Source organism: Pelophylax lessonae, assembly GCF_965119305.1.
Source record: "Pelophylax lessonae genome assembly, chromosome: 11".
Lineage (NCBI taxonomy): Eukaryota > Metazoa > Chordata > Amphibia > Anura > Ranidae > Pelophylax > Pelophylax lessonae.
In genome coordinates, this window is record NC_138778.1 from 146946485 (window position 1) to 147090663 (window position 144179).

The 144179-nt window shown below is 44.9% G+C and overlaps 1 protein-coding gene across 1 annotated transcript; it reads left to right on the top strand.

Moving 5' to 3' along the window:
* The first annotated feature begins 12361 nt into the window (after window positions 1-12361).
* On the top strand, window positions 12362-109409 carry LOC309566297 (proton channel OTOP3-like). The gene is made up of 7 exons (XM_082271401.1): window positions 12362-12613; window positions 63353-63703; window positions 66032-66168; window positions 68787-68845; window positions 71069-71178; window positions 86304-87487; window positions 109179-109409. The coding sequence occupies exons 2-7, from the start codon at window positions 63355-63357 to the stop codon at window positions 109347-109349; spliced, it is 2010 nt and encodes a 669-aa protein (XP_082127527.1). The 5' UTR covers window positions 12362-12613; window positions 63353-63354; the 3' UTR covers window positions 109350-109409.
* The last annotated feature ends 34770 nt before the right edge of the window (window positions 109410-144179 follow it).

A 144179-nucleotide genomic window follows, 5' to 3' on the forward strand; every position in this document is an offset into this window, starting at 1 on the left:
TACTTCATGGTGGGATCGGTGACAGAATAAGATTTGTGCCCCCGAGTGTAGTTCTCCCTTTCTTCAAGCATCGCATGCAGACCTCAGATACAGCGCGGCACATCCCTCTGTCATTCTCCTCTTCTGAGGCTCCTCCTCCTCTTCTTATGTCAGAGCAGAGGAGGAGCCTAAGAGAAGCCGATTACTGAACCTTTGGCTTTGCACGGACAGCTGGCGGGAGAGATGCGGTTGCAGAAGCAGAAGGGGAGAAGATTGCGGCTCAGGAATGACACTGGATGTCAGATCGGGACTATACAGAGTTTGTTACCCCCTCTCCTCCCAGCAAACAATGTGGAAAGGGGGCGGGTAACAAACTCTGTATAGTCCCGATCTGACATCCAGTGTCATTCCTGAGCCGCAATCTTCTCCCCTTCTGCTTCTGCAACCGCATCTCTCCCGCCAGCTGTCCGTGCAAAGCTTTAGGAATCGGCTTCTCCTAGGCTCCTCCACCGCTCCTCCTCCGCTCTGACATAAGGTAAGGAGAAGCCGAAGGAGAAGTCCCGATCTGACGCCGCTACAGTGATAGGAGTGTGAAGCCTGGCAAGAAGAGAGAGAGAGAGCACATCCCGCTCTCTCCTGTCAACTAATAATCAGTGTCACAGAAACACTCCTGACAGCGCCCCCTCCACCTCCCATGCTACAGACGCCCAGGGCAGCCCCCCTCCCGCCCACCCCTTGTACCGGCCCTGACAAGAACTCACCAGAGTACTGCCAAGTGAGGATAAGCTTGTTGATGTCAAGATCTTCCAACAGAATGAGGTCAAAGTATTTTTAAGACCAGTGGCCGAACTTTTTCTGTTGCTTTCTGCCGTGCCTGGTTTAATGATCATGGTATCACTGTGCTTGATTGGCTAGCAAACTCGCCCGATCTAAACCCCATAGATAGTCTGTGGGGTATTGTGAAGAGGAAGACCAGACCCAACAATGCAGATGAACTGAAGGCCACTATCAAAGAAACCTAGGCTTCCATAACACCTCAGCATTGCCATCGGCTGATCGCCTCCATGCCGCGCTGCATTGATGAAGTAATTCATGCAAAAGGAGCCCGACCAAGTATTGAGTGCATACTATACTGCACATGGACGTACTTTTCAGTAAGCCAACATTTCTGTATTAAAAATCCTATTTTTGATTGGTCTTATGTAATATTCTGATTTTCAGAGATACTGAATTTTGGATTTTCAATAGTCATAATCATCAACATTACAAGAAATAAATACTTGAAGTATATCACTCTGTGTGTAACACATCTATATAAAATATATGATTTTCACTTTTTGAATTGAATTACTAAAATAAATTAACTTTTTGATGATATTCTAATTTTATGAGATGCCCCTATATGTAAAAAATCAGCATTTGTTTGCTAGAAAAGTACTTAGAACCTCCAAACTGTTTTTTATGCTACTCAGAATTAGCGGAGCAGTATTTCATGAATTTTAGTGAACACAAACAGGAAAGAATGCCCAGTTTTTTGGGGAAAATCTAAAAGATGGTGTTATGCTGAGTAAATAGATACCCAACATGTCACGCTTTTAAATTGTGCTCGCCTGTGGAACGGTGACAAACTATGGTGCAACAAAATATCGATTGGCGATTCTTTAAAAATCCTTTCCAGGTTACTACTTTAGATTTACACAGGAGGTGCTAGAATTATCGTTCTCACTCTCACGTTCACGGTGAAACCTCACATGTACGGTGTAATCGCTGTGCCAGACCAACATGTGCGTTTGCCTTTGCGAACGAGCAAGGAGGGACGGGGGACACTTTAAAAATGTTTTTATTTTATTATATGTTAATTATTTTTTTTATTTTTACACTGTCTCTTTAATTTTTTTTTATAAACTTTATTGCTATTACAAGAGTTGAACAAAATCCCTTGTGATAACATCTGCAGTAACAGATACTCTTTACTAAGAGATCTGGGATCTGTTAGACCCCAGATCCAGAGATGTATAGTAACTAAGTAGAACTACTTCACTACTGTACTTAAGTACCGAAAGGCGGTATCTGTACTTTCCTGGAGTAGAATTTTTTTCTCCTACTTCCACTTTTACTTCACTACATTTTTTCGATGATTTCAATACTTCTACTCCGATATTTTTTTTTTTGTGCTGCATAGTTACTCGTTACTATTATAAAAATTACCACTGCCAGAACAGTAGATGGCAGGTTTCATGAAGCTCAAAACATGTGTATTATCAGCGCATACGAAAATAAATGCTACTATATGTATAAATAAAAGCTGCATTTGAAATAATAAAAAACAATATGATGTTCAAACTTTTGACTTCTTTCTTTAATAACTACATAACACAGTACTTGTACTTTTACTTTCAGTACTTGAGTAGCAAAATTTAAAAAAAAAACTACTTGCAATACTTAAGTAGAAAAAATGTTGAATACTTTAGTACTTCTACTCAAGTCACTTTTTGATCGAGCACTTCCACTTCTACTCAAGTATGGGTTTCGAGTACTTTATACAACTCTGCCCAGATCTCGCCTCTGCTCTTAAAAGCATTACATTGATTTGATTTGATGCTTTCCAAAGCCAGTAATCTTTTGTTTACTTCCTGGCAAAACTGGAAGTGACAAAATATTTGTTGCTTCCAATTTCTTAGACTATGGAGATTATCAGGGATGTTACAGTCCTCAGACATCTCTATGGTCAGATGGCTTCCGTTCCAGCCCACCAGGTACTACCAGAGAGCCGAGGAAGGTGGCGAAAGGTGGCGGAAGGGGGGAGGGGGATTCATCAACAGCTGAAAAAAAACATATAGTATGGCATAACCACTTCAATCCCACGACGTACTGGTACGTCGCCGAGGCTGACGTGGTTAATTATGGCATCCGAGGGATATGAGAGCTCTTTTCAACTATCCTGGACTTGTTCTTGTGACAAAATTTACCCTAATTAGCCTAATTATTTTACTTTTTTACAGACAAAAAACAGACAGTAAAAATGAAATGAAAAGTTGTTGGTGAAAATGACTGCACATTCAATGATTTTTAATTATTCCCCTAAATATATTAACTACTTTATACACCAAATAAAAAACCTTAAAGCCTGATTCTTGACACAATAAAAAAAATTGCACTTCTAGTAGTGGTGTACCGAAATAAAAATTCTGGTGCCGAAGCCAAAACCAAAAATTCAGGATGCACTTGACCAAAACTGAAATTAACTTTTTTTTTTTAAATATATATTTTTATAAATAATTTTATTATGTTCGACTTTTTAATTATTAGAAATTTGAATGAATATACATTTATTGATAGCCATTATCGGCACCTTTTGAAGTGGTGTTAAAAATCCTGCTTGCTGTGTTTTTGGTGCATATTTGTTTAGCACCTCCCCATTGAAATGAACTGAAAATGCAGCAAGAACACATAAAAAATGCACCCGTATTGTGTTCTTGATGCATTAGTCACATGACCTATGAAACACACACCATGGTAAAATCACGGCTAAATCACAGGCGTTTTCAGCAGCCATTATCGGCACCTTTTTTGATTTTGACACAACACTTTCCAAGCAATGATTTTTGGTGGCCAGAATTTTGGTGCATCATTACCTTGTAGTGCCCCCCTTCCTTACACACTGCAAAGGATAACTGCTCACATTCACACTGGTACGACTTGGACCGCGACTTGTCAGCCTGACAAGTCGCGGTCCTTACGCTCCCATTGTGTAGTACAGGAGCCGTTCTAATAGGAGCGACACAAGTCGCTCCGATTTAGAAAAAGGGTCCTGTACTACTTCGGGGGCGACCTGGAGGCGACTTGCATTGACTTCCTTTATGTGAAGTCTGTGCAAGTTGCGCCGAAGTCGCGCTGCACGCGACTTCACAGGTCGCCCCCTAAGTCGGAGCGACCTAATGTGAACGGAGGCTAAGTCTAGGTGTACAGTGATAAGAGGTTATACTTACCTTACGCCTCACTCCCATAGGTTCCCTCCCACTGTAGGCAGGGGGGACCACAAGGATTTTTTTCTCCATTCCGGAGTTTGGCTTTTATAAACTAAAACAAGGAGTCGATTTTTTTTAAGCATATTTTGTTTCTGCTTCAGCAAAATCAGTTATTTGGTGGTGAAATTATATTTGCCAAAACTCTGCTCATCCCTAAATGTTCCTTTAGGGCACATGTGTCAAACACAAGGCCCACGGGCCAAATCTGGCCCTCTAGTCCATTTCATGTGGCCCTCTCCTGGAGCTGCATTAGAGCTCCAGCCCTCCTTTGGGCCTCCTGCAGACCCTGCACTTTCTGCTTCCCAGCTCTGCCACCAACTTCTTCCCAGCAGCAACACAAGGTAAGGGGGTGCACTTGGATGTAAGAGAGGGTGGGAGTGGACTCTAAACATCTGATTTAAGGGGTTTGGGATACTCTGGACACTAAGTATTACAGATGCAATCGGCCATTTGAGGGCAATCATAATGCTGATGTGGCCCTTGATGAAACTGAATTTAACACCCCTGCTTTAGGGACTCTCCTGCTCCATTGACGACTGCCAAAGGTGAGATTTCCACCTTTGAGACTTTAACTCAGATCTTGTTCTGTCTTTCACGTGGGACACATAGAACAACAAAAAAATCAAGCAAGAGGTTATAACGTTCGCATTATACCAAAACCTATAAAGAAGTTTTAGGTTTAACTGTTTGTCGACCGCCCTATAATAGATTTACTGCTACAGGGTGGACCTTCTGTGCAGAATCACGTATACAGGCATACCCTCACTTTATGTACACTTGAAAGTACAGACACATTGGCGTCTATGGGAAATCTTGGTCAGCTTGCCATGGAACTGCTCCCGGTTTTTTAACAATGGCATCTATGGGAAATCTTGGTCAGCTTGACATGGTACTGCTCCCTGTCTTTAACATTGGCGTCTATGGGAAATTTCAATCAACTTGACAGGGCACTGCTCCCCATCATTTACATTGGCGTCTATGGGAAATCTTGGTCAGCTTGAAATGGCACTGCTCCAGAACCATAAGTGACAGGGGCACATCAAACTTGGGGAGCACTGAGAGGGGACACAGGACTACAACATATCTGATTTTGGGGTCGGCCAGCTTGCCTAGGTAATCTATAATGTTGTAGTCCTGTGTCCCCTTAATGTGCTCCCCAAGTTTGGTCTCCCTGTCACTTATGGTTTGGGAGCAGTGCCATGTCAAGCGGACCAAGATTTCCCATAGAGTTAATGTATTTAAATGCATTGAGAAGTGAAAAAATGTATTGCTTCACTTTAAGTACATTTTCATTTTACATCCATGCTCTGGTCCCATTGTGTACTTAAAGTGGGGTATGCCTGTATATACGTGATCCTGCACTTTCTGGTAGGGGGTGCACACACACGATTAGTCACAGCAGATGTCGATCAGTGGGTGTTGGTCAATGGATGTCCGCAGACACTCGCTGATTGGCGAGGACACATGCTGGACTAAGCTCTGCCTAAGTAAACAAGGCAGAGCTTCGTCCTGTCAGCAGGGATGCGGTGGATTTTGTTTCCCTGCATAGCAGGGAATAAAATCCAGCACATACCATAGTAAAAGCAGCACAGTGTACACAAAGACACTGGTTCGGAACACATTTAAAAGGATACAAAAGTCTTGTTTTTTTTTTCTTTAAAAATAACAAACATGTTATACTTACCTGCTCTGTGTAATGGTTTTGCACAGAGCAGCCCAGATCGTCCTCTTCTCTGGCCCCTCACTGCACTCCTGGCCCCTCCATCCTGCAGAGTGGCCCAAAGCAGGCAGCTTGCTATAGGGGCACCTGAGCCGAGCTGCTGCTCTGTGTGTTCATTAAGACACGGAGCCGCAGTTTGGCCCGCCCCTCTCTCTCCTGATTGGCTAACTGAATTTAATTGACAGCCGCAGAAGCCAATGGCCTCACTGCCGTGTCTCAGCCAATTGGGAGGGAGAGTCCTGGACGACCGAGGATCGCAATGGGCTCAGGTAAGTATTAGAGGTACTTCTGCACACAGAAAGTTTTTTATAAAATGCATTAAAGCGGAGTTCCGGGCACAAAATCTGTATTTTTTTTTTTGTGCCCCTCCGCTAGCTACACATAACCTGAAAAGGAATTGGATAGTTATATTTTTTTTTTTGTACACTCACCTTGTAATCGAAGATCGTAAATACTCACCTCAGGGTACTTCCTCCTCCAGCGCCGAGGCTCACCCCGTCACTTCCTGCCTCGCGATGATTCCTGGGAGCTGAAAGTCATCGCTCCCAGGAATCAATGCGACGGCACCGGCCCCGCACGTCACTTCCGGGCGACGCCGCACCGGAAGTGACGAGAGGGGCCGGTGCGGCGCATTCTGGGAGAAGAAGACGCGGAAGAAGACACCGAAGAGGACCGCGCCGTCTTCAGCTGCCCACAAGAGAGATGGAAACGCTGTGGAAGAAATTTTCAAAGTAAGTATTTCTTCTTACAGGTAAGTGCAAACCGGGACAGATCAGAGGCTAGCCATTGTGGAATGTGCTAGCCCTGACTGTCCCGGGGGTATGTTCAGCAAAAAATGAGATCTGTGCCCGGAACTCCGCTTTAAGATAAAAAACCTTCTGTCTTTACAACCACTTGAACCCTTTGATCACCCTAGATGTTTAACGCCTTCACAGCCAGTGTCAGTATAGCAACAGTGCATATTTTTAGCACTGATCACTGCATTACTGTCACTGGTTCCCAAAAAGTGTCTAGTGTCAGATTGTCCACTGCAATGTCGCTGTCCCGCTATAAGTCGCTGATCGACGCCATTACTAGTATAAAAAAATATATATAAAACAAATCTAGTTTAACCTCTTGCCGACCACCCGCCGCAGATATTCTGCGGCAACGTGGTTTGGCTGCGTGAATCGCTGTACCCATACGTCGCTCCTCGGGATTCATGCGAGGGGAAGCTGATCTGCGGGGTCGGCAGCCACAATTGCCACCGGCCACCTGCTATCCCTCTCTGGGGGAGACAGAACGTTCTGTCAGCATTCAACACAGGGCCCCTGTGTTCTTCCTATTTAGGAACACAGGTCCCTATGTTGATTCCATAACCCCCTCCCAGTTAAAAAACACCCCCTAGGCATACATTTAACCCTTTGATCGCCCCTGGTGTTAACCTCTTCCCTGCCAGTGTCATTATTACAGTAACAGCGCATATTTTTAGCACTGATTACTGTAGTAATGTCACTGGTCCCCCCAAAAGTGTCAAAAATGTCAGAGGTGATCAAAAAACCAAAAGAAAGCTCTATTTGTGGGGAAAAAAAGGACTTCAAATTTTATTTGGGTACAGCGTCGCACGACCGCGCAATTGTCAGTTAACCACTTACCGCAAAGTAACGTATATTTACGTCGGCAGACTGCAGGGTTATACTGAGGTGATGCCTCTAGTTAGAGGCATCACCCCTGTACCGTTGTTTAGAGCCGGAGGTAGGCTTTCTGGTGGTAACGACCGATGCGGCTCGGGAGCCGCTCGATCGTTACCCCGGCGAGCGGGAGGGGACGTCCCACCGGGAGACCCGAGCACCCAGCCGACACGTCCGCCGGCTGGATGGAGTCCCGATCTAAGCCGTATGTGGCTTTGATCGGGTCTCCGATGATGTAACCCGTCCATGACGTTACGTCTGGGTTACTCTGCTGCTAAAGGCGGCAAATTCAAAAAACGGCTGTATTCAAAAATGCCGTTTTCTGCGTTTTGAATACATTGAAGTGTAGGGGAGGGGTTTGGGGTCTTTTAGACCCCCGATCTCTCCATAAAGAGTACCTGTCACTGCTTATTGCTGTCACAAGGGATGTTTACATTGCTTGTGACAGCAATAAAAGTGATCAGATTTTTTTTAAAAAACCTGATAAAAAAAATAAAATAAATAGGAAGAAAAAAAAAATATTAGCCGCCCCCGTCACCGTTAGCTCGCGCACGAAAGAAAACGCATATGGAAGTCAAGCCGCAAATGAAATCACTGTTCAAACCACACATGTGAGGTATCGCCTCGATCGCCAGAGCGTGAGCAATAATTTAAAAAAAAGCTACACTCTAACTCTAAACTGGTAACCGTTAAAAAATTTTAAAGCTTTGCTAATTGAGATCTCTATTGACCGTAGTTTGTCGCCATTCCACGGGTGTGCGCAATTTTAAACCATAACATGTTGGGTATCTATTTACTCGGCGTGACATCATATTTCACAATATCCCAAAAAAAATTGGCTACCCTTACTGTTTAGTTTTTTTTAAATGCAGTGAAATGTGATTTTTCAAAATTTTTCCAAAAAAATGGCGTTTTAAAGACCGCTGCGTAAATACCGCGTGACAAAAAATATTGCAATGACCGCCATTTTATTCTCCAGAGTCTTTGCTAAAAAATATATGTAATGTTTGGGGGTTCTAAGTAGTTTTCTAGGAAAAAATACTGATTTAACTTGTAAACAAAAAGTGTCCGAAATAGGGCTGGGGCTTAAGTGGTTAAAGTAACGGAGTGCCGAATGGCAAAAAATGCCCTGGTCATTAAGGGGGTAAAGTAAATGTAAAATATAGGATGTGCTAACATAAGACCAGCACCTAGAACTCCCTGAACTGTGGGAGAGAACAATGTGAAGTGTATGTATGCTAGTGCACTCAAAAAATGTTTGGGATGAAAAAACATATAAAAATATACAATATAAAATAATAAAAATTGGAATATAAAATCTGTGTGACCTTATGCAATTAACAATAAAAAAAGAAAAAGTGCATAGTGCTAAGGTGCATAACAATGGTATCTCAGTGACACTAATGATAACGATTGTATAACAATATACAGTATGTATCTAAAACACAATAGGATTCACTCCGCCTATAATGTGAAAGTGCATGGTGCTATAAGGTGCATTTAAAACAAAAGTCTCTGAGTCCTTAATATTTTGGATAATATACCAACACAAGTATATTGATGTTGAATGGATTCACACCGCATGCGATATTCAGTGCTGCATGCACCCTCAAGGTGTCCACACACAGAAATCAGGTGGCAGCTAACCAGAAAGAGGTGTTGGAATCAGCATATATATCAAGAGCCCTTTGGGATGGATTGGCCCCAGGATGTGGGAAGATCTGTTTTAAGAACCAAAACCCTCCGGTTCAGTATAATTCATACAGGTTCCAGACCGGCCCACAGCTCAGAACAGGATGTTGGATCACGGATACCCAGATGAGGATAGACACAAAAGGCCTATGATCCCCCTATCTGGTATGGTTCTTCAAAATCCTCAGAATATTGCCCAGTTCACATGTAGATAAATAAGAAGCTGGATAGTGCATTACCATAAAACCACCGGCATACATGGCACAAGAGATGGTCAGTGACTGCATACATGGCATAAGAGAAGATCAGGGTCTGCATACATGGCACAAGAGATGGTCATAGACTGAATACATGGAACAAGAGATGGTCAGAGACTGCATACATGGCATAAGAGAAGATCAGGGTCTGCATACATGGCACAAGAGATGGTCATAGACTGAATACATGGCACAAGAGATGGTCAGAGACTGAATACATGGAACAAGAGATGATCAGAGACTGCATACATGGCACACGAGACGATCAGAGAGTGCATACATGGCGCAAGAGACGATCAGAGACTGCATACATGGCACAAGAGACAGTCATTGACTGCATACATGGCACAAGGAATGGTAAGAGACTGCGGACATGGCACAAGGGACGGTCAGAGACTGCAGGCATTGGCGCAATGAGCTGTCAGGAACTGCGGGCATGGCACAAGGGACGGTCAGAGACTGCAGGCATGGCACAAGGGGCGGTCACAGGCTGCGGGCATGGCACAAGGGGCAGTCACAGACTTCGGGCATGGCACAAGGGGCAGTCAGAGACTGTGGGCATGGCTCAAGGGGTGGTCAGAGAATGAGGGCATAGCACAAGGGGCGTTTAGAGACTGCGGGCATGGCACAAGAAGCGGTCAGAGACTGCGGGCATGGCACAAGGGGTGGTCAGAGACTGCGGGCATGGCACAAGGGGTGGTCAAAGACTGTGAGCATGGCACAAGGGGTGGTCAGAGACTGTGGGCATGGCACAAGGGGTGATCAGAGACTGCGGGCATGGCACAAGGGGCAGTCAGAAAGTGCGGGCATGGCATAAGGGGCGGTCACAGGCTGCGGGCATGGCACAAGGGGCAGTCAGAGACTGTGGGCGTGGCTCAAGGGGCAGTCAGTGCCTGAGGGCATGGCACAGGGGGTAGTGAGCAACTAAGGGCATGACACAAGGGGCAGTCACAGACTGCGGGCATGGCACAAGGGGCAGTCAGAGACTGTGGTCATGGCACAAGGGGCGATCGGAGACTGAGGGCATGGCACAAGGGGTGGTCAGAAACTGCGGGCATGGCACAAGGGGCGGTCAGAGACTGTGGGCATGGCACAAGGGGCGATCAGAGACTGCGGGCATGACAAAAGGGGTAGTCAAAGACTGTAAGCATGGCGCAAGGGGTGGTCAGAGACTGCGGGCATCGCACAAGGGGTGGTAAGAGACTGAAAGCATGGCACAAGGGGTGGTCAGAGACTGCGGGCATGGCACAAGGGGCAGTCAGAGACTGTGGGCATGGCACAAGGGGTGGTCAAAGACTGCGGGCATGGCAAAAGGGGTGGTCAAAGACTGTAAGCATGGCACAAGGGGTGGTCAGAGACTGCGGGCATGGCACAAGGGGCGGTCAGAGACTGCGGGCATGGCACAAGGGGCAGTCAGAGACTACGGGCATGACACAAGGGGCGGTCATAGACTGCGGGCATGGCATAAGGGGCGGTCATAGACTGCAGGCATGGCACAAGGGGTGGTCAGAAACTGAGGGCATGGCACATGGGGCGGTCAGAGACTGCGGGCATGGCACAAGGGGCGGTCAGAGACTATGGGCATGGCACAAGGGGTGGTCAGAGACTGCAGGCATGGCACAAGGGGTGGTCAGAGACTGCGGGCATGGCATAAGGGGCAGTCAGAGACTGAGGGCATGGCACAAGGGGCGGTCAGAGACTGTGGGCATGGCACAAGGGGCAGTAAGAGACTGCGGGAGTGGCACAAGGAACGGCTGGTACAATAATATTCACAGCCAGATTCTGACAACATAAAGATAAAAGCAGGTTGTATGCCCTACCTTCCAGAGATGGTATGGAGAAATCTTCATCTGTGATGGTACCAGTGCCACTGCGCCCCTCCACCTGGTCTCACTCATCTCCAGACTCCTCTCCCTCATCTCACTCAGCTCCAGGCTCCTCCCCCCTTGTCTTCAGGCTCCCTGCTTGTCTCTCTCGGCTCCTCCCCCTGTCCTGACTTAGCTCTAGGCTCCTCCACCTAGTCTCCAGGCCCTCCCCCCCATCTTCAGGCTCCCTGCTTGTCTCTCTCGGCTCCTCCCCCTGTCCTGACTTAGCTCTAGGCTCCGCCACCTAGTCTCCAGGCTCCTCCCCCTCATCTAGATCAGCTCCAGGCTCTCCCCTGGGCTCCCTTTCATCTCACATTCCCTCCAGTTCAGCGGCCATGGTCTGTATGCCGCTTAACTGGAGGCATTCCTGTCCCTCTCTCTGCCACCGCCCAGATGGAAGGAGGGATTTTTTTTTTTTCAGGATCCAGTGATCTATGCTTTGACGGCTGAGGAGAGGGGGTGGAGTCTTCAAGCCGATGGTGTCACTCTGCCCTGCATCTGGCACAAAAGTGAAGTAGGCAGCGCCGGGCCCCTCCTCCCACGGAAGTAGCACTGGCCGCCAGGCTCCTCCCCTCCTCCCATTTATGTAGCCCCGATAGCCCGATGTTGTCTCTGAATATATTCTGTACTGAGCAGCGGGCCCCCTTCCCGGCCGGGCCCTATGACCACATCCAAAGTGCCTGACTGCTCAGTCCGCCCCTGGCAGAAAGCAAAAAATATTATTTGTTTGTTTTTTTTGTTTTTAGCACACAAAAAATAAAAAACCCAGCGATGATCAAATACCACCAAAAGAAAGCTCTATTTGTGGGTAAACATTTTATATGCTTCATTTATGTACAGTGTTGCATGACCGCGCAATTGTCAGTTAAAGTAATGCAGTGCCTTATAGCAAAAAATGGCCTGGTCAAATCTTCCGGAGGTCAAGTGCATAAACACGCTTTAAAATCGATGAAACTCTGGCACTGATGGCATGCCGAGTTTGTAAGCAGTGATACCGGAGAGCGTCATCGTTTTATACCTTTTCATGTCACGTGTATATCAGCATTCATCAGCATGGTAATTAGCTGTATACTGTGAATTAGATGTTCCAGCCTTAGGGCAGGTCACTACCATTCCTTACATGGCACAGCCGCCAATAGACGCAAAGCGGCTCTTTTTATGCTTGGAAATTAATGGGATACTTGCAAAAGCAATGAGAAGATTATTTAGAAAGCAAACAAGAGAAAATCAATGAAACTCAGACGCTGCCTTACAGGGCAGAGGGAAGGAGCAGACTCAGACGACTTGTAGGAACCTGACACTACGGCCACACACAGCTCCTGGAAGACTGGAAAAGCTGCGCAGGAATTATTGCAGGTGGGCACTTGTTTTCTTCATGTATCTAGGAGATAAAGACATACAGGTAATCAACTAATAATAATTACATAACAGTAGAACATTTCGGATGTATACATATTTCTGCTGATTCAGCTTTTTTTTTTTCATTTTATTAAATGAACATTTTAATTTGATACATAAATTAAGTATTGAGTAAAACACATCTTGTTTTAGTTCCAAGAGTTATTAACCACTTAAGCCCCAGAAGATTTTACCCCCTTCCTGACCAGGGGGTATTTTGCAATTCGGCACTGCGTGACTTTAAAGGACAATTGCGCGGTAGTGCGACGCTGTACCTAAACGAATTTGACGTCCTTTTTTTCCCACAAACAGAGCTTTCTTTTGGTGGTATTTGATCACCTGTGCGATTTTTTGATCATGCGCTATAAACAAAAAAATAGCGTCAATTTTGCAAAAATAACAATATTTTTCACATTTTTTTATATGAAATTCCCCCCAAAAAAATGTAAAAATCAAAATTTTTTAACATTTTCGGCCAATTTGTTTTATGCTACAAATATATTAAAAAAGAATAGCGCGCAAATGCAAAAGAAATTACTACCAAATCTGAAGACAATCCATAAATAAAAATGGGGATTTGGTCCCACCATATGGCCATATCGTGCTCAAGCCCACTACTGCGTCAAAGTACCCCATTATCAGTGGGTCCTACACTATCCATGAAAAAGAGATGAATCCAGCCTTTCTAACCCTTGGAGATAATACTCCTTGCTGGGAAAGATGTGCAAATGCACTACAGGGGACTCCTCCTATATCCACTTGATGGTGGACACTGATTGAGTAAAGGTGTGTGTGGGGGGTGGGGAGGGTTGCTCAACCTCGGTGGTCTGGTCAGACCGAATACATAATAAACAGGCAAAAAATTTGGGGGAGCATACCCATGTATTTCTAAAGCTGCTGCAGCTATGAACCAAAAGACATGTATATTAAAAAAGAATAGCGCGCGAATGCAAAAGAAATTACTACCAAATCTGAAGACAATCCATAAATAAAAATGGGGATTTGGTCCCACCATATGGCCATATCGTGCTCAAGCCCACTACTGCGTCAAAGTACCCCATTATCAGTGGGTCCTACACTATCCATGAAAAAGAGATGAATCCAGCCTTAGAAATACATGGGTATGCTCCCCCAAATTTTTTGCCTGTTTATTATGTATTCGGTCTGACCAGACCACCGAGGTTGAGCAACCCTCCCCACCCCCCACACACACCTTTACTCAATCAGTGTCCACCATCAAGTGGATATAGGAGGAGTCCCCTGTAGTGCATTTGCACATCTTTCCCAGCAAGGAGTGTTGTCTCCAAGGGTTAGAATGGCTGGATTCATCTCTTTTTCATGGATAGTGTAGGACCCACTGATAATGGGGTACTTTGACGCAGTAGTGGGCTTGAGCACGATATGGCCATATGGTGGGACCAAATCCCCATTTTTATTTATGGATTGTCTTCAGATTTGGTAGTAATTTCTTTTGCATTCGCGCGCTATTCTTTTTTAATATACATGTCTTTTGGTTCATAGCTGCAGCAGCTTTAGAAATACATGGGTATGCTCCCCCAAATTTTTTGCCTGTTTATGCTACAAATGTTTGGTAAAAAAAATCGCAAAAAGCGTATTTTGATTGGTTTGCGCAAAAGTTATCGCGTTTACTAACAAAGGGAAATATTTTTGTCATTTTTGTTGTTTTTTTTTTAACGCGTAATGGCGGCGATCTGCGATTTTTTTTGCGGTACTGCGACATTGGGGCGGACAGATCGGACCCTTGACTGACATTTTTGACACTTTTTGGGGTTACCAGTGACATTACTACAGTAATCAGTGCTATACATATGCACTGTTACTGTAGAATTACACTGGCAGTGAAGGGGTTAACTTTTTTTGAGTGGGAGGGGTTATGTGTGTCCCTAGGGGCGTGATTCTAACTGTGATTGGCTGTGGCTTGAGGTGTAGGAACAGTGATCAACGGTCCTACATAGTAGAACCGTATGATCACTATTCCTACACAGGGGAAAATGACAGGCGGCTTGTTTACATCAGCCGCCTGCCTTTCTCCCTCTCCACCGACGATCGCGAGTGACCGGCGGACGATCGGGTCCGCCGGTGACACATGCAGGGGGGGGATCCGTGACCGCGTGGGAGCGTGCCTCCGGCGGCGTGCGTTTGCTCCCGAGACCCTCACAGGCTAGCGACGTAGTACTACATCGCTCTGCCTGTGAGGGGCTGACCGCCGCAGTAAATAGTCGTGCGGCAGTCGGCAAGTGGTTAAACTACATCTTCTCAGCAAAGTAATAAACTTCTGTCTCATGTTGAAAAAATAATTTCATATTTTTAATATTGCATTTAGAAACTGTGTAGGATGATTTTCAGAGCATGATATCGCAACTTTTTTTTAACTTTTTAAAAAATGATTTTTCACATGATGATACAAACAGTAAATCTGTTATATTTCATCTTACTGTAACCACTTTAAGAGCGGAAGGATTTTCCCCCTTGATGACTAGGCCCTATTTTGTGATTCAGCACTGCGTTAGTTTAACGGACAATTGCGCGGTCGTGCAAAACAACATTTACGTCCTTTTTTTCCCAGAAATAGAGCTTTCTTTTGGTGGTATTTGATCACCTGTGTGATTTTTATTTTTTGCGCTATACACAAAAAAAAGCGACAATTCTGAAAAAAAAATCTATATTTTTCACATTCTGCTATATAAAATATTCCCAAAAAAAATAATTTAAAAATCAAAATCTTTTAACATTTTAGGCCAATATGTTTTCTGCTACAAATTATTGGTAAAAAAAAAAATGCAATAAGCGTTTTTTGATTGGTTTGCGCAAAAGTTATCACGTCTACTAACTACGGGAAAGATTTATGTCATTTTTTATTGTTTTTTTTTTGTTCTTTTACTAGTAATGGTGGAGATCTGCAATTTTTTACAGGACTGCGACATTGCGGCGGACAGATCAGACCCCTAACTGACATTTTTGACACTTTTGGGAGGACCAGTGACATTACTACATTAATCAGTGCTAAAAATATGCACTGTTACTGTAAAAATGACACTGGCAGGGAAGGAGTTAACATTATGGGTGATAAATGGGTTAAATGTGAGCCTAGGGGAGTGATTTTAACTGTGGGGGGGGGCGTGGCTTGTGAAATGACCATAGAGACATGTGATCCTATAAAGAAGGATTACATGAGCTCTATGATCATTCCAGGGAGAAGAACGGTCAGCTGTGTTTTTACAACAGCCGATCGTCCTTCTCTCTCAGCGGGGAACGATTGCGGGTGTCAGGCGGCAATCGGAGCCGCCTGCCCCGTGCATCGGCTTCCCCACTGCCGAGTGGGGACGAGATGTCGCCCCCTAGCTTCCCACGCGTGACCGATGAAGATCTACGTCGGTTTGTGCAGGAGAGCCACCCTGCTGCATGAAAAAGGTGGCGGGTGGTCGGGAAGGGGTTAACCACTTGCCGACCAGCCGCCGTGTATTGCGGCAAACTGGCATTATTGCGCAAAATGACGTACCTGTACGTCTTTTCGTTTAATAGCCAGTGGATGGCGCCATCATGCCGGCGGAGGACAAGGTCACTGTCCTTCAGACAGAAGGGGGGCCGGACTGTGGTCATTGGGAGTAGAAAAGGTCCCAACGTCAGTGGGACATAGATAATGAATGCCCCATCGTTTGTTTCAGTGGGAAGTAATTGTGCCTCATCAGTGGTGTCAGTGGGAGGAATTATGCTCCATTGTTGGGGTCACTGGGCTCCATTGTTGTCACTGGGAGGAATTGTGCCCCATCATTGGGGTCACTGGGCCCCATTGTCTTTTTCATAATATGAAATGTCAAACGATTCAAGGTTCTCTTCTGTGAACTACAGAACACTCCTCTCTCTTATGTTACATAGTTAGTGAGGCTGAAAAAAGACACAAGTCCATCCAGTTCAACCTATGATGTGTGTGTGTGTTTGCTTTTAACCGTACATTGTATACCCCTGTATGTTGTGGTCTTTAAGGTGCCCATCCAATAGTTTTTTGAAACTATCAATGCTCCCCGCTGATACGACTGCTTGTGGAAGAGAATTCCACATCCTTACCGCTCTTACAGTGAAGAACCCCTTACGCACTTTAAGGTTAAACCGCCTTTCCTCTAGTTTTAGTGAGTGGCCACGTGTCTTATTGTATCTCCTTTCTCTGAATAGTTTGTTCCTTATGCTAGGGTCGCCAGTACAGTATTTGTACATTGATATCATATCCCCCCTCAATCGTCTCTTCTCCAGAGAGAATAGGTTCAGTGCTTGTAGTCTTTCCTCATAGCTGATGTCCTCCATTCCCCTAATTATTTTTGTTGCCCTTCTCTGGACTTTCTCCAGTTCCAGCACATCCTTCCTGAGGACCGGTGCCCAGAACTGGACAGCATACTCCAGATGTGGCCGGACCAGAGTCTTGTAGAGAGGGAGAATAATCTCTTTATTTCTGGAGTGAATCCCCTTTTTTATACATCCCAGTATTCTGTTGGCTTTGCTTGCGGCGGCTTGGCATTGCATGCCACTTCCAAGCCTGTTGTCTACCAGTACCCCCAGGTCCTTTTCCATCCTAGACTCACCCAGAGGTTCCCCCCCCCTAGTGAGTAGCTTGCTTTCTGGTTTCTGGCCCCCAAGTGCATTACTTTACATTTTTCTACATTAAATCTCATCTGCCATGTAGTTGCCCACTCCGTTATTTTGTTCAGGTCTGCTTGCAAGATTTCCACATCCTGCCTAGAAGATATTGGCATGCCTAATTTAGTATCATCTGCAAATACTGAGATTGTACTAGATATCCCCTCCTCTAGATCATTTATGAATAAATTAAACAGGATTGGTCCCAGGACAGAACCCTGGGGGACCCCACTTTCCACACCCGCCCAATCAGAGTACTCCCCATTAATCACCACCCTCTGGACTCTCCCCTGGAGCCAGTTCTCTATCCAGGTACTCACCTTATGGTCCATACCTATCTTCCTTAGTTTGTACAGTAATCGTTTGTGGGGAACGGTGTCAAAGGCCTTTGCAAGGTCCAGATACACCACATCCACAGGCTTACCTTTATCTAAGTGGCAGCTCACTTCATCGTAGAAGGTTAATAGATTGGTTTGGCATGAACGATTTTTCATGAATCCATGCTGATTACTACTTATAATACCGTTTTCATTACTAAAGTCTTGTATGTGGTCCCTTATCATCCCCTCCAAAATTTTGCAGACTACTGATGTTAGGCTGACCGGCCTATAGTTACCCGGGATATATCTCGGCCCCTTTTTAAATATTGGTACCACGTTGGCTTTTTTCCAATCAGCTGGCTCCATACCTGTCTGTAAACTATCCTTAAAGATCAAGAATAATGGTCTGGCAATCACCTGGCTGAGCTCATTAAGAACCCTTGGGTGCAAGCCATCCGGTCCCGGTGATTTATTTATGTTAAGTTTCTCTAGTTTAGCTCTAAGTCTATCCTCTGTTAGCCATGGCGGCACTTCCTGAGGTGTATTATTTAGTTCGGCCTTACAAGCGGGGTTCGTGTAGCCCCCCGATTCCTTTGTGAAGACTGAAGAAAAGAAATTATTTAACACTTCCGCCTTTTCTCTGTCCTCAGTGGCCATTTTTCCTTTATCATCTTTTATGGGGCCAATGTGTTCTGGCCTCGCTTTCTTACTGTTTATATACTTAAAGAATTTCTTGGGGTTCTTTTTACTCTCCTCCGCTATATGTCTCTCGTGTTCTATTTTAGCCGCCCTGATTTCGTCTTTACATTTCTTATTACACTCTTTGTAATGCTTAAATGCTGCCAATGACCCCTCAGTCTTGTATTTTTTGAAGGCCTTTTCTTTAGCACTAATATACATTTTTATGTTGGAGTTTAGCCACCCAGGGTTTAGTTTTGCTCTTTTAAATTTATTTCCCTGTGGAATGCACTGGCCCACCCCCTTGTTAAGTATGCTCTTGAAGCACTCCCATTTTTCCTCCGTGTTCTTTGTTCCCAGGGTTCTATCCCATTTGATATTTTCTAGCAGCGAGCGCAGTTTAGGGAAATTGGCTCTTTTGAAATTCAGTGTCCTTATATTACCCTTGTGTTTCCTATTACTGTAATTAATACTGAAACCAATTGACCTATGGTCACTGTTCCCTAAGTTGTCCCGTATTTCTATATCCGTGAGCAGGTCTGTATTGTTGGTAATCAGTAGGTCAAGTACCGCATTGCTTCTTGTCGGTGCATTCACCATCTGACCCATGAAATTGTCCTGCAAAACATTTAGGAACTGCCGAGCCTTGGCTGAATGCGCGGTTCCTTCTGCCCAGTCTATATCAGGATAATTAAAGTCCCCCATTATAATGACATTTCCCATCCTTGCTGCCAATCCTATCTGTAAAATGAGGTCCACCTCACCCTCCTCCCTCTGGTTGGGGGGCCTATAGCATACGCCCAATATTACCTTCCCCACCGTGCCTTCCCTTTGAAGCTCTACCCATAGGGATTCTGCCTCGTCCTTAGCTCCATTATTAATATCATCCCTCATATTTATCTGTATACTGTTCTTAATATACAAACATACCCCTCCCCCTTTTTTACCCTCTCTATCTCTGCGATAAAGGGAATACCCCTGAATGGTCGCCAACCAGTCATGAGAGCTGTCAAACCAAGTCTCAGTTATCCCCACAAAATCTAAGTCCTCCTCAAACATCAGCAGCTCCAGCTCTCCCATCTTGTTGGCCAGGCTTCTGGCATTGGTATATAAGCCTCGTAATTTTGATGTTTTTAGGCTGCTCTCTTGATTTTTCCCCGTACCCACCCTGGGTATAGGAGCTCCGAACACCCTACCGCTAATGCCCCCATTTCTGCCCTCTGAAACTTGCTTTCCACTGGCTAATTCTACATCTGTACCCTCCCCCCCATTCCCTAGTTTAAAAGCCCCTCTAACTTTTTGGCCATCCTCGCACCCAGTACGGCTGCACCCACCCCATTTAGGTGCAATCCGTCCCTACCAAAGAGCCGGTGACCGACTGAGAAGTCGGCCCAGTTCTCCAGGAACCCGAAACCCTCCTTACTACACCAGCTCCTCAGCCACTCGTTAACTTCTCTAATCTCCCGCTGCCTCTCTGGTGTGGCTCGAGGTACAGGTAGTATTTCGGAAAATACTACCTTGGAGGTCCTAGTCCTCAACTTAGCGCCTAAGTCCCTGAAATAGTTTAGGACTCTCCATCTTCCTCTGCCTATGTCATTGGTACCCACGTGTACCATGACAGCTGGGTCTTCCCCAGCCCCACCCAGTAATCTGTCCACCCGATCCGCGATGTGCTGAACCCGAGCGCCCGGCAAACAACAGACTGTTCGGCGCACACGGTCTTTGTCACAGATTACACTGTCTGTCCTTCTAATAATTGAGTCCCCTACCACCAGCACCTGTCTTTCCTTTCCCTTTCTCCCGGCCTCACTGGAGGAGTTCTTCCCCTGGCAGCTAGGGGCGTCGCTCTGCTCCAGCAATGCTGGTCCCTGACTGGTTTCCCCAACATCACACAACGGGGCGTATCTATTGGGGTGCTCCAGCCCAGGATCAGCCTCCTTGCCTTGTCCCCTTCTACCCCTCCTAACTGTCACCCCTCTACTCTGCTCTGATGCCTGCACCTCCGATACTCCGCCCACCTCTGTGCAGGCCCCTGTCTGCACCTGATTGGTACAATCCTGGCTCTCCTCCGGTATGGACATTCGTCTCAGTGTTGCCAGCTGATTCCCTAGATTCAGGACCTGAGCTTCCAGGGAAGCAACGTGCTTACATTTTGTGCATTTGTAGTCGCCCTCGATCGCATGACCGAGGAACGCATACATATCACAAGATGTACACCGAGTCGCATCTCCACACCCACCGGGCATTGTACCTACTATCTAATCTAATGGGGATTCAGCGATTTAAGTCTATCCTATGTGGCTATTTCCTGGCTTCCTAACGCTACCTTCTCACCCTCTGGTATTCCGCTCCACTCACTTGACACCGGTCAGTCACCCAACACTCACAATCTCACAGCCCGGTCAGACGCACAACGCTGAGTCGCACAGCCCGGTCAGACACACAACACTAAGTCACACAGCGCGGTCAGACGCACAACACTAAGTCGCACAGCCCGGTCAGACGCACAACACCGAGTCGCACAGCCCGGTCAGACGCACAACACTGAGTCGCACAGCCCGGTCAGACGCACAACACTGAGTCGCACAGCCCGGTCAGACGCACAACGCTCAGTCGCACAGCCCGGTCAGACGCACAACGTTCAGTCGCACAGCCCGGTCAGCCGCACAACGCTCAGTCGCACAGCCCGGTCAGACGCAAAACACTCAGTCGCACAGCCCGGTCAGACGCAAAACACTCAGTCGCACAGCCCGGTCAGCCGCAAAACACTCAGTCGCACAGCCCAGTCAGACGCAAAACACTCAGTCGCACAGCCCGGTCAGACGCAAAACACTCAGGTAGTGATAGGTACTCCCAGACACTCAGGTAGCAACAGGTAGTCCCAGATACTCAGGTACTCACAGATACTCAGGTACTCACAGATACTCAGGTACTCACAGATACTCAGGTACTACACTACACCCTCAATCAGTGTACAATCTCAGTCACCAGTCTTACTTACCTAGTGTATGTCCCTTTAAGTCTGTCTCTAGCAGTTCCTGGCTGTTTTTTTTTTTCTTTCCCTCAGACGGTCAGTCTCCGCTCTGCACCCGCCTCCCTCTGTCACTTCCCGGTCAGCCTTTGCTCGCTAGTCTCCTCTGCTCCCTCTCTGTCTGGGGGGGGGGGGGGTCCGCACCACTCGCCGCCCGCCGCAAAAGGGGGGGGTTTACTGTTCCGCTCGCCACCCGCAACAAGGGAGGGGGGGGGTTACCGACCCACTCGCCGCTCGCTTCTGGGGGGGGGGGGTCGGGGTTCGAGCGCCGCTCCCCGCCGCTGCTCTCCTGGGGGGGGGGTTACTCACACGCGGTCGGTCACGCACACACTCCACACACACTCCTCTCTCCTGCACGCCCTGACAGCCTCTGATCCCGCGCTCTGCTCCACAGCACCACCTGCTGGCTGATAAGGATATTCCCCAGAGCTTAAAGAACGTGTGAATAAGAGAAGCAGATGGAGAATAGTCCAAATCAGGACTAATAATATATTAGGGGGCCCTGGGCTGCAGGGCAGTATTCCAACATGATAACGACCGCAAACACACCTCCAAGACGACCACTGCCTTACTAAAGAAGCTGAGGGTAAAGGTGATGGACTGGCCAAGCATGTCTCCAGACCTAAACCTTATTAAGCATTTATGGGGCATCCTTGAACAGAAGGTGGAGGAGCGCAAGGTCTCCAACATCCATCAGCTCTGTGATGTCATCATGGAGGAGTGGAAGAGGAATCCAGTGGCAACCTGTGAAGCTCTGGTAAACTCCATGCCCAAGAGGGTTAATGCAGTGCTGGAAAATAATTGTGGTCACACAAAATATTGACACTTTGGGCCCAATTTGGACTTTTTCACTTAGGGGTGTACTCACTTTTGTTGCCAGCGGTTTAGACATTAATGGCTGTGTGTTGAGTTATTTTGAGGGGACAGCAAATTTACACTGTTATACAAGCTGTATACTCACTACTTTACATTGTAGCAAAGTGTCATTTCTTCAGTGTTGTCACATGAAAAGATATAATAAAATATTTACAAAAATGTGAGGGGTGTACTCACTTTTGTGAGATACAGTATATATATATATATATATACATGCAATTTGCCTAGTCCCTCTTTCAATAAAATGAACCCACCCTCCCTTGTTCCAGATGTATACAAGAGGTGATTGTAGCCTTATTAGTGCACTTGCGACAGAGACAATTGAGTACTGTCAGTGATACTTTTTTGCACCAACATACAATTTTTCAGGACAAGCTTTCGGGGTATGTCCCCTTCTTCAAGATCCAAGCAGTGCTGATTCACAAAATGTTTAGCAGAATGGTAAAAAAACACGAAATCTCTAAGCCAAAGGAAAACAAAAAGAGAAAACCAAACAAACATAAGCAAATTTAACTGGCAATAGTAATAAAACTAGCATAGTTAGTGAACTAACTAACTAACTCACTAACTATGCTAGTTTTATTACCATTGCCAGTTAACCACTTAAGCCCCAGGAGATTTTACCCCCTTCCTGACCAGGGCCTATTTTGCGATTCGACACTGCGTGACTTTAACGGACAATTGCGCGGTCGTGCGACGCTGTACCTAAACGAAATTGACGTCCTTTTTTTCCCACAAACAGAGCTTTCTTTTGGTGGTATTTGATCCCCTGTGCGATTTTTTGATCATGCGCTATCAACAAAAAAAGAGCGTCAATTTTGCAAAAATAACAATATTTTTCACATTTTTTACATGAAATTCCCCCCAAAAAAATGTAAAAATCAAAATTTTTTAACATTTTCGGCCAATTTGTTTTCTGCTACATATGTTTGGTAAAAAAATCGCAAAAAGCGTATTTTGATTGGTTTGCGCAAAAGTTATTGCGTTTACTAACTAAGGGAAAGATTTTTGTCATTTTTGTTGTTTTTTTTTTTAACGAGTAATGGCGGCGATCTGCGATTTTTTTTGCGGTACTACGACATTGCGGCGGACAGATCGGACCCTTGACTGACATTTTTGACACTTTTGGGGGTACCAGTGACATTACTGCAGTAATCAGTGCTATACATATGCACTGTTACTGTAAAAATGACACTGGCAGGGAAGGGGTTAACTGTATTGGAGAGGGAGGGGTTAAGTGTGTCCCTAGGGGCGTGCTTCTAACTGTGATGGGACATGGCTACTAGTGTAAGAACAGAGATCAATGGTCCTACATAGTAGAACCGTGTTCTACTCCACAGGGAAGAATGACAGGCGGCTTTGTTTACATTAGCCGCCTGCCTTTCTTCCGGTGTCACGGACGATCGCGAGTGCACACGCGCGGGGGCTCCGTGACAGCACGGGAGCGGGAGCGCGCCTTTCGGCGGCGCGCTCGCTCCCTAGAAGCCTCATAGGCTAGCGACGTAGTACTACGTCGCTCTGCCTGTGAGGGGCTGACTGCCGCAGTAAATAGTCGTGTGGCGGTCGGCAAGTGGTTAAATTTGTTTGTTTATTTGGTTTTCTCTTTTTTTTTTCCCCTTTTTTTTTTCCTTTGGCTTAGAGATTTTGTGTTTTTTTACCATTCTGCTAAACATTTTGTGAATCAGTACTGCTTGGATCTTGATGAAGGGGACAACACCCCGAAAGCTTGTCCTGAAAATTGTATGTTTAGTGCAAATAAAAAAAGTATCACGGACAGTACTCAATTGTACTTGTATACAAGAAAGCAATACAAATGCAGCCTCCGCATCTGAGAAATGGTATATTAAATTGTCGATCTTGAGTTTAGATATATTTTAATTCTCAGTACACACTTGTTCTGTGCCCATGTAAATAATGCTGCATTCTGAGAATTCAACGCCAAAGCAAACAGATATTTCAGTCCATGTTCATTTGAATACAATTCAGCATTAAACAAAACAAGAGCTCTACTAGCTACTTGTATATATTGAACAGCTCAGCCCAATACAACTTTTATATTTACACTCTTTTTAGTATATGGGGTGATTTACTGAGGGAGCATTTTTTTAGAGGCTCGGTGAGGTAGAATACTTTTTTTTTTTTTTTTAAAGCCCGTAGTGTGTGCAACACACTCAAAAGACTCCACCCGGTGCATAAAAAAGTGCACACACACAAAGTGAGAACACAAAAAAGCACAGGGTGTGCGACAACGTATGGTCTTCCCTCCGAAGAGGTAGGACCAGAAACCTCAATCCCCCGGGGCGCAAGACTCCTGACAGGGACATAAGGTACTCATGGTCTGTCTGGCTGAAACCAGACAGACCCCGTTCTTCAGGGGGACTGCCAAAACAGCCCCCGCCGAGTACTAAGTAGGGCTCCCCCGAAGGGAGACCCCATGGGAGAGGGCGAACTAAGCCAAAAGGCCATATCCACCCCCTCCCAAGACTTAAGGCTGGGCCCGAGGACCCACACACTCCAGTCTGTGCAAATAAAGAAAAAAGGTGACAGTGCAGTGACTAACTCCAAAGAAAAGGACAAACAAACACAGAAGTGGGGGAAGGGAAGTGGGGAAAGTGCAATGGTGCCATGTGAGGGACCAAGGCAGGCCTTCCAGCCGGAATAAAAAATTCCTCTGATGCAAGCCAAAAGGCCTGTCCCAAGAGGCAGGTGTGAAAAAGGTGTGCATAGTGCAGTGACCAAGGTGCCGAAAAAACTCACAGCGAGCTGCCCCTCAGTGAGAAATTAAGGCACCCCTGGGCTGCCACCCCAGGGGCACTTACACTACGGGCTTTTTCAATCTCAGCCCCCGGCCAGACCGAGTGTAGCCTATCCCCACCAGCAGACATCAGAACCTGGACAGCTTAGAGAGAGCTCACCTCCCCTGGGGACAGGCCCGTTAGCCAGCCAGATCAAAACCCAGGAGAGAGAACCCTCCCCTCGCCATCCTGTTCCTCAGCCCATTACATCCAGGAGCAGTTCCACCGGGCTCACCCTCCAGACCGGCTTTCCTGCTCCCTTCAAACTGGTTAGGACAGTTCAACCCATTCAAATCAGAAGGCGGCGGGCCCCACATGCTTTCCCAGATGACCTACTCCCCATACCTCAATTCTCAGAGCGCTCCGGGTTTCGGTCATACTGGTACTAGCTAAGGCCCATACCAACTGATAAGAACAGATACTACACTTGATCTTAGCCAAAAGGTGAGGTAGAATACTGTAGCACTTAGCCAAAAAGGGGCTGCTTGGTATGATGGTTCCTCCGCTCTCTGCCACGACTCTGAACCACTCGTCCCATCTACCACTCCTGGTCATGGTGAGACCTGCAGTATATTGGCTCGGGTATTACTAGACTAGAAGGTAGGAACACTACTCACAACTATTGACATATAGGAAATAAAAACCAGGCTGTAGATTGTAAATAAAGTATGTATATTGTCAAAATAGCAAAGTAAAGGGCAACAATAATAAACAGGTATAGAATCCGTAAGAAAGCAATAAAATATCTGACGTGAGTACTAAGCTATAATATGGCAGCTAACCTAGACCACAGGAATACTGGATCAAATTAACCTGGTATACACATCATTAAACAGTTCTGGACCAGAAGAGATTCTCCCCCTTAACCACTTAAGCCCCGGAGGATTTGGCTGCTCAAAGACCAGGGCCTATTTTGCGATTGGGCACTGCGTGACTTTAACCACTTGCCGACCGCCGCACGACTATCTACGGCGGCGGTCAGCCCCTCACAGGCAAAGTGACGTAGGGCTACCTCACTTGCTTGTGAGGGTCTAGGGAGCGAGCGCGCGCCGCCGGAGGCGTGCTCCGTGGTCACGGACCCCCCCCCCCCCCGCGCGTGTGACCGGCGGACCCCATGTCTGCCGGTCACTCTGCGATCGGCGGGGGAGAGGGAGAAAGTCAGGCGGCTTGTGTAAACAAGCTGCCTGTCATTCTTCCCTGTGTATGAAGGATGATCATACGGTTCTACTATGTAGAACCGTTGATCACTCTCCATACATCTGAAGCCACAGCCAATCACAGTAGAAAGCACGCCCCTAGGGACACACATAGCCCCTCCCTTTCAAAAAAAGTTAACCCCTTCACTACCAGTGTATTTTTACAGTAACAGTGCATATATATAGCACTGATTACTGTAGAAATGTCACTGGTAACCCCAAAAGTGGCAAAAATGTCAGTCAAGGGTCCGATCTGTCCGCCGCAATGTCGTAGTACCGCAAAAAAAATCGCAGATCGCCGCCATTACGCGTTAAAAAAAAACAACAAAAATGGCAAAAATCTTTCCCTTTGTTAGTAAACGCGATAACTTTTGCACAAAGCAATCAAAATACGCTTTTTGCGATTTTTTTTACCAAACATATTTTATATTTCATATAAAAAAATGTGAAAAATATTGCTATTTTTGCAAAATTGTCGCTCTTTTTTTGTTTATAGCGCGTGATCAAAAAATCGCACAGGTGATCAAATACCGCCAAAAGAAAGCTCTGTTTGTGGGAAAAAAAGGACGCCAAATTCGTTTAGATACAGCATCGCACGACCGCGCATTTGTCCGTTAAAGTCTCGCAGTGCCAAATCGCAAAATACCCCCTGGTCAGGAAGGGGGTAAAATCTTACAGGGCTTAAGTGGTTAACAGACAATTGCGCGGTCGTGCGGTGCTGTACCTAAACTAAATTGACGTCCTTTTTTTCCCTCAAATAGAGCTTTCTTTTGGTGGTATTTGATCACCTGTGCGATTTCTTTTTTTGCACTATAAACAAAAAAAGGGCGACAATTTTGAAAAAAAATAACAATATTTTTCAAATTTTTTTTAGATGAAATTCTCAAAAAAAAAAATGTAAAAATCAAAATTTTTTAACATTTTAGGCCAATTTGTTTTCTGCTACATATTTTTGGTGAAAAAAATTAAGCGTATTTTGATTGGTTTGCGCAAAAGTTATTGCGTTTAATAACTACGGGAACGATTTATGTAATTTTTATAGTTTTTTTTTTTAACGAGTAATGGCGGCGATCTGCGATTTTTTTTTTGCGGGACTGCGACATTGCGGCGGACAGATCAGACCCTTGACTGACATTTTTGACACTTTTGGGGGTACCAGTGACATTACTGCAGTAATCAGTGCTACACATATGCGCTGTTACTGTAAAAATGACACTGGCAGGGAAGGGGTTAACTTTATTGGTCATCGGTGGGATAAATGTATCCCTAGGGGCGTGCTTCTAACTGTGGGGGGCGTGGCTTGTGATGTAACCACAGAGACATACGATCCTACATAACAGGATCGTATGATCTCTGCAGTTACATAAGGGAGAATGACAGACGGCTTTGTTTACATCAGTCGCCTGCCTTTCTCCCTCTCCAGCGGGAGATCGCGAGTAACCGGCGGACATCGGAGCCGCCGGTCACTCGCGCGGGGATGTCAGGAAACAAGTGGGGGCGGCACAAAAGTTATCGCGTCTACAAACTACAGGAAACATTTATGTCGTTTTTCTTTCTTTTTTTTTACTAGTAATGGAGGAGATCTGCAATTTTTAGCGGGACTGCGACATTGCGGCGGACAGATTGGACCCCTAACTGACATTTTTGACACTTTTGGGGGGACCAGTGACATTACTACAGTAATCAGTGCTAAAAATATGCACTGTTACTGTAATAATGACACTGGCAGGGAAGGGGTTAACACAGTGGTGATCAAAGGGTTAGGTGTGAGCCTAGGGGAGTGTTTTCTAACTGGGGGGGGGGACTTGTGAAATGATCATAGAGACCTGTGATCCTATATACAGTATCTCACAAAAGTTAGTACACCCCTCACATTTTTATAAATATTTTATTCTATCTTCTCATGTGACAACACTGAAGAAATGACACTTTGCTACAATGTAAAGTAGTGAGTGTACAGCTTGTATAAGCCCCCCGTTCACATAGGGGCGACGCTACTTCGCACCGCGACCTCCAAGGTCGCGGTGTGAGCAGCGCGCCGCGACCTCGGAGCGGCCGCCACGGACTTCATAACATTGAAGTCTATCGCGGTCGCCTCCTGGTCGCCCCAAAGAAGCTCCGGACCCTTTTTCTAAGTCGGAGCGACTTGAGTCGCTCCTATTAGAACGGGTCCGCAGCTTCCCTATGGGAGGCGACGTAAGGCGACCTGTGAGGTGACCAGGTCGCCTCACAGGTCGCCTTAGTGTGAACGGGGGCTTACAGTGTAAATTTGCTGTCCCCTCAAAATAACTCAACACACAGCCATTAATGTCTAAACCGCTGGCAACAAAAGTGAGTACACCCCTAGCAAAAAATGTCCAAATTGGGCCCAAAGTGTCAATATTTTGTGTGGCCACCATTATTTTCCAGCACTGCCTCAACCCTCTTGGGCATGGAATTCACCAGAGCTTCACAGGTTGTCACTGGAGTCCTCTTCCACTCCTCCATGATGACATCACAGAGCTGGTGGATGTTAGAGATCTTGCGCTCCTCCACCTTCCATTTGAGGATGTCCCACAGATGCTCAATAGGGTTTAGGCCTGGAGTCATGCTTGGCCACTCCATCACCTTTACCCTCAGCTTCTTTAGCAAGGCAGTGGTCATCTTGGAGGTGTGTTTGGGGTCGTTATGTTGGAATACTGCCCTGCGGCCCAATCTCCGAAGGGAGGGGATCATGCTCTGCTTCATTATGTCACAGTACATGTTGGCATTCATGGTTCCCTCAATGAACTGTAGCTCCCCAGTGCCAGCAGCACTCATGCAGCCCCAGACCATGACACTCCCACCACCATGCTCGACTGTAGGCAAGACACACTTGTCTTTGTACTTCTCACCTGGTTGCCGACACCATCTGAACCAGATAAGTTTATCTTGGTCTCATCAGACCACAGAACATGGTTCCAGTAATCCATGTCCTTAGTCTGCTTGTCTTCAGCAAACTGTTTGCGGGCTTTCTTGTGCATCTTTAGAAGAGGCTTCCTTCTGGGATGACAGCCATGCAGACTGATTTGATGCAGTGTGTGTCGTATGGTCTGAGCAATGACAGGCTGACCCCCCCCCCCCCACCCCTTCAACCTCTGCAGCAATGCTGGCAGCACTCATACGTCTATTTCCCAAAGACAACCTCTGGATATGATCTCTGGTCAACTATGGCGAGGCCTGTTCTGAGTGGATCCTGTCCTGTTAAACCATTGTATGGCCTTGGTCACCGTGCTGCAGCTCAGTTTCAGGGTCTTGGCAATCTTCTTATAGCCTAGGCCAGTGATGGCGAACCTTGGCACCCCAGATGTTTTGGAACTACATTTCCCATGATGCTCAACTACACTGCAGAGTGCATGAGCATCATGGGAGATGTTGTTCCAAAACATCTGGGGTGCCAAGGTTTGCCATCACTGGCCTAGGCCATCTTTATATAGAGCAACAATTCTTTTTTCAGATCCTCAGAGAGTTTACACACCTGCTCCCCATTCACACCTGAGACCTTGTAACACTAACGAGTCACATGACACCGGGGAGGAAAAATGGCTAATTGAACCCAATTTGGACATTTTCACTTAGGGGTGTACTCACTTTTGTTGCCAGCAGTTTAGACATTAATGGCTGTGTGTTGAGATATTTTGAGGGGACAGCAAATTTACACTGTTATACAAGCTGTACACTCACTACTTTACATTGTAGCAAAGTGTCATTTCTTCAGTGTTGTCCCAGAGTGCGCTCCGTATATATACCCCCTGGATGTACAGTGAGGGGGAAAAAGTGTTTGATCCCCTGCTGATTTTGTACGTTTGCCCACTGACAAATATAATTTTAATGGTAGGTTTATGTCAACAGTGAGAGACAGAATAACAACAAAAATATCCAGAAAAACACATTTAAAAAAAGTTATAAATTTGCATTTTAATGAGTGAAATAAGTATTCTCAAAACATGGCTTGGAGGGAAAACCCTTGTTGGCAATCACACAGGTCAGACGTTTCTTGTAGTTGGCCACCAGGTTTGCGCACATCTCAGGAGGGATTTTGCCCCACTCCTCTTTCCAGATCATCTCCAAGTCATTAGGGTTCGAGGCTGACGTTTGGTAACTCGAACCTTCAGCTCCCTCCACATATTTTCTATAGGAATAAGGTCTGGAGACTGGCTAGGCCACTCCAGGACCTTAATGTGCTTCTCCTTGAGCCACTTATTTGTTGCCTTGGCCGTGTTTTGTGTCATTGTCATGCTGGAATACCCATCCACGACCCATTTTCAATGCCCTGGCTGAGGGAAGAGGTTCTCACCCAAGATTTGACGGTACATGGCCCCTTCCATCGTCCCTTTGATGCGATGAAGTTGTCCTGTCCCCTTAGCAGAAAAACACCCCCGAAGCATAATGTTTCCACCTCCATGTTTGACAGTGGGGATGGTGTTCTTGGGGATCATAGGCAGCATTCCTCTTCCTCCAAACACAGTAAGTTGAGTTGATGCCAAAGAGCTCGATTTTGGTCTTATCTGACCACAAGACTTTCACCCAGTGATCCTCTGAATTATATCATTCAGATGTTTATTAGCAAACTTCAGACGGGCCTGTAAATGTGCTTTCTTAAGCAGGGGAACCCTGCAGGTTATGCAGGATTTCAGTCCTTCACGGTGTAGTGTGTTACCAATTGTTTTCTTGGTGACTATGGTCCCAGCAGCCTTGAGATCATTGACAAGATTCTCCTGTGTAGTTCTGGGCTGGTTCTGCACCGTTTGAAAACTCCACGAGGTGAGATCTTGCATGGAGTCCCAGACCGAGGAAGATTGACAATTAATTTTGTGTTTCTTCCATTTGCGAATCAAAAAGGGTAATGGTCTGGTTTCCTCCATCCCTAAATATATATATATCAACACAAAGAAATTGGCCCGCGGGACTTTGTATGAGGTACGTGCTCAGTGGCTGGAAATGAACATCATGCACAATATATGAATAAAAATTGATTTTATTACATAATGTATAAAAACGACAACATATGCTCAATGGCACATATAATAGCTCAATGGCTTGAAATACATATGACATGTAACATGAATAATGCAATAGGATGTATTAACATTTTAGGTTGACACCTTGGTGTAGCCTCTTGAGTTAATGACAGAAATGATGTAATAGGATGACATCGCAGTAGAGTATATATTATTTGTGATCTGACGCGTTTCGGGAGCAATCTCCCTTCTTCAGAGATCAATATATTCAAGATGTCACTACAGAGAGACAATGTTGTTACAGGGTGCAGTAAGGATAAATTAAAATATGAAAAAGATTTAGACAAAAATGATAAGAGCTGTGGGAGTACTGTATACTCACCGAACAAAAAGGCTCAAATGGCAAAAGTGGACTCCTATATGGCAGCGGTGCGTAATGTCTGACCCGGGAGCTGAAGGGTCCCAGAGTGCCGGCAAATACAGAGGGGGGCCCATGGCAGGGAAGTGTATGTGTAAGGAAAGGCCTTCCAAACCTGTTGTATATATATATTTAAAAAACAAAGTAGTGAAAATGTGGCATATGTGCTCACAGTGGTAATACACTGGTATAATTTGTACCAGGTGGGAAGGGCTGGTGTGATGGTTATATGGGATACCGGAGGGGGTGTGAGGAGAGTGAAAGAGGGAATGAAGAGAGGAGGGGAAAAGAGGGGGGAAAAGGAAAGGAGGAAATGAGGAGGGGGGGGAAGGAACAGGGGGAGGGAAGGGAAGAGGAAAAAGGAGGGGGCGAATAATCGCACCAACTGTTGTCACCCTCTCACCAAGCTGCTTGGCGATGGTCTTGTAGCCCATTCCAGCCTTGTGTAGGTCCTTGACATCCTTAGACAGTTCTTTGGTCTTGGCCATGATGGAGAGATTGGAATCTGATTGATTGACTGTTTCTGTGGACAGGTGTCTTTTATACAGGTAACAAGCTGAGATTAGATGCACTCCCTTTAAGAGATCATCTGGGAAATGTACTTCCAAAACATCTGGGGTGCCAAGGTTTGCCATCACTGGTCTATGGGATCATCAGAGGAGAAGGGGGCACTCTTTACGTCTAGAGGAAAAGTGATTTAATCTCCAAATATGGAAAGGTTTCTTCACAGTAAGAGCTGTGAAAATGTGGAATAGACTCCCTCCAGAGGTGGTTCTGGCCAGCTCAGTAGATGGCTTTAAAAAAGGCCTGGATTCTTTCCTAGGTGTACATAATATAAATGGGTACTAATATTTATAGATAAAGTTGATCTAGGGAATATCAGATTGCCTCTCGGGGGATCAGGAAGGAATTTTTTTCCCTGCTGGAGCAAATTGGATCATGCTTTGCTTTTCTCTGGATCAGAATTGTGTATATGGGATTGTATGTTTTTTTTTTTTTTTTATATTGATCTAGATAGACTTTTCTGTCTTTTTTCAACCTGACTAACTATGTAACTATGGATGTTTAGTGTGAATAGAGCAGTGCACATGGCCACAACTAATATGCACTGCTCGTTCCAAATAAATGGAAGTGAAGGTTTTGGCTCATCGGGGGTCCTTACAAGGAGGCTATTTAACACAGTAAGATTCAATATAATTGTAACGGAACCGCAACCCACACTGTACTTGTGGACTTCCGTCAGTATACATCTTCCTCCCAGTCCTGAACATAGATATCAGATTTTCCAGCCACCCTCATACAAAGCTAGCCGACAACTTAGCTCATACAAGTTTTGGAATCTTCTCCTTTATTGAACAGTTTCACACTCAGTTTATACACACAGGAGCACATCCCCCTCCTAATCAAATTACCCCATCAGGTCGGGGGTTACCTGATTACATTATCATATGCAGATGAAATTGTATACAGAAATATAATTAACATATCTAAAGAACAACCAACACAAACAGTATACTATTTTCACTCAGCAACTTACAGAGGACAGTGATTTAATCAACCTGAGCCAATTAACTAGCAGACTTTCCGTCCTCGAGCTCCTGCAATACAATACACATCATCTCAATACACAAACAATAGACAAAGCCTGTCTCTTTCTTGGTTTTTGTTTTTTACCAAAAATATGTAGCAGAATACAAATTGGCCTAAACTGATTAAAAAAAAAAAATAGATTTTTTAAATGTTTTTATTGGGAATGTTTCATAGCAGAAAGTAAAAAAAATTTTCAAAATTGTTTATAGCGCAAAATCTAAAAACCGCACAGGTGATCAAATACCACCAAAAGGAAGCTCTGTTTGTGGGACAAAAAGAACATCAATTGTATTTGGGTACAACATCGCACGACCGCGCAATTGTTGAAGAAACGCAGTGCCGAATCGCAAAAAATGGCCTGGTCATTAAGGGGGTAAAACCTTCCAGAGCTGAAGTGATTAAAGTGATTGTAAACAATCACCTTGTAAAACAACCCATTGGGTATTAAATAAACATGAAAAGTACAACATTTGAGAGCAGACACAGCTAGAGAACTGACCACTCTGTGCTCTCATACTTAGTGTGATCAGTTCTTAATAGGAAAGTAGAGGGACTGGCATGACCTCCAGTGATTTCACACATAGGAAGCAATACAAAGATGAACAGGATACTTTTTCTTACAAGTTACAAGTACAAGTATTGTACAGCAGGCACATATCAGGAATATGAAATGTTGGGATAACAAACACTTTAAGCCCGCATTCACACTGCAGTGGCACGACTCTGTACTACTTCGGGGGCGACTTGTGAAGTCCCGTGCACCGTGACTTCGGCGCGACTTGCACGGACTTCATATAATGAATGTCTATGCAAGTCGCTCAGAGGTCGCCCCAAAGTAGTACAGGACCCTTTTTCTAAGTCAGAGCGACTTGTGTCGCTCCTATTAGAACGGGTCCTGTAGCAGTCAATGGACAGCGACGGACCGCGACTTGTCAGGCTGACAAGTCGCAGCAGTGTGAATGGAGACTAAGCAGTGGATGCGTTTGGATAATTTTAGAGGATATGGATATCATTCAGTGTCACTTTAACCACTTGCCAACTGCCGCACGACTATTTACGTCGGCAGTCAGCCCCTCACAGGCAGAGTGACGTAGATCTACGTCGCTAGCCTGTGAGGGTCTAGGGAGCGAGCGCGTGCCCCCGGAGGCGCGCTCCCGCTCCCGCGTGGTCACGGGCCCCCCCCCGCGCTTGTGACCGGCGGACCCGATGTCCGCCGGTCACTCGGCGATCGTCGGGGGAGAGGGAGAAAGGCAGGCGGCTAATGTAAACAAGCCGCCTGTCATTCTCCCCTGTGTATGAATGGTGATCATACGGTTCTACTATGTAGGACCGTTGATCAATTTTCCTACACCTCAAGCCACAGCCAATCACAGTTAGAATCACGCCCCTAGGGACACACATAACCCCTCCCTGCCAGTGTAATTTTTACAGTAACAGTGCATATGTATAGCACTGATTACTGTAGTAATGTCACTGGTACCCCCAAAAGTGTCAAAAATGTCAGTCAAGGGTCCGATCTGTCCGCCACAATGTCACAGTACCGTAAAAAAATCGCAGATCGCCGCCATTACTCGTTAAAAAAAAAAACAACAAAAATTACAAAAATCTTTCCCTTTGTTAGTAAACGCTATAACTTTTGCGCAAACCAATCAAAATACGCTTTTTGCGATTTTTTTTTTACCAAACATATGTAGCATAAAACAAATTGGCTGAAAATGTTAAAAAATTTTGATTTTTAAATATTTTTTTGGGGGGAATTTCATATAAAATAATGTGAAAAATATTGTTATTCTTTGCAAAATTGGCGCTCTTTTTTTGTTTATAGCGCATGATTGAAAAATCGCACAGGTGATCAAATACCACCAAAAGAAAGCTCTGTTTGTGGGAAAAAAAGGATGTCAATTTCATTTGGGTACAGCGTCGCACGACCGCGCAATTGTCCGTTAATGTCACGCATTGCCGAATCGCAAAATAGGCCCTGGTCAGGAAGGGGGTAAAATCTTCCGGGGCTTAAGTGGTTAAATACTCCTGTGTCAGCCAATGAGAATTTAGCACTTTGTGTTTACTGGTTCAAGCAGCACCCTCTTTTTACATTGCTGCAGTATTTCCTGAATGGCATGAATACTTTAGCAGTTATTTTAGCTGTGTCCTGGAAATACATTTTAATCTGCAATCTAGAAAGCTTAGCATAAAATATGGAACATTAGGTGTTCACCTCTTCTACAATAATAGATATGTCTGTAGCTTTCTCTATTTAAAGAAACTATCATTTCCAAGTGATGCATTTTACAGTAACCTGTCATTAATTTATACTGGCTAAACTGGTACAGTAATATCTTGGTGTACAAGCGTTTTGCAAGATGAGCAGAATTAAAAAAAAAAAATGATAACTTGATATGTGAGCGCTTTCTTGCAAGACAGGCAGTAGAAGGATCGCAGTGTCATAGTTTTATTGTAAAAAAAAAAGTGGAATTACACTCACACTGTAAATCCCACATTAAGGAGTCTGGTGCTCATCCATGTAAAGCCACTGGTGTATGCAGTACTGTATGTGACCTGAGGTCCGGGGTTGCTGGTGGAGCACTTGGAGACATTCCCAGCTGGGTGAGGCGGGTGAAACATGAAGTGTCAGGATGCCATAGGCGTGCGCAGGGGGGTATGCCAGGTGTGCCTGGGCACACCCTAATGACTACATACAGATTCTCCCTACTGCCTAGGTTCCCCCCCCCCCTGTGTTACACCTTTTCCCTACACCTTTTCCCCCCAGCAGTGCTGATGACTTCCCTCCTCTCCTCTCCCCCCCAGCTGCTTAGGAGGATGTTTCAGAATGAAAAGCAGGGGAAGGGTCTAGTCAATATGTCATATATCTGACCCAACTTCCTTTTCTAAATGAACACAGTGAACACTCTCACTCACTGCTTTTATTCATAACTGGAGCATAGTAAACTGTGTTTGCTATGCTTCAGTTTGTGAATGAACAGGAAGCTGTTTAGCACAGAGCACTTCCCATTCATTCACTGTCCAGTGCAGCTAAGGCTGCAGAGAAAGGCATGTGTGTTTGAGCTTTGGGGTGCACACCCTAATGCAATAGGCTGCGCACACCTATGGCTAGGACCAGAGAGCGCTGGGACCAGAGAGTACAGACCTGTGTGCTGTGTGCGCAGGGAATAAGGACTGAGCCACTGAGGGGAAACAGTCTCTTGCTGCTGTGACCATAGCGGTACAAACCTGCTGTCTATGTGTGTCCGTGCATACACCAGACAGAGCTACTGAGAACCAGCAGGCTGGATCTGAGCCTGTGATGACCACAGCACTGGGACTGAGCCTGTGGGGACTAGATTCCTGGGGACAGAGCCAAAGGGACTGCCAAACAGACAAGCATCCAGTGCAAGATCTGCTGCGCTGCCAGGATTAGTGAGCCACTGCTGTGTGTGTGATCAATACAGCTGCTAACGGATCAGGAAGGGGACTAGTTTCTACTAGGATTCAACTACTGCATGCAGAGATATTAACTAAGTACACCACCTTACAGACCGGGCCCTAACATTAGCCAGCTTAAAGTGTTACTAAACCCACAACAGTAAAATCAGTCTGTATATGCAGTAAAGCATTCTTGTTATACTCACTGTGGAACCTAAGGGGTTAATCCTCTGCATTGTGTAAAAAGGCTGTTTGACCCTGTATGCACAGATCCTCCTCTTCTTGAATTGTCCCCATAACATGTCCGGATAAAACAAAGTTACTGGAGTCAGGCTGCACATGCTCAGTTTGGTGTGTATTTTTTCTTAGGAGGGTGCATGTGATCAGCACAGGGCCAATCAGCACTGTCCAAACAGAGGGTCAGGGATCCTGCATCCTGATAGGACAGCCAGTGCAGTATGAAAACGCCACCTACAAGCTTTAAAAAGGCACTGATAGAAGTCACAGGACTGCTACAAACAGCTGATGAGAAAGGGTATTTGGCAGCAAATCCAGAAAAACACATTTCAAAAAAGTTATAAAATGATTTGCATTTTAATGAGTAAAATAAGGAATTTGATCTTCTATCAATCAGCAAGATTTCTGGGTCCCAGGTGTCTTCTATACGGGTAAGGAGCTGAGATTTCCCATGATGTGGGAGATCAGTGTAGTTGAGCATCATAGGAAATGTACTTCCAAAACATCTGGGGTGCCAAGGTTTGCCATCACTGCCATAGACCATATTGTATAGTCCATCTCAGGAGCAAGCAAGAAATGGTAGCTAAATTCCTATGTACAGTGGGACCATGGAGAACGATGGCATCATTTAGCCAAGTTTAGTGCCACTTTAACACATAAGGATACTAGAAGGGCTGCTGATAGGGGGGGACCACCAATCCTCCTGTAGGGGGCCCGGGCACACAGGGGGGCCCCACTAGCATGGGGAATCAGTGTGGTCGGGCAGAGGGGAAATTACAGAAGGAAGCCCTGTGCGGCTCTCTGCAGCAGCTGAAAGCCAGTTGCTCCCCTCTCCTGCCAGCTTTCAGCTGCTGCAGGGAGAGACACAGACACAGGGCATCGTTCCTGTAATTGCTTCTCCACCACTGATCCCTCTCCCTGTTTTGCCTGCTTCGGATCTCCCCCCCCCTTTCACTGTGCCATCCCCCCTCCTGCAGCGCTGCAGGCTTTCCTGTCCTGTAAAAAAATAACAATTTGTAAAAAAAAAAATTAAACATTTTAATGAATCATTTTAAAAATATGTAAAATAAAATAATTGTAAACATTTTTAAAAATATTGAAAATATTATCTTGACATATTCGGGAGGGGGGGAGGGGGGCCCTGCCATGTAGGCTGTACGGGGCCCCGTGATTTCTAACAGCAGCCCTGGATACTAGAACTTGAATGGCTATGGATAGCAGGGTAGCCAAAAGTAAATTGAATCAATCATTTATTTCCCCTGCGTATGGTAAAGTATACCTGAAATCAATTGTTTCTTTTGCTCCACCTCTCCATTGGACAACAATGCTGCTCTTCACATTGATGGGCCAATCCTGAGGCATGAAGGTGGGAGGGTTAAAGCAATTCTAAAGTCCTAAAGGTTTTTTTTACCTTCATGCATTCTATCCAATCTATTCCCCTAGCCCCCACCCTTACCTGGCCCCATCGTGATCCAGCGATGTGCGCAAGAGCCTCTGCTCTCCAAGGACTTTCCCTCTCATTGGCTGAGACAGCAGCGGGGGCAACTGCTGTCAATCAAAGCCAGTGGGCCAATAAGGAGAGAGAGGGGGCAGGGCTGAGCCCTGGCTGCGTGTATGAATGGACACGTAGAGCCGTGGCTCGGGAGCAAGCCTGCTTAGGTGCTCCCAATGCAAGCTGCTTGCTCTGGGGGGCACTGGGCAGGAGGGAGGGGCCAGGAGTGCAGGCGGGGTACCTGAGAAGAGGATTGGAGCTGCTCTGTGCAAAACCATTAACCACTTTACCACTGGAGGATTTTGCTGTCTTACGTCCAGGCCACTTTTTGCGATTCGGCACTGTGCGACTTTAACTTTTACTTTTTGCGCTATAAACAAAAAAAGAGCGTCAAAAAATGTAAAAATCAAATTTTTTTTACATTTTTGGCCAATTTGTTTTCTGCTACATATGTTTGGTAAAAAAAATCACAATAAGCGTATTTTGATTGGTTTGCGCAAAAGTTATTGTGTTTACTAACTAAGGGAAAGATTTCTGTCATTTTTGGTGTTTTTTTTTAACGAGTAATGGCGGCGATCTGCGATTTTTTTTGCGGGACTGAGACATTGCGGCGGAAAGATCGGACCCTTGACTGACATTTTTGACACTTTTGGGGTTACCAGTGACATTACTACAGTAATCAGTGCTATATATATGCACTGTTACTGTAATAATGACACTGGCAGGGAAGGGGTTAACTTTATTGGAGAGGGAGGGGTTAATGTATGCCTGGTGCTTACTGACGTGTGTGGGGGGAGGTGACACAGAGACAGATCACAGGTTCAGCTATGCTGAACACTCCGATCTGTCACTCCCTGTCACTTAGGAGATCCGCCTGCTCTGTTTACACAAGCGGGCGGATCTCCAAACTCGATTCCCCGACGATCGGGGAAGAGCTGCGGCGCCGCTGCTCCTCCCCTGGCCCGACTCCCACTGTGACTGAACACAGCGGGAGCGAGCCTCCGGCGGCTACAGTCCCAGTGACTGGTCGGCAAGTGGTTAAACAGAGCAGGTAAGTGTAACATGTTTGTTATAAAAAAAAAAAAAGCCTAGTAGAAGCCAATATTTGTATGTTAGGGGACTCTGGTTTTTGGGGTTCCCAGGTACCCTGCATTGTACACTTTCCACTGACATTCTGATGCAACTTTACATAGGAAACAAAGAGCACACATACAGCAGTTGCTTTAAATGAAAAATAAATGCACAATAATATGTCAGTCTAAACGTTTGCAAGACATTACACCTTTTGTGTTGTTGTGTAGCAATAAGAATAGTAATGTGCTTTTCCGAGAATTTAAATATCGTATTGTTCTTTTGGCAACATCTTTTTTTTTTTTTCATCTTACATGATTAATACATGGGCAGGGTGACAGATTAGCCAGCAAGCTGATATTTAACTTGTAATATGACTGATGAAGAACTATGATTATAACTTGTGAGTGTAAAAACGGAAAGGAGGTGTTTGTATTTCTAATAAAATAATCTCACCCACACGCAGCCATGTAAAGTATGTGTTAAATGGCGGTTGGCTTACCAGGGGCACACCCACCCACTTATACATCATGTTACTTCTTACTTTAAGGCTGCATTCATACCTGAGTGTAGCATCTTTGAATGTTTTTTTTTCTTTTTGTGCATTTTTATGAGTGTTTTTGTGCATTTGTATACAGAATTTTGAGCTTTGCCGTTGTTTTATTAGCCAATAGAGAATATTTTCAGCTGTTGCATCATTTGTTGCTGTTTCTCTCACTCAGGACAGGAACTTTTGGGGGGGACTGCAGGCTAGCCTTTTGCCTACTGACTATGGGCCCTGGCTTGTAATCGAACATTGCTCTTTGTGGGGTGTAGGCTGGGGGGACCCTTGGAGTAATGTTACTTTGGATTCAAGTCCACATCTCCCCAAGACACACAGACTCTGGGACTCTAGGCCTAGGATCCATGTTAAAGGCCTAGCTGCCTATTGCCAATAGGGGACTGCTTTGCAAAGTCAAACTCATGGCAGATGCTAATGTCATCAGCTCAACCACCCATCTTCCAAACATTGTTGATTTTGCTGATTAACATGCCTATTGTCTACCTTGGGGATGTGTTTACACTTATAAAGATGTGTATTGTACTTCATGAGCTCAATGAGGGAAAGTCTGCTAGTTAATTAGCTTAAGTTATTTAAAACACTGTCACCTATTGGTTTCTAGTGGGAAAGTACAATGCTGTTTGTGTTGTTTGTTCCTTAGATATGTTAATAATATTTCTGTATACAATTTCATCTGCATATGATAATGTAATCAGGCACCTGACCTGGTGGGGTATATATTCGGTGTGAGTTTGTTCAATAAATGTTCCAGATCTTATACAAGCTATTTTTGGCTAGTTTTGTATGGGGGCGGCTGGAATATCTGATATCTATTTTCAAGACTGAAGGAAGCGGCATTCTAATGGAAGCCCACAAGTACATAATGGGTCGTGGTTCCGTTACACTCATTATGTTGGTTGGTCTGTAAAGGAGCACTGATGAGAGCATTTCTGTTTGTCTAGCCGAAAAATCGTTCGAACTCTTTTCAAATAACGAACTCTCGGCCATGTGAGCAAACGATTTTGCCATGATGTAATGACCGAATTTTGATCGGTAAATCGCTCAATGGACATAAATTAATCATTTTTTTTGTTTGTTTTGTCACATATGCCTAGTGAAAACAGTTCGGGCGTGAAACACATTAACTTTTCAATTTATCGTTCATTCAGCAGAATTTTCCAAACTGTTCCTTTCATTTTTTCAGCTCTGAAAAGTTAAAAAACGATTTTCTATCTGTGCCCATTAACTGGACAAAAAATGAACAGACGGACCAAATGACAGATTTTCAAACAATTTTCCGGCTCGTATATGGCCAGCATCCGAATGATTGGCTAAAGTACCTGTTTTAAACACTTGCTTTTTCTTTTTCCAGCTTTATTAGTGGCAATCACCTGTCCCTCATTTTCATAAATGAGACAATACTTTTATTCAACCTATATATAGTATGTGATGTGACTGACATGAAGGGATCTATGTACTCTATTAACTAGTGCAGCCTTTTTCAACCAGGGTGCCCAGGCACCCTGGGGTGCCTTGAGGTTTCTTCAGGGGTGCCCTGGCAAAATGCCTAAAAATTGCCCAAAAACTGTATACAAGCATGTCTTTTAGGGTAGTTACACAAAGTCAAAGGTTTTCATTGTACACCATTACAACCTTTGAGCTGTCGGCATCCTAACGAACAATGGCATTATCAGTTGATAAGGAGGATGTCAGTAGCCTGCGTAGCATTCTTGTTTGAACCTCCCTTGCCTCTCTCCATCAGCGTTGGGGTCACATTAGCTGAGTGATGGGGAAAAACTGAGGGAGAAGAGAAACATTGGAATACTAGTCTCTATGACTGCTTGACTACCACTCCCCCTTATTTCTTTATCCAAGTAACACACAAGACACCATACCTGGAGTTTAATGGCCAAAGCAGCCTTTTATTAAACCAAATTGTATAAATAATATATACAAATCATACAAGCAACAGTCAGTACATTCTGGAATTTGGAGCCCCAAGGTCTTTGTAGGCACCACTACTTCCCGTACCTGCTTAACCAAACTTAGGCCTCCAGCCGCAAAACACAGACTCTGAGACAACACCACTATTAGCAGATACAACCCAGACAAATCACAGGGAGCCGTACCCAAGACGGGTCCCTACCAATGTACATTTATTAAATAAAGCACACACAAGGACCTTGTACTCCGCAAGCTGCCATGACATGCCACCAAGGGAAATAGCCCAAAATGACCCAAGAACTTAACCACCAAAAAGGAGGAGGGAGGGTGGGAAGTTGTTTTTCGAAGTCATCTCTCTGTTGAGTGAAGACCTCACCAGGATCCTCCCATTGGTCAACCCCTAAAGCCCTCACCTGTTCCCTCCACTCCACCAATCTAGTAAGTGTCCCTTTACTATTTACTTTAAACCCTCCTGAAACGTCTACTACTCCAAGCCCCCTTTTAACCCTGTCATGTTGGCCCTCCGTCTAGGTTTCTTTTCCTTACTATATATGGACTAGACTTGTCATAAATGAATAGAAACTGGGCCACTATCTCGGATATGTCAAATGCCTGAAGTCTACCTTGTCAAGACATTCCAGTCAATGAATCACAGCCCATTATGCCAGCCATATTAATTGCCTAGCCACCTTCCCTTTTTCCAAACAGTAATTACCCCTCATTCAATAAGTGAGTCGTCATACCACAAGCTAAAAGAACTTGCTTTACATTACCCAGACAGTCACAGAGTGAGAACTCATCATGTCTACGTTATTAACCACCTTCTTGGCAAGCCTATTCTGACATTTCACTCCTCCATGTAAAAATCTACTTTTTTTTGCTAGAAAATTACTTAGAACCCTCCAAACTTTATATATTTTTATTTTTATATAAAATTATATATATAAATGTATTATTTATTTATTTATTTATTTTAGCAGAGACCCTATAGAATCAAATGAAATGATGTGTGTTGCAATTTTTTATGTCACACGGTATTTACGCAGGGGATCTTCCAAACGCGATTATGTAAAAAAAAAACACGTTCATGAATAAAAAAATAAAAAAACGGTAAAGTTAGCCCAATTTTTTTGTATAATATGAAAGATGATGTTACGTCGAGTACATAGATACCTAACATGTCACGCTTTAAAAGTGCGTCTGCCCGTGTAATGGCGGCAAACTGCGGTACTTAAAATTCTCCATAGGCGACGCTTTAAACGCCTTTACAGGTTGCCAGTTTAGAGTGACACAGGAGGTCCGGTGCTAGAATTATTAATACCTCACATGTGTGGTGCGATCACCATTTACATATGCCTGCGGGAGTAACGTATGCATTCGCATTTGTGCGTAAGCATGGTGGGATGGTGGCACTTAAAATTTTTTTTATTTATTTATTTATTTTATACCAAAATTTTAGTTTTTTACACTTTTTTTTTACTTTTTTTGTACAAACTTTATTGCTATCACAAGGGATAAACAACATCCATTGTGATAGCATGGGCCATGACAGGTCCAATTTATGGAGAGATTTGGGGTATATTAGAACCCAAATCTCTCCTCTGGCCCCCCCATGCAGCCGATCGGGCCGAGATCGGTCCAATCGGCTGCTTCTCTGGCCGCAGTTGGCCAGGTAAACAAAGGGACAGAATCGGAAGTGATGATGAATACTCGTCGCAATGCCAGAGAGAGGGAAACAATCTCAGTTCCTCTCTCTCTCTCTCTGCCCCAGGCAGCCATCACCGGTGGCCGCATCCTCGATGGGACCGGAGAGCCCGGGAGAGGCAGCGGCGGTGGGAGGGGGTGGGACCCCTTCTGCCACCCGCAGAAGTGATCGAGTGGCTAATTAGCCACTCAGATTACTTCTACAGAATTTCCAGCTGAAAATAATGTTGTTGGGATGATGCCTGTAGGTGCAGGCATCATCCCGGTATACCCACTGAAACCCAAGGATGTACGGGTACGTCCTTGGGTGGGAAGTGGTTAAAGACAAGACAAACCAGACTCATCTTGGTCAGACTGTAAAGCTAGTATAGTCGTTAACCACTTGCCTACTGGGCTTTTTCACCTCCTTCCTGCCCAGGCCAATTTTCAGCTTTCAGTGCTCTCAAACTTTGAATGACAATTACTCAGTCATGCAACACTGTACCCATATGAAATGTGTGTCCTTTTTTCACACAAATAGAGCTTTCTTTAGGTGATATTTAATCACTACTGGGTTTTAATTTTTTTGTGCTATAAATAAAACAAGACCGAAAATGTTGTTTAAAAAAGCACATATTTCTTTGTTTCTGTTATCATATTTTGCAAATTAGTAATTTTCTCCATAAATTATGGCCAAATTGTATACTGCTACATATCGTTAGTAAAAAATAACCCAAATCAGTATATATTATTTGGTCTTTGTAAAAGTTATAGAGTCTAAAAGCTATGGTGCTAATCATTAAAAATTGATCACACCTGATGTACTGATGGCCTGTCTCATTTCTTGAGACACTAAGGAGCCAGGAAAGTAAAAATACCCCCCAAATGACCCATTTTTGGAAAGTAGACATTCCAAGGTATTTAGTAAGAGGCATGGTGAGTTTTTTTAAGTTGTAATTTTCTCCCTAAATTCTTTACAAATAAAATTATTATTTTTTTTTTTTTTTACAAACATTTTTATATTACTAGGTTATTTCTCTCACATGGCATATGCATACTTGCAGCTACACCCCAAAACACATCCTGCTACTCCTCCTGAGTATGGCGATACCACATGTGTGAGACCTTTTCACAGACTAGCCACATACAGAGGACCAACATGCAGGGAGCACCATCAGGTGTTCTAGGGAAATAAATTTCACACATAATTTCCTGACAGCCTATCACACTATTTAAGGCCCTGGACCACCAGGACAATGGAAATGCCCACAACATGACAAAGTGATACTTGTCAGGGTCCGGACTGGCGGCAGGTGACGGCACTGGAGGTGGATCCTCTGTGTCAGTGAGGGATTGGCGTGGACCGTACCAGGGGACCGGTTCTAAGTTACTACCGGTTTTCACCAGAGCCCGCCGCAAGGCGGGATGGACTTGCTGCGGCGGTAGCAACCAGGTCGTATCCACCGGTAACGGCTCAACCTCAAAGACAGCTGATTCAGACGCGGTACAGAAGGACAAGGCAAAGGCAAGGTCAGACGGAGCAAAAGGTCAAGGCAGGCGGCAAGGTTCGTAGTCAGGGGCAACAGCAGAAGGTCAGATACACAGGCAGGGAACGATACACCAAAAGCTTTCTCAAGGTACCAAAGGCAACAAGATCCAGCAAGGACAGGAAGGGGAAGTGGTTTTTTATAGCATTTGGAGTGATTGGACCAGGCACCAATTAGTGGTGCACTGGCCCTTTAAATTTCAGACCAGCGGCGCGCGCGCGCCCTAGAGAGCGGGGCCGCGCGCACTGGGAGGAAACCGAACGGGAGGTGAGTAGAGTCCGCGGGCGGGAACGTCCCGCCGCGCGGACCGACTGAGTGAGGAGTGCGGGGGAGCGGTGCTCACGGTCGGGGAAGGTGACCGGAGCGCTGCTACCCGCAGCATGCCTCGAGTGCTCCGGGGACGCTGCAGGACCCGGAGCGCTCGGCATGACAGTACCCCCCCCTTTGGTCTCCCCCTCTTCTTGGAGCCCAGGAACCTGTGGATGAGCTCTTTGTCGAGGATATTGGACTCAGGTTCCCACGACCTCTCTTCGGGACCACAATTCTCCCAGTCAACAAGAAAATTTTTTTTACCTCTGACAACTTTGGAGGCGAGGATGTCTTTCACCAAGAAGACGTCAGAGGACCCAGAGACAGGAGCAGGAACGATGACCTTGGGGGAGAATCGGTTAAGAATGAGGGGTTTGAGGAGGGATACATGAAAGGAGTTGTGAATACGGAGTGAAGGAGGAAGATGGAGTTTGTAAGAGACAGCATTAATTTGGCTTTTGATTTTAAAAGGCCCAAGATAACGTGGACCCAGTTTGTAGCTGGGGACCCGAAACCGGATGTATTTGGCAGAGAGCCACACTCTGTCCCCAGGAGAAAAGACAGGAGGAGTTCTTCTTTTCCTATCTGCATGTCTCTTCGTGCGAGAAGAGGCCAGGGTGAGCGACTTTTGAGTCTCTTTCCAGATGGAGGAGAAGTCCAGGGTCAAGTCATCAACAGCAGGAACTCCAGAAGAAGTGGGGATGGGGAGGGGGGGAAGCGGGTGACGGCCGTACACCACAAAAAACGGAGATTTGGTGGATGACTCAGAGTCTCTAAAGTTGTAAGAAAATTCGGCCCAGGGCAACAAGTCGACCCAATCATCCTGACGGGAGGAGACGAAATGTCGCAGGTAGTCACCAAGGATCTGGTTAACCCTCTCCACTTGTCCATTAGACTGAGGGTGGTAGGCAGAGGAGAAGTTTAATTTGATCTTCAATTGGGTGCAGAGAGCTCTCCAAAACTTTGAGATAAACTGAACGCCTCTATCGGAGACGATGTGTGTAGGAAGACCATGGAGACGAAAAATGTGTAAAAAGAATTGCTTCGCCAGCTGTGGCGCAGAAGGGAGACCAGGAAGCGGGATAAAATGTGCCATTTTAGAGAACCTGTCGACAACCACCCATATGACTGTGTTGCCATGGGATACAGGAAGATCCGTGACGAAGTCCATTGCTATGTGGGACCAAGGCTGTTCAGGCACTGGCAGAGGGAGAAGAAGACCTGCAGGCTTCTGGCGGGGAGTTTTATCACGTGCGCAGACAGTACAGGCCCAAACGAACTCCGTTACATCTTTCTCAAAGGAAGGCCACCAATAGTGTCTGGCAATTAGTTGAGTCGTCTTTTTAATTCCAGCATGACCCGCCAGGTGAGAGGAGTGACCCCATTTGAGAGTCCGCAGGCGAAGTTGTGGAGGAACAAATGTTTTCCCTGGAGGAACTGGTACCAGTGAAGCAGGAGCAGTTGAAATTAGACACTCAGGAGGAATGATGTGTTGAGGAACGGTCTCATCCTCGGAGGCATCGGTGGAGCGTGATAGGGCATCCGCCCTAATGTTCTTATCAGCAGGACGAAAATGGATTTGGAAGGTGAATCGGGCAAAGAACAATGACCACCTGGCCTGGCGTGGATTAAGGCGCTGGGCAGACTGAAGGTACGAGAGATTTTTGTGGTCAGTATAGATGGTGATCGGATGAGGGGATCCTTCCAGAAGGTGTCTCCATTCTTCCAGTGCCAACTTAATGGCTAGTAGTTCACGATCTCCGATGGCGTAGTTCTTTTCAGGAGGAGAAAAAGTTTTTGAGAAGAAACCGCAGGTGACGTTTCTCCCTTTAGCAGATTTTTGAAGAAGAACCGCTCCGGCTCTAACAGAGGAGGCATCTACCTCCAGGAAGAATGGTTTCAACGGATCAGGCCTATTCAAGACTGGAGCGGAGGCGAAGGCGGCTTTAAGACGAGTAAAGGCTTCTTCAGCTTGGGGAGGCCAGGATTTCGGATTCGCTTCTTTCTTGGTTAGGGCCACAATAGGCGACACGATAGTGGAGAAATGGGGAACAAACTGACGGTAATAATTGGCGAATCCAAGGAAGCGCTGAATAGAGCGAAGGCCTGAGGGGCGTGGCCAATCCAAGACTGCAGAGAGTTTGTCAGGGTCCATTTGAAGACCCTGTCCAGAAACTAGGTATCCCAGAAACGGCAGACAGCTACGTTCAAAAAGACATTTTTCCATTTTGGCGTACAGATGGTTGACACGAAGGCGCTGAAGCACTTGACGAACATGGCGACGGTGTTCCTCCAGGGTGGAGGAGAAGATTAGAATGTCGTCGAGATAGACCACTACACAAGTATACAACATGTCCCGGAAGATCTCGTTGACAAAGTCTTGAAAGACTGCAGGAGCGTTGCACAGGCCGAACGGCATGAAGAGATACTCAAAGTGGCCATCTCTGGTATTAAAAGCGGTTTTCCACTCATCTCCATCACGGATTCTGATGAGATTATAAGCGCCCCTGAGGTCAAGCTTGGTAAAGACCTTTGCTCCGCGCAGACGGTCAAAGAGTTCCGAGATGAGTGGCAAAGGGTAGCGATTTTTTACCGTGATCTTGTTAAGACCGCGGTAGTCAATACATGGGCGTAGTGACCCATCCTTTTTGGCAACAAAGAAAAATCCTGCTCCGGCAGGAGAAGAGGATTTCCTGATAAAACCTTTCTTAAGGTTCTCCTGAACGTATTCTGACATGGCCTTGGTTTCAGGGATGGAAAGAGGGTAAATCCTGCCACGTGGTGGCGTGGTACCAGGAAGCAAATCAATGGGACAATCATAGGGTCTATGTGGTGGTAAGACCTCCGCCTGCTTCTTGCAAAAGACGTCAGAGAAGTCCAGATAAGCCTTAGGAAGGCCGAGCAGGGGTGAGGAAACGGAGACTTGTCTAGTCGGTACCGACTTGAGGCAATAAGTGTGGCAGGTAGGCCCCCATGATTTAATGTCCCCAGAGGTCCAGTCGAGGGTAGGAGAGTGGCACTGGAGCCAGGGCAGACCAAGAAGGACGTCAGAGGTGCAGTTCGGTAGAACAAAAAATTCAATGGTCTCTTGGTGGAGGACTCCTATGGTCATGACCACAGGTTCTGTGCGATAACGCACGGTACAGTTTAGATTCTCACCGTTAACTGTGGAAATGAAGAAAGGCTTGACGAGACGAATCACAGGAATTTTAAAGCGGTTTATGAAGGAGGCTCTAATGAAGTTTCTTGCAGAACCAGAGTCCAAGAAGGCCTGTGCAGGGAAGGAGACTTTAGCGGCAGAAGAAATCCGTACTGGAACCAACAAGCGTGGAGAGGAAGACTCTACACCCAGCGACGCCTCTCCTACGTTCACTAGGTGCGAGCGTTTCCCTGACGCTGTGGACGAACTAGACAGTCCTTTAAGAAATGTTCGGAACTCCCACAATATAAACATAAATTCTCATTCCTCCGACGAGACCTTTCTTGCTGGGTCAGGCGAGCCCGATCCACTTGCATGGCCTCCTCGGCGGGAGGCGCAGCAACCGGTTGCAAAGGTTGCTGGAAGAGAGGTGCCAGGCGTGGATAACGCCTGTTGCGAACCAGATTCTTTTCTTGGCGAAGTTCCTGGCGTCTTTCAAGGAAGCGCATATCTATGCGAGTAGCCAAGTGGATGAGTTCCGTCAGGGAGTCAGGTATCTCTCGTGCGGCTAGAGCATCCTTGATATGACTGGATGGACCTTTTTTAAAAGTTGCGCAGAGGGCGTCGTTGTTCCAAGTCAATTCGGAGGACAGTGTGCGAAATTGTATAGCATATTCGCCTACTGTAGCGTCTCCTTGGACGAGGTTTAGCAAGGCCGTTTCTGCTGACGAGGCACGGGCAGGTTCCTCGAAGACACTGCGGACTTCAGAGACGAAAGACTGGACGGAGGCAGTGGCAGGATCATTGCGGTCCCAGAGTGGCGTGGCCCAGGCCAAGGCCTTCCCAGACAATAAGCTGACCATGAAGGCCACCTTAGATCGTTCCGTAGGAAACTGGTTGGCCAACATCTCCAGGTGCAGGGAACATTGGGACAAGAATCCCCGGCACATCTTAGAATCCCCATCAAACTTGTCCGGGAGAGACAAACGGATTCTAGAGGAGGTGGCGGCCACCGGCTGCGGAGGTGGAGCGGAAGCAGAAGCAGGCGGCTGCTGCGGAGCGGGAAGAAGCTGTTGCAGCATGGCAGTCAACTGTGCCAGTTGTTGTCCTTGTTGGGCAATCTGCTGGGACTGCTGGGCAACCACGGTAGTGAGGTCAGCGAGACTAGGCAGCGACACATCAGCGGGATCCATGGCTGGATCTACTGTCAGGGTCCGGACTGGCGGCAGGTGACGGCACTGGAGGTGGATCCTCTGTGTCAGTGAGGGATTGGCGTGGACCGTACCAGGGGACCGGTTCTAAGTTACTACCGGTTTTCACCAGAGCCCGCCGCAAGGCGGGATGGACTTGCTGCGGCGGTAGCAACCAGGTCGTATCCACCGGTAACGGCTCAACCTCAAAGACAGCTGATTCAGACGCGGTACAGAAGGACAAGGCAAAGGCAAGGTCAGACAGAGCAAAAGGTCAAGGCAGGCGGCAAGGTTCGTAGTCAGGGGCAACAGCAGAAGGTCAGATACACAGGCAGGGAACGATACACCAAAAGCTTTCTCAAGGTACCAAAGGCAACAAGATCCAGCAAGGACAGGAAGGGGAAGTGGTTTTTTATAGCATTTGGAGTGATTGGACCAGGCACCAATTAGTGGTGCACTGGCCCTTTAAATTTCAGACCAGCGGCGCGCGCGCGCCCTAGAGAGCGGGGCCGCGCGCGCCGGGAGGAAACCAAACGGGAGGTGAGTGGAGTCCGCGGGCGGGAACGTCCCGCCGCGAGGACCGACTGAGTGAGGAGTGCGGGGGAGCGGTGCTCACGGTCAGGGAAGGTGACCGGAGCGCTGCTACCCGCAGCATGCCTCGAGTGCTCCGGGGACGCTGCAGGACCCGGAGCGCTCGGCATGACAATACTACAGTGTGAGTATAGTGCAACCGTTCATTTTTACTTTAGTGTCATTTTTATTTTGTCAGGGCAGTTTTCCTGCAGTATATTCCAGTGCGTTATTGCACAATTACTGCAGTATATTGCAGTGCGTTAGTGCCCATTTAATGCAGTATATTTCAGTGCATCATTGCCTTTTTACCGCAGTATACTGCAGTGCGTTAGTGCACATTTAACGCAGTACATTGTAGTGCGTTACTGCATGTTTAACGCAGTATATGTCCATGCGTTATTGCAGGTTTACCGCAGTAAATTGTTAGTGCACAATTAATACAGTATATTTCAGTGCAGTATATTGCAGTGTATCAGTGCAGTTTTACTACAGTATATTATAGTGTGCCCGTGGAGTGTCTCTGTGTAGTGAGTACTCAAATTAAAGTGCACCAAACACCACTTTCCATTGATTAAAGTGCATCCATATACACATTTCCCCATCTTTATTACATTTTGTTAATAAACCCTCCAATCATGTCTGGGAGGCTAACTAGGAGAGGCAGACATTCCCATGGCATTTTGAGGGGGGCAGCAGCATTTGTGGCCACAGGTAAAGGTGGACGTAGGTCCATCCTCAAGCAGGGCATAATTTCCTCTGTTTAGTGATGTTGCCCAAGCTATCCAGCCACAGCATGTAGAGGAGGTGGGTGGACTGGCTTACTAAACCACCATCATCATCCTCCTCATCCTCCATCACCCAAGCAGAGACTAGTGCTCAGTCCACCACAGCTGCCAGAGTGGCTTATTCTGCCTCCCTGTCCACTACCAACACCCATAGCCCAATTTTTCTGCCACTGTTTGACTGGGGCATATAATTTCCATTTTTGACAGCAAGGCAAATTTTTGCTTTCATTAAGTGTACCTCTATAGGGTTACAGTGTAAAGGCACTACCAACAGCCAAAGCCCAATTTTTCTGCACTTGTTACTTCTATCCAAAGTCTGAAAAACAGACACCAGAATTTATCCAAAAAATCACTAATCTTGTTCCGAGTGCACTACATTGTAGCCTCATCATACAGACTGGTCCCCCAAGCCGTTGTTTACAAAATAAAGAATGCTTGAATGAAAAATGGCATTGTTTGGCTTTATAAATGCCATTATTGCTGCAGCAGCTTCTATACACAGTACAGATGTGCCACTTTACAAGCAGACTAAGAGGACACCCTTAACACTATATTTAAATGAATTTTTAATTTTTATTGTTATTTCTCATTTTTTGGTTTCACTTTATGCATCAGTAAATCACTGCCCATTTAAAAATAATGTTTTTTCAAACTTTGTGTTCATTGATACATGTCCCTGAGGGCAATACCCAGACCCCTATAGAATTTGTATGCCCAATAACTTACATATAAGCCTTCAAAATGGGCACTTTTGATTTTTCCAGTTCAGGGTCCCATAGACTTCAATGGGGTTTGTTATTCGGTTCTGAACGTTTGCGATGTTCGAAAGTTCTGCCGTGAACCGAACCGGGGGTTGTTCAGCCCATTTCTACTGGGAAGATATAATTTATAAACCCATCGAGTCGGATAGTCATCATCAGTGGACACAGGACTGTCTATTATGTTCCCAATGAAGTGAAAGGATGTAAATGTACCCTTGGTATCACTAAACAAAGAAATAACTGAAGTGTGTATACCAACAAATTCCATGTCAGATAGGCAGACTGGGCAGAGTTTATACAGGAAGGCAAGGAGACCTTATTTGAAGACTTAGCTGTTGCTGAAGTTTCACCAGACTTTTTATATTCAGATTTACAGCCCTGAAGTTGCATGATTCCTCTACTGCTAAGTTATCTAGGATGGAGCAAAATCCTGAAAGTTTGGCCTCTGTTTCCCAACCTAGTTTGGGTAAAGTTTCTCTTGCTCATGGAGCTCCAGATGCCTAGGTGTCCTAAACATTTTAGTTCTCACAGCATGGATAACCCTGCTTATCAGAATTTTTTTCAGTGTTTTCAAAAGTTCAGCTTTGGTCACCAAATTATGAAGAGCAAGGTTCTAATATTGCAGCCTGGGACTGAAGATATGGAAATTTATATTAGAGAGATACATCCTCAAAGATTGGAAATGGGTTATTTTTGCAGACTTGTGGTATTAGGTGTAAAACTGTGTTTGCTACTGGAATTGTAAAAGTTATATTCATAGGTGTGCGCAGCCTATTGCATTAGGGTGTGCACCCCAAATCTCAAACACACATGCCTTTCTCTGTAGCCTCAGCTGTATGGTACAGGGAATGAATGGGAAGTGCTCTGTGCTGAGCAGCTTCCTGTTCATTGACAAATGGAAGCATAGTAAACACAGTTTACTATGCTTCAGTTATGAATGGGCACAGTGAGCGAGTATGCTCACTGTGTTCATTTAGAAAAGGAAGGGGTCGGTAAATTACATATTTACTAGCCCTTTCCCCCCTGAAATATCCCCTGCCGCACCCGCGGTGTGAGGAGAGGAGGGAAGCCAGCAGCACTGCGGGGCGGGGTGGGGAAAAGCTTGGGCAGTAGGGGGAATCGGCACCACACATAGTGATAAGGGTGTGCCCTGGCACACCTGGCACACCCCCTGCGCACGCCCATGTTTATATTTCTTTACACTGTATATATTTGAGAGACTGTTGTTGTTTCCTGTTTGATGACGGTCGTGTATAGAATTTTTTTTTTATGTAGCTGTAAATAACATTATTATATTATTTGTTTCTGTGTGCTGGTGTAATCGTGCCCAACTGGGTTAGTGCATGACACAGTGATATGCCATAAAGAACTAGGGGGTTCTCTAACAAGATATTGTGCCCTTTAATATTTTGCTCTCTTGGTTGTCAGGTGCTTTTTCCTTTCAAGGCAGGTGGTATCTTGAAATATATCTTAAAGTATATCATTTGCAAAACAATAGCTATGAATATTGCTCAGTGTCTGGGTGGTATGTAAGCAGCTTGTTTAGGCTGCAATATAAGAGGGAGAGACAAGGCAGGTTTATCTGGAAACAGAAATGTAACTGTATTGTTTGAGAGACAATAGCCACAAACATTGCTCAGTGGCATGGGCGTCCGCAGGTAGGGGCAAGGGGAGGCATATGCCCCCCCCCCCCCCCGGAATCTGAACTTCCCCTTTCAAGTGGTTGTTAAGCCACTTTATACCATCCTATCTGGTCTTTTTAATAATCCTGTGTGCCTGTGTGTCTGTGTATATGTTTTTAAAAAAATAAGCCGTTCTTTACCAGTTTTCAGAGGGCTGAGCACTGCTCATGTGACCCGTCAGCAGTGTTGGGAGTAACTAGTTACAAAGTAACTGATTACAGTAACTACATTACTTTTTTTGGTAACTAAGTAAAGTAACTAGTTACAATACTAATATTGGTAACTACACTACTTTACTAGGCTATAGGAAGTAACTACACTACTTTACTAGGCTATAGGAAGTAACTACACTACTTTACTAGGCTATAGGAGGTAACTACACTACTTTACTAGACTATAGGAAGTAACTACACTACTTTACTAGACTATAGGAGGTAACTACACTAATTTTCTAGGCTATAGGAGGTATCTACACTACTTTACTAGGCTATAGGAGGTAACTACACTACTTTATTAGGCTATAGGAAGTAACTACACTACTTTACTAGGCTATAGGAGGTAACTACACTACTTTACTAGACTATAGGAGGTAACTACACTAATTTTCTAGGCTATAGGAGGTATCTACACTACTTTACTAGGCTATAGGAGGTATCTACACTACTTTACTAGGCTATAGGAGGTATCTACACTACTTTACTAGGCTATAGGAAGTAACTACACTACTTTACTAGGCTATAGGAGGTAACTACACTACTTTACTAGGCTATAGGAAGTAACTACACTACTTTACTAGGCTATAGGAAGTAACTACACTACTTTACTAGACTATAGGAGGTAACTACACTACTTTACTAGACTATAGGAGGTAACTACACTACTTTACTAGACTATAGGAGGTAACTAAACTACTTTACTAGGCTATAGGAAGTAACTACACTACTTTACTAGGCTATAGGAAGTAACTACACTACTTTACTAGACTATAGGAGGTAACTACACTACTTTACTAGACTATAGGAGGTAACTACACTACTTTACTAGACTATAGGAGGTAACTAAACTACTTTACTAGGCTATAGGAAGTAACTACACTACTTTACTAGACTATAGGAGGTAACTACACTACTTTACTAGACTATAGGAGGTAACTACACTACTTTACTAGGCTATAGGAGGTAACTACACTACTTTACTAGGCTATAGGAAGTAACTACACTACTTTACTAGGCTATAGGAGGTAACTACACTACTTTACTAGGCTATAGGAAGTAACTACACTACTTTACTAGACTATAGGAGGTAACTACACTACTTTACTAGGCTATAGGAGGTAACTACACTACTTTACTAGGCTATAGGAAGTAACTACACTACTTTACTAGACTATAGGAGGTAACTACACTACTTTACTAGGCTATAGGAAGTAACTACACTACTTTACTAGACTATAGGAGGTAACTACACTACTTTACTAGGCTATAGGAAGTAACTACACTACTTTACTAGGCTATAGGAAGTAACTACACTACTTTACTAGGCTATAGGAGGTAACTACACTACTTTACTAGGCTATAGGAGGTAACTACACTACTTTACTAGGCTATAGGAGGTAACTACACTACTTTACTAGGCTATAGGAAGTAACTACACTACTTTACTAGACTATAGGAGGTAACTACACTACTTTACTAGACTATAGGAGGTAACTACACTACTTTACTAGGCTATAGGAGGTAACTACACTACTTTACTAGGCTATAGGAAGTAACTACACTACTTTACTAGACTATAGGAGGTAACTACACTACTTTACTAGACTATAGGAGGTAACTACACTACTTTACTAGACTATAGGAGGTAACTACACTACTTTACTAGACTATAGGAGGTAACTACACTACTTTACTAGGCTATAGGAAGTAACTACACTACTTTACTAGGCTATAGGAAGTAACTACACTACTTTACTAGGCTATAGGAGGTAACTACACTACTTTACTAGGCTATAGGAGGTAACTACACTACTTTACTAGGCTATAGGAAGTAACTACACTACTTTACTAGACTATAGGAGGTAACTACACTACTTTACTAGGCTATAGGAAGTACCTACACTAGTAACTACACTACTTTACTAGGCTATAGGAGGTAACTACACTACTTTACTAGACTATAGGAGGTAACTACACTACTTTACTAGGCTATAGGAGGTAACTACACTACTTTACTAGGCTATAGGAGGTCACTACACTACTTTACTAGGCTATAGGAAGTAACTACACTACTTTACTAGACTATAGGAGGTAACTACACTACTTTACACTTTACTAGGCTATAGGAGGTAACTACACTACTTTACTAGACTATAGGAGGTAACTACACTACTTTACTAGGCTATAGGAGGTAACTACACTACTTTACTAGGCTATAGGAAGTAACTACACTACTTTACTAGGCTATAGGAGGTAACTACACTACTTTACTAGGCTATAGGAGGTAACTACACTACTTTACTAGGCTATAGGAAGTAACTACACTACTTTACTAGGCTATAGGAGGTAACTACACTACTTAACTAGACTATAGGAGGTAACTACACTACTTTACTAGGCTATAGGAAGTAACTACACTACTTAACTAGACTATAGGAGGTAACTACACTACTTTACTAGGCTATAGGAAGTAACTACACTACTTTACTAGGCTATAGGAGGTAACTACACTACTTTACTAGGCTATAGGAAGTAACTACACTACTTTACTAGGCTATAGGAAGTAACTACACTACTTTACTAGGCTATAGGAAGTAACTACACTACTTTACTAGGCTATAGGAGGTAACTACACTACTTTACTAGGCTATAGGAAGTAACTAAACTACTTTACTAGGCTATAGGAGGTAACTACACTACTTTACTATGCTATAGGAACGCGCTTTCCTGCGTTACCCAAGCCGTGCGATACAATCGTTATTTCGAAGAATAGAGAGGGATGAAGTTTATGACTTTTTGTTGCACTTTATGTTTTATTCTGTTTTTTCAGGTTTTGTTCTCATGTTTCCCAAAGCCTGTGTTTATACAATAAACTCTATGCAGAAAGAGTGTCATGTATCTTCTTCTACACGGTCAATTAAGAAAGAGGAAAGTAAAGTAATAAGTAGTGAAGTTACTTTTCAAATGCAGTAACTAGTAAAGTAATCTCATTACAATTTACAGAAGTAACTAGTAACTAGTAACATTTTTTGAGTAACTATCCCAACACTCAGGGCCGCTGTTAGAAATCACGGGGCCCCGTACAGCCTACCTAAGCGGGCCCCCCGACCCGCCCACCTCAGCGGGCCCCACCCCGACCCCGCCCACCTCAGCGGGCCCCACCCTGACCCCACCCACCTCAACAAAATGCAGCCTTGGTCCTCAAGTGATATTTATTTTTCTCCTGCCTGTTATAAATTTGATTAGACTAGTGTTCAAAGACACCTGAGATCATCCCTTTTTAATGAGAATGCTGCCGATGACTTTAAGGCATACTGTAGATTTTCTTTAAAGCATAGGTTGACCCTAACCACCCGATTTTGTGTGGAACATGTAACATGTTCCAAATCCTGCAGCCGCCTCTCCCCCCGCCATTGTAGTTCTCAAAGAACTACAATGGTGCTGTGGAGCACCGTGGTATTTCTTTGATTTTTTCCTGTCAGTGTATCTGCAAGCCCATACGGGATGTACAGGCACACAGATATACTGACGATCTGAAGAAGACCTACATGGCACCAGGGATCTGCTGATTGCTGGTGCAATGCTTTACAGGCTCCAAAAGAAAAAAAAATAAATGCACATTTTTTTAACTGCAAAAAAAATGTGCATTTATTATTTTTTTTAAAAGGTGAACTTATCCTTGAAGCCTTAAAGTACATCTATGATGCCTTTAAATCAGCTGAAGCATGCAATTATAATTATTTAAAATCTTTATGAGCTATTTCACACTAGCATTGCTCTTTGAAGAGTGATCTGCATTCAGATCTCTCTTCAGAGAGCATTTGGCTGGTGGGAGGAGGCATTGTATCACCTCTTCAGCACCTGTTAACCACTTCAAAATCCTGATAACAGTTGAATAGGATCGTGGCCAGTAGGCAACATGTTGGGTGGTCCAATGGGGACAATTTTTGCTGTGCAAAAAGCTTTGCAGTTGTGACATATGTACTTTCCATCCCGCTACCTTTCCAGCATAAGGCCTCTTTGAAACATCTGCTTAGCAAAGGATCCGGGAGTGGATTCCCTGCTGAACTGGAGCTTCTTGGCATAGATGGCAGTGTTAAAACCTCTGTGCTAGTTCAGTCTATGCCCGCGTATACCACACAGTGGATAGGGGTGGACTGGTGATGGCTCTATGGATGGACAGATGTAAATGGAAATGTGTCCATTTACATCAGGCTATGTTTAATCTGTCATGTTTAGGTCTGGAAAAATAGACAAGGGTGAAGTCCTTTTCCATTTTTTTTTTCGGAAACTGGACATATCCAGATTTAGGTGGATGTAAACAGACAGCAGTCCTTATCTATTTTTCCAAACCTAAACATGACAGATTAAACATAGCCTGATGTAAATGGACACATTTCCATTTACATCTGTCCATCCATAGAGCCATCACAAGTCCACCCCTATCCACTGTGTGGTGTATGTGGATTTCTGTAGACCTACATAGAGGTCTGCACAAAAAAATTGACTGGCAGATCTAAGTGGAATGCTTAGGCAAATAATTCTTATGGGGAGTTGTTGGAGGTCTTAAAAACACAGCTCAGCCATTTACTGCCCTCCAAACAGAAATGTAAGCAAGCATCTCATGCTTATGATTACCATCATTCTAATGATCAGAGCACAGCAGCTGCTCTGTTCCTCTGTCACAGTGTCACTGTTGGTTGCTGATTCTGTTATGGCTGTACTGTCTTACAATCTGCAACACAGTACAGCCATAAAGTTAACAAAATCAGCACCCAACAGCAATGTGACACTGTGACAGAGCAGCTGCTGTGATCTGATCGTCATAATGATGGTAAGCACACAGTGGAGAGTCGGGGAGTGTACCTTCCTTCCTTGGTAGTCAGTGTCAGTGTGTGAGGCTGTGCACCTCCCCCAGCCATCGGATTAAGCCTGCAGTGCCCTCTCAGCCTCCAGCCCACCTCACATCAGTCTCTTCCTCTGTCCGTGGAACTTACTGAGGGAGCAGTGTAGAAAAATATCACTCCGCCAGTGAAAACCTAGGCAGTGGATGGCCGTGACCGGAACTATATGGCAGCACATAAGCTTGTCTGCCTGCGCCCCGAAAAAGGAAAAGAAGTCCCTCCTCTTCTCAGTGCTGACATCTCCTGGGCCCCTAATGTTAACCCTAGGGGCCCAGGAAATTACCCTCAACAAAAAAACAAACAAATTGAAGAAGGTATGGTTTATAAAAAAACTTTTTATTTATTTAGGAGAAACAACTGTAAAGCTGCCCGGGCCCCCCTGCTGGACTGATAGAGCCCGGGCCTGGTACAACAGGGCTGGTTGTACTGCCCTATCAGCGGCCCTGCCAACACTGCCCGTCAGCTCTCTCCTCTCCCTGTCTGACAGCTGCCTGCAGCAGGCAGGCCCGAGAATTCCTCACTGATGTCAGTCGCGAGGGGAGGAGGAGGGGAGGGGGAGAGGAGGAGAGAGGGGGAGTGGGTCACGTGAGCGGCAAGTGGCGCTCTGAAAACTTGTAAAGAATGGCTTATTTTTATAAAACACAGACACAGGGGCACACAGGATTAATAAACAGACCGTGAAACTTTAAATGAAACAACAGCCGCAGGAGGGGAGAGGAGCAGGCACTGACTCATGAGCAGACAGGCAGGGAGAGAGGGGGGAGAGAGGATAGGCTGCGGATGAGGGAGGCACGTCCACAGTGTCAGGGCTCAGCAGCCATGGTATACCGTGGCCAGTTTACAGAGGGGAGGACATAGGCAGGCAGGTTAAGCCAGGTCGTTTAGGTGATAGAAGGGGCCAAATTACACATCAAAGCACTGTGCTCTATAACATGCTTTAAGGGGACAGGATCCATTTCTCTTTTTTTTTTTTTTTTTTTTAGGTTAACAAATGCTTTAAAAATAAATGCTGCTCTTTGCTCTTTAAAAATAAATACTCAAAATAAGTATAATAACTAAGCCCCTCGCCCCCAAGACATTGTTGAAATGGGGCACAGCATAGGTGAACTTAAAATATTGCCCCCCCCCCTCCCCCTGAAAAAAGTTCTACGGACGCCCATGCTCAGTAGCTTGAGAGTATGTAAATAGATTGTTTTCACCTTAATAAAAGAAGGAGAAACAATGCAGGTTTTATCTTGAATAAATATTAGAGTGTATTAATTACCACTTGACCTCTGGAAGGTTTACCCCTTCTCATGACTAGGCCATTTTTTGTGATAATGCACTGTGTTGCTTTAACTGACAATTGCACAGTTGTGCAACACTGTACTTAAATAAAATGTATGTCCTTTTTTCCCCACAAATAGAGCTTTCTTTTGGTGATATTTGATGCATTTTTATTTTTTGCGATAAAAAAAAAAAAAAAGAGACTGACAATTTTGAAAAAATAAAAAAATTGAAAAAATCGAATTTCTTGATTAATTTAAGCCAATATGTATTCTGCTACATATATTTGGTTAAAAAAAAATCCAAATAAGCGTCTTTTAAATAAATAAATAAAGTCCACAAATCTATTCCATAGTTTGTAGATGCGAAAACTTTCGCGCAAACCAATCAATATATGCTTTTTTTCACCAAAAACATATAGCAGCTTTGCCTGTGTCAGCAAAAAGTGTGCAGTGCATACCTCAATAAAAAAAAAAGGCCCTAACAAAATGAAATAAGCAATAATTGCTCAAAAGAAAATAAGCCTTGAAATACTAAAACCCAACTCAAGCTTAGGCAAGCAGAATTGTTAACTCTTCCTGCCGGCCGTATGCATATATGCGGCCCCTCAGTGGTTGGGCTTTAACACTAAGAGGCTGCAAATATGCGGCCCTATATAAACACCTCTCTTTGCTGAGAGTGTGCACCCTGCGTGCACACAGCACAGTCACCGGCAGGCACCAGAAAGCTCCCAATCCATACTTGCAAACGGGAGCTTTCCGATCATGTGACCGCAGTGACAGACAATCACAGCGGTCACATGATCCAAATGCCCACCTCCGCTTTCAGGCATCTAAAAGCTCTTAAAGGGCTCTGAGGTAGCAGAGGGAAGGGGTTAAACAAAAAGACGAAATAAAGAAAATAAAAAGCCTAATAAAAAAAAGATTGCAAAGAGCGGGCCTAATAGCTAAATAGCATTTACAGTTGTTACTGACACATTCAAAAAAGCAGTCCTAAAAAAAGAGTTGCATCTCTGATCCAGGGGATAAACCATGATATAGACCCCCCCCCCCCCCCATACACACACACACACACACAGTAATTTAGCACAATATAGCACTGTATAGCAACTAACTCTCCCCACACAGTTCCCACTAGTTCTGGGAGGGTTTTTCCAGCCAGAAAAAGCCCCTGCCAAAAACTGCTGATAACAGCCTATGTGTGCATGGACACACAGGATAACTGGCTGTAGAAAAAAAGGTAGAAGCAGAAGTAAAGAAAGCTTCAAGATGAGGGGTAAATCTGGGAGAGGGGGGGGCAGAACAGTAAAATCACCTAGAGTCAGTGCCAGCCCTGGGACCATAAAGAAATATATGCCACAAGACGGGAACCTGGTAAGACCGTCAACGGAAAGTCAAATTGGGCTCGAGGGAAACAAACAACAGGAAGCAACAAGAAAAGACTCAAGAAGAGAGGAATACCCCCAATCAGTCAAAAATAGATCTAGACACGGAAAGTGATCTCGAATCCCACCTGCCTACAAAATCCGAAATGGCAAACATGTTTGCTAAATTAGAACTATCTTTGAAGACAGACATGGTAGTGCTACGTAGCCATTTAAGTGAGCTACTGATAAGAGTGGAGGATACAGAAAAGAGACTAGACATTACTCTCAGGCGATGAAGGAACTAAAGAACAAAGAAAAAATGTGATCAATGTGGACAAAGAAAAAATGTGATAAATGTGGACAAAGAAAAAATGTGATAAATGTGGACAAAGAAAAAATGTGATAAAAGATGGGTAATACAGAAAATACTCTATAGCTGAGTAACAATATTTGGGTTCCACGGCAGTACAGAATGTTAGATGTAAATACACACGAATTGACAAGGAATGTGTTCAGGGTTTGGGATACAATCTATGAACAAGCCTAATGTGAATATAATTCACCGTTAATTGCACTCACGGGGACAAAACTTTTTTAACCAGAGACACAATTTGGGGAATGGATTAAGGATAAAAAGGCACAGACAAAAGATATAGTGAAAAAAGGGAAAATATGCCCATACTACGAACTGAAACACAAGAGGGATTTAATGATATTGAATAGAGTATTTGCAGTTAAGACATTTTGTGATGTCATTACCCCAACCTATAAGGTCAGAGGAGGATTACTCTCCTTTTGAACACCTACGTGATTCCCAGAAGGTGACGAAAAATAATGTCTCTCGGATTTATAAAATTCTTACGGAGAGTGCAGAACCGGGAATACTGCCATTCATTCTAGGATAGGAAAAGGAACTGGGAACTGGGAACACGATTGAAAAAGTCCCGAAAGCCGTATTCGGCCTGGCCAGAGATATTAATACAGTAGAAATGAACTACAAATGTTTGGCCAGGTGATATATAACCCCAGTTAAAGTTCAGAAAAATAACTCAGAGAACTCTATACTATGCTGGAGGGGATGTAACTTGAAGGGTACCATGACACATATATGGTGGGAATGTCCAAAAATAAGAGACTACTGGTAGAAGGTACGGCAATATATAGGGGAGATTGCAGAAACAGAGATTGCTGATGACCCGTGGCTTTGTCTATTCCACAATACAAATAGCCCACTGAAACAGTATAAGAACACGATAGTACCATATTTGATAAATGCAACAAAAGGGACAATCCCAAAAAAACGGTTAGACCCCAGAGCCTTATGCTGAGGGACTGGTTTATTAGAATTGAGTACATATATAAAAAAGAACATTTGTGTAGCGGCAGAGAGGACCAAATGAGGAGAAATACACAGAGATTTGGGAAATATATCTTAGAAATGTGAGGTCGGAAGAGAAAGAGGTTAAGGAAAAGGACGAAGTGTTGGGAATGAAGAGGAAGGAATGGAGGGGGAGAGGGAGCTTAGGGATTTATCTTTTTCTTTTTTGTATAAAGATTTTTAAAAATGTGTTTTATTGCTTATGAAAAATCAAATAAAGTATAAAGAAAAAAAGAAAAAATAGAAAAAGGCTTAGGCAGGAAGGAGTTAAGATGGATGTTTCTCGCTTGGTTACTTCTGCTCACCCAAAGGATCCAGAGGAGATCCCACTTTTTAATGCAAAAGAGGGTAATGGGAGAATATCTTGACCCCCATTGGCCTAATAAGGACATAGACTAGTATTTATTTATTAAGACAGTACTGTTATACTGGGGATGGCCCCTACTTTCTGTTTGGGGGACCTGCTGACACTTTGTTGTGCAGATAGTGAGGTAATAGGTGATCCTTTGTTATAAGATTTGTCAGCAAGAATAATTGGCCTTTCCCAGCACACCTGGCTTGGAGCAAACTTGCTGAATTCTCTGTAAATTCTTATTTCACGCATCCCCTGTGCAAGAAATTAGAATTAGATTAATTTTATATGTAGTGTAATGTATTGTTTATCCAATAACATTTTCACATTTTATGTTATTTGTAATCTCTCCTAGATATGGTAGCTACAGATCTCGGTCAGAATGTTGCCCACGATCATGTGGACTTAAGATATGAGCATTCTTGGCTTCACCGGCACTGCAGTTCTACCACGATTCATCATAAGAGGGCAAGAGGATCTGGCCGACTTTTCTCTGGACTTATGGCAATGAATGTGGTCTTCCTGGGTGCTGCTTTTTTGAGCAGTGTGGTTCTCAGTTCCATGCCTGCCCGGAACTCAAATATCTTCTTGTCAGTGTTGATGTTATGCAGCTCAGTATGGATACTCTTCTATCTGCTGGGAACACGCAAAAAACAATTTTCTGCCGTACTTCTGGATCACCATGCTGGAGCCCTGTATCTAAGAGGTCAGTACGCTGTATATCACCTTTGTCATTTAAGGGTTTATTTACTAAAGCTGGAGAGTGCCAAATCAGGCTCACTTCTGCATAGAAAGGAATCAACTTCCAGGTTTTATCGCCCAAGCTTAAGGGGTTACTCCACTTTTTGTGAAAAAAAAACAGCAAATAAAAAAATAAATAAATAATATAGCATATACAATTGCGACACAAGTAATATTATAATTGATCCAAAAACTGCTTACGCTAGTTATGCGCAATGCCTATTAGTGCTATATAAATGACAAAAGCTGCCGCCTTTACCAAAAACAACCTCCAAAAAGGTCCTGCTCGTGATGACGTCACTCTGACGAAACACGTAGTGCAGAGCTAACAGCGTCACTTCCGATAAGAACGCACCACAACCCGAACTTCCTTTGTATTCCATGCTGTCCAAAACGCCAGTCTGATATAAGTGTATCCTGTATTCGTTTAATAAAGAAGTTATACAGTGTTTCACTATGGAGTATTGCATTTGGTATTTCTACATGTAAATACGAGGGGAAAAGAGAACCAGAGGGAAGAGGAGTGTTATAAACGGAGGAGGTTCTGAGGTCTGCTGTTTCAGCCAATGTGGGAAGTGGATGCTGGTTACCCCCTAGAGGGGAGAGCGTTCTGGTGAGTGAGATATAAGAGGGGGAGCACGTTTGTGGAACACCAGCATCAAGCACCACTTTAACCACTTGCCTACCGGGCACTTTCACCCCCTTCCTGCCCAGGCCAATTTTCAGCTTTCAGCGCTCTCACGCTTTGAATGACAATTGCGCGGTCATGCTACACTGTACCCATATGAAATTTTTATCATTTTTTCACACAAATAGAGCTTTCTTTTGGTGGTATTTAATCACCTCTGGGTTTTTTTTCTTACAAAAAAAAAAGAAAAAAGCCAGAAAATTTTGAAAAAAAATAAAGTTTTTCTTATTTTCTGCGAGTAAATTTTGAAAATAAATACATTTTTCTCCTTCACTGATGTGCGCTGATGAGGCGGCACTGATGGGCACTGATAGGCTGCAATGATGGGCACTGATGAGAAGGTACTAATATGCCGCACTGATGAGCACTGATAGGTGGCACTGATAGGCGGCACTGATGAGCACTGATAGGCGGCACTGATGAGCACTGATAGGTGGCACTGCTGGGCACTGAGAGGTGGTACTGCTGGGCACTGAGAGGTGGCACTGCTGGGCACTGAGAGGCAGCACTGACGGGCAGCACTGATGGGCACTGAGAGGCGGCACTGCTGGACACTGAAGGGTGGCACTGACAGACACTGACGGGTGGCACTGATGAGCACTGATGGGCGGCACTGATGGGCGGCACTGATGAGCACTGATGCCTAGATGAGCAGGCACTGATGGGCACTGACTGGCAGCACTATAGGCACTGATGGGGGGCACTGATGGGGGGCACTTGTGTAATTTTATTTACCTCTTTTGTAATCAGGGCACTGGTGATCAATCGCGGGGAGCCTGTCACTGGGAGGCCATTTAAAGACGGCCTCCCGGAAATTAGAGCCCGCGCTGTAGCCATCTTTCGGCTATAGCGCGGGCCGGAAGTAGTTAAAATAAGTTTGATCACCTTCAAAGAGCATCTGTCACTTTATGAGTTTTTGATGAACTTCATAAAGAGAACATTTTTTTGTGCATGATTGTGAAGCACTTTAAAGAGCACCGGTCACCTTATTTTTACAAGGACTTGTTTGGATGCAGTAATCCAAGTGCCTGCATTCCATTGTTCTATTGTTTCTGTCTGCCCTAAGATCAACCTATTATGGGATGTGTATGTGTATGTGGATTGGCTGCTAAGGGGGAGGGGTTGTCCAACAGTGTATATCTCTTTGTGCCTGTGTGTGAATAAACAGTTTATTTTCTGGTTTCCTCCAAAACTTGTACTGTCGAGTTCTTGGGGTAACTATAGCCAGATTCACGGATCCCGTGTTCCAGAGCTTAGGAAGCAGATTCTTGGCGGAGATACCCAATCGGGGTGTCCGGTGTCCGTCACAAGGTTTGCCATCACTGTCCTAGGGTGTCTGCTTTCAGAAAAGATATAATGTTTGCGGGTTTTATGTAAACTTCAGACCTAAAATGAACTTTTAAACATGTGCAAATGAAAAAAACTGTTCTGGCTGTGAAAGGGTTAAAGGATAAGTTCGCCTTTGGGAACATGTTACATGGTCCACATATAAGATTTGTTAGTTTAAAAAAAAAAAATGACTCCTAACTTTTTTAGCTGGCTCCTAGATTCAAAGAAAATTTGTCAAGCCCTGTGCTAAATGTACCAACTATTCTTTATCTGCAGCCTCTCTTGCTCTGTTTGGGATCTGCAGTCTCCTCTTAGCTGTATTCAAAATTGGCTATGATGTAACTCTGATGACATGTAAGTTACCAATGGATATCGTCTTCTCTGTCATGGAAATCATCTTCATTACCACACAGGTAATTGGATATTACAATACTTATACAGTAAATGCTGGGCATTCTAGACATATATTTGTATTATTTGTTAAAATACTTGCTGCCAATAAAGAGAATTTGTGTTAATCTTCCCATTTTGGGGAAAAAAGCTCAAATTAAAACCTGGCAGTGGTATCAAAGGATAAGTTCCCCTTTTAAAAAGAAAATAACAAATGCACATCTTTTTGCAGGTAAAAAATGTGCATTTATTATTTTTTTACTGGAGCCTGTAAAGCATCGCACCCGCGGGTGCCATGCAGGACTCCTGCAGACTTTTCAGTGTATTTGTCTGCTCGTACCTCAAATGGGCAAGCAGATACACTAACAGGAAGAGAGAATGAACTACCACAGTTCCTAACATCGCCATGATAGTTCATTGAGAACTACAAACCATCAGCCGCAAAAGCTGTCAGGACTTGAAATTTTCCAAATAGCATGTACTCAAACTGGTCTGGAGTAGTAAGTGGGGTACCCCAAGGTTCTGTCCTAGGACCAAGTCTGATAAATGTATTCATAAATGGTATAGAGGTTGGTAAAAATAGATCAATCTCAGTTTTTGCTGAAGACACAAAATTAAGCAGTCCAATAACTTCACATCAGGATATAGAAACTTTACAAGAAGACCTCAATAAAATAATGGGGTGGGCAACTACATAGCAAATGAGGTTTAATGTTGAAAAATGTAAAGTAATTCACATGGGGGCTAAAAATATAAATGCAAATTATTCACTAGGGAGAAAACCTCTGGGAAATCAGAGAAAGATCCGGGGGTCCTAGTAGAAGACAGACTGAGGAATAATATGCAATGTCAAGCTGCAGCAAGCAAGCCAGCATAAAAAGGGAATTTACTCCAGAGATAAAACAATAATCCTGCCAATTTATAAAACTCTTCTGGAGTATTTCCTCCAGTTCTGGTCACCAATTCTCAAGAAGGATGAGCTGGAACTGGAAAGAGTGCAGAGAAGGACAACAAAATTGGACTGGAGGACCTCAAAATTGAGAAACGACTACAAGCACTAAACTTATTCTATCTAGAGAGGAGATATGATAGTGATATACAAATATCACAATGGTGATCCCAGCATAGGTAGAAAACTATTCAGTCTCAGGGAGTGTAAGAAGACAGGGGGCCACTCAATGAGATTGGAGGAGAAGCGGTTTAACCTTAAGCTGCATAGGGGTTTTTAACTGTCATGGCGATAAGAATGTGGAACTCTCTTCTACAATTGGTGGTGTCAGCAGGGAGTATTGACAGTTTTAAAAGACACTTGGGCATGCATCTTACTGAACACAACATACAGGGATATGGGAAATGATTATCGACACTGAATCATACACACCTACACAGGTTGAACTGGATGGACTAGTGTCTTTATTCAACCTTACCAACTATGAAACTCACACAGCTGCTTTTCCTTCACATAGTGGCAGCACGCAGGGAAAGAAGATCCCCCCACTCACTGTCAAAACAGGAACTCAGATGGGGGGTACAGGGGCCGGTGCAATTGTAACGTGTAACACCCTGAATATGGGTATAACGTGTTACAAAAGGTGAACTTATCCTTTATCTCATCCCCACTTTCGCCAAATCAAACAAAACAAAAATTATGTTTCGGCTGAAGTTGGCCTTTACTGTGGAATACATTATAGAACCATAACCAAGATGTAATTGAATTGGGGGGAGGGCAGCATGTGAGGATCAGGTTGTGTAAAATGGCGAACAGGAGGATATTGTAATTGTCATAGGTATAAAATAAATGCTGCATGACATCTTTGCAGAGTTGACCAGACACATGCAACATCAATATATTTATTAATTACTGTAGGGCTGTGCTCTCCAAACTGTGGCCAAGGGATGGATATGGCCCTTTGCTTGCCTTTATCAGGCCCTTGGGGCACTAATTTGAGACACTATTCTGCCATCTAACACCAACAATGGCGCACCATTTCCCCCACTGACACCAATAATTGGGCACTATTACTCCTATGATACCAACGATGGGGCACTATTTCTCTGACCTAACACCAAACGTTTACTCCTACTGATACCAGAAAAATTTCCACTTCCCCTTGCCATGAACCAGCCCTCCTAAAGTCTGAAGGACATTAAACTGGCCCTATGTTTAGAAAGTTTGGAGACCTTTGCTGTAGGGCAGGGATCCTCAAGCTATGGCCCTCCAGCTGTTGCAGAACTTCACATCCCATGAGGCATTGTAAAACTCTGGCATTCACAGACATGACTAGGCATTATGAGAACAACTGGAGGGCCATAGTTTGAAGACCCCTGCTGTAGGGGGTAGCGATGGATACGCACACAAGTGGAGTCACAAAAGTGTGTGGTGTATAGGAAAATGGAACATACCAATTTTATTTCATTGGGTAAAAAAGAAATCAATGGTCATGACTATAAAGACGATGAGAGGCACAACTGTGGGGTGGGTAAAGTCTAAGGAACTCATTGGGCTGGACAATATGGCATATTTTTTGATAAATTAAGAGCAATTAAAAACACTTGTTAATCTAGTTTATGTAATATTCGGTTTTATAAGCTGAAAATAGTGTACAGTATGTGTGCAACTCATGATATGCTTTCCTTGCAGACATGTTTTTTGTGGTTTTCAAGTCAGGACTGTGTGCAGGTGCAACATAACATAACTAGGTGAGTAAGCAGAGAGGCAAATGGTAATACTAATGGACATGGAGAAAAGAAAACCAATATTTTCAGTTCCATTCATTGTGGAAAATGAAAACAATGAAAACAAGCATTTTTATTTTCTCTGTAAATAGTATATATTTATTATAATAATGTAGTATGTAGTGTATGCAATATTTGCATGATAATGTAGTGTAGGTTGTATGCACTCTTAAAGCGGAGTTCCAGCCATTTACTCACCTGTCCAACGGTCCAGCGATGCGGCCGCCGGAAGCCTCGATCCTCTCCCTCGGCGCCGGCATCACTGCTGTGGGCACCCGGCTGTTACAGTTTGCGGCTTCACAGCCGGGTACCCACTGCGCATGCGCGAGTCGCGCTGCGCGCCGTGATTGGCCGGCAATCTTCTGGGACCTCTGACGTGTCCCAGAAGATTGCAGGGAGGGAGGGGGAGAGGAGAACTTCCGCTCAGGGCGGAAGTTGGAGCGGGTACCTGTCAAAACTAGGTACCCGCTCCCCCCCCCAAAAAATGACATGCCAAATGAGGCATGTCGGGGGGTCAGGACTCCCTAAAGCGGAAGTTCCACTTTTGGGTGGAACTCCGCTTTAAGTGGTATGGATGGTTCATACTGTATTTCCAGCACCGTGTTTTGAACAAACTGTACTTATATATCTGCCACAAATTTTACCAATATTACATAACACAAAAAAACCTTTGGGTCACAACTGTTTAATCCTCAACACAACCATAAATGACAGTTGATAGGAACAATGTATTTTATACAGCCCACCAGTGAACTGTCTTTAGCCATCCCACAAGGGAGAATTACCCTTCCATCTTATAACAGAAACACAACAGGAAATGAAGGGAAATATGGGTAAATGACCTCTCAGACAATTGTCTCTGTACTGGTGGCCCCATTGGAAGATTGCACCTCCATTCTGGTTCTGGTTCTGGTTCTAATCTAATAAATCCCTCTTCTGTCCCAGTAACAATGGCCACCAGGAAAAATATTGAAGGGGTTCTCCATAAAGCAATGTAATGTATTGCATCTTACTGATCGTTAGATGTAGTGCAGGGGTGTCAAACTCAAATTTCATCGTGGGCCACATCAGCATTTTGGTTTCCTTCAAAGGGCCGGTTGTATCTGTAAGACTAGATGTCCAGAGCACTTCGCCCCCCCCCTTACATCAGATGTCAAGAGCCCCCCACCATCAGAAGTCAATAGTCCCCAACTCTCCCTTATATCACAGTGCATGCCCCTAACCTTGTCCTACTTACAGAAAGCGGAACTGGGAAGCTGAAAGTGCAGGGTCTGGAGGGGGACCAGACCCATTCAATCTGTTGAATGCTGACACCAGGGAAGGCAGAGGGGGGTGCTGCCACTGCCCAGAGAGGCACAGGATCCGTAAGAGGAGTTCTTCTGACCTTCTCTCAGCCGCCAACTGCTGAGACGAGGGGGTCAGAGAAGCATCTCTCTGTGACTGCACAGAGAAAGGCAGAATCTGGCGGAGGAGTTCTGTCCCCCTCTCTGCTGCCATCTGCTAAGGCAAGGTGGAGGGCACAGATGAGGGGATGCTACAGCTGCAAAAGAGGTGGGAGGGCAACATGAAATGGCCTGGTGGGCTGGATTCCGCCCTCGGGCCTTGTGTTTGACACATGTGATGAAGTGCATGCATTCATTTCTTTTTCCTCTAAAGAGTTTAGCTAAGAAAAAAAATCCCCACAGCTTTAGTCACATCACTTTAACTGTAATGAAGGATGTCCCATGTTGTGCAGGCAACTGGATCCTGAAGAAATCTTCACTGCAGGGATGCCCGTCCTCTTCCTGTCTCTGAAATGTTGACACTGCGATGGTTGACAGCTTTAGATCTTCAGGCAGAACAGCAGTGCAGATGGTCTGATGGGGACATGCTCCCCTCCTTCATCCTCCTCCAACGAGAAAACTTTGTTCATTGATTACAGACTGTGAATGGAGGAAAGACTCCTTTGACTGATCAGACTCCCCCCATTAACAGATTGTGTTACAAACAGTGTAAATCAGTGAAAGTAATTTTCTCAATGGGGAAGGAAGGATGGGGCGTGTCCCTGTCGGACCTTCTGTATTGCTGTTTTGCCTGCAGACCCAAAGACAGTAAGAAGATCGGCATCACTGCAGTGAAGATTTCTCCAGGATCCAGCTGGCGTCCTACTTCTGTATTTCAGCACTTATCTCTGTTTTATGTTTTCAGATATGGCATCATGCTGGCAATGTCCACCAACCTCCTGCTTTGGCTTATGGCTGTTATAAATGATTCCATGCACAGAGAGATGGAGAGTTTACAACCAAACAGCACTTCAGGCAAGTGAACCTTAAAGGAGTTGTAAAGACAGAAGGTTGTTTATTGTAATGCATTCTATAAATTAGGATAAAAAGCCTTCTTTGTGTAACAGCCACCCCAGCACTACCTAATACTTACCTGAGCCTGATCTCTATCCAGCAAAGTCCACAAGTTCTTCTGCCATCTTGGACTCTCCATCCTGATTGGCTGAGACACAGTAGCAGCACCATTGACTCCCACTGCTGTCAATCAAAGTCAGTAAGCCAATCAGGAGAGAGAGGGGGTGGGGCCGAATGGCAGCACCATGTCTCAATGTACACAAGGAGCTGTGATTTGGCTTGGGTGCCCCCATAGTAAGCTGCTTGCTGTGGGGGCACTCGACAGGAGGGAGGGGCCAGGAGCACAGAAGAGGGACCCGAGTAGAGGAGGATCCAGGCTGCTCTGTGCAAAACCAACTGCAGATAGGAAGTAAGTATAACATGTTTGTTATTTAACCGCTTGCCGACCGCCGCAAGTAAATTTACTGCGGCGGTCAGCCCCTGCCAGGCAGAGTGACGTTAATTAACGTCACTAGCCTGGGAGGGTCTGGGGAGCGAGCGCGCGCCTGCGGAGGCGCGCTCCCGCTCCCGCGCGGTGACTGGCGGACCCGATGTCCGCCAGTCACTCGGCGATCGTCGGGGGAGAGGGAGAAAGTCAGCCGGCTTGTGTAAACAAGCCACCTGTCATTCTCCTCGGTGTAAAAACACTGATCACATGGATCTACTATGTAGATCCGTTGATCAGTGTCCTTACACCTCAAGCCACAGCCAATCACAGTAGAAAGCACGCCCCTAGGGACACACACAGCCCCTCCCTCCCAAATAAAGTTAACCCCTTCACTACCAGTGTATTTTTACAGTAACAGTGCATATATATAGCACTGATTACTGTAGAAATGTCACTGGTAACCCCAAAAGTGTCAAAAATGTCAGTCAAGGGTCCAATCTGTCCGCCGCAATGTCGCAGTACCGCAAAAAAAATCGCAGATCGCCGCCATTACGCGTTAAAAAAAAAACAACAAAAATGACAAAAATCTTTCCCTTTGTTAGTAAACGCGATAACTTTTGCGCAAACCTATAAAAATACGCTTTTTGCAATTTTTTTACCAAACATAGGTAGGATAAAACAAATTGGCCGAAAATGTTAAAAAACTTTGATTTTTACATTTTTTTGGGGGAATTTCATATAAAAAATGTGAAAAATATTGTTATTTTTGCAAAATTTACGCTGTTTTTTTGTGTATAGCGCAAAAAGTAAAAAGCGCACAGGTGATCAAATACCACCAAAAGAAAGCTCTGTTTGTTGGAAAAAAAGGACGTCAAATTCGTTTAGGTACAGCGTTGCACAACCGCGCAATTGTCCGTTAAAGTCACGCAGTGCCGAATCGCAAAATACCCCCTGGTCGTTTAGCAGGAAAATCCTCCGGGGCTTAAGTGGTTAAAAAAAAAAAAACACAAGACTTTACAATCACTTTAATCACTTGCCGACCGCCCACCATAATATTACTGCGGCAGGGTGGCTTGGCTGCATTCAGTCACGTAGTACTACGTGACTGGAGTGCATGTGGCTCCCGCTGTGTTTAGACATTGCTACTGTCCTCCCACGATTGTCTGGGAAACCCAGAGAAGACCCACCTGCTTATGTAAACAAAGCAGGCAGATCTTCTGTGAGACAGTCAGGGACAGATCGTAGTTTCAGCTATGCTGAAACTACGATCTGTCTGTGCCTGTCACAGAACCCCGCCCCCCCCCCCCCCCCACACACACACACGCACACACATTACATACATTTAACCCCTTTGATCACCCACAGTATTAACCCTTTCGCTGCCAATGGCATTATTACAGTAACAGTGCAAATTTTTAGCACTGATTACTGTAGTAATGTACAAAAGTGTAAAAAATGTCAGTTAGGGTCCGATCTGCCCGCCGCAATATTGCAGTCCAACTAAAAATCGCAGATCGCCGCCATTACTAGTACAAAAAAAAAAAAAAACAATAAAAATTACATAAATCTTTCCCCTAGTTTGTAGACGCAATAACAAATTGGCCAAAAATGTTAAAAATTTTGATTTTTACATTTTTTTTTTTGGGAATGTCATATAGCAGAATGTGAAAAATATTATTATTTTTTTTCACAATTGTCGCTCTTTTTTTGTTTCTAGCACAAAAAATAAAAATCACACAGGTGATCAAATACCACCAAAAGAAAGCTCTGTTTGTCGGAAAAAAAGGGGTGTAAATTTTGTTTGGGTACAGCGTCATTGGCGCGCAATTGTCCGTTAAAGTCACGCAGTGCTGAATCGCAAAATAGGGCCTGGTCAGGAAGGGGGTAAAATCTTCCGGGGATAAAGTGGTTAAAGAGGAGCTCCAGGCTCCTTCAGAAAAAAAAATTAGTGCCGGTTCACATTAGTGCGATCACAGAGATTGCATGTAATTTGGAGCGCACTGCTCCTAAAATCACATGCGATCTCTGTGCGATGCAAATTAAGCCATACAGTTTGTATGGTTGAATTTGCACCGCAAACGCACTGAAACACGCACAGGACCCTTTTTTGGTCCGCAGCAGAATCGGATCGCATGGTGAGTCACACTAGTGCGATCCAATTCTGTGCAAACTTTCAGATCGCACTGCAATATGCGATTTGATCTGGGGGTGTCGTTAACTTTGAATTGACACCCCTAGCGTGTCGCATATGGCAGTGTGAACTGCCTGTTGTGCAGATGCGATGCGGGAACACGCTGCATATTCGCAGCGTTCCCGCATCGCATAAATGTGAACCGGCACTTAAAGTCAGCAGCTACAAATTCTGTAGCTGCTGACTCATAATATTAGGGCACCTACCTGTCCACGAATGCAGCAGTGTCTTCACCCCAGCTGATTTTTCAATTGGCTCTCAGGTGCTGCCGTCGCCATTTCTTGTAAGGGAAGCCTTGCAGCTTCACAGACAGTACCCTACTGCGCATGCATGAAGGAGGAGGGGGGCCGAACTTTAGGGTGACTTTGCTGAGGCAAAACGCAAATGAACATTACTAACACTCATATTTACCTTTCTGTTCATAATTAAAAGTTTTGAAAGTTTATTTAGAAGAAAAGAGAGAAGAAAAGAGGTTATAAAGTAAAGGTATAGGTTAGGAAGTAGAGAAATGAACGTGCATGGTCATCCTTAAGAATGGGAAGTGTAAAGCTAAGGGGTCTGATCTCCTGATCCAAAGGGGAGGCTTTTAAGCTCCGATATCTCACAGTTGTCATGTAGGACCTCCCAGGCATAAACAGAATTATTAGGAATTTGCACAAACAGCACATCAGCAATTACAAGAGACATTCATTTATATTATTTTGCAACACATCAGTGTGACTGCAACCCGGACTCTGTAATTTCTTGCTGCACAATAAGACATTCCAAGGAGGCAGGAAACAGCAATTTGTTCCAAAACACCTTTCTGCAATATCTTTCCAGTAAGCGAACCTATTATTATATAAAGAACCTAACCCAAGCATGTCAGCACTTAGTACAATGTCATCATTACTAAAGCATGTGGTAATTATTTTTTTTTATTACATGCATAGATGAACAAGTTAGCCAGTTGTGAAAACCAGAGATACATCAGAGATCAACATTCGTAGGTCCTATTATTTAAACTCAAATTCCAGGAAAAACCTTCTATTTTATTTCCATAGAGAAGAAAAGGGAGAGCTTAGTTTAGATTTGTGTCTAAATTTCTGCATCTCTGAAAAGCAACCTGTTTTCGGATTGCTTTTTAGAGGCATTTAAGAAATTTTGTGGAGGTAATGAGATACCTCCTTACTGCCTTTTTTAACCTCATAATTGCCACACCATTGTGCCACAACTGCATTTGCAGAGCTTCTCTATTTGCTTGAAAGGGTTGCTTTTGGTGGCATTGCGACTGCGGCATGTGAACAACCCCATCTGCTGCTTTTGCAGCTTAAAAAGGGGGTGCATTTTTATTGCCCCAAACTACAAGTCCCAATGTACCCTTAGAGTCTAGATCAGATTTTTATTGCCGTCTTTATCCCTTAAATGGTGGTTTTCCCTTGCTTTCTGTCAAGATAGGAAGTTATAGAGAATTTCTCCAGTGGGAAACACATTTTTTTCTTAGCAGGAAGGCTGAGACCTTCTGTCATTATTCTTACTGCTGTCCATGCCTTCATTTCTGGATGACAAGCATACCCTCACCACCACCTGCTAGGGGCATCGCAGGGACAGGAAGTGGAGATAAATCTCCCCAATGGTGTCACAAACAGATGTAGTACCCTCCTAGGTAGGTTGCTAGGATGTACAGTATCTCACAAAAGTGAGTACACCCCTTACATTTTTGTAAATATTTTATTCTATCTTTTCATGTGATAACACTGAAGAAATGACACTTTGCTACAATGTAAAGTAGTGAGTGTACAGCTTGTATAACAGTGTAAACTTGCTGTCCCCTCAAAATAACTCAACACACAGCCATTAATGTCTAAACCGCTGGCAACAAAAGTGAGTACACCCCTAAGTGAAAATGTCCATATTGGGCCCAATTAGCCATTTTCCCTCCCCGTTGTCATGTGACTTGTTAGTGTTACAAGGTCTCAGGTGTGAATGGGGTACAGGTGTGTTAAATTTGGTGTTATCGCTCTCATTCTCTCATACTGGTCACTGGAAGTTCAACATGGCGCCTCATGGCAAAGAACTCTCTGAGGATCTGAAAAAATAATTATTGCTCTGTATAAAGATGGCATAGGCTTAAAAAAGATTGCCAAGACCCTGAAACTGAGCTGCAGCACAGTGGCCACAACCATACAGCAGTTTAACAGGACAGGTTCCACTCAGAACAGGCCTCGCCATGGTCGATGAAAGCAGTTGAGTGCATGTGCTCAGCGTCATACTCAGAGGTTGTCTTTGGGAAATAGACGTATGAGTGCTGCCAGCATTGCTGCAGAGGTTAAAGGGGTGGGGGTCAGCCTGTCAGTGCTCAGACCATACGCCACACACTGCATCAAACTGATCTGCATGGCTGTCATCCCAGAAGGAAGCCTTTTCTAAAGATGATGCACAAGAAAGCCCGCAAACAGTTTGCTGAAGACAAGCAGACTAAGGACATGGATTACTGGAACCATGTTGTCCTGTGGTCTGATGAGACCGAGATAAACTTATTTGGTTCAGATGGTGTCAAGCGTGTGTGGCGGCAACCAGGTGAGGAGTACAAAGACAAGTGTGTCTTGCCTACAGTCAAGCATGGTGGTGAGAGTGTCATGGTCTGGGGCTGCATGAGTGCTACCAGGACTGGGGAGCTACAGTTCATTGAGGGAGCCATGAATGCCAACATGTACTGTGACATACTGAAGCAGTGCATGATCCCCTCCCATCGAAGACTGGGCTGCAGGGCAGTATTCTAACATGATAATGACCCCAAACACACCTCCAAGATGACCACTGCCTTGTTAAAGAAGCTGAGGGTAAAGGTGATGGACTGGCCAAGCATGTCTCCAGACCTGCACCCTATTGAGCCTCTGTAGGGCATCCTCAAATGAAAGGTGGAGGAGCGCAAGGTCTCTAACATCCACCAGCTCTGTGATGTCATCATGCAGGAGTGGAAGAGGACTGCTGTCAGAGAAACCTTCAGCTGCAGACTGGTCATCACATGACAAGCACCACATGACTTCCACATGACTTCCTGGCTGCCTATAAAATCTGAGCAAGTGCTCAGAGGAATTGCTGGTTTGTCTTTCAGCTTCCTGTACCTGAGTTCCTGTTTCCTGTGTGATCGTTTACCTGCTGTGACCCGGATTGACCCTGACCTACTCTGCTCTTCTCCTGGACCCGACCTTGGCTTGTTTTACGGACTTTGCTTTTGCTTACCTGTGTTTGACCCTCTGCCTGCGACCCGGATTTACCTTCAGTCTCCTGTGCCTTGACCTTCTGCTTGTGACCTAGTCTTGTCTCCTATCTCCAGTGCCTTGACCCTCAGCCTGTGACCTGGATTGTCTGCTTACCTGTGTTTGACCCTCAGCCTGCTCCGGACTTCTACTGCTGGATCCTGATCAGTCTCTGCTCCAGCTCTACAGGACTTCCACGCAAGCTCTACCCTGCCTGCTGGTAGCTTGTGCCTCTTTGTGCCATCCACCCTCTGTATCACTTCCAGAGGGGCGGAGTGCGCTTAGTCGCAACAGCGAACCGCTCTCGGCATCTCGGCCTCGGTGAGTACCTCTATTCTGATAGTACAAACCAGCCATGTCAGAGGCCGACAGAGCGCGTTCTCCTCTTGAGATCCTGTGCCAGCAGGTCACAACCCTCACTGATGCAGTCCAGAAACTGCAGGAAGGCTATGCCCAGATTGACGGTCGTCTCCAGTAGGGCTGGGCGATAAAACGATACCGATAGGTATCGCGATAGTCCCGTGCTCGATAGCAATAAGAAAACTTGAACGATAAATCGAAAAGTCCGCTCCGACGGGTTTAAACTTTTAAAAATGGCGCTGCCCGGCGCCAACACGTCATTGCGCACGCGCCGCCGCCGCTCGGGAATAGCCGAAATTACACGAGTGGTGGCAGCGGGTGCGCAATGACGTATCGGCGCCGGGCGGCGCCATTTTTAAAACGAAGGCGCCTCTGGAACAGGTAAGTGAAACAGCTTCACTACCTGCCGTTATGCAGGGCTGCGGGCATACTACAAGGGATGCAGTGCTGCGGGCATGGTCTACCTGTACCATGCCCACAGCACTGCATCTCCTGTAGTATGCCCACAACCACGGATCCTCTTGTACCATGCCAGTACCCTGCATTCTCCTGCACCATGCCAGCCACCCTGCATTCTCCTGCACCATGCCAGCCACCCTGCATTCTCCTGCACCATGCCAGCCACCCTGCATTCTCCTGCACCATGCCAGTGCCCTGCATTCTCCTGCACCATGCCAGTGCCCTGCATTCTCCTGCACCATGCCAGTCACCCTGCATTCTCCTGCACCATGCCAGTCACCCTGCATTCTCCTGCACCATGCCAGTTCCCTGCATTCTCCTGCACCATGCCAGCCACCCTGCATTCTCCTGCACCATGCCAGTGCCCTGCATTCTCCTGCACCATGCCAGTGCCCTGCATTCTCCTGCACCATGCCAGTCACCCTGCATTCTCCTGCACCATGCCAGTCACCCTGCATTCTCCTGCACCATGCCAGTGCCCTGCATTCTCCTGCACCATGCCAGTGCCCTGCATTCTCCTGCACCATGCCAGTCACCCTGCATTCTCCTGCACCATGCCAGTCCCTGCATTCTCCTGCACCATGCCAGTGCCCTGCATTCTCCTGCACCATGCCAGTCACCCTGCATTCTCCTGCACCATGCCAGTGCCCTGCATTCTCCTGCACCATGCCAGTGCCCTGCATTCTTCTGCACCATGCCAGTCACCCTGCATTCTCCTGCACCATGCCAGTACCCTGCATTCTCCTGCACCATGCCAGTCACCCTGCATTCTCCTGCACCATGCCAGTCACCCTGCATTCTCCTGCACCATGCCAGTGCCCTGCATTCTCCTGCACCATGCCAGTGCCCTGCATTCTCCTGCACCATGCCAGTCACCCTGCATTCTCCTGCACCATGCCAGTCACCCTGCATTCTCCTGCACCATGCCACTCACCCTGCATTCTCCTGCACCATGCCAGTGCCCTGCATTCTCCTGCACCATGCCAGTGCCCTGCATTCTCCTGCACCATGCCAGTCACCCTGCATTCTCCTGCACCATGCCAGTACCCTGCATTCTCCTGCACCATGCCAGTCACCCTGCATTCTCCTGCACCATGCCAGTCACCCTGCATTCTCCTGCACCATGCCAGTACCCTGCATTCTCCTGCACCATGCCAGTACCCTGCATTCTCCTGCACCATGCCCGCCACCCTGCATTCTCACCCTAGGGTCCTTATTTTAAATGGGTAATAAAAAATATCAATATATATCGATATCGACCGATATGAAACACTGATATCGTGATACAGTTTTCAGCCATATCGCCCAGCCCTAGTCTCCAGCAACTTTCAGGGTCACCTGCATCAACAGCCGCAGCCCCTGCACCCACCAGCGGAGCCTCCTCTTCTCAAGTTGCATCAAGCCCCACAGTGATCATGGCTACCCCTGAGCCCAGGGTTCCCACACAGGAGCGTTTTTCAGGCGATCGCAAAAAGTTCTGGGCCTTCAAAAATGCCTGCTCCTTGTACTTAGCCCTTCAGCCCAGGACTTTTTCGTCCGAAGTAGTTAAGGTGGGATTTGTCAAATCCCTGTTGACCGAAGAGCCGCAGGCCTGGGCCCACAGCCTGTTGGAACAGAGGAGCTCTCTTCTGAATTCTTTGGACCTTTTCTTTGAAAGTATGTCTCAACTATATGACGACCCCCAACGCACCGCTACTGCAGAAGCTGTGCTACACTCCCTGTCTCAAGGAAAGAGACCAGTGGAGGACTACACTGCTGAATTTCGAAAATGGTCAACTGACACAGGGTGGAACGAACCCGCTCTTAAATACCAGTACCACCAGGGGCTGTCAGAAGCTTTGAAAGATGAGTTGGCCAGGATTGAAACCCCTGCCACTTTGGAGGATTTAATCCAATCCGCTACCAAGCTAGACAGGCGCATGCACGAGCGGCGCTCTGAGCGCTCCCAGGGTCCCCGACCTAGTTGGATGCTCCCTAAACCTTCTCCCGTTCACCCATCCTTTCCAGTGACTCCTGTCACCTCTGCTCCAGAGGCTGAGCCCATGCAGCTTGGATTGGTCCGTGCTCCTCTTACCCCTGAAGAGAAGCAACGACGGCGACAGGCCAATCTCTGTCTGTACTGTGGGGGAACTGGACATTTTCTGCGTACCTGCCCCGTGAGACCCAGTAAGTCACGCTCGCAGTTTTTCATGAACTTTCAGAACCCTGGTTTATCCCAGACTTATGTCACCCTCTCTGTCTCCTTACAGCTAATGGAAAAGGAAGTTCATCTACCAGCAATTATTGATTCCGGAGCCTGTAGTTGTTTTCTAGACACTTCACTGGCCCAAAAACTACACATTCCACTGCAAACCAAAGAACAAGGCCTCCAAGTCTACCTGGCTGATGGGTCTCTCCCTTGCTCTGGATTTGTCACACAACAGACAAGGCCCATCCTTGTCACCACAGACTCCGGCCACCAGGAGCTTCTAAGCTTTGACATCATCTTCTCCCCCATGTTCCCCATCATTTTGGGGCTCCCCTGGCTACAGGCACATGAACCTGACATCAATTGGAACAAGAAGAAAGTCTCCTTCTCCTCTCCCTACTGTTCCCAGCATTGCCTTCCTCCAGCTCCAGCCGCCTGTTTAACCGTAGCACCTACACCTGACAATCTCCAGCACGTCCCTCCGGTATATCTTGAATTTAGAGATGTCTTCGATAAACAAAAAGCTGATTGCCTACCACCTCATCGGTCTTACGACTGCCCCATTGATTTGCTACCTGGTTCCGAAATACCCTTCGGCCGCATCTTTCCACTATCAGAGACTGAACTAGCGGCTCTTAAAACGTATATTGATGAGAACTTGGATAAGGGTTTCATTCGTCCATCATCTTCACCGGCCGGAGCCGGCATCTTCTTTGTGGAAAAGAAAGATGGTTCCCTAAGACCATGCATAGACTATAGAGAACTGAACAAAATAACGATAAAAAATCGCTATCCTCTTCCACTTATCCCAGAGTTGTTTCAGCGTTTCCGGTCTGCCCGAATTTTCTCTAAGTTGGATCTGCGAGGTGCCTATAACCTCATCCGAATCAGGCCTGGAGACGAATGGAAGACTGCCTTCAGGTCCAGGTTTGGACATTATGAATATTTGGTAATGCCCTTTGGGTTGTGTAACGCCCCGGCCACATTTCAGCACCTGGTAAACGACATTTTTCGAGAATATCTGGACAATTTCCTAGTTGTTTACCTGGACGACATTCTTATTTTTTCTGCCACCATTGAGCTACACCGGGTTCATGTAAAGACAGTCCTTGCAATTCTCAGGAGACACAAATTGTACCTTAAAGCAGAGAAATGCGAATTCGAAAAATCTGTTGTGCAATTCCTAGGCTTTATCATTTCTACCAACGGGGTCGCAATGGATCCACAGAAGGTCAAGGCAATTCAGGAGTGGCCGGCTCCAGTAGACAAAAAGGGGGTACAGCAGTTTATCGGATTCGCTAATTTTTACCGGAGGTTTATGGTTGGCTTCTCATCCATTGTTGCACCCATCACCCAACTAACCCGCCAACACAGTCGTTTTCAGTGGTCCCAAGAGGCCCAGGAAGCTTTTACCAAGCTCAAAGCCCTGTTCACCTCTGCACCAATCCTACGGCATCCGGATCCAGCCCTGCCGTTTGTGTTGGAGGTAGACGCCTCGGAAACTTCCGCTGGAGCCATCCTCTCCCAGAGACAGGGCCCCAAGGCTCTCCTCCATCCTGTAGCTTTCGCATCTCGGAAACTAAGTTCCCCGGAAAGGAATTATGATGTGGGAGACCGGGAGCTGTTGGCCATCAAGTTCGCTCTGGAGGAGTGGAGATATCTGTTGGAGGGTGCTTCTCATTCCATCATGATCTTCACCGATCATAAAAACCTAGAATACCTCAGGACAGCCAAACGCTTAAGACCCAGGCAAGCCCGGTGGGCCCTCTTCTTTTCTAGGTTCAACTTTCATATCTCTTATAGACCTGGCCTCAAGAATGGGAAAGCAGACGCACTCTCCCGGATGTCCCCTGAATCTCCCCAGTCAACGGAACCTAGCACCATCTTATCTCCACAAAACTTCCTTCTGCTCACAGACACTGATCTTATGACCACCATCAAGTTGGCATCCAGCCATTGTACTGACCCAGAAATATCCTCCTTGGAGAAACGAGATGACTTGTTCTGGTCCCAAGGAAGAATTTTTGTCCCACCGGAGGCTAGACCCATGACGTTAAAGTTGCTTCATGACCATAAACTGGCTGGTCACTTTGGGACTCAAAAGACTTTGGAATTGGTTGCCCGTTCTTTTTGGTGGCCTGGTTGGAGGCAGGACTGTAAAAAGTATGTCCTCTCTTGTATTTCTTGCCAGCGCAGTAAAGTGGCTAACACCAAATCTTGGGGATTACTTAGACCTTTACCCATTCCAGAACGCCCATGGGCTGAAGTTTCTATGGATTTCATTGTTGATCTTCCTCCCTCGGAAGGTTTCACCTCCATTCTGGTTGTTGTCGACCGCCTTTCCAAAATGGCACACTTCTTGCCCATGGTGGGCACCCCCTCTGCTTTGGAGACAGCTAACATTTTTATCAAAGAAATAATAAGGCTACATGGAGTACCCGACAGTGTTGTTTCTGACAGAGGGGTTCAGTTCACCTCCAAATTTTGGAAAGAACTTTGTAAAGCACTACAAATAAAGGTCTGTCTCTCCTCTGCGTATCACCCTCAAAGCAATGGCCAGACAGAGAGAACGAACCAAACTCTGGAGCAGTATCTCCGCTGTTTCTCTTCTGGCTCCCAGGATGACTGGTCCTCTCTGCTACCCTACGCGGAGTTCGCGTATAATAATTCAGTTCATTCAGCCACCAACCAAACGCCCTTCTGGTCTAACTTTGGGTTTCACCCTTCTTTCCTTCCAAACGCTACCCCTGAATTATCTGTTCCTGCTGTCCAAGATCGCATAGCCTCCATCCAACAGAACTTTCAAAGGATTCAGGAAACCATGCAAAAGGCCCAGGATGACTATAAGAAGTACTACAACAGGGGAAGGAAGGAGAACCCGGTTTTCAAGGTCGGTGAGGAAGTTTGGTTATCTTCAGCTAACCTCAAATTACCTTTTCCCTCACGGAAGTTGGGCCCAAAGTTCATAGGGCCGTTCAAAATCAAGAGGATGGTTAACCCTGTGGCCTTTAAATTAGCCTTACCCAGCTCTTACGGGATTCATTCTGTTTTTCATGCCTCCTTACTAAAACCAGTGATTCCTAGCCCCTTCCCGGGAAGAGAGGAGCCGCCTCCTCCACCGGTCCAGGTGGATGGAGAAAATGAATTTGAGGTTGAAGCCATACTGAACTGCAGGAAGAGGGGTAGACTTCTCCAATACCTAATCAAGTGGAAGGGATACCCACCTGAAAACAACTCTTGGGAACCCTCAAGAAACATACACGCCCCTCGCTTGATCCGAGCTTTTCATGTGAATCACCCGGAGTTGATGTCCAGTTTGGGCGTCCAGAGGCCGCCCCTCGGGGGGGGGGGCACTGTCAGAGAAACCTTCACCTGCAGACTGGTCATCACATGACAAGCACCACATGACTTCCACATGACTTCCTGGCTGCCTATAAAAGCTGAGCAAGTGCTCAGAGGAATTGCTGGTTTGTCTTTCAGCTTCCTGTACCTGAGTTCCTGTTTCCTGTGTGATCGTTTACCTGCTGTGACCCGGATTGACCCTGACCTACTCTGCTCTTCTCCTGGACCCGACCTTGGCTTGTTTTACGGACTTTGCTTTTGCTTACCTGTGTTTGACCCTCTGCCTGCGACCCGGATTTACCTTCAGTCTCCTGTGCCTTGACCTTCTGCTTGTGACCTAGTCTTGTCTCCTATCTCCAGTGCCTTGACCCTCAGCCTGTGACCTGGATTGTCTGCTTACCTGTGTTTGACCCTCAGCCTGCTCCGGACTTCTACTGCTGGATCCTGATCAGTCTCTGCTCCAGCTCTACAGGACCTCCACGCAAGCTCTACCCTGCCTGCTGGTAGCTTGTGCCTCTTTGTGCCATCCACCCTCTGTATCACTTCCAGAGGGGCGGAGTGCGCTTAGTCGCAACAGCGAACCGCTCTCGGCATCTCGGCCTCGGTGAGTACCTCTATTCTGATAACTGCAGTGGCAACCTGTGAAAATCTGGTGAACTTCATGCCCAAGAGGGTTGAGGCAGTGCTGGAAAATAATGGTGGCCACTAAAAATATTGCGACTTTGGGCCCAATTTTGACATTGTCACTTAGGGTGCACTCACTTTTGTTACCAGTGGTTTAGATATTAATGGCTGTGTGTTAAGTTATTGTAAGGGGACAGCAAATTTACATTATTATACAAGCTGTACACTCACTACTTTACATTGTAGCAAAGTGTCATTTCTTCAGTGTTGTCACATGAAAAAATATAATAAAATATTTGCAAAAATGTGAGGGGTGTACTTACTTTTGTGAGATACTGTACATAGTTTAGTGAAGTGTGGTCTCCTGCTTAACAGGGTGTTAGGCAGGAAAGCTGTTTACATAACAGGAAAGTTACATTGTTTAGCAAGGGAGTTGTGTGTTTTACAGTGCTGCTGCTTCTGTGTTGGGTCTTCTGTATCCAGGCAACCTTGGAAGATTCCAGATAAACCCTTGCAGATCATCTGCATGAATATGGATGCCATTCCAGATAATTACAGGCATAGGGGCCCATATGCATGCTGGGAATGGTATTTATTTTCAGTGAGCGCAAAGGATGTGTGTCTTTTCCTGGAGAGGAGAGTCCAGCTGAGGAAGGGGGCTGTGTCCTCCTCAGCACTTGCTTCCAATGCGGGCCCTGGGTCTGAGGCCTGGAGGCTGAAATTTTGACCAGAGTGTTCGAAAAAGCTGACTGAGGGGGAGCCGTCTCTTGGTGCTGTCTGACACTGGTGGGTGCTTCTGGAGAAATGGAAGGAGGCTGCCATTCAGTCCAGGCCTTGTGAGTACAGGCTTTAAAAGATCTTGGGGCCTGGTTCTTTGACTACCCCCCTGTTTGCTAGGAAAGTCAGCTACTGGGTTCAGCAGAAAGGTAATACTGGCTAGTATCCTGTAGAGCAGGGCTTCCCAAACTTTTTTGGGCTGAGACCCACTTCTGAATACAGTTATTTTTCGGGACCCACTTGCTTGTAATTGAATATTGTAAAGCGCTAAGGAATTTGTTGGCGCTATATAAATGCAAATTTTAATAATAATAATGCATATTTTAAAGGGAGGAGGATGTTAAACTAAAAATATCAATTTACTACTTTGCAATTTATTTTTGAATACATTTAATATTTAAATAAATATAAGGCTATATGGCACTCACCCTCCTTCCTCTCCCAGCGGTCCACAGTGAAGGTGAAGCCCCTGTTTGCCCTCTCCAGGGCCCAGCACACCTCACCCAGAGTCTCCATGATGAGGAGCTCTATGCTGTTCTTGGTGTCCTGGCTCTTCTCCTTCAGATCCTCTACTGGGGTCACAGAAGCTGCCATGAACTCCTGACACTGCCGGGCCACCTGGTCCTCCTATGACACCGAGGCTGCTGTCTCTGTCCGCTATAGCTGAGAGAATCCCGCCGCCAGTCTAGCCAACACCGCTGCTGCCAGCAGGACCGAGGAGCTGGTTCTGCACCCCATGAACATAACCTACATAACAGCCCACATACGTACTCACTGATGCAAGTATCCTCCTCGCAGGAAATGCAGACCAACCTCCATAAACTGCATGGGCAGGGTCCTGAATCCGTTGCGATTTGACTGTTGATTTGCACGGACTCGCACAGCACAATTTAAGCAGGCCCACTCTCAGTGATTTCCGGCTCATCGCGACCCACTCAAATGCAGCTCGCGACCCACCAGTGGGTCTCGACCCACAGTTTGGGAACTCCTGCTGTAGAGCAACCGTCCATTATTCCTACAAAGGACTTGCTCAAATGTGTACAGTTTTTCATACAGTGATTCCACAGGTTAGTTAAAGAAGCTGTTCTCGTTGTATCTAGTTGCAATTTTGAGTACCCAACTCCATTCCTTCCCTATCCAAGTTCCCCAATAAAACAACTAAAAACAAACAAAATGCCCTAGACTGGTTATTGGAGTAACGAGCAGAAGTAAGAGTGCACCTGGCCATGGAAGAAAATACTGTGTACCCGGTTGCAGAAGTTTGAACTAGGGAAGATCCGGGTAAATATCTAGCAGCTCCTACGAGGGTAGCGCTACACAAATATTAAACACTCTGGCAGAAATTTTAACTCGGCCCTTACCCTATCCAACCATAAAATTAATCTCAGCTGGAGATAGGCTTTAAAACATGGGCAGCAAGTTTTAATATGTTTTCTGTTTTGCACAATAAATAACCTAAATCATTTTCTATTGTAGACGAGGAAAGTGACTGTTTATGCCTAAAAAATTCAGTGTGCTGGACCTTTCAAAGAGGATATGTGACCCTATATCCATTCAATTTGGAATACAGTCTTATCTGCGCATCAATGCTCTACATAATGTGGCTGAACGTTGGCAGAAAAGATGTTTCTTCCTCTGCCCTCTCGCACCCAAGGTTTCGTCTTCAAGGAGTTCTTTATGGCCCAGCTTTGGGTGGTGCTGCATTGGTGGTGGGATTTTGTGTCTTCATCCAGTATCAGATACAGGCATCTTCAGGAAAACCTGCGCCCATGTCATTTATTCTTTATTTTGTCTACAATGTCATTGTGCTGCCCATCATGATTATCGCCTGCATTGTCGGGATAATCGCCCAAACCTTTACGGAGAAACAACCGGTGAAACAGTCAAAACATCAAAGTGAGCATGATGAAAACAAAAATGATACAGATAGGGCATCCAAACTAGAACATCAAAGTTGGTGCAGACACAGGCATGCGGAGAGGAGCAAGGATTATGATCAAATGGAAGTGGATACGGGGGAGCACAGAGATGAAAAGGGAGATTACGAATTGACAGATCTAAAAGATATTGTGGAACATGAAGAAGATCAGGAAGAAAGTTGTGATAAATGTGAAATTCAAACAGAAAGTGGAAAGTACAGTGAAAGCATTCCAATGGAAGAATTGGGAAAAGAAGACAGGACAGACCATATGGACACCAGCCACCATTATAGGACAACTACCAGAAAAACCAGTGTTGAGAAGAGCGGTCATGGCGTTGCAATGTGTCCAACACCTAAAAACTACACTCGCAGTCTAGAAATAATTCTGCTGCTGGCAGCTGCTCTTGGTCAGTTCTGCATTTCTTATTATTCCATAGTTGCCATTGTGGCTACAAGTAAATGGAACATGCTGAATTCTTTAAATATGTTATACGCAATACTCATGATCTTGCAACATATATTTCAAAATATCTTTATAATTGAAGGCATGAGTAAAGAGCATCATGGACGTATCCACCCAATAATACAGGAAGAAAGCAAAGAGGAGGCCCCTCGTAGAATGTCTTTTGTGGAAATACGCAGAGTTTCCTTGGCTTATCTGCAAGGTGTCGGAAAACTCAGTATCAGCCGCAGACTTGTGAAGGAGTCCGCACTTTTTCTAGTGCTCTGTAATATAATGGTAAGTGTATTTGTCTGCTATGACAATTATTGTGTTTTAAGTGATTTTTTATTGTTTATTAAAGATTAAAGTGATAATAAACCCTTACATATGCCAACTGAAGTGACTAGCCTCAGGTGAAATAAATTCCCCTACATAAGCTTTACTTGTTTATCTGTAGCACTCTCTTCCACCATCTGCCAAAGTACACATTATTTTTCATCTTCCATAAAGCAGGGGGCAGGGATCTGAGGTCACACACTGCACATTGCTGAGTGTAATCTGACACTTGAGTGGAGGAAAAGGAAACCCCCTTTACACAGCCCCACTGGGAAACATGCCCAACTGAAGCTGTCAATCAGCTGCTGTGTGCTAAAAGAGAAGAGCAACATCAACGTGGGGACAAGGTGCTTTGGGGCCGAAAGGGCCTGGTATGGATTGGGAGGGATCCCCACGCTGTTTTTTTGATTATTTTTTTTTTTGCCGGCAGCGCTCTCGGAAGTGGACGCACTGTATGTTCTATGTGGTTTTTACAATGCTGTCATAATATATACTTTTGTGAGTAGCTTTTTAAAGTTATTAATTTAAATAAATATTTGCGGGTTTCACTATGTCTGGCTCCTTCCCTTCCTTTCCGAGTACCTGACCGAGAGGGGGCTATCACTAAAGGTTGGAGGCTTGTTCTTGTTTGGAGGTATGCTGACCCATCCATCCCCACGGGCTATTTTGGAGAACCACTGCTCTTTGAGGCTTGATTATCCCTAGTGTCTGGTGAGTGGATCCCCAAAAGGGTTGTTTGGAGCACCTTTCACTGCGTGGAGCACTTCAAGCACTTTTTGTCCAGCACTTTATTTGATATTTCTAGTGGACTAATAATCCTATTTGGACTGCACTTTATTTAGCACCGTTTCACTTTAGCACCTTAATAAAGTATTAATTGATATATATACTTATTTCCCATCACTAGTGCACTTTATACATTTTGATATTTATAAATTTGATTATTTTGTATTATTTATTTAGGGATTGCATCATTTATTTATTTACATTCCTGGTAGCGTTGTCTTTTATAACGTTCCATTCAATGTTTCTTTTTACATTCAGCTGTCAGCGGGGAAGCCCGCTGACAGCTGATGACTCATTGGTTGTTAGGGATGCAGCGGATGGCGCCCTGAGACAAACAGCTATACAAAGTTTATTAAGAGCTTTAAAAAAAAAATGCAAAATGAATCAGAAACTCATGTCCGAAAACACAGAAAGCACAGCAAAAAGCACTGTAGAAACGCTCAAAAGCAACATGCATAGATGTGAATGGAGCCTTCGATAAAGCATAAGCACCTCTCTTTTTTATTGCTGGCTGTGTCCAGCTTAAGATTTCTTTTCACTTCCTGCACCAGTGACCACACTGGATGTCACTGGGGAAATTTTCCTTAGGCTAGGCTAACACTGAGCTCCTTCAAGTGTTTTTCAAGTTTTTTTTTTTTATTTTGCATTTTCATACATGCTTTTTGTAGCATTTTTGCTTTAGCCAATTATAAATTAGCTACTAGATGAAGAGGCAAGAAATCACATGATAAGCATGTGTTATGTACATTTTTCAAGTGATCCCACTAAAGTCTATAAAGATCAAAAACACGCTACCCTGCCTTAAGAAGCTAATGTACTTCATCAAGCTTCAAGCAACATGCTTAAATAGATACAACATTCAGGGGAGAGCGGGCACTATAGGATAAGGATACCATTCTTAAGGCTCCTTTCACACAGTGGAGTCCGTCGGCGGACTACGTTTTTCTCAGCGGGGGATGATTCCGCCAATCCCTCGATGAGCAGGCGGTTGGCAGCTCTGTCTCTGTGCTGTGTGCGGAGACAGAGCTGTCAGGTGCCCGCTGTTCTCTATGGGGGAATCAGATGAGAACGGACCACTGGACGGATGGAAAATAGGGTTTCCATCTGTCCAGACTTGACGGATAGGATTGGATGTCAGCAGACATGTCTCCTATGACATCCGATGCCCCATAGAGATGCATGGGGCATCCGTTCAGATCTGCCTGAAAAACGGACAGGCGGATCTGAACGGTCCGCAAGTGTGAAAGGGGCCTTAGGGTTTTCTAGAAAAACGTTTAAATCACTCAGGTCTAAACTGAGCCCCCATTCACACTCGTGCAGTTTGTTGTCACACTGAAACACGTGAAATCACATTATTTTCCATGGTTCCTGTCCACATAAGGCATAAGATCTACTTTTGCTGTTGCATAGTGTATTTTTGGCCCATATATTTCCCCATCAGTGTAGCCTCATCAGTGCAACCTATTAGTTCCCATCAGTGATGCCCCATCACCACACATCAGTGAAGGAGGAAAAAGTACTTATTATTTAAAAAATTTAAGAGAATCGAAGAAAAACTTTTTTTACTCAAAATTTTTGTTTTGTTTTTTTTCGTTTGTTTAGCAAAAACGTAAAACCAAAAACAGTGGTGATTAAATACAACCAAAAGAAAATTCTATCTGTCTGAAAAAAAAAGCGAAATGTTCATATACAGCTGCAAGAAAAAGTATGTGAACCCTTTGGAATGATATGGATTTCTGCACAAATTGGTCATAAAATGTGATCTGATCATCATCTAAGTCACAACAATAGACAATCACAGTCTGCTTAAACTAATAACACGCAAAGAATGAAATGTTACCATGTTTTTATTGATCACACCATGTAAACATTCACAGTGCAGGTGGAAAAAGTATGTGAACCCCTAGACTAATGACATCTCCAAGAGCTAATTAGAGTGAGATGTCAGCCAACTGGAGTCCAACCAATGAGATGAGATTGGAGGTGTTGGTTATAGCTGCCCTGCCCTATAAAAAACACACACCAGTTCTGGGTTTGCTTTTCACAAGAAGCATTGCCTGATGTGAATGATGCCTCGCACAAAAGAGCTCTCAGAAGACCTACGATTAAGAATTGTTGACTTGCATAAAGCTGGAAAGGGTTATAAAAGTATCTCCAAAAGCCTTGCTGTTCATCAGTCCACGGTAAGACAAATTGTCTATAAATGTAGAAAGTTCAGCACTGCTGCTACTCTCCCTAGGAGTGGCCGTCCTGTAAAGATGACTGCAAGAGCACAGCGCAGATTGCTCAATGAGGTGAAGAAGAATCCTAGAGTGTCAGCTAAAGACTTACAAAAGTCACTGGCAAATGCTAACATCCCTGTTAGCGAATCTACAATACATAAAATACTAAACAAGAATGGATTTCATGGGAGGATACCACAGAGGAAGCCACTGCTGTCCAAACAAAACATTGCTGTACGTTTACAGTTTGCACAAGAGCACCTGGATGTTCCACAGCAGTACTGGCAAAATATTCTGTGGACAGATGAATCCAAAGTTGAGCTGTTTGGAAGAAACACACAACACTATGTGTGGTGAAAAAGAGGCACAGCACACCAACATCAAAACCTCATCCCAACTGTGAAGTATGGTGGTGGGGACATCATGGTTTGGGGCTGCTTTGCTGCGTCAGGGCATGGACGGATTGCTATCATCAAAGGAAAAATGAATTCCCAAGTTTATCAAGACATTTTGCAGGAGAACTTAAGGCCATCTGTCTACCAGCTGAAGCTCAACAGAAGATGGGCATTGCAACAGGACAATGACCCAAAGCATAGAAGAAAATCAACAGAATGGCTTAAACAGAAGAAAATACGCCTTCTGAAGTGGCCCAGTCAGAGTCCTGACTTCAACCCGATTAAGATGCTGTGGCATGACCTCAAGAAAGCGATTCACACCAGACATCCTAAGAATATTGCTGAACTGAAACAGTTCTGTAAAGAGGAATGGTCAAGAATTACTCCTGACCGTTGTGCACGTCTGATCTGCAACTACAGGAAACGTTTGGTTGAAGTTATTGCTGCCAAAGGAGGTTCAACCAGTTATTAAAACCAATGGTTCACATACTTTTTCCACCTGCACTGTGAATGTTTACATGGTGTGTTCAATAAAAACATGGCAACATTTCATTCTTTGTGTGTTATTAGTTTAAGCAGACTGTGATTGTCTATTGTTGTGACTTAGATGATGATCAGATCACATTTTATGACCAATTTGTGCAGAAATCCATATCCTTCCAAAGGGTTCACATACTTTTTCTTGCAGCTGTACATTATCTCACATAAGTGAGTACACCTCTCACATTTTTGTAAATATTTTATTCTATCTTTTCTGTGACAACACTGAAGAAATGAGACTTTGCTACAATGTAAAGTAGTGAGTGTACAGCTTGTATAACAGTGTAAATTTGCTGTCCCCTCAAAATAACTCAACACACAGCCATTAATGTCTAAAACGCTGGCAACAAAAGTGAGTACACCCCTAAGTCAAAATGTCCAAATTGGGCCAAAAGTGTCAATATTTTGTGTTGCCACCATTATTTTCCAGCACTGCCTTAACCTTCTTGGGCATGGAGTTCACCAGAGCTTCACAGGTTGCCACTGGAGTCCTTACGGAGCTGATGGATGTTAGAGACCTTGCGCTCCTCCACCTTCCACTTGAGGATGCCCCACAGATGCTCAATAGGGTTTAGGTGTGGAGAAATGCTTGGAAGGTCCATCACCTTTACCCTCAGCTTCTTTAGCAAGGCGGTGGTCATCTTGGAGTTGTGTTTGGGGTCGTTATCAGGTTGGAATAATGCCTTGTGACCCAGTTTTTGAAGGGAGGGGACACAGACAGATGTTTTTGTGCACTTGTACACTATGATAGATGTTGATTGTCCAGTGGTGGACACTGACAGATGTTGATGTTGCAATGGAACACTATTGCACTATTGCAGATGTTTTGTGCACTGGTACAGATGTTCATTGGATACTGGTACACTGTGACAGATGTTTTGTGTACTGGTACAGCTGTTCATTAGATACTGGTACACTGTGACAGATGTTTTGTGCACTGGTACAGATGTTCATTGGATACTGGTACACTGTGACAGATGTTTTGTGCACTGGTACAGATGTTCATTGGATACTGGTACACTGTGACAGATGTTTTGTGTACTGGTACAGATGTTCATGGGACACTTGGACAGATGTTCATGGGACAGTGACAGTGGTGCTTGGTGTACTGTGTGGGGATAGCTGCAGTCTGTGTGATCTGTGACAGCTCTCTGTGAAAAATGAAGATCACATTTATCACAGGATCGTGCCGCTGCGTGGTTGAGCGACGTACGGTATGTCCATACAGAACGGGGAAGCGCCAACCCAGCCGTGTATGTACATTGGCTGGGTGGGAAGCTTTTAACCACTTACCGACCGCCGCACGACTATCTACGTCGGCGGTCAGCCCCTCACAGGCAAACGAACGTAGGGCTACATTGCTTGCTTGTGAGGGTCTAGGGAGCGAGCGCGCGCCCCCGGAGTCGCGCTCCCGCTTCCGCATGGTCACGGGCCCTCCCGCGCGTGTGACCAGCGGACCCGATGTCCGCCGGCCACTCGGCGATCGGCGGGGGAGAGGGAGAATGTCAGGCAGCTTGTGTAAACAAGCCACCTGTCATTCTCCTCGCTGCAAAGACACTGATCACATGGATCTACTATGTAGATCCGTTGATCAGTGTCCTTACAGCTCAAGCCACAGCCAATCACAGTAGAAAGCACGCCCCTAGGGACACACACAGCCCCTCCCTCCCAAATAAAGTTAACCCCTTCACTACCAGTGTATTTTTACAGTAACAGTGCATATATATAGCACTGATTACTGTAGAAATGTCACTGGTAACCCCAAAAGTGTCAAAAATGTCAGTCAAGGGTCCGATCTGTCCGCCGCAATGTCGCAGTACCGCAAAAAAAATCGCAGATCGCCGCCATTACGCGTTAAAAAAAAAAACAACAAAAATGACAAAAATCTTTCCCTTTGTTAGTAAACGCGATAACTTTTGCGCAAACCAATCAAAATACGCTTTTTGCGATTTTTTTTACCAAACATAGGTAGCATAAAACAAATTGGCCAAAAATTTTAAAAAATTTTGATTTTTACATTTTTTTGGGGGGGAATTTCATATAAAAAAATTTGAAAAATATTGCTATTTTTGCAAAATTGACGCTATTTTTTTGTTTATAGCGCGTGATCAAAAAATCGCACAGGTGATCAAATACCACTAAAAGAAAGCTCTGTTTGTGGGAAAAAAAGGACGCCAAATTCGTTTAGGTACAGCGTCGCACGACCGCGCAATTGTCCGTTAAAGTCACGCAATGCCGAATCGCAAAATACCCCCTGGTCGGAATGGGGGTAAAATCTTCCGGGGCTTTAGTGGTTAAAGGGAAAAGTACACAATGACCTGTTAAAGGTCTGTATTTGAGATGAGTGCATGGTTAGGAATGTCATCTGTCATTGTTGGTGTCAATGGATTGAACAGTGCCTCAAGGGCTGCATAAAAGAAAACCAAAAGACCTCATCTGGCTACTGGGCCACAGTTTGGAGACCAGTGGTCTAAGGGATTGAAGCTGCTTGCACTACAATTGACAAGCCATTGTGCAAAAAATAAATATATTAAAAGTGCTGAGCTATTTTGAAAGTGATTCAATATATGTGAACCATATGAATCAAAATATGCATAATAAAAATACAAAACATTAGTGAATATTTAGAAAGTGCATATATAAATGAAAAATGGTATATAACTGTGATAGTCCAAAGGAACAGCGAAAAAAGCTTACAAAGCGTTGCCTATGGAGATTTTAAAATACCGAAGGGTTCACAAGCGTGCACAATTTTAAAGCGTGGCATGTTTGGGATCTATTTTCCCAGCACAACACCATATTTTATATTTTACCAAAAATTTGGATATTATATTGTCTTTGTGTGCTTTGAAATTCATTAAAATGTATTTATGCGTTAGTGTGTAAAAATTGCATTCAAAGAACTGCTGCGCAAATACCGTGTGATATAAAAATTTGCAAAACCCACCATTTTATTCTCTAGGGCCTCTGCTAAAAGAAAAAAAAAATAATGTGTGGGGGTTCTAAGTAATTTTCTAGCAAAAATACAGATTTTTACTTGTAAACAAAAAGTGTCAGAAGCAGGCCTGGTCTTAAAGTGGATATTGCGTGATGTACTCCTTAGATGTTACGCTTCTCTATGTGGCTAGGCTGTAAAAAAAAGTCTAACGCATGTGTAGTATTGCAGCAGAATGTATTTTGGGGTATAGTTGCAAGTATGCCTATGCCGTGTGTGAGAAATAACTTGTTAATATTACATTTTGGTGGAAAACAAAATAATAATAATGTTAATTTACAACTTCAAAAAACTTGCCATGCCTCTTAGTAAATACGAAATACAGTGGAGTGTCTATTTTCCAAAAAAAGGGGTAATTTGGGAGATATTTGTACTGTCCTGGCTTGTTAGGGCCTCAAGAAAGGAGATAGACCCCTTTCACATGGGCAGTGCACTCGGTGGACTCCGTTTTTGCTCAGTGGGGATTGATCTGCCAATCTCCGCTAAGCAGGCGGATGACAGCTCCATCTCTGCTTACTTTGCTTGTCAGAGCCTCGCTCTCCTCCATGGGAGATTGGATGAAAATGGACTGCCTGTCCTTTTTCATTCGATCCAACCCTCCAGACGGATGGAAAATAGGGTTTCCATCTGTCCAGATTTCACGGATTGGATCGGATAGCAGCGGGTGTCAGCAGAGATGTCTCCGCTGACATCCGCCGCTCCAAAGGGCTGCATGGAGCATCCGATCAGGTCCGCCTGAAAAACAGACAGGCGGACCAGATCGGAAAGCCCGTGTGAAAGAGGCCTTAGGCTGTCAGTACATCAGGTGTGATCAGTTTTCAATGATTGGCACCATAGCTTTCAGACTCTATAACTTTCACACAGACCAAATAATATACACTGATTTAGGTTATATTTACCAAAGAAATGTAGCAGTAAAATTTTTGATTAAAATTTGTGAAGAACAGTTACTTATTTGCAAAATGTATAACAGAAATTAAGAAAAACGTATTTATTTTCAAACTTTTCCGTCTTTCTTCATTTGTAGCGCAAAAAATAAAAACCCAGTAGTGATTAAATACCACCAAAAGGAAGCTCTATTTTTATGAAAAAATGATAAAAACTTCATATGGGCATAGTGTTGCATGACTGAGTAATTGTCATTCAAAGCACAACGACATTGAATTCTGAAAATTGGCCTGGGCAGGAAGGTGGTAAAAGTACCCAAAAAAAAAAAGAAGGGGATACACAGCTGTCTAGTACAGACTTATGAAGTAGGCATAAAGTAAACCATGCACCATAATGTACAAAAAATGTTTAATTAATCTTCATAAAATATAGAGAAAACATTCCATGTGAGTAACTCACACTTTCCAGAAGGACAAAACGAGACATAAAACTCAAAACCTAATTTAAAAAACAATCCCGATTGGGTAACCAATGTGTTGGAGCCTGTAGTCATTAATAAATCAGCAGTATTGTGAGCTTAGCCAGAAGTTCAGTGATAATCTGAGTGCACAATACACCATAAGTTTGAGTGAGAACCCCCAATGGGTTAATGAGTGACACTGAATAGGTGGCTGTTTCCCATGATAAACAATGGATTATCGCAATGATTCGTATCACATATACTTTCCTATGAATTTTCACTATATGAAGTGATCAAGTGTTGCTTTAAGTATTGACCCACTTTTTCCAATGGCCCGTTGACTGCAGAGACAATAGGTCTACCCAGAGGTTTTATCAGTATTTTTATGAATCTTGGGAATTAAAGAAAAGGTTGGAATATTATAGGTGACCACCTTCAGAAATTCATATTCACTTTTTGTTATTAAATCTACCCTGAGTGCCCTCCGTAATCTCCAGGAGGCAAGAGCGTTCAAGTCTGTTGGGCAGATAGTTTTATAGCTCCTCCCAAGATGCTCAACTGTCTCCTTGCTTTCTGGGAAAGGTGGTTTCTTGAGTAATCCAGCCACATGACCATCACCCTGTAAAAGACTACAGTTCCCACAATGCCTTTCTGCCAGCCTCAGCGGTATGACGCATGAAACCTGAAACCAACACTGGAAGGATGCAGAGACAGTCTAAAGGAGCAGAAAGTAAGTCTGCATTATCAGATAATGGCAGTTTTCTACACTTGTTTTGTCCTTCTGGAAGGTGTGAGTTAGCCCCCGTTCACATTAGGTCGCTCCGACTTCGGGGGCGACCTGTGAAGTCGCGTGCACTGCGACTTCGGCACGACTTGCACGGACTTCATATAATGAATGTCTATGCAAGTCGCCTCCAGGTCGCCCCGAAGTAGTACAGGGCCCTTTTTCTAAGTCGGAGCGACTTGTGTCACTCCTATTAGAACCGGTCCTGTACTACTCAATGGACCCGGCGGTGCGCGACTTGCCAGGCTGACCAAGTCGCCTGACAAGTCATAATAGTGTGAACCGGCTCTTACTCACATGGAATCTTTTCTGTGCATTTTATGAAGATTAAATAAACAACTAGAAAAAAAAGTTTGAGACAAACTTTAAGTTGGCTTGAAAAAGTCTGACCAGAAAGTTTGAAAGGTTTAGATCGATCGATCGATAGAAAAGGTTTGAAGATCGATCGATAGATAGAAAAGGTTTGAAGATTGATCGATAGAAAAGGTTTGAAGATCGATCGATAGATAGAAAAGGTTTGAAGATCGATCGATAGAAAGAAAAGGTTTGAAGATCGATCGATCGAAAAGGTTTGAAGATCGATCGTTCGATAGAAAAGGTTTGAAGATCGATCGAAAAGCTTTGAAGATCAATCGATCGAAAAGGTTTGAAGATCGATCGATCGATTGAAAAGCTTTGAAGATCGATCGATCGAAAAGGTTTGAAGATCGATCGATCAGGTTTGAAGATCGATCGATCGAAAAGGTTTGAAGATCGATCGATCGAAAAGGTTTGAAGATTGATCGATAGATAGATAGATAGATTAGATGAGTTTGAATGAGTTTACATTGATTAGCATCAAAGCTTGATTGAGTCTAATGGGATTTGGAGGTTGGGTCATCTGAACATCCTGTCAATGAAAGTCTATGGGCATTTTTTGGGTTTTTAATTTTAATTTTTAGGAAAACCGTAACTCAAACCATTCTGAAAAGATATAGCACACCGAGTCAGAACAGTATGAAGGTCTGTGCCGAGTTTGGAGTATGTAGCTTGAACGGTCTAGGAGGAGATAGTGTCCAAAAATTTTCTGGCCATAAAAATAAGAAGAAGAAGAATAACTAGAAAAAAAAAGTTCGTCGAGACAAACTTTAAGTTGGCTTGAGAAAGCCTGACCAGAAAGTTTGAAAAGTTTAGATCGATCGATAGATAGAAAAGGTTTGAAGAACGATCGATAGAAAAGGTTTGAAGATCGATCGATAAATAGAAAAGGTTTGAAGATCGATCGATCGATCGAAAAGGTTTGAAGATCGATTGATCGAAAAGGTTTGAAGATCGATCGATCGAAAAGGTTTGAAGATCGATCGAAAAGGTTTGAAGATCGTTCGATCGAAAAGGTTTGAAGATCGATCGATCGATCAAAAAGGTTTGAAGATCGATCGATCGAAAATGTTTGAAGATTGATCGATCGAAAATGTTTGAAGATCGATCGATTGGTCGAAAAGGTTTGAAGATCGATCGATCGATCTAAAAGGTTGAAGATCGATCGATCGAAAAGGTTTGAAGATTGATCGATCGAAAAGGTTTGAAGATCGATCGAAAAGGTTTGAAGATCGTTCGATCGAAAATGTTTGAAGATCGATCGATCGATCAAAAAGGTTTGAAGATCGATCGATCGAAAATGTTTGAAGATTGATCGATCGAAAATGTTTGAAGATCGATCGATCAAAAAGGTTTGAAGATCGATCGATCGATCTAAAAGGTTGAAGATCGATCGATCGAAAAGGTTTGAAGATCGATCGATCGAAAAGGTTTGAAGATCGATCGATCGAAAAGACTTGAAGATCGATCGATCGATAGGAAAGGTTTGATGATCGATCGATCGATAGAAAAGGTTTGAAGATCGATCAAAAAGGTTTGAAGATCGATCGATAGATTGATAGATAGATTAGATGAGTTTGAATGAGTTTACATTGATTAGCATCAAAGCTTGATTGAGTCTAATGGGATTTGGAGCTTGGGTCATCTGAACATCCTGTCAATGAAAGTCTATGGGCATTTTTTGGGTTTTTAATTTTAATTTTTAGGAAAACCGTAACTCAAACCAGTCTGAAAAGATATAGCACACCGAGTCAGAACAGTATGAAGGTCTGTGCCGAGTTTGGAGTATGTAGCTTGAACGGTCTAGGAGGAGATAGTGTCCAAAAATTTTGCGGCCATAAAAATAAAAGAGAAGAAGAACTAGAAAAAAAAGTTTGAGACAAACTTTAAGTTGGCTTGAAAAAGTCTGACCAGAAAGTTTGAAAGGTTTAGATCGATCGATCGATAGATAGAGAAGGTTTGAAGATTGATCGATAGAAAAGGTTTGAAGATCGATCTTTCGATAGAAAAGGTTTGAAGATCGATCGAAAAGCTTTGAAGATCGATCGATCGAAAAGGTTTGAAGATCGATCGATCGAAAAGCTTTGAAGATCGATCGATCGAAAAGGTTTGAAGATCGATCGATCAGGTTTGAAGATCGATCGATCGAAAAGGTTTGAAGATCGATCGATCGAAAAGGTTTGAAGATCGATCGATCGATAGAAAAGGTTTGAAGATCGATCGATCGATAGAAAAGGTTTGAAGATCGATCGATAGATAGAAAAGGTTTGAAGATCGATCGATAGAAAAGGTTTGAAGATCGATCGATAGAAAAGGTTTGAAGATCGATCGATCAGGTTTGAAGATCGATCAATCGAAAAGGTTTGAAGATCGATCGATCAGGTTTGAAGATCGATCGATCGAAAAGGTTTGAAGATCGATCGATTGAAAAGGTTTGAAGATCGATCGATCGAAAAGGTTTGAAGATCGATCGATCGATAGAAAAGGTTTGAAGATCGATCGATCGATAGAAAAGGTTTGAAGATCGATCGATAGATAGAAAATGTTTGAAGATCGATCGATAGAAAAGGTTTGAAGATCGATCGATAGAAAAGGTTTGAAGATCGATCGATCGATAGAAAAGGTTTGAAGATCGATCGATCGAAAATGTTTGAAGATCGTTCGATCGAAAAGGTTTGAAGATCGATCGATCGATCAAAAAGGTTTGAAGATCGATCGATCGAAAATGTTTGAAGATTGATCGATCGAAAATGTTTGAAGATCGATCGATAGGTCGAAAAGGTTTGAAGATCGATCGATCGATCTAAAAGGTTGAAGATCGATCGATCGAAAAGGTTTGAAGATTGATCGATCGAAAAGGTTTGAAGATCGATCGAAAAGGTTTGAAGATCGTTCGATCGAAAATGTTTGAAGATCGATCGATCGATCAAAAAGGTTTGAAGATCGATCGATCGAAAATGTTTGAAGATTGATCGATCGAAAATGTTTGAAGATCGATCGATCGATCAAAAAGGTTTGAAGATCGATCGATCGATCTAAAAGGTTGAAGATCGATCGATCGAAAAGGTTTGAAGATCGATCGATCGAAAAGGTTTGAAGATCGATCGATCGAAAAGACTTGAAGATCGATCGATCGATAGGAAAGGTTTGATGATCGATCGATCGATAGAAAAGGTTTGAAGATCGATCAAAAAGGTTTGAAGATCGATCGATAGATTGATAGATAGATTAGATGAGTTTGAATGAGTTTACATTGATTAGCATCAAAGCTTGATTGAGTCTAATGGGATTTGGAGCTTGGGTCATCTGAACATCCTGTCAATGAAAGTCTATGGGCATTTTTTGGGTTTTTAATTTTAATTTTTAGGAAAACCGTAACTCAAACCATTCTGAAAAGATATAGCACACCGAGTCAGAACAGTATGAAGGTCTGTGCCGAGTTTGGAGTATGTAGCTTGAACGGTCTAGGAGGAGATAGTGTCCAAAAATTTTGCGGCCATAAAAATAAAAGAGAAGAAGAATAACTAGAAAAAAAAGTTTGAGACAAACTTTAAGTTGGCTTGAAAAAGTCTGACCAGAAAGTTTGAAAGGTTTAGATCGATCGATAGATAGATAGAAAAGGTTTGAAGATTGATCGATAGAAAAGGTTTGAAGATCGATCTTTCGATAGAAAAGGTTTGAAGATCGATCGAAAAGCTTTGAAGATCGATCGATCGAAAAGGTTTGAAGATCGATCGATCGAAAAGCTTTGAAGATCGATCGATCAGGTTTGAAGATCGATCGATCGAAAAGGTTTGAAGATCGATCGATCGAAAAGGTTTGAAGATCGATCGATCGATAGAAAAGGTTTGAAGATCGATCGATCGATAGAAAAGGTTTGAAGATCGATCGATAGATAGAAAAGGTTTGAAGATCGATCGATCGATAGAAAAGGTTTGAAGATCGATCGATAGAAAAGGTTTGAAGATCGATCGATCAGGTTTGAAGATCGATCGATCGATAAGGTTTGAAGATCGATCGATCAAAAAGGTTTGAAGATTGATCGATCGATCGAAAAGGTTTGAAGATCGATCGATCAAAAAGGTTTGAAGATCGATCGATCAAAAAGGTTTGAAGATCGATCGATCTAAAAGGTTGAAGAACGATCGATCGAAAAGGTTTGAAGATCGATCGATCGAAAAGGTTTGAAGATCGATCGATCGATCAAAAAGATTTGAAGATCGATCGATCGATAGGAAAGGTTTGATGATCGATCGATCGATAGAAAAGGTTTGAAGATCGATCGAAAAGGTTTGAAGATCGATCGATAGATAGATAGATAGATTAGATGAGTTTGAATGAGTTTACATTGATTAGCATCAAAGCTTGATTGAGTCTAATGGGATTTGGAGGTTGGGTCATCTGAACATCCTGTCAATGAAAGTCTATGGGCATTTTTTGGGTTTTTAATTTTAATTTTTAGGAAAACCGTAACTCAAACCAGTCTGAAAAGATATAGCACACCGAGTCAGAACAGTATGAAGGTCTGTGCCGAGTTTGGAGTATGTAGCTTGAACGGTCTAGGAGGAGATAGTGTCCAAAAATTTAGCGGCCAGAAAAATAATAAGAAGAAGAAGAACTAGAAAAAAAAGTTTGAGACAAACTTTAAGTTGGCTTGAAAAAGCCTGACCAGAAAGTTTGAAAAGTTTAGATCGATCGATCGATAGAAAAGGTTTGAAGATCGATCGATAGAAAGAAAAGGTTTGAAGATCGATTGATAGATAGAAAAGGTTTGAAGATCGATCGATAGATAGAAAAGGTTTGAAGATCGATCGATCGATTGAAAAGGTTTGAACATCGATCGATTGATAGAAAAGGTTTGAAGATCGATCGATTGATAGAAAAGGTTTGAAGATCGATCGATCGATAGAAAAGGTTTGAAGATCGATCGATTGATAGAAAAGGTTTGAAGATCGATCGATCGATAGAAAAGGTTTGAAGATCGATCGATCGAAAAGGTTTGAAGATCGATCGATCGATCGAAAAGGTTTGAAGATCAATCGATCGATCAAAAATGTTTGAAGATCGATCAAAAATGTTTGAAGATCGATCGATCGATCAAAAATGTTTGAAGATCGATCGATCGAAAATGTTTGAAGATCGATCGATCGATCGAAAAGGTTTGAAGACCGATCGATCGAAAAGGTTTGAAGATCAATCGATCGATCAAAATGTTTGAAGATCGATCGATCGATCGATCAAAATTTTTTGAAGATCGATCGATCGATCAAAAATGTTTGAAGATCGATCGATCGAAAATGTTTGAAGATCGATCGATCGAAAATGTTTGAAGATCGATCGATCGATCGAAAAGGTTTGAAGAACGATCGATCAAAAAGGTTTGAAGATCAATCGATTGATCGAAAAGGTTTGAAGATCGATCGATCGATAAGGTTTGAAGATCGATCAATCAAAAAGGTTTGAAGATCGATCGATCGAAAAGGTTTGAAGATTGATCGATCTATCGATAGAAAAGGTTTGAAGATCGATCGATCGATAGAAAAGGTTTGAAGATCGATCGATCGATCGAAAAGGTTTGAAGATCGATCGATCGAAAAGGTTTGAAGATCGATCGATCGTTTGAAAAGGTGTGAAGATCGATCGATCGAAAAGGTTTGAAGATCAATCGATCGAAAAGGTTTGAAGATCGATCGATCGAAAAGGTTTGAAGATCGATCGATCGAAAAGGCTTGCGATCGAAAAGGTTTGAAGATCGATCGATCGATCGATCGAAAAGGTTTGAAGATCAATCGATCGATCGAAAAGGTTTGAAGATCGATAGATAGATAGATAGATAGATTAGATGAGTTTGAATGAGTTTACATTGATTAGCATCAAAGCTTGATTGAGTCTAATGGGATTTGGAGCTTGGGTCATCTGAACATCCTGTCAATGAAAGTCTATGGGCATTTTTTGGGTTTTTAATTTTAATTTTTAGGAAAACCGTAACTCAAACCATTCTGAAAAGATATAGCACACCGAGTCAGAACAGTATGAAGGTCTGTGCCGAGTTTGGAGTATGTAGCTTGAACGGTCTAGGAGGAGATAGTGTCCAAAAATTTACCGGCCAGAAAAATAAAAGAGAAGAAGAAGAATAATAATAAGTTTAAATACAATATTAGGAAGTTGGCTTTTCCAAGCCAACTTAATTAAGCAAGTACAGCAAGTACATTAACCCCTCACTACTAGGTGACTGCTCACCTGGTAAATGCTTTTTTTCTATCTGGGGAAAGTACCCAGTATTGAGGCAATTAAGGAGTGCATAATCCAGTGGGCAGTTGCTAGAATGCTGATCAAGGTACACTCGTTCCAGTGTGTGGTAATCCATATAGAAGGTGCTCATAAATAATCAGAGAACTGATTATGAAAAGCAATCTTTTTCATCACTCGTCATGTGACTTCCTTAACCACTTAAGCCCCGGAAGATTTTACCCCCTTCCTGACCAGGGGGTATTTTGCGATTCGGCACTGCGTGACTTTAACGGACAATTGCGCGGTCGTGCGACGCTGTACCTAAACAAATTTGGCGTCCTTTTTTCCCACAAACAGAGCTTTCTTTTGGTGGTATTTGATCACCTGTGCGATTTTTTGATCACGCGCTATAAACAAAAAAAGAGCGTCAATTTTGCAAAAATAGCAATATTTTTCACATTTTTTTATATGAAATTCCCCCCAAAAAAAATGTAAAAATCAAAATTTTTTAACATTTTCGGCCAATTTGTTTTATGCTACCTATGTTTGGTAAAAAAAATCGCAAAAAGCGTATTTTGATTGGTTTACGCAAAAGTTATCGCGTTTACTAACAAAGGGAAAGATTTTTGTCATTTTTGTTGTTTTTTTTTTAACGCGTAATGGCGGCGATCTGCGATTTTTTTTGCGGTACTGCGACATTGCAGCGGACAGATCGGACCCTTGACTGACATTTGTGACACTTTTGGGGTTACCAGTGACATTTCTACAGTAATCAGTGCTATACATATGCACTGTTACTGTAAAAATACACTGGTAGTGAAGGGGTTAACTTTATTTGGGAGGGAGGGGCTGTGTGTATCCCTAGGGGCGTGCTTTCTACTGTGATTGGCTGTGGCTTGAGCTGTAAGGACACTGATCAACGGATCTACATACTAGATCCGAGTGATCAGTGTCTTAACAGCAAGGAGAATGACAGGTGGCTTGTTTACACAAGCTGCCTGACATTCCCCCTCTCCCCCGTCGATCGCCGAGTGACCGGCGGACATCGGGTCCGTCTGGCACACGCGCGGGGGGGTCCGTGACCACGCGGGAGCGGGAGCGCACCTCCGGCGGCGCGCGCTCGCTCCCTAGACCCTCACAAGCTAGTGACGTAGCCCTACGTCACTTTGCCTGTGAGGGGCTGACTGCCGACGTAGATCGGCGTTAGGCAGTCAGCAAGTGGTTAAGGAGTACTCCTTAATTAAGTCACGTGACAAAATGCGTTGGGTGGATCCTACAGACATCATCGCGCATAAGTAGCAAGTGTTTCCCTATCTCTTCAGAGCCAAAATACAAAAATATCCAAGTGGAGTTTTTAAGGGGCCCACACACCCCAAATGTTTCAAGTGTAACCCCTAGGTGCACTAGAGGAAGTGCACCCGAAAATGTGAGTTTTTCCCTATTTTTAAGTTTTTATTAAAGGTTTGGGTTTTTTTTTTTATGATTATGTCTGGAATTTTATACCAAAAGCGGTACAATTTTTTGCATGGAAATTTGGCGTTATGTATTATAGGCCTACAATTCTTAGTAATTACTGACTTAAACCTGACCAAAACAAGTCTCTAGTAGACATCCCAGGTGTGATAAAGTTTGAAACACAAAATCATGAATTATAATCTGATAAATAATGTAATTTTATTCAATAATGTAGTAAATAAGGAAATTTGTCAAACAAAGAAAATTCAATAAACATCCTGCGTGTGATAAATTTTGAAACAAGGAACTACACAAAGTCCGACGTCACAATCAGGACAATGGAACCTAGTTTCCTTTCGGACTTTCTTTCCATTGCTATCGCGTTTTGAGCAGCAAACTACGCACATCCTGGTCGGTGCTGCCTTTTTTGCGGTTGGCGGGATATGGTCTGCAAAGTGACGGCCGGTCAGACGCTCTGGGTTGACAACGTCAACAGCGCGACGTCCAGGTCTATTTACAACTCCTGATGGTGTCTGGTGCTTTACAAAAATCTGCTCAGCCACCTTCCAGACAAACTCGGAATGAGCAAGAGGCTTGTCACTGTTTGCTTTGTGCAGGATGTAAGCGTTCCATAGACATTGTTACAGAAAATGTCTGAATATTTTTTTATAATATTTTTTTTGCTGTTTGCACATAGCCGGATAAAATGTCATTGCCTGATCGGCTCTGTCGACACCTCCCATGGTTTTATTATAGTCTATTACGACCTGCGGCTTCAGCACATCAGTCCCACATTTTGTGTGGACCATGGCAGTGGAGGTATTGTGCACAGTGCTCATGAGACACACGTCCTTCTTGTCTCGCCATCTCATTACCTTACATCATCTTACCCTTCTGCCAGGCAACCATTTCTCCGGTTTTTAGTTTTTTTTTGGCAAACATAGATGGCATGTCTCGTCGGTTAGGCCTAACGGTACCATATGCGTCGGTTTTATTTTGTAGCAAAACCTCATATAGTTCCGGGTGTCACACAATATCCCTGGTTCAGCAATGGCTCCAGAAGTGTAAGGACAGATGATGTGTCCATCCCATAGCCGCTGTACCTGGGGTTGAATTTAGTGCCTTTACCGGTGTAAATGACCGAATTCCAGATGTACCCCGTGGATGACTCGCAGAGCATATATGATTTGATGCCAAACCACGCTCTTTTGGATGCAATGTATTGTATCCAGCTTAGGCGTCCCTTGTAGGCCAACAAACTCTCAACCACGCTGACGTCCCTTTCTGGCACGTAGGTCCGCTGGAAATTGGCCACAATAATTTGCCATACCTCCCAGATTTTTTTCAGTTTGGGCGCAGGCTTTATCAAACTCCTCATTGTTTGTGAAGTGGAAATACTTCATAATCAGGGAGAAGCGATACTCAGACATCACGGTGCCAAAAAACGGAGTGGCCAGTAACCTGTTGGTGGTCCTGTACCATTTCTGGAACGGTTTCCCCACCAACCCCTGAAGAAAGAGGAGTCCCAGAAACTGCCACATGTCCTCTTTCGTCACCGGTTCCCACTTTCTGCTTCTGGAAAACCTGGCATGCAGCGTAGCGGATTGCTGCTCTTGGTAGCGATTCGTCTCGGCGAAAATTAATTCAATGACCTCCTCAGTGAGGAATAATTGCAGGTAGGCCAGAGGGTTGTCACGCTCGACATCTACCTTCATCCCAGGTGATCCAGTGAACGGGAATCTTGGGGGCGCTACCTGGTCCGCATCGCAATCAATAGCGCACCAAGTGCGCACATCGCTCAGGTCAGGTGCAGGGTCATCGCCGTTGTCACTTGCCAGATCCGTGTCAGTGTCAGATGACAAATCACCCCACAACTCGCTATCGCTCACTTCTGCGAGCACCTCCGGGTCGCTGTCGCTGCCGCTGTCACTCAGCTGGTCCAAAAGCGCTTTAGTAAACTGGTGCTTTTTTGATGCCATAATATGTATTTTTTTTGGGCACAAATCACAAGTATAATATCAGAAGGGGCACTGTACTGTCAGATCTGAGGTAATCTGTGGTGATACAGTGTAATCCTCTCAGATTACATTATATCACCTCTTTTATTTATTTTTACTATTTGAAACTCCCGCCCAGTTCCGCTCCTGTGCGCCGCCTCTGCTCGCAGGGAACAGAACCAGGAAGTCAGACGCCGGTCACCCGGCGATCGGGGGGGAAGGACATCGCTGGATCGCCGGGACAAGGTAAGTGCATTACCCGGGGAGCTAAGGGGCTCCGCTGGCACTCTGCAATACTACCCCGAGCGTGACTCGGGGTTACCGCTCCTGATAGAAAAAATTAACCCCGAGTCACGCTCGGGATCACCGCCAGGGAGGTTAAGTGATTCAGCACTATGTCAGTTCTCTGATTCTTTATGAGCACCTTATATACGGATTACCACACATTGAAACAAGTGTACCTGGATCAGGATCCTAGCAACTGCCTGCTGGATTATACACCCCTTAAAGGGGAAGGCGCACATCGACCTGTGGTCTGTATTTGAGGTGAGCGCATGTTTTGGAAGGTGATTTGTGACAAAAGCACTTGATCCACAGAAGAGTTTGTCTATACTGTGAACTTTTTTTGAACGTTATCGCATAGAGTGTTACCACCAATAGGTGTGGTATTATTTGATGTATTTACATTCACTTACTGTTATGATACTGTTTCACTTGATATTTTTTAAAATCATGGTTCTTATTAGTCATTAATATTTGTTTTTTTAGTCACAGGTTATTATTTATTGGCTATTAATTTGCAGCTTTTTGTTTTCATTTGGTTTGTATAAGATATAATCTAGGGGTAGCGCTTTATTATTCATTATTTACAATTTGAGTCTATGTGGGAACACATATAGGTGCTTAGCAGCAGACCCCATGATTATTCACTAACCAGCATTGCATTTCTATTTTTTGCACATAGTAGCGCAGGGGATCAGGCAATTTACAGTGTTGTACTCACGTGATTTTTCAAGGGACTTTGTGGTCCAGACTGATGCATCAGATGTTGGGCTAGGAGCTGTATTGTCTCAGGTTTTTTAAGGGGGAAGAACACCCAGTCTGTTACCTCAGCTGGAAATTGAAGCCCCATGAAGGTTTAGGAGTGTGTCTATGGGAATGTTTGACCTTTCTTCCAGAAGCGTATTCCTGAGGTCAGGCACTGATGTTAGAGAGAAGGTCTGGCTCTAATTCATCCCACAGGTGTTCTATCGGGTTGAGGTCAGGATTCTGTGCAGCCAGTCAAGTTCCTCCACCCTAAACTCACTCATCCATGTCTTTATGGACCTTGCTTTGTGCACTGGTCAAAATCATTTGGTGGAGGGGGGATTATGGTGTGGGGTTGTTTTTCAGGGATTGGGTTTGGCCCATTAGTTCCAGTGAAGGGAACTCTTAAGTTGTCAGCATACCAAGACATTTTGGACAATTCCATGCTCCCAACTTTGTGGGAACAGTTTGGGGATGGCCAACAGTTTGGGGATAGCCCCTTCCTGTTCCAACATGACTGCGCACCAGTGCCCAAAGCAAGGTCCATAAAGACATGGATGAGCAAGTTTGGGATGGAGGCCTTCCTGTCCACATCAGTGCCTGACCTCAAAAATGCGTTTCTGGAAGAATGGTCGAATATTCCCATAGATGCACTCCTAAACCTTGTGGACAGCCTTCCCAGAAGAGTTGAAGCTATTATAGCTGCAAAGGGTGGGCCAACTCAATATTGAACCCTATGGACTTAGACTGGGATGCCATTAAAGTTTAGGTGTTAAGTTAGGTGAGCTTTTTATGGTGGGCACGGGGAAGAAAATTTTCTTAGTGTAACATTACCATATATAATAAGACATGCCAAGTTTATGCGTGAGGTGAAAGATCCCATAATTAAGCAAAAATGTCACTCAGCGCATTCAACATTGAAAGGATTATTGATAAAAGGGGGGTATATATTTAGGTAATTATGGATAACTTTTTAAATGATGTGAGAACCTGGTCCTGATCGAGAACCTCTCATACACCTGTGTAATAACAAATCATCTTATTGCTATCACAATAAACCACACCCTTTAGGATCACTCACCTTTACTATGCCCACCAATTAATTGGGCACAATGGCACAGTTAGTACTTTATTTAGTTTATTTACTCTCTATGGAGCCGGTTCACATATCTCTGGAGCAGCTCTATAGCGAATTGCACAGGAGTCCTGTGCATCTTCTGGTCCGTTTCAGGTCCGAATTCAGCCAAATATTCGGTCCTGAAACGGTGAACAGGGACCCTTGCTGTGAGCCGCTCTGTGCAGCAGTGTGAACCCTAAAAGTGCCATCTGATTGTGGTTGTTCCTTGGGTCAGTCCTCCCCTGCAAAAGTTTTTGACCCATGCAGAACCTTACAAACCCAACCATTATTGTTTGTAGGCGTACAGTGCTGGAAAAGTACATAAAATATATACCCCATGTTTATGCAGAAATTCCACTTACTGCCTGCATTGTTTCACACTGCTGTCGTCTTTTACAGTTATGGATCATGTCAGCTTTTGGAGATCATCCTCAATATACAAATGGTCTGGAACAGACGTTCTATGGATCTTCTGCTTGGTTTTCCATTCTCAACTTCGGACTTCCTCTGTCTGTTTTCTACAGGATGCACAGCGTGGGAGGGCTGCTAGAGGTTTATCTTACTGCCTAATATTTCCTTATTAAGATATCAAAGACACTCATCTCTGATGGACATTCTATTTGTATGATATTTTGGCTGTGAATAAATGTTTTAGTTGTGAAAGCAAATCATGGTTAAATACATTTTTTTTATTAAAATGTGCGTCCTTCAAAAATGCAAACTAGCATCTAAAAATTTAATTTTATAATTTGTTATTAAAAATGTCCTTTCTCCTGCATCTCAAAAGCTATGTACATACAGAGGAGAGATGTGGCTCCTCAACCTACTCAAATATTAAATGGCACATACAGTCCACATATGTCAAAGGAAAAGATCCATAGGCGGCACAGCATGAAGCAGACCCATGTGCATGAAGTGAGATGAATGGCGGCCTCAGCCCAGACTCCAGCCAGGTCACGCCCCCCCCCTCCCAACGTATTTTGCTCCGCCCCTTAGAGCTTAATCATGGGGATGGGAGACAGTCCACGTAGCCACCCTACACACGCCCCAAGAATCTTCCTTGGTGCGTGTTGGCAATAATTCAGACTTGCATGGCCCTAGGCATCAAAGTTCCTTCAGATATCTGGGAGCGCTCGATGACACACAGAGACGGCAGGTATGATGTCACAGAATGCTCGGTTTTATTCAAACAATGAAATAGTTTTTATAGAAGGAAAAAAAGGGGAAGTCCCTTTTTCAGTATTATACATAAAATTATAAATAGTTTCAGTGACTCTTCATCACGCACTTCAAGTCATGTACTTGTATGCAAGCCAAAAATGAGAAAATATAATTGACACTATATCAAGCGTGTTCTCAGGGTCGTTTTGACCACAAAAGCAGAATGTTGTTGTTGAATCACTTTAAAGGGCATTTGCTTAGATAGGCTATTTTTTAATTAAGCTGAGTCTAGAGTTTTAATCACAAGATGGAGTCAAGGGAACAAAATAGAGGATAGATATTCCTTCAGTGCATACTATTGGAAATCCCAATTTTTTTCCCCACTGCTTACTTTCTGCTATGGATCCCTAACCACCTCCATCCTTTTCTTCTCCTAGTCCCTTTTTTTATGTTGCTTTAAGTGTGTAACGCTCCTGCGTTTTTATAGTAAGCTGGATTTGCAGCTGCAGAATCTCCACTCAGTAGTCATGTAGAGATGTGTTGAAATACCAGATCCAACTCTCCAGACTCATCACTGTGGGCCTGTCTGCTTCAGCATACAGATATACACACACTCAATAAGATGTTCCTGGAGTGATGGGATGTATATGACAGTATGGAGGTGATGTGCTGAAGGGACAGGTGTGATCAGTGACAGAAATGATAAGCACTTGATAGTAATGTTCAGGAGAGTAGTAGATGGTAATAGGTAGAATGCAGATAGGTTAGTAATCATCAGACTTGTATAAAGTACTCGAAATTTCTACTTGAGTAAAAGTACAAGTGCTCGATCAAAAAGTGACTTGAGTAGAAGTGGAAGTGCTCGCAGAAAAAGTTACTTAAGTAGAAGTACTAAAGTATTCAACATTTTTTTTACTTAAGTATTTCAAGTAGTTTTTTCAAAAAATTTGCTACTTAAGTACTAAAAGTAAAAAGTACCAGTAGTTTTGAAAAAAAAATTCTACTCAAGTACTGAAAGTAGAAGTACAAGTACTGTGTTATGTAGTTATTAAAGAAAGAAGTGAAAAGTTTGAACATCATATTGTTTTTTATTATTTTAAATTATTTATTCAAATGATCAACCTAAAGGACAATCACAATTCCTTAGGCTGTAACTTTTTGTAAACAAAAAACAGATAAAGTATGTCCCTCCCTTCCCCTTTTAAAGCATCCTCCTTTTAAAGCCAGGGGTGGTCTCCTTCCTGAGCTTCCTCACTCTCACAGCCAGGCAGATCACTTGAAGTTGAAGGGCCAGGGGTGGAAGGTGGTGTTTTTGGTTCGTCCATCTTTTCAGCTGATCAAAAGGCAGAACAGGAGCATGCGCAGTCTTCTTAATCGCGGTTTGATTTGATTCGCTCAATTGATGATGATGTGCCAGGCCAGCTTCATCAAACCTACAACGCTTAAAGTGAAAAATGCATCAAAAACTACTAACAAAGTTGCTGTGCTAAAAATGCTAATAAAGTGCCTGCAATTATATATACAGTATATATATATATATTCTTCTTCTATTCAAAATCATCGCCCACAGTATCAAAAATAAAGTGACATGTCTGTGCTAAATGCAGTGCAAATTATTCCTACAATGTAAATTTAATTCATATAAAATATATATGACAATACCACAATAAAAGAAGTTGTGATTGTGAATAAGTTAGGTGCAAGTTTAAGTGTGTAAACTAAACTTTATAAGGAAAAGTCCATAACTGAATTCCAGTGTGCAATCTAAGAAGTGCTTGTCACTTGCTGTCAGATGCTTCCACCTTTCTTCTGTGATCTGCTCAAGTAAAGTGGTGGACTGGATAGCCTCTCTCTCTCTCTCTCTCTGCCTCTCACCTTAGTAGCACTGGCACTGCACTGGTTCAAAAAGCTGTCTATATTATTTTCATTATAAGAACTTGTCAGAACATGCTTCCACCACCTGTCCTTCACACTAGTAGTGCTCATTTGCTTTGCTCAAGTCAAGTGCCACTGCCAGTGGCCACTGCAGTGCAGGCACAGCCGCAGAGGCAGAGGCAGGCCGCAGGAAGCACAGGCACCACCACAACACAACACTTATGGTCCATGGACCATGGATGGTCGGATAATCATCATAGCCGTCAGTCTCACTCTTCTTGGTTCAAAAAAGCCACCCATGACCCGTGTGTATATAATATATTAATATTTTATATTGATTATTTGATTCTCAAATGGCACATTTGCCATGGCAAGGATTAGGCCCTCTCCACGGTCCACCTCACTAACCTCATAGAGAAGAAGATGAGATAACGAAGAAAATGCTCCGAGTCCCGCCGCCCGTGTCACAACTCCTCTCAGTAAGTGCCCTAAGAGGTGGAGTCTGAGTGACACACAACACGTTTAGAGGCGGAGACCTCGAGTGGGAAGACGGCAGCACGGCTCCTCCAGTGCGGTCTTAACTTGATGATCATGACAGTGATTCCGCGGGCCGCGGCGCGAGCGAGGCTGTGGGATTGATTGAATTGAGTTGTGCTGCCTACTGCTACACGCTACCTACTACTAAATTGTGAGTCAGTATATTTTATTTCATTTTTATATATAAAAGCGGTATTGTTGAGCACTACTAGCCACTAGATCTCCTGGCTGTCACTTTGTCACATGTTGGGGAATCACATCGGCTCGGCTCCAGAAGTGGCGGTTGTCCCCGTCATCCTGCCAGGGCCGCCAAGAAGTTCATCACCTAATCTTACGTTATTAATATCTTATGAGGAGAGGACCAATGAGATTGAGAATTGAAATAAATATATATGGCTTTTTGAACCAGTGCAGTCAGTGCCACAGTGCCACCCAGACGCTATCCACCAGTGCCACCACCATTAAGTGTGTTGGTCGGTCACTCGAGCACTGAAGGAGGTGGAAGCATCTGACAAGTGTAGTGACACTTTAGATTTGCACACTGGAATTCATTTATGGACTTTTCGTTATAGATAGGTTTACACACTTCAACTTGTTGCACGCACCTGACCTAACTTATTTCATAACTTATTTTATTGTGATTTATTGTCATATTTTATATGAATTTAATTTACTGTTACATTGTGGGAATAATTATTTTCACTGCATTTAGGCTTTAGCACATTCATGTCACATTATTTTTGATACTGTGTGGAGTGTGGGCAGGGCACTGGGGGCAACAATGATATATCGATTGCACAGGCACTTTATTCGCACAGCCAAGTTGTGTTTGTTAGTAGTTTCTTGATGCACTTTAAGCTCTGTAGCACCATTTATTTGTTTGTTTCATATTTTCTTTTTATTGGAAAGATTTGGAATAGCAGCTTTTATTATACACAGCCTTTATTTTCGTATGCGCTGATTTACAAATGACATTATACACATTTTTTTGAGCTTCATGAAACCTGCCATCTACTGTTCTGGTAGTGGTAATTTTTTTTAAAGTAACGAGTAACTATGCAGCACAAAAAAAAAATACTTGAGTAGCAGTATCGAAATCATCGAAAAAATGTAGTGAAGTAAAAGTAGAAGTAGGAGAAAAAAATTCTACTCTAGGAAAGTACAGATACCGCATTTCGGTACTTAAGTACAGTACTTAAGTAGTTCTACTTCGTTACTATACATCTCTGGTAATCATGTATGGTAACAGGTGGTGAGGACAGCAGATGACATATATAGGATAGACTAACTGTCAGGGAACTAGCCGCATGAATACGCACGCACGTATTGCAAACGCACGTCCGCTAGGGCGAAGACGTGTGCGTGCTGGCCCACAAAGTGGATGTCCAATCCCAGCACCCTCTGGCCTTTAAAAGGATATCTGTGGCACATGAACATTGCTGACTGGTCTTCAGCTTCCTGTTTCCTGCTTCCTGTGTTTGTTGCTGCTTCTGATCACCTGTTGACAACCCGGCTTGTTCTTGGATTCCTCTTGTCTCGCTCCCAGCTCTGACCTCGGATTGTTCACGGATCTTCTCTTGTCATCTGCCCTGTGTATGACCCCGGCTTGCCTAACCACGACTCTGCTATCTGATCTGCTGACCTCTGGCTTACTGACCTCTGCTTCTGTCCCCGACTACGCCTTTGGCTGTGCCTTGTCTGCTGTGATCTGCCTTGGTGCCCACCTGCTGTACCCAGCCTGCAGAACCTGCTTCCAGTACTTACCTGTTGATCCTGCCAGCTGCACTCTCCATTACAAACTACTTCCAGCCGTGTGCAGTCTGCAACTACCACAGCACTCCTGGGTCCTAGTGCTCACCTCCTCTGGTGTTCACCTGCAGAGATATATTCCTACCATCAACCCTCATCTGGGGCACAGCTGGCAATCCCTGCTACTTTGGGCTTCGTGCTTCCTGTTACCACCTTCAGGGACACCAAGCACTCAGCCGCAAGGAGAGCCCTCTCGGCATTTCGGCTTCAGGACCAGGTACGTGACAGTACCAGTCAGCCATAAAATGTCTGAAGCCGACAGAGGTGCGTCTCCGCTAGAGGCTTTGTGCCAACAAGTTACAGCCCTCACACAAGCTGTACAGAATTTACAAGAAGGCTATATGCAACTAGAAGGTCGCCTGCACAGCATACCCTCTACGTCCTTTTCTGCTTGCCAGAATACCGCACATGAGGTCTCTGCTCCAGCCTCTGCTGTTTTTGAACGCACCGCTGTCATACCCACAGTAGTGGTACCTCCACCTGAACCAAGGGTCCCCATACCCGAACGTTTCTCTGGGGACCGAAAAAAATTCAGAGCGTTTAAAAATGCTTGTCAGTTATACCTAGCTCTGCAGCCACGGACTTTCTCCCTTGAAACTGTCAAAGTCGGTTTCATCATCTCCTTGCTGACAGAAGAACCTCAATCCTGGGCCCATCATCTTATGGAACAAAGTAACCCAGTCCTAGACTCAGTTTCAGCCTTTTTTGAAGCCATGGCACAGCTGTATGATGACCCCCAGCGAATGGCTTCGGCCGAAGCGGCCCTGCACACACTCCAGCAAGGGAATCGGCCTGTAGAGGACTATACGGTTGAATTCCGCAAATGGTCAGCAGATACAGACTGGAATGAAGCCGCACTCAAGTACCAGTTCCGGCTTGGTCTGTCCGAGGCGCTCAAAGATGAACTGGCCCGGGTGGAAGCTCCCACTACCCTTGAACGCCTTATACAGTTGGCTATACAGCTTGACCGCCGATTACGGGAGCGGCGCTTTGAACGGACTCAATCTTACAAACCTCCAGTAACCACCACTACACCCATGCAATTCGGCCTGTTGCGGCCTTCCCTGACCCCTGAAGAGAGGATCCGCCGGCGGCAAGCCAACCTTTGTCTATACTGTGGCGGTACGGGACATTTCCTTCGAAACTGCCCTGTGAGACCCAGTAAGTTCCTGTCCTCTCGTCCCACATATGCCTCGGTCGCTGGATCCTCCCCCGCTCATATCATCTTGCCTGTCTCACTGCAAGTGGCAGAAGGGGAAGTCAAATTCCGAGCCATTGTTGATTCAGGCGCCTGCAGTTGTTTTCTGGATCTTACATTAGCTAAGAAATTACAGATTCCACTTAGACCTAAAAGACTGAGTCTTACTGTTCACCTGGCAGACGGCACCATTCCCAAGTCGGGGCCCATTACCCAAGAGACTGAACCAATTCTAACGATTACTGACTCTGGACATCAAGAGTTCCTATGTTTCGATGTCCTCTACTCCCCCTTGTTTCCGGTAATACTCGGCCTTCCCTGGTTGAGGGCCCATAATCCCAAGATTGACTGGTCTAAAGGGGAGATCATGTTCCCTTCAGCCTACTGCCAACAGCATTGTTTCGCTCCTGAACCATTGGACTCTCCCAGCTGCCTGACCGTTCAGGCAGTATCAGATATCGGTCAGTATGTGCCTACTAGCTATCATGACTTCCTGGATGTGTTCGATAAGAAGAAAGCTGATGTGTTGCCACCTCATCGCTCTTATGACTGTCCTATTGAACTACTTCCAGGTGCAGAAATTCCTTTTGGTCGGATTTTTCCATTATCAGAAATAGAGCTGGAGGCTCTACGACTCTACATAAACGAGAATCTGGAAAAGGGATTTATCCGTCCATCCTCTTCCCCTGCAGGAGCAGGAATCTTCTTTGTTCAAAAGAAGGATCATACACTCAGACCTTGTGTAGATTACAGGGAATTGAATAAAATTACGGTCAAGAACCGCTACCCGCTACCTCTCATACCAGAACTGTTTCAACGATTTCGAGCTGCTCGAGTTTTCACTAAACTGGATCTACGAGGTGCATACAATTTAGTCCGAATTAGAGAAGGTGACGAGTGGAAAACGGCCTTCCGAACCCGTTTCGGACATTTTGAATACCTTGTGATGCCTTTTGGACTTTGCAATGCCCCAGCCACTTTCCAACACCTTGTAAATTACATCTTTAGAGAATTTCTGGATTACTTCCTTATAGTCTATCTTGATGATATTCTCATTTTCTCTGCATCTCTTGAATTGCATCGTGTGCACGTAAAGAAAGTCTTGTCTACCCTCAGGAAACATGGACTCTACGCCAAGGCAGAGAAATGCGAATTTGAGAGACAAACCATCCAGTTCCTAGGATTGATCATATCCACTGATGGTATCGCTATGGACCCCCAAAAGGTGTCTTCCATCCTGGAATGGCCTGCCCCAGTGGATAAAAAAGGAATCCAAAGATTTGTGGGGTTCGCCAACTTTTACAGGAGATTTATTAAAGGGTTCTCATCCATTATTGCTCCCATTACCCAGCTCACACGTCAACATTCCCGATTTCAGTGGTCCCAGGAAGCCCAGGCGGCCTTCAATAAACTGAAAGCTCTTTTCACCTCCGCTCCAATACTTCGGCACCCAGACCCTGCTCTGCCTTATGTCTTGGAGGTTGATGCCTCCGAGGTCGCCACTGGGGCAATCTTGTCACAACGTATGGGGCCTAAAGCCTTGCTCCATCCGGTAGCTTTTTTTTCTCGGAAGCTGAGTCAAGCAGAAAGGAATTATGATGTCGGTGATCGGGAGCTACTGGCTATCAAAACAGCCTTAGAAGAATGGCGATATCTTTTGGAAGGAGCTGCCCATCCAGTGATGATATTTACAGATCACAAGAATCTGGAATATCTTAGGACTGCTAAACGCCTTAGGCCTCGGCAAGCACGGTGGGCTTTGTTCTTCTCCCGATTTAATTTTCATATCACCTACAGGCCAGGGTCAAAAAACGGCAAGGCCGATGCACTTTCACGAATGTTTCCAGAGACCCCTGAAATAGCCTCCTCCAGTACCATCCTTTCACCACAAAACTTTTTGTTGTTGCAACCTGATTTAAAATCAGCCATCCAGCAAGCTTCCACTCAGTGTCCGGAGTCTGAAGTTCGTTCCTTGAAAAAACAAGACAATTTTTTCTGGCAAAATAACAAGATCTTCGTTCCACAAGAAGCAAGGACCCTAGTCCTGAAGGCATGTCATGACCATCAATTAGCGGGTCATTTCGGGGTACACAAGACCATTGAGCTCATTCAACGATCTTTTTGGTGGCCAGGCCTGAGTCAGGACTGTAAGGATTATGTTGGCTCCTGTACTACGTGCCTTCGTAATAAGGGAAGTAACACCAGAGCCTGGGGCCTGCTAAGGCCGTTACCAATTCCTGATTTGCCCTGGAAGATGTTGTCAATGGACTTTATAGTGGACCTGCCTCCGGCTGAGGGATTCACATCCATCTTTGTAGTCATTGATCGATTATCTAAGATGTCGCATTTTGTGCCTATGGTGGGCACACCTTCAGCCACAGACACGGCTCAGGCTTTTATTAAAGAAGTAGTGAGACTTCACGGCTTGCCCAAAAGCATTGTATCAGACAGAGGTGTGCAATTTACCTCCAAATTCTGGAGAACCCTTTGCAAAGCTTTAAATATTGATGTCTGCTTGTCCTCAGCCTACCACCCACAAAGCAATGGTCAGACAGAGAGGACCAACCAGACCTTAGAGCAGTATCTTCGGTGTTTCTCCACCTTTTCACAGGACAACTGGGTATCTCTGCTCCCCTGTGCTGAATTTGCCTACAATAACTCAGTGCACGCGGCCACCAACCAAACCCCATTCTGGGCTAACTATGGCTTTCATCCATGCTTTTTTCCAGATTCTCTGCCAGAAACTGATGTGCCCGCAGTACAAGATAGATTAACCTCCATCTTTACGAATTACCAGACCCTGCAGGAGGCAATACAAAAGGCCCAGGATGACTATAAAAGGAATTATGATAAGAAGAGAAGGGAGAACCCGGCCTTCAAGGTTGGTGACAGAGTGTGGCTGTCTACGGCCAACCTAAAACTCCCCTGTCCTTCTCGTAAGCTGGGACCAAGGTTCATCGGACCTTTCGGAATTAAAAGAATCATCAATCCTGTGGCTTTCGAACTTTCTCTTCCGCAATCTTACAAAATTCACCCAGTCTTCCATGTGTCTCTTCTTAAACCTGCTGTTCCAGATCGTTTCCCAGGAAGGGAGACCCCACCGCCACCTCCAATTACTATTGGCGAGGAAACTGAATTTGAGGTGGAAGCAATACTGGATTGCAGAAAGCGAGGAAGACATATTCAGTATCTTGTTAAGTGGAAGGGATATCCACCTGAAGAAAATTCATGGGAGCCTGAGGTAAATATTCATGCCCCCAGGTTACTGCAAGAATTCTTCAACAGAAACCCTGAGAAGGTGTCACGTTTGGGCATCCGGAGGCTGCCCATAAGGGGGGGGCACTGTCAGGGAACTAGCCGCATGAATACGCATGCACGTATTGCAAACGCACGTCCGCTAGGGCGAAGACGTGTGCGTGCTGGCCCACAAAGTGGATGTCCAATCCCAGCACCCTCTGGCCTTTAAAAGGATATCTGTGGCACATGAACATTGCTGACTGGTCTTCAGCTTCCTGTTTCCTGCTTCCTGTGTTTGTTGCTGCTTCTGATCACCTGTTGACAACCCGGCTTGTTCTTGGATTCCTCTTGTCTCGCTCCCAGCTCTGACCTCGGATTGTTCACGGATCTTCTCTTGTCATCTGCCCTGTGTATGACCCTGGCTTGCCTAACCACGACTCTGCTATCTGATCTGCTGACCTCTGGCTTACTGACCTCTGCTTCTGTCCCCGACTACGCCTTTGGCTGTGCCTTGTCTGCTGTGATCTGCCTTGGTGCCCACCTGCTGTACCCAGCCTGCAGAACCTGCTTCCAGTACTTACCTGTTGATCCTGCCAGCTGCACTCTCCATTACAAACTACTTCCAGCCGTGTGCAGTCTGCAACTACCACAGCACTCCTGGGTCCTAGTGCTCACCTCCTCTGGTGTTCACCTGCAGAGATATATTCCTACCATCAACCCTCATCTGGGGCACAGCTGGCAATCCCTGCTACTTTGGGCTTCGTGCTTCCTGTTACCACCTTCAGGGACACCAAGCACTCAGCCGCAAGGAGAGCCCTCTCGGCATTTCGGCTTCAGGACCAGGTACGTGACACTAACCCAGTGCAAGGATAGATGGTAGTAGACTCAAGAGCTAGCAATCTATGTAACATTGCAGATGATAGAATTAGTATGCATAGATAGTAACAGTCCTTAATGTGCAGAGGTAGATAGTGTAAGTTAGTTATGGAGGAATCCCCTGTGGGGTACTTATCACTAGTAAGGTTAGTAAGTAGAGGGGTCCGGTAGTGAGGGAGTGATCCGGTAGCGAGATACGGGATCAGTAGCGAGTAGAGCTGCACGATTCTGGCCAAAATGAGAATCACGATTTTTTAGCTTGGAATAAAGATCACGATTCTCTCACGATTCTCTGTGTAACAAAAAAAATTGGGATAACGTTACTGTTACGTTTTTTTTTTTATTCATTAAAGTCTATTAATTGCGTTTGAAAGACTGCTGCGCAAATACAGTGTGACATAAAATATTACAACAATCGCCATTTTATTCTGTAGGGTCTCTGCTAAAAAAAATATATAAAATGTTTGGGGGTTCTAAGTACTTTTCTAGCAAAAAAAACTGATTTTAACTTGCAAGCAACAAATGTCAGAAAAAGATCCAGTCTTTAAGAGGTTAAATTTCCTTTCTCCCTGGCAGAGGGAAGGAAAAGATACAATGTAATCATGTTTGTTTATAGTTACTGGGAGACTTTGCTAATAGCTGTTTGCCGGGAGGCTTTTTTTTTTTTTTCCACAACTGTTCTCTCTGCTATGCAGCTATGCAAAGAATCGAGCATATTTCAGGGTTAGATCGTCAGGAGGGGTGAATCGAGATCGCGATTTTCATACGATTAATCGTGCAGCTCTAGTAGCGAGGTTCCGGTCTGTTCCAGGTAAAGAGAATAGCTGGAGGCTCCGGCAGCATAAGACAAGGCTTGTGAGCATGCGGTAACATTGAACGAACAATGTGAGAGAGAAAGCCGGCGATTGAATTAGCCGCTCAGAGTGGCGCTCAGCGATGATGTCATCCGGCTTAAAGGTATATGCGTTCCACCTAACTAAAAAGGTGGGACGCAATATGAAAAGGAAAATGGGCAATAAGGGTACCAAAGGTACCAGAATCTTACAAAGTGTTACTAAACCCAGGACCCTGCATTCACTATATCTGGTCTCCCACAGTACACAGAACATGGAAATGCAACTATTTTAGTAAATATAAACTGCTAAATACCTTTTCTCATCAGCAGTATATAGCAGTCTTGTGACTTCTATCAGTTTCTGGATAAAGCCTGTAGGAGGAGTTTTCATACTGCGCTAGCTGTCCTATCAGGATTTACTACCACTGACCCTCTGTATGGACAGGGCTGATTGGCCCTGTGCTGATCACATGCACTCTCCGAAGAAAAAAAACTCTTTAGAAACACATACCAAACTGAGCATGTGCAGACTGACTCAAAGAGTTCTGTCTTATCCGGACATGTTCTGGAGTCAGTGGAAGAAGAGGAGAATCTGTGCATACAGGATCAAACAGCCTATTTACACAATGCAGAAGATTAACCCATTAGGTGCCACAGTGAATAAACCGAGCATGCTTTACTACATATACAGACTGATTTTACTGTTGTGGGTTTAGTAACACTTTAGAGTATGGAACATACTCTAATTTTCTATTTCACTACTATCAGGGCCGGCGCTACCTGTAAGGCGACCCAGGCAGTCGCCTAGGGCGCCACTCAGCAGGGGGGCGCCAGCATTCTACTTGTTGCACCAAGTTGCACTGTCTGTCCTGTCCGCAATGACTGTATGCCGGCGCCCCTCTTGCTGCTGTGCTGCTTAACAGTACGATCGGCTCGGCCTCGGCGGGCGGCGGCGCCCTCGGCGGCTCAAATCAATCATCATGTCTCTCTCTGTCTTTCTCTGAGTGACACTCACACAGAGACTGTGACAGGCAGCGCCGCGCGTCTTTGCATCACTGCAGTGGAGCTGTGGAGGTTCCCCCTGCCCTGCCAATGACGTCGGGCGGGCGGGGGGAGGCCCGGGAGCCAGAGAGGAGAGCGGGCGGGTGGGGGGAGGAGACTGGGCGGGCGCAGAGCGGGAAGGACACATTTTGAATCAGAGGAGCAGCAGATTCAGATGCAATAGTGCAAGAAGGACCAGTCCAGTCCCCGCCCCCGGCCAGGCCCCCAGATCCAGGAAGATAGAGAAGGAATAAGATCCAGGAGAAGAGGACCTGTCCGACCACCTGGTGCCATTTTGAACACGCATAAAACGTGAGTGAAAATGTGCATTTTAAATTGCTATATTCAGTGAGGTGAGGGAGGGGTAACATTACATTTATCCTTGGGATGGAGTATAATTGTTTTATTGTGGCTGTTTTAAAAAATCTTCTCTACTTCTCTTGTCTTGTGCTCGGCTCCCTATTGTATTCTGCCTAAGGCTCGGTTCACACTTATGCGATGCGGGAAAGTTGCGAATTCGCAGCCTGTTCCCGCATCGCAAACGCACCCCTGGCAGTTCACACTGCCATATGTGATACACAGGGGGTGTCAATGAAATTTTAACGACACCCCCAGTGTGATTGCATATCGCAGTGCGATCTTTAGTGCCGGTTCACATATGTGCGGCTGCGGCGATCGCATGTAATATCGTAGCGCACTGCTCCTTCATTACATGCGATCGGGTGTGCAGTGCGAATTCAGCCATACACTTTATATGGCTAAATTCACACCGCACCCGCAGCAAAGACGCACAGGACCCTTTTTTCAGCCGCATCAGGATCGGATCGCATGGTGGTTCACACTTGTGCGATCCGATCCTGTGCGAACTGCAAGATCGCACTGCGATATGCGATCAAACTGGGGTGTTGTTAACATTTCATTGACACCCCCAGCGGATCGCATATGGCAGTGTGAACTGCCGGGGGTGCGTTTGCGATGCGGGAACACGCTGCATATTCACAGCCTTCCCGCATCGCATAAGTGTGAACCAGACCTTACAGTTAGCACAGAATCGGATCGCACAAGTGTGAACCACTGTGCGATCCGATCCTGATGCGGCTGAAAAAAAAGGGTTCTGTGCGTCTTTGCTGCGGGTGCAGTGCGAATTTAGCCATACAAAGTGTATGGCTGAATTCGCACCGCACAGCCGATCGCATGTAATGAAGGAGCAGTGCGCTCCGATATTACATGCGATCACCACAGCTGCAATAATGTGAACCGGCACTTAGGACCGGTTCACATTTGTGCGATCACAGAGATCGCATGTAATTCGGAGCGCACTGCTCCTTCATTACATGCGATCTCTGTGCGGTGCAAAATCAGCCATGCAGTTTGCACTGCGAGATGCAATCTGATCTGGGGGTGTCGTTAACTTTTAATTGACACCCCCTGCGTATCGCATATGGCAGTGTGAACTGCCAGGGGTGCGGATGTGATGCGGGATCACGCTGCATATTCGCAGAATTCCCGCATCGCACAAATGTGAACCGGGACTACAGGTGCTCACAGCTCATAGCTGCAGGTGAGCGACCGTCGTAGGTCTACGCCGTTTTGCGCTTGAGGGCCAGCCTGTCGCAGACCCACAGTAAAAATGTGTGGCGTGTATTTTTCTCTTAACAACTATATGTTGTATTGCACTTTCAAATGTTTTGTATTAAACTATTAAAATTTGCACTTTATTTTACATTATGGCTTTTTGTGCTTTGGGGGGGGGCGGCAATTTTTATTTTGCCTAGGGCGCCAAAAATCCTTGCACCGGCCCTGACTACTATATATCACTGGATACTAATATTTTAACACCATATACCACCTGATGCACTCTTCTGATGGTATCTCCTGGTAAATGGTAAAAGACAAGCATTCAAATCCTCCTAAAATGATATTTCAGTATACACAAATACAACATCAATTAAAATCCCTTATCCTTAGTCCCCTTACCACAAGCATTCTCACATATTTCCTTGGATGACCCATGCACACCCATTTCAACCTTATTTGCCTATCTTAATGCCCTCTTAATACATGCACTATATTGTCAAATGTTTTGGAACACGCCTTTACACACACATGAACTTTAACGTCATCCCAGTCTTAGTCTGTAGGGTTCAATATTGAGTTGGCCCACCCTTTGCAGCTATAACAGCTTCAACTCTTCTGGGAAGGCTGTCCACAAGGTTTAGGAGTGTCTATGAGAATGTTTGACCATTCTACCAGAAGCGCATTTTTGAGGTCCGGCGCTGATGTGGACAAACAGACCTCCATCCCAAACTCGCTTTGTGCACTGGTGCGCAGTCATGTTGGAAAAGGCCATCCCCAAACTGTTGGCCATCTCCAAATTGTTCCCACAAAGTTGGGAGCCTGAAATTGTCCAAAATGTTTTGGTATGCTGACAACTTAAGAGTTCCCTTTACTGGAACTATGGAGCCCAGCCCAACCCCTGAAAAACAACCCCACGTCATAATGCTCCCTCCATCAAATGATTTTGACCAGAGCACAAAGCAAGGACCATAAAGACGTGGCCGTAGTCCGTTGGGTTCAATATTGAGTTGGCCCACCCTTTGCAGCTATGACAGCTTCAACTCTTCTGGGAAGGCTGTCCACAAGGTTTAGGAGTGTCTATGGGAATGTTTGACCATTCTTCCAGAAGCACATTTGTGGGGTCTGGCACTGATTTCGGATGAGAAGACCTGGTTCGCAGTCTCCGCTCCAATTCATCCCAAAGGTGTTCTATCAGGTTGAGGTCAGGACTCTGTGCAGGCCAGTCAAGTTCCTCCACCCCAAACTCGCTCATCCATGTCTTTATGGACCTTGCTTTGTGCACTGGTGCTCAGTCATGTTGGAACAGGAAGGGGCCAACCCCAAACTGTTCCCACAAATTTGGGAACATGAAATTGTCCAAAATGTCTTGGTATGCTGAGGCCTTAAGAGTTCCCTTCACTGGAACTAAGGGGCCAAGCCCAACCGCGGAAAAACAAACCCACACTCTAATACCCCCTCCACCAAATGATTGGCATGTACCATCCTTCAGACCCTTTAAGCGTAACGCCACTTTTATTGAGAAAAAAACATTCCCCTCTGGGTGATCTCTGTACATTACAAGGATTTTAACAAACTTTGTTGCAGATTCCTAACTTTTGTTATTCTGAAGAAATCACTGTTTGCTCCTCTGTGCTTCTGTGCTGAGTGGGACTAATGGGAGTGTTTTCATAATTATCTATCAGCTATGGCAGCTGCGGGGCTCTAATGAGGAAAGCTGCTGTTCCTGCATCCCTTATGACGTGTTCCTATTGGGAGTATCTCATCAAAAATGACATTTTTGTTGCAGGGGATGCCTAAGATCTGACTTGTATCTTAGGCAGACTTCTGGGAAAATTGGTGAACCAATCACACAAGCAGGAAATTATGTTTCTGGGGGTGTGGTCAGTATACATTCTGTGTACAGAACAGCTCCAGGTAGCCATCTTGCATTGCATTTTCAGAAAGTTACAACAGCTGCAGATTGGAAAGGAAAGGTCATTTTAAATAACGTTCAATTACAATATGATTTGTGTTGCAATTGTATACGCTATATTGTTTTTTCTTTATTTGCTGATTTCTTTCCCCACAAAAGTGGGGTTATCCTTTAAACTTATCTGAAGCCCTTGTCTGCTACTGTGGTATCCTTGATATCTTGATCACACCTGTTTGTACCTTTGGATTGTGTCGTACCTTTGTTTTTTTTACTATACTTACCTTCAAAACAAGCAATAAAAAAATCTTTGAAATGAAAAATGTACTTTCTATTTTAATCTGCAGCGGCTTTCATTTTTTTAAAAAAAATGTTAAAATTTCAATGCAATATGGCAACCTGGAGGCACCCCTCAGAAATATCATTCTGTGCTTTTGTGATTACTTTCCAGAAATCTGCATTAAGATGTATGTACAATGTTATAGACTTCCCTTGCAACAGAAATTTCACTTTAATCTCAATGCACGGTAGCGCTTCTTTGAGATGCAGTGTGCATGAGCCCTAAAGCATTTGTGACACTTTTCTGGTGTTGTGGCTTTACTAGATAGTTTTATGTCAACTTCATGAACCAGGGGCGTAACTACAGGGGTTGCAGGGGTTGCAATCGCTACCGGGCCCCATGCTCCAGGGGGCCCGGTAGCAAACCAGTGGGTGAACCTCTAGGATCTCAAAGGTCACACTTGCGACCGGACCCTGGCATTTCACCACTGTGGGGAGGCCCCAAGATTGCAGGAAGGGGGCCCACTTCAGAACTTGTGAAAGGATCCTGATGCGGGACCATAATAAAAGGCCATGCAATGAGATTAAAGAGCCCCAGGATTAGTGGGAAGAGCCCCGGGCTTGAAGGGAAGGGCCCCGGCCAGGGGTCTGGGGGGCCCTTCATGGTTTCTTGCATCGGGGCCCTGAAGGTTCTAGTTACGCCTCTGTCATGAACGCAGTGTTTTCTTGAAACAAATTTCGGGTAGTTCTATGGTTGACACCTTACTGACAGTTACATGAATCTGACACAAGCTGTGCAATGTGTTGCAAGGACAGGAGATGTGATTATATCTGTAAATGTGTGCTGTCTTCTATAAGAAAAATATTTCTTTTTAAGTGCACCTCAATACACTTAGGCCCCGTTCATGCCTGAGTGACACAGAGCAATTTTGTGGTGCATTTTTGGAGCAGCACCACTCATTTTCAATGGGCCTCCCTCCTCTTCAAAAACACACCAAAGAAGCTCATGTCTCAAACTTTGGCACTGAGCCAGGTGCATTTGGCATTCCGCTTTTTGCTGCGATTTAGTATGTTTTGTCGCACAACAATCACGGTAAAATTGCAGCGCATTTGGGGTGTTATTAAGAAATTATGGCACCGCAACCATGTCCCGCAGTTTGCTGCAATTCTGGAATTGCAGGCAGAATCTCGTGATTCCCCCCCCCCCCCCCGATTCCAAAACGCTCAGGTGTGAACAAGGCGTTAAAAAGAAATACTTTGGAAGCTGCCAGAGACATTGTTTACAACCAAAGCCTTGAGATCACTTCATCAACACTAACAAGGTATAAGATTCAGGTTCTAATGTTGCACAATTTTTAGTGCAACTTTGGAGTCCAACTTTTATACGACTTTGAAGTGACTTTACACTCTCTGGCATTGAAGTCGTGTCAAAATTGCATCAAAGTAGTGCAGGAACATTTCCTAAAGTTGCAGCCACTAGTGCCAATTGATAGAGATACATGGCATTTCACATGTCCTGCGATCTTGGGTCTCACAAGTTGGATCCTGAGTCACAGGAGTGTGAGCCAAGACTAAGGCCTGGTTCACACAGGCGTACTTAAGCATACATCTATGTGATGGGTTGTGTTTGCCCACACACGATGCGCAGATAATCCATGAACCCCCGTGGTTTGCTGCAATTCTGGAATTGCATGCAGAATCACATGATTTTGCTCCCGATTCCGAAACGCTCAGGTGTGAACGGGGTCTTAAAAAGAAATACATTGGAAACTGCCAGAGACATTGTTTACAACCTAAGCCTTGTGATCACTGTGTCAACACTACCAAGGTGTAAGGCCTCATTCTCACAGGCCTAATTAAGCATACATATGTGTAAAGGTTTGTGTTTGCCCACACAGAACAAACAGCAAACCCGTGCATCCACGTGCAAGCAGTCCCATTTATGTCTACTGGGATGCAGTGGCTGCATGGACACAGCCACTGGTCCAAATTTTAATTCTGTGTGGATTTGATGCATGGGGGTACATGCACCTGAACTCACACTGTTTGAACTCCCCTGCACCCACATGGATGTCTGGTATGAATTTTAACTGCTTGCCGACCGCCGCAAGTAGATTTACTGCGGCGGTCAGCCCCTGCCAGGCAGAGTGACGTTAATTAACGTCACTAAGCTGGGAGGGTCTGGGGAGCGAGCGCGCACCCGCGGAGGCGCGCTCCCGCTCCCGCGCGGTCACGCACCCCCCCGCGCGTGTGACCAGCGGACCCGATGTCCGCCGGCCACTCGGCGATCGTCGGGGGAAGAGGGAGAATGTCAGGCAGCTTGTGTAAACAAGCTGCCTGTCATTCTCCTCGCTGTAAAGACACTGATCACATGGATCTACTATGTAGATCCGTTGATCAGTGTCCTTACAGCTAGAGCCACAGCCAATCACAGTAAGAATCACGCCCCTAGGGACACACACAGCCCCTCCCTCCCAAATAAAGTTAACCCCTTCACTGCCAGTGTATTTTTGCAGTAACAGTGCATATGTATAGCACTGATTACTGTAGAAATGTCACTGGTAACCCCAAAAGTGTCAAAAATGTCAGTCAAGGGTCCGATCTGTCCGCCGCAATGTCGCAGTACCGCAAAAAAATCGCAGATCGCCGCCATTGCGCGTTAAAAAAAAAAACAACAAAAATGACAAAAATCTTTCCCTTTGTTAGTAAACGCGATAACTTTTGCGCAAACCAATCAAAATACGCTTTTTGCGATTTTTTTTTACCAAACATAGGTAGCATAAAACAAATTGGCCAAAAATGTTAAAAAATTTTGATTTTTACATTTTTTTTTTGGGGAATTTCATATAAAAAAATGTGAAAAATATTGCTATTTTTGCAAAATTGTCGCTCTTTTTTTGTTTATAGCGCGTGATCAAAAAATCGCACAGGTGATCAAATACCACCAAAAGAAAGCTCTGTTTGTGGGAAAAAAAGGACGTCAAATTCGTTTAGGTACAGCGTCGCACGACCGCGCAATTGTCCGTTAAAGTCACGCAGTGCCGAATCGCAAAATGCCCCCTGGTCTTTTAGCAGGAAAATCCTCCGGGGCTTAAGTGGTTAAAGGGAATTCCACGACAAATCAAAAAAAAAATAAAAAATAAACACGTGGGGCCCCCCAAAATCCATACCAGACCCTTATCTGAGCATGCAGCCATGCAGGTCAGGAAAGGGGAGGGAATGGGAGAGCGCCCCCCCCCCCTTCCCAGTGTTATTTTGGCAGCAAATTTCAATTTAGTTTAAAGCCTCGCACACACGTGCAGATCGTGGGCCGAACGATCGGCCGTCTTTTGTCCCCGGGCTGTCGCGTCTGTTGAAAAGTGCAAAAGACTGCACAAGAATTTTGTACGCCGACTACAGCCGACTGCAGAAGTGATATCATGTGATGGTTAACTTTCCCTGTGTTTTTTCTTTTCTGAGCATGCCCAGTCTTGCAAATCTGCTGTCTGTCGGCCGAATTCTGTACTGACTGGCAAACAATCGGCCGCTCTGGTGTCGGCATACAAAAATTTTAATGCTTGCACGACAGATTCTTTTCGGCCGAAAGTGCGCTGTCGGCTGTCGGAAGCATCATACTAACAAGCCTACAATCGGCCGATCGGTCGTTGGCCGAAGCTTTTCGGCCGACAATCTGCACGTGTGTACGGGCCTTAAGTCTTAGTCTTAGGACTAAAATGGCATTTTAGTTTTAGTCCCATTTTAGTCTTCTGCAAGTGTTTTAGTTTTAGTCGTAGTTAGTCGACTAAAACTCCAGTATATTTTAGACGACTAAAACGTCCTACATATTAGTCGACTAAAACTCATTTTAGTCATCTATAATCAAATGGGTGTGGTTCAATTGTAATTTGTAATGCATTATTTAAGCATTTCTCTACAATTTCCAAACTCATTATATACTACTGCTGGTCCTGGAGTGAAAAATCTAATATGTTATTTATGGTACTAAGCTTTGAGCATGCACCAGTGTTAATTTTGGCAGCAAATTTCGATTTAGTTTTAGTTATAATCTTTTGACTAAAATGCCCTTTTAGTTTTAGTCGTATTTTAGTCATCTGAATTGTGTTAGTCGACGAAAACGTTTTAGTCGGTTTTAGTCGACGAAATTAACACTGCCCCTTCCTGAACCAAACCAGTCACATGCCCTCAGCATATTGATGGGGACAGGCCTCTTCCCAAGAACCCTAGGCCGTGGTTGTCTGCGGGCAGGGGGCTTATCGGAATCTGGAAGCCCCCTTTAACAAGGGGCCTCCAGATCCCAGCCAATCCTATGTGAATGAAGATGGGGTACATTGTACCCCTACTCATTCCCCAAAAAAAGTTTAAAAAATAAATAAAAACCGTACACAGATTTTTGACAATTCCTTTATTAAAAAAAAAATAAAAAACAATGTCCCCCGGTGTAGATCCATTTTAAATCACTACACCAGGCGCACCGCTGGACCCGAAAAAAAAAAGCTTCGCCAGCAAGAACAGCTGACTGCCGAATGCCCGCTCCGCTGTTTGACAGTTCTTAAAAAGGTAAGGGGCGGTGCCACCTGATGACATCAGCTGGTGGCCCCGACCCTTGTGATGTCACCAGCCCAGCATGCACCAGTCACAAGGGGGAGGTGCCACCAGGTGACATTACAAGGTGGCTTCACCCCTTACCTATATAAGAACTGTCAAACATCGGAGCCTGCAGTAGGTGGTTAGCCTTCGTTGATGGTGAAGTGTTTTATTTTTTTTCAGGCCTGGCGGTGGCTTCCTGATTGACGATGGATCTAAATCGGGGGACATTGTTTTTTTATTTTTTTTTAAAGGACTTGTCAAAAAGCGTCTAGTGTTTTTCTTTATTTTTGACACTTTTTTTGGTCAATGTACCCCATATTCATTCGCATGGGGGGGTTGGGATCTGGGGGCCCCCTTGTTGTTAAAGGGGGCTTCTATATTTCGACAAGCCCCCTGCTGGCAGACCCCTACAACAACCGCCCAGGGTTGTCAAGAATGTTGTTGGGGACAAGGTGCGTTGGGGTTGGGCGGCCACAGCCCCTCTTCTTCAGGGCTTTCTACATGGCACCCCCTTTACTGTAATACTCTCCGTGTGAGCTAGCTCCTTGATCCCCTGACTTCACTGGAGTGGTCCCCCTTCCTGGGCCAGACCCTTTGGCAGATCCCTCAGTACTCACGGACACTGTTTTTCCAAAAGACTCTGCCAGCAGTTCCACCACCAGTTACACCGGATCCTCTGCAACTCAGCTCCACACCTTGTTCACTAGGCCGACTGCCTAAGACCACCTTCCTCACACACTGCAGGAGGGGAGACAGCCGTTCACCTCCTCCTGGGACTCTGCTTCCCGCCAAAAACGCCCTGTCACATGTCCCCCCCCGTATTTATGGTCAATCCCAGGATGCATTGCGAGAATGCCCTCCCACTGGGACTGCCATAAAACATAATGTGTCACTGGCTAGGTTTCCTCCACTGTCCAACAAGCGCCCTCATTGGATGCAGTGGGGACACTCCCTCAGACCCAGTGAATCACACCTGGAAACATATGACAGGCAAACTAATAGATCAGGCTCCCCTGATAAGCAGCAGGAGCAATAGATGCTTTACCTAGCAACTACCTAACTAGGAGGGTGCTATATATATATATATATATATATATATATATATATATATATATATATATAAATATTATATAGCCATTTCGTGGCACAGCAGGAATAATAATATTTAGGGCATAATTGCTGTCCTCCCTTCTGCATCGCAGGTGCTATTACTTCTACATCAGCAGTGATTTTTTTTTGTGGCGCAGCAGCACTTATTTTATTTAGGGCATAATTGCTGTCCCCCTTTTGTGTCGTAGGTGCTATTCCTTCTTCATCAGCAGAGGTTTTTTTGTGGCGCAGCAGCACTAATTTTATTTAGGGCATCATTTTTGTCAAACTTTTTGTGTCGTAGGTGCTATTCCTTCTGCATCAGCAAGGGTTTTCTTTTTTTGGCTTTATTGCGTTTTTCTTTATTAAAAGATTTATAGTGCACCAAGAAGAAAAGTATTGCACCCAAGCACCATATTCCCTTCCCACACTCTATAATAAAAAGTTATAAAAATCCCCATCATGTCCGAAAGGCCAACAAGGAGAGGCAAACCCTCACAGGCCACTAAAAAAGGGCAAGCAGCCTCTGTGTCCACAGTGAAAAGTGGTGGTCGTGAACATGGTGCATCCTCTGCAGGCGGGGCACGCTTGTCCTTTTTTTCTGGTGCTGGCCGTGCCATTGAGCCACAAAGAAGAGTTGATGGAGTGGATAACTAAGCCGTTCTCATCCTCCTCTGTCTCCCAGGCTTATACTAGTTTGCCTTCCACCGCAGCTGCCAAAGTGGCCTATTCCACAGGCTCCTTGTCCACAGCTACTTCTTCCATAGCCTCACCATCATGCACGTCACCTGAATTATTCGATCATAGTGTCAGTTACATGATTCTGGAGGATGCGCAGCACTTTGAATGCTCCGATGTTGATTCCTAGGTTGAGGAAGGGAATAACGTGAGCCTAGAGAGAGGGGGTGACAATGATGGACAAGAAACTAGCAGTCATGTTCCCCCAGCTGTAGCATACTGCCAAGTTTGCTCCAGTGACGAGGAGGGAGGGGATGATGAGGTCACTGACTGTACTTGGGTGCCTGAGAGAATAGAGGTGGAAAGTGAGGAGAGGGGGCGGAACAACTCCAATGAGGCAAGATGTCCTCCAGGGGCGGCTTAAGGTCAGCCACCCTATTGCATCACATCACAGAGCTCTACAGGTGCAGGGCGCTGCTAACTCCCCACTGACTTCCAAAAGATCATTGGTGTGGGCTTTTTTCAAAACATGTGCAGCAAACTGCAGCATTGCTGTTTGCAATCTCTGTCTGAAGTGGGTCAAGAGTGGCCAGAACACTAGCCGCTTGGGCACCACATGCTTGACAAGACATATGCCATACAGTCCATTGGCAACAGCACCTGAAAGACCAACATCATTAAAAAATGCAGGCTTCTCCTTGCTCCTCATCTGGGATCTCTACCCCTACGATACCTCAGGTCCCCTTAAAAAAACTGCACTGAGAGGGATGATGGTATAGCAATGGGTGCCACAGGTACTTGCACCCAATCTGCTAGCAGTACACCACCTGTTGATTTGACCAGCAGGCAAATTTCATTACCAGTTGCTGAACCATAAAATAAAATACTGTCCCAGCCATGCACATGCTTAGTGTCTAAATGCTAGCTTGGCCAAATTGCTAGCACTACAACTGCTGCCTTTTCATCTGTTAGACTCTGCCCCCTTTCGTAAATTTGTGGAATGTGCTGCACCACAGTGGAAGGTTCCAAAAATAAATGTATTTTCACTTAAGGCCATTCCAGCTCTGTACCATCATGTGGAAGGCAATGTTGTGGCCTCGTTGAACAGAGCGGTCAGCAGGAAGGTTCAAATTACTGCTGACTCATGATCCAGCAGGCATGGTCAGGGATGTTACATTTTTTTTACGACGCACTGGGTAACTCTGCTGGCAGCTGACCCCTGAGATGAGGACAGAGAGGGACCCCTTGGATGAAGAAAAAGAGGGACCCCTGAGATGAGGACAGAGTGAAACATGTGGGATGAGGACAGAGAGGGACCCCTGGGATGAGGACAGAGAGGGACCCCTGGGATGAGGACAGGGAGGGGCCCCTGGGATGAGGACAGAGAGGGGCCCCTTGATTGAGGACAGAAAAGGACGCAATGGGATAAGGACAGAGAGGGGCCCCTGGAATAGGACAGAAAGGGACCCCTGAGATGAGGACAGAGAGGGGCCCCTGAGATGAGGACAGAGACTGGCCCCTGGGAAAAGGCCAGAATGGGAACCTTTTCACATGTCCCGTGCCCATTGCACCTCTGAAGCAGGCGGCATCTCTTTGATTTGGGATATGAGGATATGTGCTGGGGGGTGCTTTGGGAGGGGAGAGGGCATAACGTCCTCTCCCCTCCCAAAGCACCCCCAGCACATATCCTCGGTGATGTCGGCTGCCACAGAGGGGCTATTGCTGCATGTGGAAGCCTGGGCACCCCTCAAGAGATGCGGGGAAGGTTTCCTGGGTGCCCAGGCTAGTGCACCCCTGCCAGGCCAGCCAGTTACCACAGCTCAATATCAGAACTTGCACTGAGCTCTGGAAATCAGCACAAATTCGTTGGGACAGAGGTACCAAGAGAGTCTCATGGGGCCCTGCGGGATGCCATCTGTATTGGCTGCCCCCCCCCTGATGGCAGCCCTGAATGGCAGTGCAGCAAACTGGAAGTTTTTGTCTCTCACTCTGAAGTGCAGAAAGCGCTGATGATGGGGGTAAATGGATGTAGCCAAGCGCTGGCTGTGTTATTACCTTCACTCAGGGACTCCCCTTAGTTTGCCATGCATGGACCACTTTCCCTCTAGTGTAAATAATGACATTGTTTCCTGAATACAGGGAAAAACAACTATTCACTGACAGCAGAGGTTTGTGGGACATGTAGTTCAGTCACCTGGATTTACACTAGACGTAATACTGTTTGCAAAATACAAGTTCCAGAGTGCTGGAAGACTAAAGGTATTCTGGGTAAGCAGATAAATTGGACTGTCCTGGGCGAGCGTGCTCTCTTGGGACATGGGATTCAGAGCTGCAAGAGCAAGAGGCTGTCATTCCGGGTGCTGTTGGCGGGCACCACAGCCTGGACAGAGCTGGGACCTTTCATACTGAGGGTGGGCACAAGCTGGCTATTGCTGTCACTGCACCTGATGCATTGCTCCCTGGGCACAGGGTGGCTGTTGCTGTCACTACATCCGCTACATTGCTGATCAGGTCCACATCCACTGCACACCCACACAACCATCACTGGATTTCTGGGCCTACAGGTTGCCAGTCGGGCACCACTCAACTTTCTGCAGAAACAAGAGCCGATGCAGGGACATCCTGCTACACAGGATCAATAAATCGGCCAGATTGGTGAGCGGGTAGAAGCCCAGCTTATCTTTGACACTTTACCTAAAGACACTGCATGCAGACACCTTTACACTTGACCAGTTGGATGGTCTTTGCTGGGAAAAATACAACAGCTATTACATCCAGTATCGTTGGCCTGCTACTGCACAGTAACACCTCTGGGCCCCACCATAGCTAGCTGAGGATCAAGAATACCCATGCTCCAAGGACCTCCTTTCCTCAAAAGACACTCTGCTTGCAGAACCTGTGGCAGAATACAGCCTCTTCCTAGATATACAATTGTTTATTAAAGGGGAAATCCTACACAAACCTTATATAATGTTTATTTCATATTTATTGTGTCATCAGGGCCTACAAGGTGTGGACTGACTAAAAGTTTCCTCTCCCCCCTCTTGTTTCTGGGGTTATAATCTGTTTCAGCCTGTTTATTGTAGCCATTTGACTTATTGCTATTGTTATTTCATTGTGTGTTCTTGTGATTTCATTTTACTGCAATATCACCCAAATTGGGTTTTACCTATAACCGCTATAGTCTGGTTGACTTAACTTAACCTTTCAGTTGATAGAATTTTCAAGTGTTGACTTGCAAATCCTATTAATTATTGGTGTCTTTGCATTTTATGTTTGCTTGAAGTATGTGAGAACCCAGAGTGTCAAAGGTGTCGGGGGGGGGGGGGGGGGGCTTGCAAGGTCAGGGCAATCAATAGGGACAAGCAACTTCCAGCAGCCCTATGGGGTTAGCGCTACATGCAGATAGCCATCTTGGATGTCTACAGATGCCAGATATTCCCCTTGTCTCACCAGCAGCCCTACGGGGTTAGCGCTACATGCAGATAGCCATCTTGGATGTCTACAGATGCCAGATATTCCCCTTGTCTTACCAGCAGCCCTATGGGGTTAGCGCTACATGCAGATAGCCATCTTGGATGTCTACAGATGCCAGATATTCCCCTTGTCTCACCAGCAGCCCTACGGGGTTAGCGCTACATGCAGATAGCCATCTTGGATGTCTACAGATGCCAGATATTCCCCTTGTCTCACCAGCAGCCCTACGGGGTTAGCGCTACATGCAGATAGCCATCTTGGATGTCTACAGATGCCAGATATTCCCCTTGTCTCACCAGCAGCCCTACGGGGGTAGTGCTACATGCAGATAGCCATCTTGGATGTCTACAGATGCCAGATATTCCCCTTGTCTTACCAGCAGCCCTATGGGGTTAGCGCTACATGCAGATAGCCATCTTGGATGTCTACAGATGCCAGATATTCCCCTTGTCTTACCAGCAGCCCTATGGGGTTAGCACTACATGCAGATAGCCATCTTGGATGTCTACAGATGCCAGATATTCCCCTTGTCTTACCAGCAGCCCTATGGGGTTAGCGCTACATGCAGATAGCCATCTTGGATGTCTACAGATGCCAGATATTCCCCTTGTCTTACCAGCAGCCCTATGGGGTTAGCGCTACATGCAGATAGCCATCTTGGATGTCTACAGATGCCAGATATTCCCCTTGTCTCACCAGCAGCCCTACGGGGTTAGCGCTACATGCAGATAGCCATCTTGGATGTCTACAGATGCCAGATATTCCCCTTGTCTCACCAGCAGCCCTACGGGGGTAGTGCTACATGCAGATAGCCATCTTGGATGTCTACAGATGCCAGATATTCCCCTTGTTTCACCAGCAGCCCTACGGGGTTAGCGCTACATGCAGATAGCCATCTTGGATGTCTACAGATGCCAGATATTCCCCTTGTCTCACCAGCAGCCCTACGGGGGTAGCGCTACATGCAGATAGCCATCTTGGATGTCTACAGATGCCAGATATTCCCCTTGTCTCACCAGCAGCCCTACTGGGTTAGCGCTACATGCAGATAGCCATCTTGGATGTCTACAGATGCCAGATATTCCCCTTGTCTCACCAGCAGCCCTACGGGGTTAGCGCTACATGCAGATAGCCATCTTGGATGTCTACAGATGCCAGATATTCCCCTTGTCTCACCAGCAGCCCTACGGGGTTAGCGCTACATGCAGATAGCCATCTTGGATGTCTACAGATGCCAGATATTCCCCTTGTCTCACCAGCAGCCCTACGGGGGTAGCGCTACATGCAGATAGCCATCTTGGATGTCTATATAGTGGTGTGCCCCTTTATCCAGATGCAGGTGCAAGTCCCTTTAACTCGATTCCCCACAATCCTCTGGGCTCCCAGCATCCCCTGAGTTCCAGGACATGCCCAGGGAGTATAAATGCCAGCTCCGCCCAGCTTCCTGTGCTCAGAGAGATCCTGCCTGATGGGACAGCAGTGACTGGGCAAGTGAGCTGTCCCCAGGTGCTGGGTCCTCATTCGATAAGTCTGGTGTGTGGGCCTCCAGCAGTGAGCACAAGAGCATGCGGTATTTATCCAAGCCCCAGTCACTGGAGAGGACTCTGTTACAGTCCATGTGGAGAAGTTGTCCAAGCAGTCGGTTGGTCCTATCTACGGCCCCCAGAGCCTCCTGACCAAAGTCAGCATCAGCAGTGCCTGTGTGAAGTCTGTGCCAGCAGGAAATACCCTCAACTCCCAGTCTGCTGAATGAACGATCAATCTCTGGGAACACGTGAGAATATTCAGATCTTTTCCTATCTGTAAACTGAACTCAGAACACTCTGCTGCCATCTAGTGGCCATTACTAGAACTGCAATATAATTGTTTTCACACGTTTTATGAATATTTTCTCCTTTCCTCATATTGCTGTTTTGTACTGCAAACCCCTGTTCACATGATCTCCTGTGTAATCTACGTTCCACATTGTTAAGTAAAGTAGAAATTGCACATCACCACTGGTCTGATCATTGGCTGATACCATTACATAACACTTGGCGTCACGAAGAGGATCAGCCATGTCAGTCAGTGGTGAGGGAAGCAGCACTGAGGGTGTCAAGCAGTCTGCCATAGCTTCCCTATTACTGGCAGGATTGCTACCACAGCAACTGCCTAAGTACACAGGACCAGATCAGGACTTGGATGACTGAATTAGGAGATTGCGGGGCTTGATCCGGTCATATGGGGTGCCACCCACACAGCAGGCAGATCTGGCCATTAATGCCCTTGAAGGGGAAGCAAGGAAGTTAATTTTGCACCTTCCAGCAGAGGACCAGGATTCCCTAGACAAGATAATCAGCCGCTTGGAAGCAGTGTATACCCAACCGGTTGCATTAGGGGATCTTAGGGCTCGCTTTATCAGTAGAAGGCAGAGAGTGGGAGAATCCATTCCGCAGTACGCTCTGGAACTGCAGGATATAGCAGCCGAGATCCGACGCAATGAGAGAAGGCGAGCAGGACGTGCTGGCTGGAGTGATACAGATGGGTGGCTGAAGGATCAGTTTTTGGATGGACTTCTGTCTGACAAAGTCAGGGAAAAGCTACAAGAAAAGGACAGAAGTAACCCAAACTTAAAATTCCACGAAATTTTAGAAGCAGCTATCCTGTATTCAGAGCCCAGACGTGCCAGTGTGGACGTTCTCATGGCCAGCACAAGGGATAAACCATGTAAACTGCCACAAACTGAACAAATAGCTCCATGGGAGGTGGCCATCCACAAGCTGACAGAAGGAATGGCCCAGCTCCAGACAGAACTTGCCACGCTGAGGCGCGAGCGAGATAATCCAAGGGGGCCAAGGGAGAACATCCCTTCATGGAGAAACCGATCACCGCCCCGCCGGCGACCAAGAAGGGAGAGGTCACCCTCCCCATGTTGGGGCTGTCAACAAAAGGGACATTGCTTGAGGGACTGTCCTGATCAAATACCAAGGGGGCCATTAAACCCAGAGCGCCCCGCCGCTAGGAGTCAAGCAGTGGGGCGGTCCAGCAAAATGACTCCCCAGTCACACACGGAGGACATGGGGGTCGATTGCCCTGTGGTACATGGGTACTTCGATGGCCAAGAGATCGAGTGTCTCTTCGACACTGGCTCCCAAGTCACTATTCTACCAGAACCTTTGTTCCAGCAATACTTCCCAAAGAAGAAAATTAGTCGAGATACCCCATGGTCCTCACTGACAGCTGCCAACGAACTTCCTATAGAAGTGGTTGGGATTACCTGGATGAAGGTAAAACTGTGGGGACAGGACCTTGGCCAAAAAGGTGTGGTGGTTACACGTGTATCCGGAAAAGGACAGCCGCAGGTGATATTGGGCATGAATATCATCCAGGGGCTGAAGCCTGAGCTGTTGAAACGATGTCCTACCCACCTGGGACCACCTAAAGAAGTTAGAAATCTGCTTCTTACCTTGGCAGCACTAAAGGACAAACACGTGGCCAATGCCCTATCACGGTACCCTTCAGTACAACCACAGCGAGATGTGGATGAAGAGGCTGAAGAAGAAGAAATTCCACCCGTAATGAGGGCTAGACCTAAGAGTCAACCACGGGTGGACCTCTTCCATGTATTGAAAGAGTATAACTGGGCGGAAATACAGAAGAATGATCCTGTGATTGCCCCAGTAAGAGAAGCGATGCAGTTACAGCGGTGGCCCAGTAGAAGAGAAAGATCGCGACTGCTGCCAGAGACACAAAAACTGTTGGGTGAATGGTCACGTTTCCTCTTGAGAGATGGCATATTGTATCGCAGAATAATGTTCCCCCATGACTCTTCGGTAACCTGGCAGGTCGTACTGTCACGGGCCAGAGCTAAACAAGTGGCAGAAAGAATTCATGTGGAAGGAGGACATTGGGGTGTCCACAAGACATTCGCCTGGTTCAAAAGGCAAGCCATGTGTGTGGGGCTGTTCCAGTTGATCAATCAGATATCTCAGCACTGTGCGGTATGTTCCGTGACAAAAGGGGCTGAGGCCCAGGTGCCTCCCATGACTTGGAACACGTCTGCCCCATTGGAAGTACTAACAGTTGAATTTCTCACCCTTGACATGTCAGAAGATGGACATCGCTATGTCCTTGTTATGGTGGATCACTTTACTAAGTTTGCAGTAACCGTGCCAACTCATGACCAGACTGCAAAGACTGCAGCCCAAGCAGTGTGGAAGCATTTCTGTCTCCCTTATGGCTGCCCTCAGAAGATACATTCAGACCAAGGGCCCTGCTTTGAAAGTGAGTTCTTCCAGGAATGGTGTCACTCCTTAGGTGTCAAAAAGACGCATACGACCCCATACCACCCACAGGGTAATGGAGCATGTGAGAGGTTTAATAGTACCCTGATACAGCTGTTGAGAGGACTGGCCCGTGAGAAACGAACCAGATGGACCCATTACTTGGCTGAAGTGGTTTGGAAGTATAACCATACTGTGCACTCAGCGACAGGTCGCTCTCCTTACCATGTGATGTTCGGCCGTACTCTTGGGGGACCCACAGATCTATGGGGTGTTGTCCCCACTGAAGAACTGGAGTATACTCCAGCATCCTGGATTCAAGAGTGGAGGCGACGCCTGTCAGAAGTCCAACAGTTCGTAAAGGATCGAACCTGGGTGGAACAAGAAGAGTCAGGAACGGAGGTCCATGACCTGAAACCTGGAGACAGGGTCCTGATCCGGCGCAAAGGTGCACATCAGCAGGGTAAGCTACAAACTCCATGGGAGGAAATGCCTGGAGTTGTGTTACGGCAACCCATCCGAGGAGTGCCAGTCTATGACATACAGAAGCAAAATACTCAAGACAGGCCAAGACGGCTACACCGCAGGCTCCTTAAGCCTATTGAAAGCTACAGGGAGATTCATGGGAGCTCATCTAGAGAGCCAGAAGAACAGGTTTCAGAGCCACCAGTAACAACCCCAACAGAGAATCAGTGTTGGCTATTCCCTGTTCCCCCACTGCTACCTCCAAGTCTCTCAGGAGAGATTACAGGTACAGACGATGCCGTACAGCCCAATGATTGCCCAGCTCAGATTCCTACTCCTGCTGTGGAGCCCTCTGACCCACTGTCTATGGAGAGGCCTGAAAGTGAGGATGCACCTTTGCCTGCTCCTGGAGAAGAGCCTGAACCTCAACCCTTGAGATGTTCTCAGAGGCGCAACTTTGGGAAACCACCTGAATGCTTTGCACAAGAGGACTTTGTATGGTCTGTGAACTTGCCTGGGATCGCAAGTTCAAATGGGGTGGAGTGTAGTGGTGTGCCCCTTTATCCAGATGCAGGTGCAAGTCCCTTTAACTCGATTCCCCACAATCCTCTGGGCTCCCAGCATCCCCTGAGTTCCAGGACATGCCCAGGGAGTATAAATGCCAGCTCCGCCCAGCTTCCTGTGCTCAGAGAGATCCTGCCTGATGGGACAGCAGTGACTGGGCAAGTGAGCTGTCCCCAGGTGCTGGGTCCTCATTCGATAAGTCTGGTGTGTGGGCCTCCAGCAGTGAGCACAAGAGCACGCGGTATTTATCCAAGCCCCAGTCACTGGAGAGGACTCTGTTACAGTCCATGTGGAGAAGTTGTCCAAGCAGTCGGTTGGTCCTATCTACGGCCCCCAGAGCCTCCTGACCAAAGTCAGCATCAGCAGTGCCTGTGTGAAGTCTGTGCCAGCAGGAAATACCCTCAACTCCCAGTCTGCTGAATGAACGATCAATCTCTGGGAACACGTGAGAATATTCAGATCTTTTCCTATCTGTAAATTGAACTCAGAACACTCTGCTGCCATCTAGTGGCCATTACTAGAACTGCAATATAATTGTTTTCACACGTTTTATGAATATTTTCTCCTTTCCTCATATTGCTGTTTTGTACTGCAAACCCCTGTTCACATGATCTCCTGTGTAATCTACATTCCACATTGTTAAGTAAAGTAGAAATTGCACATCACCACTGGTCTGATCATTGGCTGATACCATTACATAACATCTACAGATGCCAGATATTCCCCTTGTCTCACCAGCAGCCCTACGGGGGTAGCGCTACATGCAGATAGCCATCTTGGATGTCTACAGATGCCAGATATTCCCCTTGTCTCAGAGAGGCAATAACTGACTTTGTGGATTCCATTTAAAACTCTTGACCTTGAAGGTATTTTTTTTAGGGATTTTAGGTCCAAAATAGGTTGAATACCTTCATTAGGTTTTGGCACCATGAAAAGTGTAAATAGAATCCATTGAATCTGTCCTTCAGAAGTACTGGACCAAATAATTTGTGAGACAATAGGTGGTGTAGGGTGTTTTGCAAATCTATTTTGGTTAAGTGGAGAGAACCCACCTCAGCGCTTTTGAGTCCTTCTTTTTGGTGCAAGACTTGAAACACAAAATCTACTCTCTTGATAATGAAGGGCTGTCCTCACACCTAAGAGTTAAAGTTTGCTTTTCTCTGGGTCACAGACATTCCAGACCTGTGGTTTCAAAGGATTATAAAATAGAGTTCAAAACTCCTGTTTGTGCCTGGAGGGAAAAAATCTTATGATGGCTGAGATATTACCTAAAAATATAAAATGTATAAAATCAGAGCCATCATACGCAGTTCTTCAAATTTTGTTCCAGAGCTACATCTGCTGGCCAAGTAGCTATCTATACTCAGTGAGATTGCTGACTCTTCAGTTGGCTGCAACCACATTGGACTTTGAAATATCTGCACATCACCCTATGTAAACAAGAACTTGGGAGAAGATCTGGACTTGTACTTCAGGGAAGATTTATTGGATACATATAACAGATAATGAACTGGGGTGGGAAAGTATTTATCCAAACCAGTTCCAGAACATAAAAAGCACGGGACAGAAAGACAGCAAACATACAAATGCCATCCTGCCTATAAATGTCACAGTAATTAACTCAGCGATCAGAATAATATATTTATAGAGCAGTCAGAGGACTGATTTGCAACCCAAATGTACACACAGTCAATTCATATCCATAGCAATTTAACACCATACATCTAGTTTCACATAGTCGTAGAATGCCACTGAGTGTGGGATTTGCACACAGGATATTTATCTCACCCTGATCAAAAAACAACATAAAAACTAAAATGAGAAAAAAAAGTTTATTAGAAATACAAGAGGTGTGCTATGTGTTTTATGAAGTAATAAGTCTATGTGAGGTCAGGTACCTTGAATTCCATAGAGGAGGAGGTGACGTATCCTGTCACAAGCCTTTAGATATGTATGACAGGTACTGAGCAGGTGTTAATATTCAAAAGTTGATGTTTAAACCCTCTGGATTTCGGTTTCACATTGATGTTATACCACATTGGAGGATCCATGTTCCTACCAATGACACAAACAGAACTTTAACCACTTTACCACCGGAGGATTTTGCTGTCTTACGTCTGGGCCACTTTTTGCGATTCGGCACTGTGCGACTTTAACTGACAATTGCACGGTCGTGCGATGCCGTACCCAAACGAAATGTACGTCCTTTTTTTTCTAACAAACAGAACTTTCTTTTGGTGGTATTTGATCACCTGTGCATTTTTTACTTTTTGCGCTATAAACAATAAAAGCGTAAATTTTGAAAAAATAACAATATTTTTCTCATTTTTTTATATGAAATTCCCCCAAAAAAATGTAAAAATCAGAAATTTTTTACATTTTTGGCCAATTTGTTTTATGCTACATATGTTTGGTAAAAAAAATCACAATAAGCGTATTTTGATTGGTTTGCGCAAATGTTATCGCGTTTACTAACTAAGGGAAAGATTTCTGTCATTTTTGGTGTTTTTTTTTTTTAACGAGTAATGGCGGTGATCTGCGATTTTTTTTGCGGGACTGCGACATTGCAGCGGACAGATCGGACCCTTGACTGACATTTTTGACACTTTTGGGGGTACCAGTGACATTACTGCAGTAATCAGTGCTATAAATATGCACTGTTACTGTAAAAATGACACTGGCAGGGAAGGGGTTAATTTTATTGGAGAGGGATGGGTTAATGTATGCCTGGTGCTTACTGACGTGTGTGGGGGGAGGTGACTATGTGACGCAAGGACAGATCCAGGGTTCAGCTATGCTGAACCCTGCAATCTGACCCTGCCTGTCACTTAGGAGATCCGCCCGCTTTGTTTACACAAGCAGGCGGATCTCCAGACTCGATCCCCGACGATCGGGGAAGAGTGGCAGTGATCACCGCCTCTCTTCCCCTGGCCCAACTCCCGCTGTGACTGAAAACAGCGAGCGAGCCTCCGGCGGCGCGCGCGCGCCGCCCACAGGGGGAGGACTCCAGCGACGTAGGTCTACGTTGCTGGACGGGAACGAGCCACTTTGCCGCAGTACAGTCAACGTGACCGGTCGGCAAGTGGTTAACAAGTATGATTCATAATTATTGCAAACAGTATTTGTTTCAAATGCTTCAATATCAAGGCCCCCTTTACATTGGTTCTCACAGTTACAGCAACAAGTGTACCATTGTAAAAAAATTGATGAGACGCTAACACATCAGTATAACAAATCCCAAATGTAGTCTTAAAAAAAAATATATAATACACTTGATATTGAACACAATAGTGCTATAAATATCACCAGATGTGATATGTGACAGTGCGAAAGCGGTCCAAGTAGAGTGAACCTAGATCACTTGATACCAGTGCACAAAATAGACGTGAAAAAATATCTGGTGGATAACAAAATCACTTAAGTGATAAAACTCCCAAATACAGTGATACTGGTGCTGTGAGTGGGCACACCAACTTATAGAGCCCAAAATTTATTTAACCACTTGTATATTTACTGCGGCAGTCAGCCGCTTACAGGCAAAGTGACGTAGCACTATGTTGCTTGCCCACGAGCCTGCAGGGGGCAAGCACGTGCTGCTGGCGGCGCACTCCCGCCCCCCGCTCGTTCCCTTCTGAGCCAGCCTGTGTGACAAGCGGCTCTGATGGCCGCCGGCCACACGCAATCTCCCGCAGGAGAGGGAGAAGGACAGACAGCTGATGTAAACACAGCCGTCTGTCATTCTCACCAAAGTAATGACAGCGGCTATGCGATCCTGCTATATAGGATCACATGTCTCTGTGGTTACTTCACTAGCCACGCCCCCTAACAGTTAGAAACACACCCCCTAGGGACACACTTAACCCCTTGATCACCAATAAAGTTAACCTCTTCCCTGCCAGTGTCATTTTTACAGTAACAGTGCATATTTATAGCACTGATTACT

What these genes read in the sequence shown, in the direction of transcription:
- LOC309566297 (XM_082271401.1), top strand. Translation starts at nt 63,355, where the DNA reads ATGGTAGCTACAGATCTCGGTCAGAATGTTGCCCACGATCATGTGGAC. An exon ending in TCATCTTCATTACCACACAG is followed by an intron (nt 66,169 to 68,786) that starts GTAATTGGATAT and finishes CTTTCCTTGCAG; the next exon opens with ACATGTTTTTTGTGGTTTTC. An exon ending in TAGTGCTCTGTAATATAATG is followed by an intron (nt 87,488 to 109,178) that starts GTAAGTGTATTT and finishes CGTCTTTTACAG; the next exon opens with TTATGGATCATGTCAGCTTT.